The sequence below is a fragment of the Dromiciops gliroides genome, chromosome 5, assembly GCF_019393635.1.
Source record: "Dromiciops gliroides isolate mDroGli1 chromosome 5, mDroGli1.pri, whole genome shotgun sequence".
NCBI classification, from domain to species: domain Eukaryota; kingdom Metazoa; phylum Chordata; class Mammalia; order Microbiotheria; family Microbiotheriidae; genus Dromiciops; species Dromiciops gliroides.
Window position 1 is genome coordinate 190,883,028 of NC_057865.1, and position 132,033 is coordinate 191,015,060.

Genomic DNA, 132,033 nt, shown 5'->3' on the forward strand with positions numbered 1-132,033 from the left:
TCATTTGATCCTCAAAACAACCTTGGGAGATAGGCCGCTATTATCCCCATTTTACTTAAGTAGAGTAAGTGTCGGAGGCTGGATTCAAATTCAAATTTTCCTCATTCCAGGTCCAGCACTCTATCCACGATGCCACCTAACTGCCTCATTTTTCAATAAAAATAATAATGGTTATAATGATGGGATAATAGTTAATAATCAATTATATGGGGCTTTAAAGTTTACAAAAACATTTCCCTCACAACAATGCCTTGAAGTAGGCAGTATGTATTATTTTGTCTATCAGACAGACTTATCCCTAATTCTAGAAGTGAAGAAAATGAATCTCAGAGAGGAAAAGTGCCTTACTAATGGTCACCACAGCTAGTAAGTATGTTGCTGGACTCCAACTCGGTCTTCTGACTCCAAGTCCAAAGCTGCTTCAGATTTCTTGTAAATAAAATACCTCTAGGTCATGTCTATTCAGAGTATGCTGGTAAATGTTTAACTACTGAGGGGTCATTGTAGATGTTGCTTTTTAATTTAATCTGCAATATTAATACTTTCTTCATCATTTTCCTTAAGTCTAAATAATCAACAAAACAATAAATAATTCCCTAATTTGTAGCATTTGCTGATTTCCAAGGTGTAAATGCTCACATTGAAATTTAACAATCATCTCTGTAGCCAATTTGAGCTGGCTCCAGCACAGCTCTTCTTCCACTAGCTCTGAGCATCTGGTCCCTCTAGTGAAGTGACCTTAGAGGAAATATAAAATCAGAGTTCTCTGCTTGGTGCACCTAGGGGTAGGAGGGGTGGGATATATCTCAGTTCTGTCTGGTAGTTCAGGTTCAGGAGGAATGAAATAAGCCATTTATAGTCCATCACATCATTATCAAAAAGGAAGTTTAATTAGCTATAGTATAGAAAAGATACTCAACAAAGTCATAATCCTTGGCTCAGATAGAAGTCATTCCCTCAACTCCTAGTCAGTCCACTCTTTGTGGCAACTCGGTCAGCCAAGGGATGGGTACAGATTCCTCATGGACTGGCCTCTTTGATACCTTAAAGTAACCAAGATACTGAATCAAAGTATCTGGCCCCCTGGACAAGTCAAGTCAGCCACAATTTCCTTGCCTTTTAGGGAGAAACTAACCTAGCTTTTTGGGATTCAAAACCCACTGGAGAATTTTGCTGCTACCTCTTACAGTATACAGTTGTTTGTGGGGCATGTTAGCACCAATTAAAGATATTCTATGCTCTCTCTGCTGAACTAAACAACCAGGTTGACACCTTAAGGACAAGAGATTAGAGACCCTGTGTCAGGGGACTCAGGCAGATACTGTTCCTGGTGGTAATGTCAAACTCAAATAGAAATGGGGGCTACTAAATTAAACATAAGGATCCTTATGGGCTGCCAATTGAATTAGAAAAAGCACATAATAGGTTTTCACTTTGTTTTATTGTTTTTATTCATTTTGTTAAATCTTTTCCAATTACTTTTTACTCTGATCTGGTCAAATTCAGGAATGTTGGGGGCTGCAGTTTGATGCCCATGCTTTAGGGAACTTTCTAACCACTTACAGAGTTTTCCGGGTCATTACTTGATAACCCTAATCTCAGGGAGGGAAGAAGCCTAGTATAACAGCAAAGGAGGATGAAAAGAAAAACTAAAGCAGAAAGCCAGCAAAAAGAAAACACCACCACCCTACTTTAACAGTTCCTAACTGAATATGGAAGAGAAGGAAGATCAAAAACCCTCAGCTTTCCCTCCCCCTTTTAGAAAGAGAAAGACCTAGATTGGGACAATCTGGTCTGAGTAGAGGTTAACAGCAGATCTTTGTAGTTCACGGTAGGGCTACCAATGATGAAAAGCAGGCATTGAAAAGCACGACACTTTCTGCAGTCATCAACAGATCAAGGTCATTTATTTGTACTAAAGTAAGAGGTCCTCCTCCTGGATCACTCGCTGCCTTGTTGTAGCAAGGGGACTTATACAGTTCAATGAAACTATGAGCTATGCCATGCAGGCTTACCCAAGACAGACAGGTCAAAGTGGAGAATGATCCACTGGAGAAGGAATGGCAAACTGCTCCAGTAACTTTGCCAAGAAAACCCCATGAACAGTATGAAAATGCTGAAAGATATGACATCGGAATGGTGTGTTATGGTCCATGGGGTCCTGAAGAGTCAGACCTGACTAACATCTTGCCAGGGTCTGTACCCAGCAGGGCTTTGTCCTCCCTGGAAAGCACATCGTGAGGATGATACCAAATCCTTGCCCCTTTATTAAGGGTCTGCCCTTTTCTACAGGATCTGAGTAAGGGTCTTCTTTTGTCTTCATTCAGGAACTCAGGATTACAATTAAATCAGCTAAAAGATCCTTTCTTCCAGCTAAATTTATAATTGTCATATTTATACAGAGACAGTTTCACCTTCCCCATGTCATTAAAAGCAAGGTGCTGGGGCAGCTAGGTGGCACAGTGGATGAAGAACTGGCCTTGGATTCAGGAGGACTTGAGTTCAAATCCAGCCTCAGACACTTGACACTTACTAGCTGTGTGACCCTGGGCAAGTCACTTAACCCCCACTGCCCTGCAAAAAAAAAAAAAAAGCAAGGTGCCTCCCAACAATTCTACCCATGATTTTCCAAGTCCTTTTTGGCAAGGAGCTATCTGAACAATCCCAGGGGGGAAAAACCTGTCAATTGAAGATAACCTGAACTGTTTCCCCAAGATATGTGGAGCCCCTTGAGGGGGCAGAGACCACAAGACCCAGGTGACTCCCCAAAGGGGAAGGAAAAAGGAAAGGCCTGAAAGAACCAAACAGGGCTATGTCTAAAAACAGCCCAGCTTATCAGGTAAGTCTTCCAGGAGACTAGCTAGATCAGATAGACCACTGGAATTTCAGAGGTATGATGAGCAAACTGTTATTTAATAGGGACAAACTTCTTGCTGGAGTATGGGGGAAATGGGTTAATCTGCCAGCTGGGAACAGGTCAAAGATTACAAAGGAAAGATGGGTGCTCTGATTGGCATATTTTAGAAGTGGCTGCCTCATCTTTAAAAGGGATCATGTGTTGCTGCCCCCAGCATCATAGCTCCAACTTCCAGTTTGGCAGTGAATTCCTTCCCTGATCTCTTGCTGTTGTTTTTGCTGTTCAGTAGTTTCAGTTCTCTTCAACTCTTCAAGACCCCACTTTTCTTTTCTTTTTTATATATATAATGTTTTATTTTTTCCCCGATTAAATGTTAAAACATTTTTTTTTAACATTTGGGTTAGTTTTGAGTTCCAAAGTCTATCCTTCCCTCCCCTCCTTGCCTTCCCCCTCTCTGAGTTGGTAAGCAATCTGATATAGATTATACACATGCAATCATGTAAAAAAAGGCCATATTAATCATTTTGTATAAGAAGACTCAAATGAAAAACAGAATGAAAGGAAGAAAGTAAAAGACATCATGTTTCAGTCTGTGTTCAGATAATATAAGTTCTTTTTCTGAGAATAGCTAAGTCATTGACATTTCTTCATTGTACAATATTACTGTGACTATTTACAATGTTCTGATTCTGTTCACTTCAGTTTGCATCATTTCATGTAAGTCTTTCCAGGTTTTTCTGAAATCATCCTGCTAGTCATTTCTTATAGCACAATAATATTCCATCACAATCATATACCACAGCTTGTTTAACCATTCCCCAATTGATAGGCATACCTTTAATTTCCAATTCTTAGCCACCACAAAGAGCTGATACAAATATTTTTGTACAAATAGGTCCTTTTCCTTTTTTTAACGTCTCTATGATATAGACCTAGCAATGGCATTGCTGGATTAAAGGATATGCAAAGTTTTATAGCCCTTTGGGCATAGTTCCAAATTGCTCTTCAGAATGGCTGGATCAGTTCATGACTCTACCAACAGTACATTAATATCCCAGTTTTCCCACACATACTCTCAACATCGATCATTTTCTCTTTTTGTCATATCAGCCAATCTTTTAGGTATGAGGTGGTACCTCAGAGCTGTTTTGATTTGCATTTCTCTAATCAATAATAATTTAGAGCATTTTTTTCATATGACTATAGATAGCTTTGATTTCTGCCTGAAAATTGTTTATGTTCTTTGACCATTTATCAACTGGGGAATGACTTGTATTTTTATAAATTTGACTCAGTTCTCTATTGCAAAATGAGGCCTTTATCAGAGATACTTTTTACAAAAAAAATTCCAGTTCTCTGCATTCCTTTTAATTTTGGTTGCATTGGTTTTGTTTGTGCAAAACCTTTTAAATTTTAAATAATCAAAATTATCTACTTTACACTTTGTAAAGTTCTCTATATTTTCTTTGGTCCTAAATTCTTCCCTTATCCATGGATCTGACAAATAAACCATTCCATGCTCTCTTAATTTGCTTAGGGTATCAACCTTTATGTGTAAATCATACACCCATTTTGACATTATCTTGGTAAATGGTGTGAAATGGGGGCAGCTGGGTGGCACAGTGGATAAAGCACCAGCCCTGGATTCAGGAGGACCTGAGTTCAAATCTGGCCCCAGACACTTGACACTTACTAGCTGTGTGACCCTGGGCAAGTCACTTAACCCTCATTGCCCCTCCTCAAAAGTAGAGGAAGAGGTAAATGGTGTGAAATGTTGGTCTATACCTAGTTTCTGCCATACTGTGTTCCAGTTTTCCCAGTAGTTTTTGTCAAATAATGAGTTTTTGTTCCAAAAGTTTGGATCTTTGGGGGCAGCTAGGTGGTGCAGTGGATAAAGCACCAGCCATGGATTCAGAAGGACCTGAGTTCAAATCTGGCCTCAGACACCTGACACTTACTAGCTGTGTGACCCTGGGCAAGTCACTTAACCTTCATTGCCCTGAAAAAAAAAAAAAAAAAGTTTGGATCTTTGCATTTACATGGTCATTTACTATAGTCTAGTGTGTCCCTAATAGATTCCACTGATCCAAAACTCTATTTCTTAACCAGTACCAGATTGTTTTGATGATTACTGTTTTATAATACAGTTTGAGATCTGCTATTGCTAGACCACCTTCCTTCACATTTTTCATTGATTCCATGATATCTGTGACCTTTTGTTCTTCCATATGAATTTTGTTATTATTTTTTCTAGCTCTATAAAATAATTTTTGGTAGTTTAATTGGTATATCACTGAATAAATAGATTAACTTAGGTAGGATTGTCATGTTTATTATATTGGCTCAGCCAATATAATTGCTCATAGCAATTAATGTTTTAGCAATTGTTTGGATTTGAATTTATTTCTGTAAAAAGCGTTTTGTAATTGTGTTCATATAGTTCCACTTCAGGTTTTCTTGGCATGGATACTGGAGTAGATTGCCATTTCCTTCTTCAGGTCATTTTACAGATGAGGAAACTGAGGCAAACAGGGTTAAGTGACTTGCCCAGGGTCACACAGCTAGTAAGTGTCTGAGGCTGGATTTGAACTCAGCTGTTCCTGACTCTAGGCCAGACACTCTATCCACTGTACCGCCTAGCTGCTCCATAAACTGTGGGAGGCATCAGCAAAATTATTCCAATGGTTCTGAACCCAAAGAGGAGAATCCTTGATTATCTAGTCTTCTTTTTTCCTGGTCCCAGACCACATATCCAGGTCCATGGCTACCACCTAGGAATGACTGTAGATGGAGATCTTTTCTGATTTGTCTCTCTTACGCACCAGTCTTGCAGTCTGGAGCTAGGACCCCCATCCCTCAAGATATTCCCCATTACCATATGAATGACCACCAACGTCCATTTGCACATTCCTCTCTTGTATTGGTCAGAACCATTGGTGAACCAGGTAAAATAACATTCCTCAGGAGCTAGGTTCTGATTGAGGGGGTGGGGGCCAGAAGTTGGGGAGAGGAAACAGGTGATATGCCCCTGTCTAACAGAGGAATTGGAGTGCCAAGGCTGGCACTAGAGGTTTGAACCTCTGGAAGAGTGGCAACCTGTTTGTGAAGGGCACTAACACCAAGGAGATGCAGGTAAGAGCTATTTTGAATGTACCATTTCCATTTAATAGTAGAGGTTTCCTGTGCCCTACCCATTTTGTTAGAGGAACTCTCTTGCATCATCCAGATCATAGTAGGCAACTCTGAATGGAGGAAGAGTACATGATTTTGCATCATCAGTTCAGTAGCAACTAGAGTCCAGTAACAGGCAAGCGATTGCTCTTCAAAAGTGGTGTAATGAGTTGCCACTTTGAGGAGATTGCAGCTTCAGAAGCCTAATAGTCATTTGGTCTGACCAACCCTAGGTGTCTGACAAAGACTTCACTCATCCTGGTCTTTATGGACACAGATCTCCCCAAACAGCCTCATGGAGTCATAAGGGCTCTGAGTTGGGGTAGAAGCAAAACTACTGGGCAGCCTCCTTTAGGTCTGCCAGGGCTTTACCTGTTCTGGGCCCCACTCAAAAGAGGCAGACGTACAAGTGGCATTGTTAATGGAAGCCATGGGAATGCCCAGTTGGAGAATATGAATTCTCGAAAACCCCAAAAGGTCTCCCTTTTTTTTTTTTTTGCTTTTCTTTGGGGGAGTTTTGGCAGGGCAATGAGGGTTATGTGACTTGCCCAGGGTCACACAGCTAGTAAGTGTCAAGTGTCTGAGGCTGGATTTGAACTCAGGTCCTCCTGAATCCAGGGCTGGTGCTTTATCCACTGCGCCATCTAGCTGTGCCCCTAAAGTCTTCCTTTTTAAACTTTGGGGAAGTGAGTTCTGAACTACATCCAGAATTATCTTGGTTCTCCAGATCTAAGAACAGATGACAACTTTTTTTAGTTTCCTGCAGTCCACTGTAAGCCATCAGGTGTCATCTCCCTTCCTCACCAATTACAAAGGGTAGTTAATTGTAAGGGGAGTTGGTATAGCAAAGTGTTCTGACTTCCCTCATCTCCATCACTAGGAAAGAAATCTTTTACTTCTCCAGGGATTGATGTTGTTTGGTATTAACTATACAAGATAGTTCAAGCAACTCCAAGGTTTCTAATTGGCCCTCTCTACCATAACACAAATATTAGTGAAAGACCTAAGGGGACAGCTAGGTGGCGCAGTGGATAGAGCACCGGCCCTGGAGTCAGGAGTACCTGAGTTCAAATCCAGCCTCAGACACTTAACACTTACTAGCTGTGTGACCTTGGGCAAGTCACTTAACCCCAATTGCCTCACTGAAAAAAGAAAAGAAAAAAAAAAAGACCTAAGAACTTATGACTCCCCTACCCTGAATTGTCTGCCTTCCAAAATCTCTCATGGAAACTGGGGTGCCTCATGAACCCATAGTCCCCTGGTACAATAGTAGGTTTCCAGTATACCCTTATACCCAAGCGGTATGGAAGCTTCATTAGGCTACTACCGTTTAAACTCCTGCCACCTTGACAATCCCTTAATGGTGAAAGTCCACTCACCCTCCTCCCTGTGAATGTAATAATAGAGTACACCTGAACCTTTCTTATTACTGGAATATACTCCCTGTTTTCATCTTACCTTCCACTCCTATTTTCTTGCTTTAGAGTCACAATCTCGGTGGGACTTATATTTTCTTTCTTTCTTTCTTTCTTTCTTTCTTTCTTTCTTTCTTTCTTTCTTTCTTTCTTCCTTCCTTCCTTCCTTCCTTCCTTTCTTTCTTCCTTCCTTCCTTCCTTCCTTCCTTCCTTCCTTCCTTCCTTCCTTCCTTCCTTCCTTCCTTCCTTTCTTTCTTTCTTCCTTTCTTAGTATTTTATTATTTTCCAGTTACATGTAAGGATAGTTTTCCACATTTGTTTTCACAGGATTTTTAGTTCCAAACTTTTTTCTCCAACCCTCCCTTCCCTCCCTCCTCCCCAAGACAGAAAGCAGTCTGATATAGGTTGTATATGTACAATCACATTAAACATATTTCTACATTAGTCATCTTGTGAAAGAAGAATCAGCGCACATGGGAAAAATCTCAAAAAAGAAGGAAAAAGAAACAGTCCAAAAGTAGAAACAGTATGATTCAATCTGCATTCATAATTCACAGTTCTTTTTTCTGGATCTTGAGAACATTTTCTATCATGAGTTCTTTGAAACTGTTTTGGATCATTGCAATGCTGAGAAGAGCCAAGTCTATCACCATTGCTCATTACACAATGTTGCTGTTACTGTGTACAATGTTCTCCTGGTTCTGCTCCTCTCAGTCAGCATCAGTTCGTGTAGAGACTTAGTAGAAGAGCTTATTTTCCTGCCATAACTGGTTGATTCCTGTCTCCATTATAGCACAGCTTCTTTCATTGCTTTTGCCAAACTCATCAGCTATCCTTCACTGTGCAAAGGCAACACCTCCCTAATCAATTCACTATCCCACTCACCAGAGCAGCTGTTCCAAACCTCTTCATCACTCATTGTTGTTTGTCCCTTATTCTTTTTTCTTTCTTTCCTTCTTTCCTTCTTTCTTTCTTTCTTTCTTCCTTTCTTTTTTTTGGGGGGGGGGGCATGGCAATGAGGGTTAAGTGACTTGCCCAGGGTAACACAGCTAGTGTGTCAAGTGTTTGAGGCCATATTTGAACTCAGATCCACCAAAATCCAGAGTGTCAGTGCTTTATCCACTGTGCCACCTAGTTGCCCCAGTTTGTTTTCATTCTTGAAGAAGACCATGGCATTGGGGTGATGTCATGACTTGCAGTGAATTGGATTGAAGTGGGAAAGGGTTGTGCAAAGGTCACCAACCTCACTCTCTCCTCCAGAACCATCTGGGTCCAGTGACAAGATATATATCAGGACAACTGGAGATGGCCCTGCATGTCTTAAGGCAAATGGGGTTAAGTGACTTGCCCAGGGTCACACAACTAGTGTCTGAGGTGAGATTTGAACTCCTGTCTTCTTGACTCCAGAACATTCTCTATCTACTGCACCACTTAGCTCCCCCATTCATTGCTCATTAAGCCTCCCACAACACCTCCTCCTTCCACCCCCTTAGGTCCTATTTCACTCCCAAAAAACTGAGATCATTCAATGAGAGGTCCTTCTCTCCTCAAATTTCAAATCACAGACATCACCCCACCCCCCACTAGCTCTTCCTTTACCCTTGTCTTACATGAAGAGATAGTCCTTCTCCTTGACAAAGCAAACCCTTCTACAAGCACCCTTGATCCCTCCATTCTTCTCCAGCAGATTGTCCCCACTATCATCCCCATTCTCCCTCTTATCTTCAACCTAATACTATCAATGGATTCCTTTCTTCTAGTCTACCAACACACTCACATCTCTCCCATTCTTAAAAACAAAAGAAAACAAGCAAAAACCCTTTACTTGATCTAATCATCCCTGATAGCTATCTATCATCCTCTATCTTTCCTCTCTTCTGTGGCTAAATTCCTAGAAAAAGTAATTTGCACTTAGGTGCCCCCACTTCCTCTCATCTTACTCACTTCTAAACCCTCTGCAGTCTTATTTCTGACTTCATCATCCAACCAAAACTGCCCTCTTCAAAGTTACCAGTGATTCTTTAATTGACAAATGTAATGCCCATTTTGCTCTTTTTCTCTTAAAAAAATTAAATTAATTATTTACAATAAACAAAAATCCACCTTTCTTCCTTCCACTACCCCTCCCCCATTGAAAAATAAAATAAAATAAAATAAAATTCTTGTAACAAATATGCATAATCAAGTAGAACAAATTTCTGCATTGGCTATGTCCAAAAATATATTCCTGAATCTGCACTCTGAGTCCATCACCTCTCAGTCATGTTCCATCATAAGTCCCCTGGAATACTTAAGTCTTTCAAAATAGTTCCTCTTTACAATGTTGTTACTATATAAATTGTTCTCTTGGTCATACTCACTTCACTTTGAATTAATTTATACAAGTTCTTTCAGGTGTCTCTGAAACCATTTCCTATATATTTTCTTCTTCTTCTTCTTCTTCTTCTTCTTCTTTTTTTGGTAAGGCAATTGGGGTTAAGTGACTTGCCCAGGGTCACACAGCTAGTAAGTGTGTAAAGTGTCTGAGGCCGGATTTGAACTCAGGTCCTCCTGAATCCAGGGCCAGTGCTCTATCCACTGCGCCACATAGCTGCCCCCTTATATCTTTTCTTACAGTACAATTCCATCCCCAATTAATGGGCACCCTCTTAGTTTCCATTTCATTGCTACCATAAAAAGACCTGCTACAATTTTATTTTTTTATATATGGGTCCCTTTCCTTGTTCTCTGATTTCTTTGGGGTAATGGCCTATTAAGGATATTGTTGTTTACTAATTTGGGGGGTATAATTCCAAATTGCTTTTCAGAATGGCTGGACCAGTTCACAATTCAACTAGTAGTACCTAATGGCCCCTTCTTAATCCTCATCCTCCTTGACCTCCTTGAAACATTTAACAAAATTGATCACCCTCTCCTCCTGAATTCTCTAATCTCTCTCTAGGTTTTAAAGACATTTCTCTCTCCTGGTTTTCTTCCTATCTGTCTGACCACTCTTTCTCACTCTCCTTTTCTGTATCTTCATCCAAGTCGTACTCACTAAATGCATCACCAAAAACTTGTGGGACACGTCAAATTGAAACCACTATAGTCATCTCAAACTCACCAGGACTCATTATCTTTCTCTTAGCTAGGTGGCAGAGTGGATAGAGGACTAGACCTAGAGTCAGGAAGACCTAGGTTTGAATCTAGTCACTTACTAGCTATGTGACCCATGGTGCTGTCTACCTCAGTTTCCTCATCTGTAAAATGGGGATAATAATACCTAGCTCACAGGGTTGTTGTGAGGATAAAATGAGGTAACATTTGTAAAACTCTCTGCAAACATTAAACCTATATATAGGTTTGTGATTATTATTATTATTAAAACCTCCCCCTTTGCCCATTAAGTGGGGAGTGGTTGAACAAGTTGTGGTATATGATTATGACAAAATACTGTTTTGCTATAAGAAATAATGAGCAGGATGATTTCGGAAAAACCTAAAAATCATAAACTGATGCAAAGTGAAATAAGCAGTACCAGGAGAACATTGTGTACAGTAACAGTAGTATTGTACAATGATAACTGTGAATGACTTAGTTATTCCAAGCAATACAAAGATGTAATACAATTATGAAGGACTTATGATGAAAAATACTAACCACCTCCAGAGAAAGAATTGATGGAATCTGAACACAGATTGATACATACTGGGTTTTTTTTTTACTTTCTTTATTTTTCTTGGGTTTTTTTTTTGGTCTGTATTTTCTTTTACAACAAGACTAATATAGAAACATGTTTTGCATAATTTTTCATGTATAATAATCTTGACAAAATAGTATTCCTTCTGATGGGGGAGGTGAGGGAAAGTAGGAGGGAATTTGGAACTCAAATTGGTAAAAAAAAAAAAAAGAAAGATTAAAATTGTTTTTACAAGTAATTGGGAAAAAATTAAAAATTAAATTTTTGTTAAAAACCTTCCTGTCTTTATAATTTCACTATTACTGTCAATGACCCTGACATCTTTCTAGTCACACAAGCCTGCCACCTCTGTCTTCTGTGTCATTCTTTTTTTGTGTGTGTGAGGCAATTGGGGTTAAGTAACTTGCCCAGGGTCACACAGCTAGTAAGTGTTCAGTGTCTGAGGCCGGATTTGAACTCAGATCCTCCTGAATCCGCTGCCCCATCTCTATGTCATTCTTGACTTCTTACTTGCATTTAACCCACATATCTAATCCAGTGTGAGATCTTGTCATTTCTACTTTCAATTTCATTGTATATATCCCCATCTCCTCATTCACATAGCTGCTTAGTACTGACCTTCAGTGCCTCTCACATGAAATAGTATAATAACTCAATTGGTCTCCCTACCTCATGTCTCTCCTTGGTTCCAATACATCCTCCACTCAACTGTCTAAGTGATCTTTCTAAAGAGCAGGTCTGATCCATGTCACTCCAGTACTCAATAAAATGCAGAGGCTCCTAGTCTTCTTATCCCTTACTCCCCTCCACATACTCCATGATCCATGAACACTGGCCTCTTTTTTGTTCCTGGAGCACAACACTCCATCTAGTCATCAGGGCAGGACACAGTGAAGGATATGGTACCTTCTGTGGTCTTCAGGAATCCACAAAGTCCAAGGGGCACAACCTCCACATCGCCCTTAGGGGGCCAGGGAAGCCAGGATCAATCAGGTCCCAGGGACAGCTTTGTCTCTTTTTTTTTTTTTTTAGTGAGGCAATTGGGGTTAAGTGACTTGCCCAGGGTCACGCAGCTAGTAAGTGTTAAGTGTCTGAGGCTGGATTTGAACTCAGGTACTCTTGACTCCAGGGCCGATGCTCTATCCACTGCGCCATCTAGCTGCCCCAGTTTTGTCTCCTTTTAGGGAAAGTTAATCCCATTTCAGAAGGGAGAGAGCAAGGGCCTGAGCCTATCTCCTGTTGGGAGTGAGAGAAAAGAAGCTGTTCCACCTTGGTATGGGACTTCATTGCCTCATTCCTGGACTATTTCAACAGTCCTGTGGTTGGTCTCCCTGCCTCAGTTCTCTCCCCACTCCAAGCCATCCTCCACTCATCTGCCCAAGTGATTTTCCTTAACTATGTCATTCCACTATTCAATAAACTTCCATTGATTCCCTATCACCTCCAGGATCAAATATAATCTATTTGGCTTTAAAGCCATTCACAAACTGGCCCCTTCTAACTTTCTAATCTTCTTAAACCTTACTACCCTATCAACTTGGGATCTCCCTGTTTATCTCTTCCTGGATGGAGCCAAGATGGCAGAGGACAGGCAGTGACTCCTTGAAGCTCTTCCCCAAATCCCTCCAAATCCCTTCAAATAATTCCATAAGTTTGGGAAAGTGTGCCCTGGAAGTAGTTCTCCACTTTAAGGAGTTAAAAGCCAAGAAATAGGCTAGGAAAATGAGCAGATAGAAAAAAATGCAGACACTAGAAAGTTTCTTTGGTGACAAGGAAGATCAAAATATGCCCACCGAAGAAGATAACAAAGTCAAACTTCCTACATCCAAAGCTTCCAAGAAAAATATGAATTGGTCTCAGGCCATAGAAGCGCTCAAAACCTTACTACCCTTCACAAACTCCTCTCCATAAATCCAGCTTACCTAACCTTTTTGCTGTGCCTCACACAAAATACTCTATCCATCTCCTAACTCTACCTTTTCACTGGTTGTCCCCCAATTTTAGAATGCTCTGCCCACTCACCTCTACTATTTAGCTTCCCTGGCTTCTTTCAAGATTCAGCCCAAATCCTTCCTTCTACAAAAGGCCTTCCTTCTACCCTCTCATCTGCCCTCATGCCCCTAGTGCTTTCCCTTTAAGATTACTTCCCTTTTACATATATTGTATGTACATAATGGTCTATGTGTTGTCTTTCCCACTGACTGATTTTGTCTTTATTTTTTTGTATCCCTGGTGCTTAGCACAATGCCTAGCACATAGTAAATATTTAAATGTTTGTTGACCTAACCTGTTAGTCTGACTAACTTGAAAACCAAGAACTGTTTTTAGTTAGGGAATTCATTGCACCAATTAACTATCATAAACAGAGGATGTTCCACCTGGCACTATCTTTATTCACATCTGAATTACCCTTCCACCGCTTTAACTGTAGCATGAGCCAGAATTCCATATCCTGTCTCCTATAACAAAATGCCATAGGACTGTACTAACTCAATCTGATCAGATAGTTCATGCTCAAGATTTAAATGAAATTAGATACCCATAGTATGGAACAGGGGAATAAGCATTTCATTAATGCCAGATATGTATATATGGATAGATGCATGCATGCATGTATATATGTGTGTGTGTATATGTATATGTATGTATATGTAATTATAAGTGTATATGTATATACACATGCACATATATTTGTACTATGTATGCCTGGCATATCCTAAGTGCTTTATAAATATTATCTTTATGTAACCAAGTAAAAGCAGGAAAGAAAAAGGAAGTAATAAACAAGATCCAAAAGGGAAAAGGGTAACAAATGAGAGAAGGAAACCATGGGTATGGGGAAGAGAACCATTGAGAATAGGACCACCTTAAAAAAGATTAAGGTAAAGTAATTAAGGGAACATAGTACCACATTTATAGCAGAAGATGGGAAAAACCAAATATTAGAGACATATGGTGGAAATAGAAACCAAACTCATAACTTTAAATGTGAATGGATTAAACAATTCAATAAAATCAAAAAGGGTGACAGATTGGATAAGAAAGAAAAGCCCTACAATGAGTTGCAGCTAGGTGGCACAGTTGATAGAGTACCAGGCCCGAAGTAAGGAAAAATCATTTCTCTTAGTTCAAATCTGGCCTCAGACACTTACTAAGTATGTGACCCTGGGAAAGTCACTTAACTGTATTTGCCTCACTTTCCTCATCTGTAAAATGAGCTGGAGAAGGGAATGGCAAACAAGAAAACCCCAAATGGTCTCACCAAGAGTTGGACAATACTCAAACAACTGAACAACAAACCATCTGCTACTTACAAGAAACGTATATGAAAAACAAAGGCATATACAAAATAAAATGGAGGAATGGAGTTACTATGTGTCAAGTGAATCCAAAAAAGCAGAAGTTTCTGCTATCTAACAAAGCAAAAACAAATATGCAGAAAGTAAAAAAGAGACAAACAAGGAAACTACAAAAAGGGAACTTTTTCTGAGCTACAAGAAGACATAGTAACATAATCCCTCTCAGTTTTGGATGTCTAACAGAAAGATAAATAAAAGGGAAAATATGAAATTGAATAAATTACTGGAGAAACTAGAGTTAAAACACATGGCATAGGGGGCAGGTAGGTGGCACAGTGGATAAAGCACCAGCCCTGGATTCAGGAAGACCTGAATTCAAATTCGGCCTCAGATACTTGACACTTACTAGCTGTGTGACCTTGGGCAAGTCACTTAACCCTCATTGCCCTGCAAAAACAAAAACAAAAACATGGCACCTTCTAAATGGAACTATGAAAGAATATGCATATTTTTCTTAAATATGTATATATTTATATTTATCAACTCCACATGGAACTTTTACAAAAACTGACCATGTATTAGGGCACAGTTATGTTGCAAACAACTGTAAAAAGGCAAAATTAGTTAATACATTCTTCGCATACCATATAGCAATAAAAATAGCAGTTGATTAAAGGAACACACACACACAAAGATACAGATATAAATGAAGACTTAATAATGAAATCCTAAATAATGAGTGGGTCAAAGAACAAATTAAAAAATAAACTATGTGAAAGAAAATGATAGAGATAAAAATAATGATGAAACAACATACCAGAATTTCTGGGATGTAGCCAACCCTGTCCTCAAGAGAAACATCATATCCCTACAAACATACAAAATATAAAAAGAGAGGACTAATGACTGAATGTGCATTAAGAAATTAGAAAGCCAACAAATGGACAAATCTAAAATAGCACAAAAGAGAAAACATTAAAAATTAGAGGGGGAAATAGACAAATTAGAAACAATACCCCCGAAAATTGGAACACTAATGCATTGTTGGTGGAGCTGTGAGCTGATCCAACCATTCTGGAGAGCAATTTGGAATTATGCCCAAAGGGCAATAAAGTTGTGCATACCCTTTGACCCAGCAATCCCACTTTTAGGTCTTTTGCCCAAAGAAATCATGGAAGGGGGAAAGGGACCCACATGTACAAAAATATTTATAGCTGCTCTTTACGTGGTAGCAAGGAATTGGAAGTTGAGGGGGTGCCCATCAATTGGGGAATGGCTGGACAAGTTGTGGTATATGAATACAATGGAATACTATTGTGCTGTAAGAAATGATGAGCAGGAAGAGTTCAGAGAAACCTGGAGGGTCTTATGTGAGCTGATGATGAGTGAGATGAGCAGAACCAGAAGAACATTGTACACAGTATCATCAACATTGAGTGTTGACCTACTGTGATGGACTATATTCTTCTCACCAATGCAATGGTACAGAAGAGTTCCAGGGAACTCATGATAGAAGAGGATCTCCAAATCCAAGAAAAAAAAAAGAAAGAAAGAACTGTGGAGTATAGATGCTGATTGAACCATATTATTTCTTTTGTTTTAGGTGCTGTTGGTTTTTTTTTTCTTTCTATTTTGAGGTTTTGCGTCACTGCTCTGATTCTTTCTCTTGTAACAGGATTAATGCAGAAATAGGATTAATGTTAGTATGTGTATATATATATGTGTGTGTGTGTATATATATATATATATATGTATATGTATAGAGATATATAGATATAACCTATATCAGATTACCTGCTGTCTAGGGGAGGGGGGAGGGAGGGGTGGGAGGGAGAAAAATATGAAATTGTAAAGCATGTATAAACAAAAGTTGAGAACTATCTTTACATGTAATGGAAAAAAATAAAATACCTCATACATTAAAAAAAAAAAAAGAAACAATACCCCCCATAGACATAAGAAAAACTAACCATTTGTTATTTGAAAAGTCTAATAAAATTGATAAACCCTTAGCTAATCTGATTAAAAAGAAGGGAACAGAAAATCAAATCAATAAAATATCAAATAAACAAAGTAAAATTACAACAGAATCAGAAGAAACAAAAGAATAGTCAAAACATATTGTGCACAAACAAAACTGAGAATACAAAAGAAATAGAGAAATGTTTTCCAAAATATGAAATATTCAACTTATCAGAAGACTAGCTAGAGAGCCTAAATAAACCAATCTCAAAAAAAGGAAATAGATATAGCTGTAAAGGAACTGGGGTGGGTGGTTGTTGGGGTGGAACTCCTGGTTCTTATGGATTCACAAGAGAATTCCATCAAACTTCTAAAGAACAATTAGTACTCATTCTTCATAAACTATTCTCAAAAATAGAGAAAGAAAGCATTGTACCAGAATCTTTTCATGTGATAAATATAAACGTAATACCTAAACCAGGGAAAGATAAAACACAGAAGGAAAACTACTGGACAAAATCATTAACTCAAAAATTTTAACAAAACTTGTCAGAATACCCAAGAATTTACCCAAGAAATAATTTATTATGACCAAATAAGACTTATACCAGGAATGTAGGGATGGCTTAACATTAGGGAAACAATCAACAAATCATATGAAAAACTAAAAGCTCCAAAAAATATATAAGATCATCTCAATAGATGCATAAAAACCTTTGATAAAATACTACACTCCTTTATGCTAAAAATAAATATATAAATAAATGAAGACCTTACAAAATATAGGCATAAGGGAATTTTTTTAAATATCATAAAAAACCAACTTCTAAAACCAAAAATAAGTATCATATGCAATGGAGATAAATGATGCCCACTATCCCTACTATTATTTGATGTAATATTGGAAATTCTATCAACAACAATAGGACAAGAGAAAGAAATCAAAGGCATAAGGGTAAAAAAGGAGATAAAATTATCCCTGCTAGCTGACATGGCATGATGTATTGGTGTTATACTTGGAAAATCCTAGGGAACTTGCAAAGATACTAATTGAATCAATTACTTCAGAAAAACTACAGGCTACAAAATAAACTAAAAAATAAACAGCATTTCCATATATGATTATAAAACATGAGAAGCAATAATCGAAAGGAAAATATCATTCCAACTGACTACAAAATGCATAAAATATCTGGGGTCTGGCCTACCAAAGCCCAGAAAAGACTTAAATAGATTAAATTACAAAGTGTTCCTTAAAGAAATAAAGAACAACTTAAATAGCTGGAGGAATATTCAGTGCTAATGTCTAGGTCATGCCAATATAATAAAAATGACAATACTGACAAAATTTGTTTACATGTTTAATTCCATACCAATCAAATTGCGTAAGGGAATTCTTTATAGAACTTGATAAAATAAGAACAAAATTCATGTGGGAATACCAAAAATATCAAATACAAAAAGAAATGTTGAAAAGAAGTAAAGACCAAGACGGAATAGCAGCTCCAGATCTCAACCTATATTATAAAGCAATAGTCATCAAAACCATCTGGTATTGGTTAAAGAATAGAGAGATAGATCAGTGGAACAGACTAGACAAAGAAGAATCAGAAACAATAAAACTCAATAACCCATTGTTTGATAACATGGAAAACAAATTACCTAGGGGGAAAAATTCTTATTTGATAAAAACTCTTGGGAAAACTGGAAAGTAGACTGGAAGAAGTTAGTCTTAGACAAACACCTTATACTATATTCTATCATGCATTCTAAATGGATACACAGCCTTAATATTAAAGATCATACTATAAAAATATTAGAAGAGAAATAGATTTCAGAGAAACCTGGAAGGACTTACATGAACTGATGATGAGTGAGATGAGCAGAACCATTGTACACAGTATCATCAATACTATGTATTAATCAACTGTGATAGACTTGATTCTTCTCACCAATACAATGGTACAAGATAGTTCCAAAGCACTCATGATGGAAAATGCTCTCCAAATCCAGAAAAAAAAAAAGAACTGAAGAATATGGATGCAGATTGAACCATATTATTTCTTTTGTTTTTGGTGCTGTTGTTTTTCTTTTTTGAGGTTTTTCCTTTTTGCTCTGATTCTTCTTTCACAGCTAGACTAATGCAGAAATAAGTTTAATGTGATTGTACATATATAACCTATATCAGATTACTTGCTGTCTTAGGGAGGGGGGAGGGAGGTGAGGGAGGGAGAAAAATTTGAAACTGGAAATCTTATAAAAACAAATGTTGGGACCTCGTCTCCCGGCTCTGGTTCTTGCTTCAACAGTGTTTGGATGGAGCAGACCCAGGGTTCCCGGAGCTCCCCTCGCGCTAGACCTTCGTCCTTCTGCAGCCCTACAGCCCCTGGGACCACCCGACCCCCGCTTTCGAGACCATCCGCCTCCGGGACCATCGGCCCCTGGCCTCCGAGACCAAACAGCCCCGTGACCAGCCGCCTCCTCCTGTTGCCGTCGGTGCCATGAGCTCCACCTCTCAGATCCGCCAAAACTTCTCCTCCGAGGCCCAGGCCGCGGTCAACCGCCTGGCCAACCTCTACCTGCAGGCCTCCTACGCCTACCTGTCCCTGGGTTTCTATTTCGACCCGGACGATGTCACTCTGCCGAGGGTGTCGCATTTTTTCCGTGACCTGGCGAAGGACAAACGCGAGGGCGCCGAGTGCCTTATGCAGCTCCAGAACCAACTTGGAGGCCGGGTCCTCCTCCAGGCTGTGCAGAAACCTGGTCAAGATGAGTGGGGCTACAGCTTAGATGCCATGGAGGCTGCCCCGAGCCTGGAGAAGGGCCTGAACCAGGCCCCCCTAAAGCTGCACACCCTGGGTTCCAGCCAAGGGGATCCACACCTCTGCGACTTCCTGGAGAGCCACTACCTGGGTGAAGAGGTGAGGCTGCTGAAGTGCCTGAGCGACCACCTGACCACCCTGCGCCACGTGCAGGCCGACCCCCACCCCGGGCTGGGAGAATACCTGTTCGAGCGGCTGAGCCTGAAGCAGGACTAGGAGGAGCAGCCCCACGAGAAGGCCGACTGGGCCCACAATAAAGAATAAAGCCTGCTCGCTGCTCAAAAAAACAAAAAAAAACAAATGTTGAAAACTATCTCTAGGGGCGGGTAGGTGGTGCAGTGGATAAAGCACCGGCCCTAGATTCAGGAGTACCTGAGTTCAAATCCAGCCTCAGACACTTAACTAGCTGTGTGACCCTGGGCAAGTCACTTAACCCCAATTACCTCACTAACAAAAAAAAAATTGAAAACTCTCTCTACATGTAACTGAAAAATAATAAAATACTTTTATAATTTAAAAAAAAAAGAAGAGAAATAGATTATATACCTCTCACATCTATGGGTAGGAGATGTATTCTTAACCAAACAAGAGGTAGAAGCAATTATATAAGATAAAATAGGTAACTTTGATTATTTGAAACTGAAAAGCTTCTACACAGAGGAAAATTAATACACCTAGGATAAGAAGGGAAGTGGTTAAATGGAGGGGGCAGGGAATCTTTGTATCTAGTTTCTCTAATAAGTATTTGTTATCCAAGATATATAAATTACATAGCTATTCCCCAATAGATAAGTGGTCAAAAGATATGAACAAATAGTTCTCAAAAAAAGAATTGCAAAATATTCACAACCACATGAAAAACTGCTCCAAATCATTAATGATAAGAGAAAAGCAAATCAAAACAATTCTAAGGTTTTACCTCACTCCCTGAAAATTGACAAAAATGACAAAAAATGGTCAATGTTGGAGAGGCTATGGAATAATTGGCATACTAATACATTGTTAGTGGAACACTGAAATGATACAACCATTTTGAAAACAATTTGGAATTATGCAAATAAAGTGACTAAAATGTCTAAAACCTTTGAACCAAAGATTCCGTTACTGGACTTATCAACCCCAAGGAAGCCACCAATAAATGAATACCAAAATTTTATAGCAGCACCTTTTGTGATAGCTAGGAATTGGAAACAAAGTAGATGCCCAACAATTGGGAAATGGCTAAACAAATGGCAGTACATGAATGTAATGGGATATTATTGTGCTGCATGAAATATGTGTGATGAATACAGAGAAGCATGGAAAGATCTATGCTAATTGATGCAGAATGAAGTAAGCATTAAGCAAGAAAAGAAAACACATAATAACTATAACAATGTAAATGGAAAGAACTACACACCAAAAAAAAAAAAATCAAATGTAACAAAATTACAAAGATCAAGTGAGAATTCAATGAAGAGATATGAGAGGAGACGCCCCAGCACACCTCTTCATGGAGGTGGCAAGTCCACAGATGTTATACATTGCACCTATTTTCAGACTTTTTAAATGTATAGATCAGTTATGTTGATTTATTTTTCCTCTCTAAAAATACTATTTGTTTTATGAGATAGCTTTCTGGGAGCAGCAAGGGGAAAAATAGCAGAGATAACTATGACAATGTTATCAATAGAAACAGAATCAATAAAAACTTACTAAAGAAATATAATTTCATTTGATCCTTACAACAACCTTAGGATGTAGATGCTATTTTTATTCCCATTTTATAGATAAAGAAACTGAGGCAAACAAAGGTTAAATGTCTTGCCCAGAGTCACACAGCTAGTGTCTGAGGCCAAAGGTCAAAGTTATCTAGAGCCATAGCTTGGAAATGATACTCAACAAAGATATGGAACATAGCTTCTGTAGATACAACCCCCTCTCATCTCTATACAGAAATATCCCTGGGCAGTAGGGCAGGGCGTAGTGACTTGATCAGCTATTCTGAATGCCTCCGATTTTTCATGGACTTGCCTCTTTTATTTCCTCAGGTGAACAAAAAGATGAGTCAAAGGCTCAAGCCTTAGCTCCCTTTTCTCCCTGGAGAAAATTAGTCTAGCCTGCATGGCAGGGAACCCTACCAAGAATAGGAAGAGTTTCTCATTCAGTAGCCTTTAAAAGGAGAAACAACTTCTCTAATCATTCTCTTGCTCGCTACCTGTTAAGCATGTCTGGGCTCCTGGAACCTTTTCTTTGGACTTCCATTAAAGCAGGCATAGAACACCTCTTCTCTCCCCCAATCTCAATGGCAATGGTAGTGGCGCACGTGTGGCATCAAACCCATATGTGTGTTGTATTCTTAGAAAAGGCCCGAAACTGTATCAACTCTGGCTAGTAATTCAGCTTTGCATTCCTTTGCCTGAGGATAGCAGAGCAATTCCTGAGAGAATTGTTTTTAGTCTTGGTAATGGTGACCTTGTGAATTTAAGAGGTCAAGAACTCCTGAGGCTTGATTCTGGCTACCCAGCAGGAGATAATCTCTGAAACAATTTCTCAGAGAAGGTAATCCTCACTGCCAGTAGAATAAATTTGTATCACACACGCCCTAGTTTGCTAGAAGATATGGACCCTGAGTGAGTTGCTTAGACAATGGAAATCAGAGGTGAAGGTGAAATGTTTGTTCAGCAGTCCTACAAAGGTGTTTTGTTTTAAACCTCAATTTCCCCGATTATAATAGAAACTAGAGACTATCATTTCGTGTTTTTAGCATCTTTTTTCAATGCATACTTATGAATCACTTGTGTTTTAAGGATTTCTCTTGTGGGGAAGGAAATAACTGCCCTACATCTGATTGAGTGTCTTTCTAAAATTGAGTGTCTTTCTAAAAGTGACCTTGCTAATTCTTTGGACCATTCCTTAAACTTTAACCAAGCCTTAGTTCTAAGAGATTTCCCCCCCAGGGCTCAAGGTTGGGGATACAATGAGCCAGACAGAGGGAGAAAAATCAGAATCTCCTCTTTGGCACCAGGACTTAATCCTGTTGTATAGTGGCAGCTGGGGCCCCTTGATGAGAGAAAGTGCTCCTATTCCCTGGGCTGTTTGGGTATTTACATAGGGATCTAATGAGAGACAGGGAAAGTCCTTCAAAAAGTTCAAAGGAGCATATGAGAAAAATTATCAGCCGCTGGGCACTGGAGTCCTTGGTACATCTAATATCTTTCATTTGTATAACTGGCTGTCCCTGGTGCCAGCAAACTACTCCCTATCTCTGCTTCTTAGAATCTCTAGTTTCCCTCAAAGTCCTTTCTTCCTGAGTTCTTTTCTAATTTTCCAGCTGCTAGTTCCTCATTTCCAATTCTTTTGTTGAATGAATATTCTGTATATGTTTGTATGGACTTATGTATCCATCCACTTGTTATTTCCCTGATAGTACATAAGATCCTTCCCCCCCCCCTCCCCAGGGCAATGAGGGTTAAGTGACTTGCCCAGGGTCAAACAGCTAGTAAGTGTCAAGTGTCTGAGGTCACATTTGAACTCAGGTCCTCCTGAATCCAGGGCCGTTACTTTATCCACTGTGCCACCTAGCTGCCCCCACATAAGATCCTTAAGATATAGAAGCATTTCGGTTTTTTGGTTTTCATACCCCCTGGCACATAGTCGGCACTTAATAAGTGCTTGTTTAATAAATTATTAATTAAATTGTTTTTTTGTTAATAAACTATTAATTGATGGATAACAGTAAACGTTTTGAAGTACTTTCACAGCCATTGTTCCCTTTGACTCAAACCCACACATCACAATCCTTGTGCTTACCACCCCTCCGCCTCCTTTGGGAGCAGGACACCTCCTAGCTGATGCCAAGAGAAAAATATATATCCAACCAGATGCACCACCTCATCCCCAGCCCTAGCACCTCAAAGACCCAGGAGACAGCAAATTTATCTGGCGCCAGAGCAGAATACTGGTTACCTCAGTCCCTGAGGCTGTCTGAAGAAGGCTATTCATTGCCCCCTGAAATCTCTGGCCTTCCACAATCTGTCAACAAGCTACCTTACCAAATATATCCCCCTCTCTCTCCTGCCCTCATTTATTCTATTGCTTCAGCCCCCTCCCGCCATCTCTGTTTATCAAAATCTCTTCAAGTCCAGCTCAAGTGCACCAGCTTTAACTGGTCAGCTAGCATTTATATAGCATTTTCACTTTACAAATATCCTTTCATTTTATCCTCACAACAATCCTGGGAGATAGGTGTTTATATTATCCCCATTTTACACATGAGGAAACTGAGGCAGGTAGCAGTTAAGCAACTTGTCGAGAATCACACAGCTAATAAGTAGCTGAGGCCAGATCCTGGTCTGACATTATGCTGGGCTTCTTAAACTTTTCCTACTCGAGACCTCTTTTCAACAGAGAAATTTTTATGCGATCTCGAGTATATAGGTATATAGAATAGGTATACACAACCTCTTACTGACCCACAGTTTAAGAAGCTTTGCCTAGGGCAGCTACGTGGCACAGTGGATAGAGCACCAGACCTGGAGTCAGGAGGACCTAAATTCAAATCTGGCCTCAGACACTTGATACTTACTAGCTGTGTGACCCTGGGCAAGTCACTTAACCCCAATTGCCTCACCAAAAAATAAATAAATCACCTAAAGAAACTTTGCCCTCTACCACCCAGCTGCTCCATTATTTTCTTCTCCCACAACCCAAAGTGATATTTCTCTCCAATTAATTATCTTAGGGTTTCATTTGTTCTTTCCTTCTGTACAATGTGTCCTGTGGTTATAATTATCTACATAGCACTTTAAGGTTTACAACACACTCTCCCAGAAATGTGCTGATAAATGTTTAATAGTTGACTCTCCCCCAAAAAGTAAATATCATACCATTTTAAACTTAATCTTTATTATTAATATTTTCTCCATCACTTTCTTAAGTCTTGACAACCAACAAAACAATAAGCCAAGCCCTGGGTAGTGTTTGAGGGTTTCCACAATATAAATGCTCACACTAAATGTTTAACAACCAATTCAAGGGGGCAGCTAGGTGGTGGCTAGGTGGAGCAGTGGATAAAGCACCAGCCCTGGATTCAGGAATACCTGGGTTCAAATCCGCCCTCAGACACTTGACACTTACTAAAACAATTCAGCAGCCTACTTAAGCTGACTCCAGCACACCCCTAAGTCTCTCCTAACAACAATCCTTTTGAGATCTGAAAGCCTGATGTTGTTATTCTTATTTTGCAGATGAGACATTAAAGCTCAGACAGATTAAATGGTTTGTCTATGATAATACAGCTAGTAAAATGTCAGGATTTTAACCCAGTTCTCCTAATTCAACCCACTGTCAAATAGAAAGGCTGAAGGAGAAATTAGAACTGACCAAGTATCAGAGATTTGGCTGGGGTAGAGATGGTAGGGTGTAGAGTGGGGAGGTAAAGTTAAGGTATAAAAGATGACCTCAAAGTTGAGGACATAAAAATATACCAAGACATATTAGAATCACATAACTGGGGCAGTTGAGTGGTGAAGTGGATAGAGCACCAGCCCTGGAATCCTGAGTTCAAATCAGATCTCAGACACTTACTAGCTGTGTGATCCTGGGCAAGTCACTTAACCCTAATTGCCTTAAAAAAAAATTACATCATCTTAGAATTGGAGGGAATCTCAAAAAGCCATCTATTCCAGTCCAGAGTCCTTGGGCAATCCCAGAAATTCCATTTAATTATATATTAGTTGCCTATAGTGAACATGAATAGGAGTAGTGGCACCTCCCTTTACTTTTCTGTTTGGGGAATGCCCTCAATGGTTCGTGGAAATGAAGCCCAGAGCAGGCTCTTCCAGACTTTTGGGCCATGTGGAATAAAGATCTGTCGGCAGTGGGGCGGGGCAATAATAAGAAAGACTGGCTTACTAGGGGCAGATAGAAAACAAAAGATCAGAAATATTTTTTTAGCAAAGCTTCCTATGTTCTCCGGCTGCCACCACTGCAGAGATGGGGATAGTGGAGCGGGAGAGATGTGTAGACCCCACAAGGAAAAAGTTTAATAGAGAAATGGAGGTGCTAAAGCTGAGCTTCTATAGACTGGCCTCCAATTCCTCTTACAAGTGACTTAACCACATATTGTGCTGTGAGGTTACAGAGACCTAGGGCAGCTAGGTGGCACAGTGGATAAATCACTGACCCTGGAGTCAGGAGGCTGAGTTCAAATCTCACCTCAGACATTTACTAGCTGTGTGACCCTGGTCAAGTAAGTCATTTATCCCTAATTTCCTTAAACATCCAGGGCTATCTCCAGTCGTCCTGATGTACATCTTGCCACTGGATCCAGATGGCTCTGGAGGAGAACAACAGAGAACTATGCCAAACCTGGGAAAACTTGCTTTGCCATAAGTAAAATCTGTTCTAAGTTTAATGGAAGCAGCACGCAGTAAAGCAAAAATAGTCAAAATTCTGATGTTCCTATGATGAAGGAGGTTTGAGGGCACCAAGTAAATTGTGTCTGAGGTATGATGCAGGGGTTACATGCCTAATAGATGCATGCCTGTGTGATAATTGGGACACAACTATGAAATGTCCTCAAGGGGCCTATGATTTAGTGGGGAGATGAGTCATATAAACAGATAAGCACGTAAAACACCTTGCAAGGCATAGGAATCCCAGGATGCACAGCAACAAATGTTTGAGCAGCACCCCAGAGGTTGTGTGAGCATATGTGACTGTGTACGTGACTTGGATTAGTTCAGAGATTCCTGAGAAGATGAGAGGGAGAGGCACAAGAAATTCAGAGGGTAGAGAAGACACATGGGTTGCATCAGAACCCCCTTTCCGATATCTCCCCAGTGCCTGTATCCAGCAGGACTGAGAGCCAATGACAACAAAGATGCCGCTGGCAGTATGGAGACAGTAAACTGAATCACATCCAGGTGGGTGAGACTGCCTCTTGCAGCCACTGTCTCTTCACTCCTTTCCCTCCAACCACAAGGAAGATGCCAATGAACTACCCCTTTCCAGTGCTGATCCCTGGAGTCAGAAAATAAATCAGTGTCGGGGCAGCTAGATGGCGCAGTGGATGGAGCACCAGCCCTGGAGTCAGGAGTACCTGAGTTCAGATCCGGCCTCAGACACTTAACACTTAACTAGCTGTATGGCCCTGGGCAAGTCACTTGACCCCAATTGCCTCACTAAAAAAAAAAGAAAAAGAAAAACGAAAGAAAATAAATCAGTGTCTCAAAGGACACTCTGAAGGACTCATAATGAAAAATGCTACCTCCAGACAAAGAACTGATGGAGTCTGAATGCAGAGTAAAGCATACTCTGCCCCCCCACCTCCGGAAAATGAGGGTTAAGTGATTTGCCCAAGGTCACACAGCTAGTAAGTGTCAAGTGTCTGAGGCCAGATTTGAACTCAGGTCCTCCTGAATCCAGGGCTTGTGCTTTATCCATTGTACCACCTAACTGCCCTGAAGCATACCTTTTTTTACTTTATTTTTCTTGAGTATTTCTTTGGTGTATGTTTTCTTTCATAACATGATTAATATGGAAATGTGTTTTGCATGACCACACATATCAAATTGCTTGCTTTATCAGTGGGCGGAGAGGGGAGGGAAAGAGGGAGGGAGAGAATTTGGAACTCAAAAATTTTTTAAATGTTAAAAATTGTTTTTACATGTAATTAGAAAAAAGTAAACTATTTTAAAAAGTGGGAAAAAAAGGAGAAAAATATTAATCCACTAAAAAAAAAGAAAAGAAATCAGTGGTTACAGACTTTCTTTTCTTTCTTTCTTTCTTTTTTTTGGGGGGAGGGGGGCAGGGCAATGAGGGTTAAGAGACTTGCCCAGGGTTGCACAGCTAGTGTCAAGTGTCTGAGGTCAAATTTGAACTCAGGTCCTCCTGAACCCAGGGTCAGTGCTTTATCCACAATGCCACTTAGCTGGCCCTGTATCACCTAGCTGCCCCACAGACTTTCACCTTACATTGAATATTCTGTTTCTCTGTCTCTTGCTGTCTCTCTGTCTCTGTCTCTATATGTCTGTCTCTCTGTTTCTCCCTGTGTCTCTCTCTGTGTCTCTCTGTGTCTGTGTCTGTGTCTCTCTGTCTCTAATATCTTCCACCCAGTAATCTTTGAACCACGTCATGTCCATGCACGCACAGCCTCCAGAGATTTTCCCCAAACACCTGCTGCTGTTCATCCTGTGCCTTACAAAACAAGTTACAAATGCACTACAAATGAGAATTTAAAAAATAACATAGTTAAGGTTAGCGGTATAAGAAATTGGAGAGGGAAGGATCTACTCTAGGTGGGAGGATCAGGGAAGACCTCATGCAGGAAGTGGCAGTTGAACTAGACCTTAATGAAAGGAATGGATTGTCATAGGTGAATGAATGAAAAGTATTTATTATGTGATTATCATTGTGATTAGTGCTGGAGATACAAATACAAAATGATCCCTACCCTCAAGGAGTTTATAGGAGGAAACAATGCATATAGGAGAATGGTGGCCAGAGAAGGAGACAGCTAGATGATATAGTGGATAGAGTGTTGGACTTCAAATCAGGAAGACCTGAGTTCAAATCCAGTCTCAGAAACTCCTTAGCTGTGTGACCTTGGGCAAGTTACTTATCCCGTTTGCCACTGGAGAAGGAAATAGCAAAGCATTCCAGCATCTTTGCCAAGAAAATCTCATGGACCTCTGTCCATGGGGTCATACAGAGTTGGACATGACTGAAATGACTGAACAACATCCTCCAGGTAAGGATATTTTTTGGTCTACAAAGTCACAGGGATAGTGAGTGGAACCATGGGAAAGTACACTGACATGTTCTTTTCTAGAAGCAATGGGAGTATTGATTTGATTATTGTTCCCAGACCAAGAGATGAGGGTGAGGAATCAGAGGAATTAGATCAGAAGATAGGCAAGAAGATCGCCAGGATAGAATGCTGGAGACATGTTTTGGTAGTCTGGAGCCAGCCAGATATAGTGGACTCTACGAGTTTACTACATTCCCTGGCACACCAATCAGGACGGTTCAATCCCAGGGCAGAAGTTCCAAAGCTAAATGTATTAAGTCCCAAAGGGTATGGTACAGAAGGGTCAGGGCAAATATCAAGAAGATGGCTTAGTTGAACAACTGAAGTATTGTGGAGGTGTGGAAGAAGATGGGGGATGATGTGCAAATGTGAGGTCAAAGAGAGCAGGATGATTATTCCACTTTAGAGTTAAAGCTTGAGGAGACCTTAAAGGTCAATTTGTACAACCCCTTCATTTTACATATGAGAAAACTGAGATCTTGAGAGGTTAGTTGTCTTACACAAAATGATATATATTGTAAGATTAGAGAATAGATTAGAGATTAGAGGAAGTCTAATAGTTCACTTTGTTAGGGAGATCATTTGTGGCTTGTTCAGTTTCTTTTTCAAAGACAGGATTATTTAATTACCATATTTCCTGTCCTGAGCAATTTTATGTCTTTGTTAATGTCATCTATTCCACTTAGATTGTCAATTTTATTTGCTATGTATTTGGGCAAAATAGTTCCTTATAATTGCTTTGAATTATCATTTTGATTTGAAGAAATCATCTTCATTGGTTGTGAATTCACTCTTTTCATTTTTTGATATGGATAATTTTATTTTCTTCTTTTTAAAAAAAAATCAAATTAGCCAATGGTTCATCTATTTTTTTTAACAAAACAGATCCTAATTTAACTTATTAGTTTAATGGTTTCTTTTACTTTCAATTTTATTCATCTCTCCTTTGATTTCTAGGATTTATATTTTCATGTTTAATTGGAAGTCTTAATTTGTTGATTTTCTAGGGTGTTTTGGGTTTCATTAGGTGCATGTCACTTATTGATCTGCTCTGTCTCTCTTTTATTGATTTGTTAAGAGATATAAATTATCCCCTAAGTACTGCTTTGGCTGCATCCCATAAATTTTAGTATGTTGTCATTATCTTTAATGAAATCATGATTATTTCTATGATTTGTTTTTTGACCCATTCATTCTTTAGCATTAGATTAGTTTCCAATTAATTTGGGGGGGGGGAACATTGAAGGTTAAGTGACTTGCCCAGGGTCACACAGCTAGTAAGTGTCAAGTGTCTGAGGCCGAATTTGAACTCAGGTCCTCCTGAATCCAGGGCCGGTGCTTTATCCACTGTGCCATCTAGCTGCCCCCTCCAATTAATTTTTTACCTATGTTTCAAAGACCCTTTATTCAATGTAATTTTTATTGCATTGTGGTCAGAAAAAGATGCATTTAATATTTATGACTTCCAGCATTTGTTTGTGAGGTTTTTATACCCTAATATATGGTCAAGTTTTGTGAAGGTGCCATACACAGCTAAGAAATAACTATACTCTTTTCTATTTCCATTCAATATTCTCCAAAAGTCTGTCATATCTGACTTTTTAAAAATTCTATTCATCTCCTTAACTTCATTCTTGTTTGTTTGTTTGCTTTTCTTAGTTAGATTTACCTGGTTCTGACAGGTAAATTCCCCACTCACATTTATGTCTATTCCAGTTTATTGTTTTATTTAGTCCATTATTAATTAATTCATTTATTTATTCATTCCATTTAATTTTCCCTTCAATAATTTGGATGCTATGCTACTTGATGCATATATCTTAGCATTAATATTAATTTTTAGCAAATCTTAGCAAAATGTAGTTTTCCTGATTATCTCTTTTAATTAGATCTATTTTTTCTTTTGCTTTGTCTGAGATCATGTTTGCTACCCCTGCCTTTCTTTGCTTCAGCTAAAGCATAATAAATTCTTCTCTAGCCCCTTTATTTGTTTGTTTCTTTGTAGACCTTTTGGCCTTTCTTCCTAAGCTACCCTGAGCTACAAAAATGACTCACTGTGATTTTTTTCTTGGCTTTCCCAATCAGAGTTTGGTCTAGTGTGTTTTCTATGTTGCTGAGGAAAAAAAACACTATACCTCATTCCTCCATCTTGACTCTATGGTCGTAGTTCACTTTAATTATAAAGAATGTATGGGGGGGGCAGCTAGATGGCGCAGTGGATAGAGCACCGGTCCTGGAGTCAGGAGGACCTGAGTTCAAATCCGGCCTCAGACACTTAATACTTAACTAGCTGTGTGACCCTGGGCAAGTCACTTAACCCCAATTGCCTCACTAAAAAAAAAAAAAAAGAATGTAATAAAACTGAATGTAAAAAAAAAAAAAGAATGTATGGGGGTAAATAAAGCACCAGCCTTTGGATTCAGGAGGTCCTGAGTTCCAATCTGACCTCAGACACTTGATACTTACTAGCTGTTTGATCCTGGGCAAGTCACTTAACATTCATTGCCCCGCAAAAAAAAAAAAAAAAAGAATGTATGAAGAAGAGCAGTATGGACTGGTAACAACTGGGGCTGTACCCTTCCCCTTCCCCCTGCACCCCACCAAAGAAAAATGAATGCACCCACTGTTTTAAGTTCAGTGCATTATATACACTTTCTTAAGTCTAGTCAATAATCAAAGCAATCAGGGCAGCTAGGTGGTACAGTGGATAGAGCACCGGCCCTGGAGTCAGGAGGACCTAAGTTCAAATCTGACCTCAGACACTTAATACTTACTAGCTGTGTGACCCTGGGCAAGTCACTTAACCTCAACTGCCTCACCAAAAAAAAAAAAAAAAAGCAATCAATCAAACCCTCATTTGTCATAATTTACTGATTTCTGAAGTGCAAAAGCTCACACTGGAAATTTAACAATGGGCTCTTACAAGCCAGTTAGAGCTGGCTCTAATATACTTTTGGATAGGAGGCTCAAATAAAGCTGCAAAGGTGAGGAGGAAGCAGATCATAGAAGGCCTTGAATACCAGAATAAATGTTATCTTGTAGGTAATGGGGTGCATCTAAAAGATCCAACCCTCAGTCTTTAGCCTCACTGACCTCAATTAACTTCCTGAAGATTATAGTTTTTTCTCTTTGCATTTATTCTGAAGGCTTTTACCTTTATTAATTCCTTTTCAAACTGTTGACTTTTTTCTCATCACTCTCCTGCATCGCTCTCATTTCTCTTTCCATTCTTTCCTCCCTCTCTCTACATCTTCCTTCTATCTCTTCTACTTTCTCTTCAAAGTCCCTTTTGAGAGCTTCCATGGTCTGAGACCAGTTCATATTTTTCTTAGAAGCTTTGGATGTAGGGACTCTGTGGTTGATTTCCTCTTCTGAGGGTGCACCTTGATCTTCCTTGTCACCGAAGAAACTTTCTATAATTCTGAACTTTCTTGACTTTAAACTCCCCACTGGGGGGCCCTGCTTCTCGGCTACACTACTGTCCCCAGCTTCAGAGGGTCCCAGGTGTTTTGGTTTGAAGGAGAGCAGGTTTTTCTCTCACCTGGCCTGTTCTCTGGTCCAAAGATAACCTCAAGCCAACTTGCTAGTTAACCAGCCAGCAGAGCGCAATGGTGGTTTTTAGCTTCAATGAACCTGCGCCCCTCCCCCACCTGGGCCTCCTGCTGCTCAGGATTTCTTCCTGGTTCCCCACTGGGGTGGGACAGTCAAATTCCTCCCTAGGTCCTGCTACCCCCCCCCCCCCCCCCCCCCCCCCCCCCGCCGCCAGCTCTTCAGCCCTCTCACCCGACCACACGCTCAGTTCCAGAAGATGCTGGTGCTGGTGCTGTAGCTGATTCAGAGGCTCTGGGGTAAATTCCTCCAGTGCAGCGTGCCTGGGGTCTCTTTTGGCACAATCACGGGGTTGGACTTTATTTGTAGCCCAGCATGGCCCCCTTTAATCCATCTATAGCTGGAAAATAATCTCAGCCTGTATTTTTGTGGGTTTTTCTGCTCCAGGGGTTCTTTTATTGCTGTTTTGGGGATAATTGTATCAGGAGCTCTGTGGGTTTAATGTCTTTCCCCCGCCATCTTGGCTCCGCTCCCACCTTTATTAATTCCTAAACCTTATTGTTCACTGGACTCCTCAATAGGTCCCTGATATCTAGTGTGCTTCCCTAGAGACTTGGGAAAGTCAGGGCCTCTCTCTCTTAGTTGAACAAGATCTCATCTCATTCTCTCTTAAAAGAGCTCATTTTCTCTCCTGCATTTTCTATGCTTAAATCTATAGAACTTTTATGATTTCTCTTTCCTACCTACTTGGGAAAATGGATTTATTCATTATTCATTATTTGTGATGGTCTTTGTGTAATTAGCATTGATGGGAAGGAGTCTGTAGGTATAAGTTTGGGATTACCCCTTCCCCTTTAAGGGACAGCAACCAGGAAAGCAGCTTGAATCTAAAAAACAAATAAAAAATATACCCCCTAGACAAGCAATGTTTATGGGGAAAGTAATTATAATTCCGACGCGGTACCCCTCTCTCTGAGGAAAATAAAGTGGCCAACCTCATAGCCCCTTCTCCTACTCCCTTCCAGGCAGGAATTGGAGTCTCTCTTCAAGAGATATGAGCAAGATTAAAAAGATATTTATCAATGCCTCCCTGAAAGTTGGATTTAGACAATCCATATGGATATACACAACTTATATGGGCATCACTTGCCTACATACATACATATATGTGTATATATAGTCACATAAGTAAATATATACAGGCATACCTCAAAAATATTGCAGGTTCAGTTCCAGACCACAGCAATAAAACAAGTACCACAAGAAAGTAAGTCACATGATTGTTTTTGTTTCCCAGTACATATAAAAGTCATGTTTATACTATACTGTAGTCTATGAAGTGTATAATAGTATTATATCTAAAAAAATAATGTACATGTCATAATTTTTAAATGCCTTATTTCTAAAAAAATGCTAACCATCACTGGAGCCTTCAGTGAATCACCTTTTTGCTGGTGTAGGGTCTTACCTTGATGTTGGCCTGATTTCAATATTGTATCTAGGGAGGCCAGTCTGTGGAGCACATACAACATTTATCAATTAAGTTCACTGTCTTACATGGGCACAGTTCATGGTGCCCCAAAACAATTATAATAGTAACAAAGATCACTGACCACAGGTCACCACAGCAGATATCAATCATAATAATCCAAAGGTTTGAAATATTGCAAGAATTACCAAAATGTGACAAAAGACAAGATGTCTTTGGAGAAATGGTGTCTTTCACTTGTTTGATGCAGGGTGACCATAAACCTTCAATTTATAAAAACCACAATATCTGTTAAGTGTAATAAAGCTGCTGTTACTGCTGTTTGTCATTCTCTCTCTCTTTTTTTTTTTTTTTTGGCGGGGCAACGGGGGTTAAGCGACCTGCCCAGGGTCACACAGCCAGTAATTGTCAAGTGTCTGAGGCCGGATCTGAACCCAGGCACTCCTAAATCCAGGGCCGGAGCCCATCCACTGTGCCACCTAGCTGCCCCCCTCTCTCTCTTTTTTAAAAAATATTATTTATTTATTTATTTATTTATTTATTTGCGGGGCAATGAGGGTTATGTGACTTGCACAGGGTGACACAGCTAGTAAGTGTCAAGTGTCTGAGGCCAGATTTGAACTCAGATCCTCCTGAATCCAGGGCCGGTGCTTTATCCACTGTACGACCCAGCTGCCCATCTGTCATTTTCAAAGAGGACCATGACTTGCAATGAATTAGATTTAAGTTAGGGAGGGTTGTACAAGGTCACCAACCTTACTCTCTCCTCCAGAGCCATCTGGGTCCAGTGGCAAGATATACATCAGGATATAGCCCCAGATGGAGATGGCTCCAGATGTTTTAAGGCAGTTGGGGTTAAGTGACTTGCCCAGAGTTACACAACTAGGAAGTGTCTGAGGACAGATTTGAACTCAGGTCCTCCTGACTCCAAGGTCAGTGCTCTATCTACTCCACCACCTAGCTGCCCCAGTGTAATAAAGCAAAGTTCAACAAAACAAGGTATGCTTGTACACAGATATATGATAAATACATATAGAGAAAGAGAGTTTGGACATTAGTTTTATGTATATAGGGTGCTCTTTAGGAAGTTTTCTTTGCCAATATAGATTGCCACCTGATGTCCATCTTAAAGCCTGGCAGAGTTAGGTCCCTGAGAGGTTAAGTAACTTTCCCAGAGTTACACAGCCAGTATGTGTCATGAGCAGGACTTGAGCCCAAATTGTCCTGGCTCTGAGGCTGGTACCACTATGACATATAGTATGTCACATATGTATATACGTGTGTATAGATATATGTAGATATATATGTGTGTGTACATATATATATGCTTACCTATGTCATGTGTGTGTATACAAAGCATGATATATTCACATTTTATACTTATGAAAATGTATCCATGAAAGGATCTACAAAACAGAAATGTCTATGACCTATAAGAACTGAGACAATTAAAAATATAAGACATAGTTTCTGAGTAATTTAATCATTTTATTAATATGTCATCTGATTATTAATAAAAGGATGATCATTGGTCATCTCTCTCAGACCAAAGACCTCTAATGATGGTGGGGTTACAATTTATATACCCTTCTAACTATAGGAGGTCCATCACATAGCAATCAAATCTAACTAGTTGACATGATTTGGAGGTGTGTTATATTAAAATGAAGTCTGGGTGAAGTCTAAGACTTAGATCATTCAAATCTTGGCAAGAATGACTTTAGAGAAAGAATCTAGACCACACCCAAGCTGAAGGGGGCACAATGGTTCCCACATAGAACTGGTTCATCAGTAAAGTACTTCAGCCATCTAGATAAAGGGATATGTCTCCACCCAAGATTCTTTGTAAACTTGGGTTGGGCTTGCCTCAGACAAATTTTGGAGTGGGGGTGGGGGGTGAAAGACTAAGAAAGAAGGGAAAAATCACAGGTCGTCCCCCCCAAATATTGGTTATTAATTATTATTTCTCACAGAACCTTAATTCATCCCTTGTCCAGAAGTCTCAGATCCCTCCTAAAAAAAGAGATGCTAGAGGAAAGAATAAGACAATAAGAGAGTTGAACAGGAGAAAAGATCAGGAAATTGCAAAAGAGGAAGAAATAACAGGATGGGGGGTATGAAGGGAGTGCGATAGGACTGTCATACAGATCATTACAGACTAGGAAACAGAACACAAGAAAAGAACCTCTGCAGAAACTAAACTGGGAAAGACTTGCTCTCCCCTATTCCATATCACACATTTATATCACCAGCAGCAGCACCTTCCCACACACAGGTCAGGCAAGATGGTGGAGCTTGATAGAAAAGGAGTTGGACTGGTAGACTAGGAGAGTGAAGAGGCTTAACTCTACTGGGTCACTGACTCCCTTGAGCAGGGCTTAAACTTTTTCCACTAACGAATCCTTTTTGCCCAAGAAATGTTTATGAGACCCTGGGTATATGGGTATATAAAATAGGTATACATAACCTTTTACCGTAGCCAAATTTTTCACAACCCCCACATTCAGTTACATGACCCCATAGAGGGTCATGACCCCACAGTTTAAGAAGCTTTGAGCTTCCTGATTTTTCTCTTATAACATGACTAATGCAGAAATATGTTTAATGTTATTATGTGTATATATATATATATATATATATATAACCTATATCAGATTACCTGCTGTCTAGGGGAGGGGGAAGGGAGGGGAGGGAAGGAGAAAAATCTGAAATTGGAAAACTTGTATAAACAAACGTTGAGAACTATCTTTACATGTAATGGGAAAAAAATAAAATACTTTATTACAAATTAATTTTAAAAATATTAAGAAAACGAGGGGAAAAAAACCAGAAGCTTTGAGCTTCAATAACTTACTTCTCAAGTCCTTTTTCCTAGAGCTATCTGGACCCCTAGGCCAGATTGAAATCATAAAAGAAGAGATAGTGATGAGAATCCTGGGGATGCGTTCTAAAGCGGGGGAGGGATAGGAATAGGTAGGAAGAAACAGCATAGAGGAGTAGAGGAAATGCAATGTTTCCTGTCTTCCAAGGCAGACCCAACTTCCTCCCATACTCCAAACACCTTAGACAGAGAATAGAAGAGAGTTAAGGAGTCACACAGTTTCTACAGGTGTGATGTTGAGGGGGTGTGGGGCACGACTGGGTAGGGGACGAATATATGCAATCAAAGCCGGAAAGTCCAGCCTGGACAAAGCAGGGTAATGTGAGGCTGTGACAGTTCCTCCCATACACAACATGACCCCTCAGTCAGGCTCTGAGGGGAAAGGGGAAGTTGAGAGGCATCACATCAGTTCCTAGACCTGACCCCTACTTTTCTCTTTTCCCCTCCCCCTCTCTTCCAATAATCGGCTTCCTCTTATTTGTACCTCTATTTCTGTTTGCTTAATTGTTTTGGTTTAGTCTTTTTGTGGGGCAATGGGGGTTAAATGACTTGCCCAGGGTCACTCAGCTAGTAAGTGTCAAGTGTCTGAGGCTGGATTTGAACTCAGTTCCTCCTGAATCCAGGACTGGTGCTTTATCCACTGTGACATCTAGCTGCCCCCTGTACCTCTATTTCTACCAAGTAAAATGAGGTTGAGTTAGGATTCCCTATGAACAATGTAGAGAGATAACTAGTAGTCAGAGACTCGAGTGAGAACTGAGGTTTGGTTTAGGGTAGGGGTAGGGGAGAGGATATACAGTACTGGAATTCGATAGAAATATTAGGGCTGCATATACATACAGGCTTGAAAACCATCTTCATAGATATGATCTCTGGGGGCAGCTACGTGGCAGAGCACCGGCCCTGGATTCAGGAGGACCTGAGTTCAAATCTGGCCTCAGACACTTTACACACTTACTAACTGTGTGACCCTGGGCAAGTCACTTAACCCCAATTGCCTCACAAAAAAAAAAAGAAAAGAAAAGAAAAGAAAAAAAAAAGATATGATCTCTGAATCCATGTAAGCTGATGAGATCACCAAGAGAGAAAGTATACAGAGATTAGGGAAGAGGGCCTAGGATGGTGCCTAAGTTACCCATGCTTAGAAGGTGAGAGATGAATGATGAACCGGGAGAATAAAAATCAATGGGTAGAATTATAAAAGCAGGGAGAGGAGTTTTGGAGAGCTTAACAGTAACAAGAACTTTAGAGTAATTAATAAAGATGAGAACTGAAAAAGGTCACAGGATTTAGATTGTTGGTTGATAACCTTAAAGAGGGCAGCTAGGTGGTACAGTGGATAGAGTGTTGTGCCTAGAGTCAGGAAGGCTCATCTTCGTGAGTTCAAATTAAGCCTCAGACACTTACTAGCTGTGTGACTCTGAGCAAGTCATTTACCCCTCTTTGCCTCAGTTTCCACAACTACAAAATGAGCTGGAGAAGGAAATGGTGAACTACACCAGTGTCTATGCCAAGAAAACCTCAAATGGGGTCACAAAGAGTTGGAAATGACTGAACAACCAAAAAAACTTTAAAAGAGTAGCTTCTGTGGCATGGTGGGATTGGAAGCTAGATCCTAAGGGATAAAGAAATGAGTGGCTGGTCAAGAAATATAGTAGTAAAAGTAAACCATTCCTTAGCAGGTTGTCAGTGAGAGAGGAGAAATATCATGTGACATTTTGAACGGATGACAGGATAAAGTGAAAGTTAATATTTAAGAATAGGGAGATTAGGGCTTATTTGGAGGCACCAGGGGAAAAAACAATAGATAGGAAGAGACTTGAAGATGAGAGGGAGAGAATGTTCAGTAATAGAGCAAATGCCTAAAAGGGTTAAGGGCACAGGTATAGGGGTTGGCAAGGATAAGGGATACCTCATTCTCAGAGACTGGAGCAAAAGACATGTCATAAAAGGGTTTTGAGATGTAAGTAGAGGAAGTGAGGGAGTACATGGTCTCAATTTTCTCAGTGTAAGGGAAGCATTCCACACGCCTTCTCCACCTCAATTAATGCAATGTAATCAGTGGAAGGGCAAGATGAAGTGTTTAATGCATTAACACCATCATTCAAGACTCTTTAAGAGATGTGAACTTCTTCTGGGTCAAGAAGGGATTGGCTTACTTTTTGGCTAATCAAACAATCTAACCATACCTCTGGGTGCTTTAAAAGTTGTTTGTCATTTTTCAGTTGTGTCTGACTCTTCATGAGTTCATCTGGGGTTTTCTTGGCAAGGATACTGGAGTGGTTTGCCATTTCCTTCTCCATCTCATTTTACAGATGAAGAAACCAAGGTGAACAGGACTAAGTGACTTGTCCAGGGTCACACGGCTAGTAAGTGTCTGAGGCCAGATTTGAACTCATGAAAATGAGTCTTCCTGATTCCAAGGTCATTGCTTTATCCACTGCACCACCTAGCTGCCAGTTGCATTGTTGGTGAAGTTATTAATTGGTATAATAAGCCATTCTGGAAAATAACTTGATATGATATGCCTCAAATAATTAAACTGCGTATAACCATCGAGCTAGTAATACTGGTAGTACATATATGTGTCAGATTTGAAAGAAAGGATGCACATATAGAAAAATGTTCATAGCAACACTTTTTGTAATAGAAGAGGACTGGAGGGGGCAGCTAGGTGGCGTCAAGTAAGCGTCAAGTGTCTGAGGTCAGATTTGAACTCAGATCCGCCTGAGTCCAGGGCCGGTGCTTTATCCACTGCACCACCTAACTAGTTCTCTCCACCCCACCCCCAATTTTATAATAAGATAATGAGATCTATGGGGAAATCAGTCAGTTTCCAGAGATTCAAAGTGGAGGGAGAGAACAGAAGAAAGGGACCACTGAGGGCCAAGGCCGAGCTGGATAAAGATGAGTGTGCAGAGGGCATTAGCATCTATTCTGAATTAGATGACTATTAAAAACGATTTATACTTTTTCAATATTCACCCCCGACCCTTAGCTCCTAATATCTTTTTTTTTTTTTAGTGAGGCAATTGGGGTTAAGTGACTTGCCTAGGGTCACACAGCTAGTAAGCGTCTGAGGTCGGATTTGAATTCAGGTCCTTCTGACTCCAGGGCCGGTGCTCTATCCACTGCGACACCTAGCTTGCCCCAGCTCCTAATATCTTGCTGGATATAATGCAATGCAATTAATAAGGATTGATAGAAGATTATGGCTTCAGGGCACCAAGCCACAATCTCTGTATAGCCATCTCCTGGGCCAACTCTGACCCTTTGGGTCTCTGTAGCAACAGAGTTGGTGTGGATTAAGTTGAAGCCCCTGAATATTTACTCCCCTTTGGGCAGAAGGGAGGTATCTCCCTCCTCAAGCCTTAGACAAAATCAGTCAACTTACTGAGAGAAGTTCTAAAATTTCTTTAATCCTGCAAACCAGAACCCATCCCAGGCCCACACATGTACAAAGGAAAAATTACACTGGAGAATGGAATGTCATGAGAACAATTGCTACAATTTGCTCAAATTTCTCAAAGAACAGAGGTGACAAGGATGGACGGGAGAGAACATTGTAGGCAGTTGGTGGAGCTGGGGGAAGCACACCAACTGAGGTCTGAGGATGCTTAGGGCCAACGAGGAAGACTGGGCCTCAAGGCTATTGTCGTGGCTACCGTGTCTGCCTTAGCTCACTGTTGGGAGTCTCAGGGTAGCATAGGCAGGTGGTGGGACCGGGGCAGAAGGGTCGGGGCCAAACTGGTTGGAGGAGGCACTTGAATGGCAGCAGGGCAGTGAGGAGTCCATGGCCACCTCATGGCATCCCTGGGGTGTCTGGCTGGGAGCCCAGTAGCGGCTCCGGAACTTTCGGAGGAGCAAGAGGGCAGTGATAACCAGTAAGTCAAGGATCAGCTCACCCATCTCCACCACAGAAAGCACGGAAGAGCCAAACCACAGGCTCCACTGACTGCCTAGGTTGGACAGGAGGGTGACCATCTGCAAAGGGGAGGGACATAAAGGAGGTTATGACAAGAAGGAAAGTACTTCCTTGAGCTCAGGACAAAGATCGTGGAGGATGACCAAGGTGACAATTTTCATCAAATTATTCAAGACACTGTAAAGGAAATTAAAAGTCATCTGGTCTAAACCCCTCATTTTACAGATGAGGAAACTGGGGGCTAGAAAGAAGTGACATGCCTTAGGTCACACTAGCTCTAAGAGGCAAAGTCAGGATTCAAACCCAGATCCTCGTACTCCAAATCCAAGGTTCTTTCTACTCAGCTTTCATATTGCCAAGCTGCTCTTCTCACATTTTTGTTCATCTAGCATAAGTGTTGTCCAACCCCGGTTTGGAAACACAGCACTGCTGTATCCCAAACCCATGACTACTGTCCCATTGTCTCCTATCCTCCCCCCTCCACCGTCCTTGGACCTTGACTCCTCCTCCCAGTGTCCCCAGCCCATTCTCAGACTGTTTGAGCTAGAAGGGATTTTAGAGATCAACTAATTTACAGATGATGAAATTGAGATACTTGGCTCCTCTCTCTCCCAGGATCCCAACCTCTGGCCTTCCATTCCTGTGCTCCCAAGGTCAGTCCGCCACTCCTCAGTGCCTCCAGTCTCTGACCCTTTCCTTACAGGATCTCCAACCTCTCGTTGCCCTGCCACTTTCCAAATTCTATTCTCCCTTTCCTAACCTCCCCTAGATGGATCCCCATTGTCCCCTCACCTTCAAGGACCCTCTCATCTATACAGGCTCCCCACCCCAAGCTATCATCATCCCCTTTTGCCCTAGGCCCCAACCTGGAAGCCCATCCCCTTCCAGCCCCCCACAATCCTTTCAATGAGCTGCCAAGCTGCTTCTCCCCCAATCCCACTCTCCAGTACCCCAAAGGGAACCCACCGTGACAGAGGGAGACTCTGAGTTGGTTTTATAATTCAGCTCTTTGAAGAAGATGTTGAGTTTGGCAACACCACTACATGAGAAGGAAGAGGAAGAAAACAAAGTTAGGTGACTGGCTCTCTTCAGATCCCCACAGAACCCTCCCTGCTCAAATACCAAAGCCCGCATCCCCTTACAGAGTATTAGAGCAAGGGACGCTGCAGTCATCAAATCCATGCCTCCTTGGCCCCTCCCCCTCCCATTATACAGATGAGGAATAGAAAAAATAGTTGATATTCATAAAATCTTTAAAGATTTGTATTTTATTCCCTGCCCCCTTTCTTTCCCCTCCTCTTCCCTCTTCCCAAGACAGGGTTCCTATCCTGAGGCCTGAGACCTGGGGCTAAGTGACAGAATACCTTTTGGAGCTGATGGTATAATTATTCTGTATTGACAACATCTGGAACACCCAGTCCTAGGGAAATGGAATCAATCAGGGTTACTTTCATTCCTTCTCTCTCTCTCATATATATGTGTGTGTGTGTGTGTGTGTGTGTGTGTGTGTGTGTATCTATATATAAATACACACACACATACACAAACACCCATATATGTGTATATGTATTTTTTTACACACACTTTCACACATTCAGACACAATCCCACTCAGACAGAGATACCAATATCCACATGCACAGAGGTACCCACGCTAACACACATACATATGCAGGGACATGCAGCTCTAACCCACTTCCTCCTCTTTCTATGCACTCCCATTTTACCCGAGATGTTGCAGAGGGCCATCGGCTATAGCCAGCAGACAACTCATAACTGGTCACTCTAGGGAAAGAAGAGAAGAGTGAGTGAAAAAGGATGGGAAACCACCCCAGCCTCTTTGCATTGCACCCCACAGCTAAAGACCCACAGAACCCCAGTCCTCCCTCACAGCCTTCCTATCTGGGATCTGCTCAGCTGGAGGCCTCATCCTATCCAGCCAAAAGACTACGCTGAAAAAAGAGGCAACACTCACAAACAAGGCTTGCGGCACTTTGTGAAACACCCCAGGTTATCCGAGGCAAAGGCATCTTGGAGTTTGTAATAGCAGTAACCTGAGGAACCAAGCAAAGAGAAAGTTGTGAATTTCCTGGGGCCATTCCCCTGCCTCTAGACAGAATGACCTATTCCCTGTCCTAGGCAACGGAAACTTCTCCTTTTGGAGAAAAACACAGGGACATTCTTTTTTTTTTTTTTTTTTTTTTGCAGGGCAATGGGGGTTAAGTGACTTGCCCAGGGTCACACAGCTAGTAAGTGTCAAGTGTCTGAGGCCTGATTTGAAGTCAGGTACTCCTGAATCCAGGGCCGGTGCTTTATCCACTGTGCCACCTAGCCTCCCCAGGGACATTCTTTTGGTACAAACCCGCCTCTTAAGGCAACTCCTAGCTCAATCCTTTGTCTGGTTCCAAAAAAAACCCACCAGGTTAGAGTGGAGTGTTCTGTTCAGCAATGTGACCTAAGGCAAATAACTTCTCCAGGCCTATTTCTTCATCTGTAAAATGAAGAGATTGGACTGGATGATCTTAATATGTTTTCTGACTTCAAATCCTGTAATCCCATGGCTAGCCTACCTGCCTTCCTGCTTCCCTCCTTGGATGCCACTACTCATCCTTCCAATTATAGTTTCTTTTTCAAATTTAATTTCTTTTTAAAAAATAACAATGGAACAGCTAGGTGGCACAGTAGATAGAGCACCTGCCCCGAAGTCAGGAGGACCTGAGTTCAAATCTGGCCTCAGACACTTGACACTAGCTGTGTGATCCTGGGCAAGTCACTTAACCCCAATTGCCTCACACACACACACAAAAAAAAACCCAAGCATTTATTTTCTCTCCCTCCCACTTTACCCCACCACTGAACCAAAGAAGGAAGGAAGGGAGGGAGGGAGGCAGAGGGAGGGAGGGAGGAAAGGAAGAAAGGAAGGAGGGGGGAAGGAGGGAGGGAGGGAGGGAAGGAAGGAAGGAAGGAAGGAAAGAAGGAAGATAAACACACACACGTATAATCAAAGCAAAGCAAATTCCCACATTGGCCTTGACCAAAAATTATGTCGCATTTTGCATCTTGAGTCCATCCCCACTCGGTCAGGAAGGGGGGAGTGTTTCCTCAGCCAGCCTCTGGAATCATGCCTGATCATCACATTGATCAGAGTTCTTAAGTCTTCTGATGTTCCAACTATAGTTTGTCTTCTCTGCCCACTATGAAATGGGACAACAATTTCCTAGTGTCTGCCCTACTACCTTCCTATCCTTGAAGCAAATACTCAAACACCTCTTAGATTTTCTACAAATAAACAATTAGGGGTGAAAAATAGCAAGTAGAAGGTTGCAAAAAAATACACAAAAACCTTAAAAGTCTGCCAATCAAAAATCATCCCTCGTATTTATTGGCTGGGAGTTAAACTGGGTTCTTTCCAGTTTCTAGCTTCTATTTCTATCAATACAGCATAGTCTTCATTCTTATTTTTTTTTTTGGTTTTTTAGTGAGGCAATTGGGGTTAAGTGACTTGCCCAGGGTCACACAGCTAGTTAAGTATTAAGTGTCTGAGGCCAGATTTGAACTCAGGTACTCCTGACTCCAGGGCCAGTGCTCTATCCACTGTGCCACCTAGCTGCCCCTCATTCTTATTTTTTATTCACAGAATTGCATGATGTCAGAGCTGCAAGGGACCTCCTAAGCCATCTTGTGCAACCTCATACCTAAGAAAAGACCGATTCTGTCATCCAGACTCTGCTGAAAGACCTCTGGTGAGCTGCAACCCACTTGGACACCTCTTGCTGTTAATTTTTTCTCCATATCACACTGAAATCTGCCCTTTGCTCTTGGGCCCATTTTCAAGAGCTAACAGAACAAGTCTAATCCTTTCACATGAACTTCCTTCAAATACTTGAAGCCATTTTTCATGTGCTTAATTAACTCCTCTCCTCTTGAAGCTAAACATCTCCAGTTCCTTCGACTGATCTTGTAGCACAGGCCTATTCCAGACACACTCAAATTTTCTTATACCCTTCCTTAAAAAGGTGGTATAAAATACCCCAAAGGCAGCCAGACTAGGACAGAATAGATATAGGAGAACTATCACCTCCTTCATTGTGAGAACGGTTTTCTCTTAATGTAGCCTAAGATAGCATTAGCTTGTTTGATTCCTGTGTTATACTGAGTTTGTAGTTTCATGAAAAACCCCCAGGGCTTTTTCAAAGGAACAACTGTTCAGCCATGATCCCTACATCCTGTACTTGTGAAGTTGATTTATTTTTTAATCCAAAGATTAAGACTTTACATTTGGCTCTCTTAAATTTCAGGCAAGTCCATAATTCTAGCTTTTGGAAATCTTTTAGATACTGATTATTTATTAGCCAATGTGTTAGATATTGCTCCCAGCTTCATGTCATCAAATCTAACAAATCTGCTTCATCTGAATTGATAAGAAAATATTGAAAAACAAAGCAGATCCCTGGGGCACATCCCTGGGGACTTTCTTCCATGTTGACCACCTATTTATGATTACTCTACAGGTCCAGTTATTCAACCAGTCCCAGATTTACCTAACTGTAAACCATCCCAGATTATTTCTTTAGACTGCCCATAAGAATTCTCCAAGGAAGGGAATTTTCATACTCTTTCAAACTTCTAGTCTCATATAGTCTTCAATAAAAAATCAATATCTAGACACAGCTAGGTGGTAAAGTGAATAAAGTGCTAGACCTGGACTCAGGAAGACCAGAGTTCAAATCTATCTTCAGGTACTAAGTAGCTATGTGACCTTGGGCAAATCACTTAATCTCTGCTTGCCTCAGTTTCCTCAACTGTAAAAAGAGGATGATAATAGCACCTACTTCCCAGGGTTGTTGTGAGAATCAAATAACATGATATTTGTAATGTACGTAGCACAGTGCCTGGCACACAGTAAGTACTATATAAACGCTAACTATCATTATTGTCATCTAACCTAAATCCTTTCTGCTACCAGTTGTCAGTGAACCAACCATAGGTGATCTGAAAAAGTCATTGTTCCCTATCCTCCAGGTAATGTCCAACCCTTTAAATACTCAATAGGCTGGGGCAGCTAGGTGGTGCAGTGAATAGAGCACCAGACCTGGAGTCAGGAGGACCTGAGTTCAAATCCGACCTCAGACACTTTAACACTTACTAGCTGTGTGACCCTGTCATTTAACCCCAATTGCCTCACAAAAACAAAAAACAACCCAAAAAAAAAAATACTCAATAGGCCTCCCTCACTCAACCTGCCTCTGGGTTCATTTGCCATGGTTACTCTAGGGAATAGTTTCCCATCCTTCCTTTTTTAAAAATTTATTCTCCCCAGGATCTATCCCCTCCATCCTCTGTTTCATCCCTCACTCATTCTCTCTACTTACATGGCCACCACCTGGGTCAGGCCTGCATCACTGCTCCCCTCTCCTATCCTAATTATCTCCTAATTTGACTCCCAGACCACAATTCTCCCCCATCTCGATAATCCTCTATATAGCGACCAAAGGTATATTCCTCAAGTATGAATCTGACTGTCAGTCCTCTGTTTGAGAAGTTTCAGCAGTTCCCTATTTCCATAAGGGTAGAAGAAAAATTCCTTTTTCAGGGGCATTGAAAGCCCTTTACTATTTAACTCAAGTCTTTCCCCAAACTTATTAAAATCATATTGTATTATTATATTACTGTATTATATCAATATATTGTATTATTATACAATGCACTACATTATTACTATATCGTGTGATTGTATTAATATAAGGTATTATTGTTGTTATTCTATTAATATATTCTATCATATTATATCCTCTTCATGAGGTCTATATGCTACCAACACTCCTCTATTCTTTCTGCATCATGGTGCTCTTCCTGTCTCTATGTCTTTTCACAGGCTGCCCCCCACTCCCAAGCCTACAGTACACTTGCTCCTCACCTCTACCCTTTAGAATCACTAGCTTGCTTCAAGTTCAATTTAAGTGCCACTTCCTATGCTAGGCCTTCCCTGATTCCTCACCTACTAGTGATCCTCTCCCAAAATTACCTTGCATTTTGTTTAAATGTTTTGTGTTTTATGACAGGAGAACACACTGTTTCATTTGACCAAGTATAACCTCCTTTTTGAGTAAGCATTGTTTTGTTTTAGTCTTTGGTTCTCCACTGCACTCAGCATAAAGTATACACTCAATATATGCTTGGTGACTGATGGACTGGTGAGGTTCAATAGTGGGGGGAGGGAAAGAGAAGAGGACAGAATAGATATAGGAGAACTATCACCTTACTTGGGTTTAAAAAATCAACTACATAAAGTATAGGATGGGAAAAACATAGCCAGACAACACTGCCTATTAAAAAGGTCTAGGAGTTTTCATTGACTTCCTGCTTAATATAAGTCAATGCTATAATAGTATCATACAGCATATCTTGAATCATTTAAATAGCTAAGGCTACTTAAGCTATATTAAGAGAGGAATGGTTTTCAAGAACAGAGGAGGTAATAATAGTTCTGCTGTACTCTGCCTTGTCCAGAGAACATCTGAAACCCAGTGTCCAGTCCTGATTTCCTCCTAAGGAAGACAATAAGGATGGTGAAGGGGAGACTATGGTGTAAAAGGATTAGTTGAAGGAGTTGGCAATATTTAGCCCGGAGAAGGCATAGCAAGAACATGACAGCTCTCCTTAAGTATTTTTTTTTAATCAACTTGATTAATTTTTTTTTTTTGCAGGGCAATGAGGGTTAAGTGACTTGCCCAGGGTCACACAGCTAGTTAAGTGTCAAGGTTGGATTTGAACTCAGGTACTCCTGAATCCAGGGCCGGTGCTTCATCCACTACACCACCTAGCTGCCCCCTCCTTAAGTATTTGAAAGACCACCATTGGGGAGAAGGGCAGACCTATTCTGCTTAGCCTCAGGGGGCAGAACTAGGAGCAACAGGAAAAGCTGCAGAGGTGGAGTTGAGCTCGAGAGCTGCCCAAAAGTGGAATGAGTTCCTTCCCCTTCACTGGAGGCTTTCAAGTGGAAACCGGATGACTGGGCTGTCATTTACAAATTCTCTGTATGACCTTGATTGGTGACAAGTTAACACTTGTCACCTTACTGACTAAATTGAGGGGACTGAACCAAATGACCACTAAAGCCGCCTTCAGCTGCAATATTCTATGAGATCTGTGCCACACAGGAGATTCTTGTTGAATTGCAAGTTAGATTTGAAGATCTCTGAGTTCCTCACAACTCTTAGATTCTGTGAGACTCAAACAGAAACCAAGAGAGAAACCTAGATTAGAGCATCAGAGATCTGGAGGAAAACAGTCAAAAACAGAGATCCAGAGAGAGAAACAATAAACCAGAGATGCGTAATCAAGAAAAGAGAAAGATAATAAACACAGAGAGACCACAACAGAGATTCAAAGAAAGAAGAACAAGAACAGAGCTAACAAACCACAAAGAGACAGAGAAGAATGCCAGGACAAGAGCTATGAACACGAGAGATAGGAGACCAAAGGGTAGGGACAGGCTGTCAAGGAACAGGGAGAGACAAAAAAGGAAGCAAGAGGGCCCCAAGGGAAGGGATCCCTATGGGAACCCTGTGCTAAAGCCAAAAAGTGGACAAGTGGCTCACCCCAGTCTGTGTGCTTCTTATAGTCACAAAACTCCACATCATCGGGCTTTGGGTAGGAGATATAGGCACACCCACAATTCTCAATCATATTTTCTTGGAAGCAGGAGTGGATACACACCTGGGGGACAAAGGGAGTTCAGGGGGAGAGGAGCTTAAACTGGGGACCATTCCCCTTCCTTTAGTGACATTCCCATTAGGATACCCCAAGGAGAAGAGGAGAGGAAGGAAAGGGCAAACAGTCCTCTGCATCATGTACCCCCACACTTCTTAACAATCCAGGGAAGGGGAGGAATCTGGCTACTGAGTCTTGAACTGACCTGGAAGATGTGGGGAGGGTAGGAGAGAGGAGTCATAGACCTGGGACCTCACCTGCTGTGTATACTTGGAAGAATAGAAGTTCTTGACTTTGACATCGCTGCTGCCATTCTTGGTACAATCCCCATAGTCACCCCCAAGTCGGTCCAGGGTTTCCTGTCCACCCCACCCAAACCCAGAAACGTCTAAGTCAAAAACGGTTAACCTTACCTCTATCCCAGTGCTCTATTCTCTCTGGCTGGATCCTACCAGCTCCCACAATCCCATGACAACTAATAAATTCACATATCTCTCAGAGGTCACCCCAATATCCAGCTCCCTATGCTTCTCAGTTCCTCCAGAGCCCTTCTTCCATCCCAGTCTCCAATAGTTACACCACTTGCATCTGATCCTCAGGAGGTGCCCATAATCCCAGTTCCTAAACCCCAAGATAACCATATGTCCCCGATGCCTGCTCCTCAGGATCCCCCACTCTGAGCACCCGCCCCAAGACCCCACATTCCTTATACTCATTCTAAAGGAACCCTGCACCCCAATCCCTACTCCTAATTTGTCTCTGGGGAGACACAATTCTCCCCCATCCCCTCCATGCTATGGAACCAAGAATTATTGCTGAGGCCCTTCCCAGACCTCTTGCTGCCATCTGTGCCCTCGATTCTCCTGAGACCCTTCTTCTCTATTCTTCCTATACTCCTCCCACTCCACACCCAGGCCTCTAGGCATAGTGTACATGCCTTTGTCATGCTGATAGATGTCTCCACTCCTGGCCTAAGGTTGAAGCCACCATCGTCCATGAATGCTGGTTCATCTTGCCCATGCACCATCACCCTGGCCCCTGTCACCGTGGACAGCAGTGGAATGAAGTCATTTCTCTCTGTTCGTAGTGTCAGGGACAGACCTAGAAGGGTTGGCAAGGCAAGATAGAATTGAAGAAGAATGTTAAGGGGAAGGAAGTCATCCCTGCCTCACTCCAATCTTTTCTAGCTCCCCAAAATTTGAGGGAATAAAGTCAGGAAGAACTAGGGTCAGGAAAGTGATGGGATTTGTGAACCATTGTCATGGACACTGAGCAATAATATCAATCAGTAAGAACAATTGGAATCAGATTATTATCAGTTTTGTGATGAATTTTGGGGTGTAACTCAAGGAAAAGAAGGAAAAATCCAAGATGGCGCCTTCTGGAATAAACTGGGTTTGCTTGGGAGGAACTCTGGAACTGCAACTAAGGGAAAAGGAAATCCAGCTGAGTAAATCTGGCATGTGGACTGGGGAAAACAGGGCAAGATGTGAGGAATACAAGCAGCTGAATAGAAGAATGGAGAAGGCCTAAGGGAGAGTCTCCTACCATTATTGATCCCAGGTGTAGAGGACATCCAGAGGTTGGAGTGATTCTTGCCATTGAAGGTGTAGCAATTTCCATAGATGGGGTGATGAAACTGGGAGTAATTCCTTAGCGGTGGGGAGAGAACAGACTTAGAACAAGAAGAAAGGGGCCAGGGAAAAGAAGTGAATTGGGCTAGAGACAAAAGGTGCTTCTCGCTTATCTCCTCTCTCCTCTGGACTCTGGGAGTGCTTACTTGTTTGATTGTTATTTGACAATTTACAGTCAATCCAAATGAACAATTGGGTCAATTCACTGTGCTAAGCACCAGGAAGAAAAAGACAAACAAGACACACAGTCCTCATACCGAAGTTCACATCCAGCTAGAGTAAAGATATGTAATAAGTATATTTTAGAGTATAAGTGGTATTTGGCCAAAAAAAAAAAAGATCTTATCCAGTAACTACAACTTTTGCCTTATTTAGTTGTTCTCTTTTCTTTTTTTTTTTGAGTTAAGTTTTCAAGCAGGCAATATTATACACTCGATCAGATTATAAATTCCCTGAGAGATGGCACCAGACACAGCCCCTGCACCCAAACTAATTTTTGAATGAGAGAGGTTAAGGAAAGAAAAAGAAGAGAGAAAAAAAAAAAGGAAGAGAAGCACATCAAGGAAAAGCAAAGGGTTGATAAAAGAGAGAAAGCATGATTGGGGAGAGGACCAGAGTCAAGGGCATTGACTGAATGAGCCCTGACCATCCCCTCTCAATAAGGCCCCTCTGAGCTCTGAGAGGAGGTTCCATAACAAATGTATCATTATCATCAATAGCATTTCTTCAGCTGGAAGAACCATCTCTGAGTCAGGTTGTAGAGAGTTGATATTGAAGAGGGAGACCCTACATAGGCCCAGGCTACCTATTTGTCAATGATTCCTAGACTTTGGGAAGAGGAAGGCAGGACTGTATGTTGGAAACGAGTGGGCTGGGAAGCAGCATACCTGAGTTCTAAGTCCTGATTCTACCACTAGCTAGCTATGTGGCCTTGGGCAAATCCTTTACCTTCTCTGGAGCCAAATTTCCTCATCTATAATATGAGAAAACTGGGCTACTTCATCTCTGAATTCTCTCTGAGTTCCAACTTTAGCATTATCCTGGGGTGAACTCATCTCTTCCATATCCCTCCTCCCAGGCTCTCCCAAAGATCAGATCCTAGATGAACTATGAACTATTGGGCAAGATGGCATCCATGATGGGAGGAACAAGGGTAAGAAGAAAAAGCTTCAGAGCCACTCAAGGTCAGGAGAGGAGAGAAGGGTTAGAGGCTGGGGAGAGCCAAAGAAAGGCTGAGGTGTCTGGGAGGTACCGGCTCATCAAGCCCCAGGTGCTCTGACTGCCACACCCTCCAGGTAGGGAGATCTGTCCTTAAACAAACACCAGCTTAAAGTTAGACAAGAAAACCTGTGACCCAGAACAGTGGGGGAAATGGGGAGAGAAGGGTATTACAGGACAGCTGGAGGGGGCAGGGGAAGCAGAGCAGCTGGGACACTTGCGGCTTTCTTGCAAGGCCTAGCAACCCAGTGTGACAGGTGTCAGGTGCTCCCCTGGAAGAGTTCCTCCTGAGGGATTTGGAAAGGGTGAAACTGATCATGTAAAGACCCCTCTATTGGAGAAGATTTGGAAGAAGGTTAAACTCGTATGAGCAGATCGCAGAAGAGCTTAAGAGCTGAAAAGGACCCCAGAGGTCATCTAGTCTATCCCCTGCCAACGACCTTCCTGGCAAGCATGATTTCTGTTTGTAGGCCAGGATACTGGTGGAGCTGGGGAAACCCGACCTAACAACAACAATACCGCCCCCCAATCTCTCTCTCTCTCTCACACACACACACACACACATACACTCACACATACACCTCTATACACACTCACACAGACCACACCCCTAGTCTACATTTGTGATGCCAATCTGCCCTTTGGTCTGCTTCTTTCCGAGCTCCTCCAGTGAGAGGGAATTCACCATGTGCCAAGGAGATCACACCATTTGGGGGACACCTGTAACCGTTAGGAAGGTCTTCCTTACACTGAACCAAAATCTACCTCTCTAAAATGTCCACCCACTCATCCTAGCTCTCACCCACTGAGTCTATGCAGAATGATTAATCCCTCTTCCACACTGGCCCTTTAATAGCCCTTCCAATGTAGGCAGAAACCAATCGACCCACCCTCCCCTAAAATGTCTTCTCATTGCCATCCCATTTCCCTCAACTTATGCTCTTTTAGTTTAGTCATCTTAGGCAGCTAGGTGGCGCAGTGGATAGAGCACCGGCCCTGGATTCAGGAGGACCTGAGTTCAAATGTGACCTCAGACACTTGACACTTACTAGCTGTGTGACCTTGAACAAGTCACTTAACCCCAATTGCCTCACCAAAAAAAAAAAAACTACAAAAGAGAATGAAGTTTAGTCATCTTCCTCAGGACATATTCGGGCTTATCTCTGTCACCCCCACCTCCCACCCCCAAAACTATCATAATGCTAGGGATATGGTCTAGTCTGACCAAGACCAGTTTACAATAATGCCAACCCCTTCCCCATTCTGAACCTTACACTATTCTTTTTTGTTTTTGTTTGTTTTTGCGGGGCAATGAGGGTTAAGTGACTTGCCCAGGATCACATAGCTAGTATCAAGTGTCTGAGGCTGGATTTGAACTCAGGTCCTCCTGAATCCAGGGCCAGTGCTTTATCCACTGCACCACCTAGCTGCCCCTATCTTACATTGTTCTTAATACAACTTGAGGGGATCCGGAGAGGAGGAGAATGTGGGGAACAAACAAAATACAGAACAGGTCTCCCACCCACCCAAACCTTCTTGCCCACAAACTCTCCCTTTTTAAACCCCCTTAGAAACAGGGAAGCTGCTGGAAGCTCTCTGGGATCCATGTGGAATCAGGAAATAAGAATAATCTAGGAGCTAAACAGATGGACAGGCAAAGAGAAACAAGTCCACATTTCTGGCAGAGAAAGCCTTAAGGTTCATCAAATATAAAACTCAAGCTCCATCCCCAGTTCTCCACAGATTATCCTCTACCATCACACAAGCCAGCTCTCAGACTCAATCATAGGATTCAGAATTGAGAGAGACTTTTATACAGGTGGAACCTGAGGCCCAGAGAAGTAATGAGATTGCTTAAGGTCATTCACTTAGTAAGAAGAAAAGCAAGGATGCAAGCTTCAGCCCTATTAGTCTAAATTTACAAAGGTTAGGGAAGCAGCAAGTTATCAAGATATTCCATGGTGTCAAGGTCAGCCCCAGTAAAAGAGAAAGAGGGCCAAACTAGGAGTGGGGCAGGGGTGGATGGAGTAGAAAGAAGTGGGAAGGAACTCACCCTTGGTTACAGGATACCTGGTTGAAGCGACAGGCAAAGATGAAATTACCCAATGAGGCCTCATCCAGATCTTGGGGGTCCAGACGAGCCAAAATGTTGATAAAATGAAAACGATACCATTCTCGGACAGCATCCACCCCTGAGGAATAGGTCTGGTAGAAGCAGTCTGATTTGTTCTTGTTACACTGAGACACAGGTACCAGAGAAGGGGAGCAGGGAGACAGAAAAAAAAATGAGTGGACTCAGGGACAAGTTAGGAAGTCCTAGGGTCTGAGATACTAAGGTGCTAATTGAAGAGATCAGGAAAGGAAGAGAGAATAGAAAGAGAAAACAGAAACCCACGGGAGAAGCTAGAGGTCAGAAAATGGAGAAGAGAATTAGTAATTCAATCTTGGCGACAGGGAAAAAGAGCATTTCATAGGGACAACAGGGCTAAGAAAAGAGTAGGGTATAGATAAAAGGAAATAATAATTACTGTATAATATAGTTTATTGGTATGGTACTTTTTATTACTCAGAGTTCTTTCTCATTTATTAAATCAGCAATTTCGTGATAATCCATTTCAGTGGGACAAAGAAGAAATGGGTTCTTTTTCCTAATTATAAATCGGGAAGGTGCAAAGAGGTTGTTGTTGCTATTGTTATTAATCAATAACAATATAATTAATAATATATCATTAATAACACATTAATTAATTAATATAGCACTTTAAGGTTTGCCAAGTGCTTTATAAATATTATCTTAACAACCACTCCAGGAGGCAGGTATAGGAGACAAAGATTATCTGACTTATCAACGGTCACATAGCTAGTTAAGTATCTGAAGATTTGAACTCAGATCTTCCTAACTCTGCATCCAATCCTCTAGCCACTGTTCTACCTAGCTAAGGTGATTTGTTCAAGGTCACACAGTGAAACAGTGTCAAAGTCAAGGACAGACTCTAATCCAGAGCTCTTTCCATTAGACCAGGGCTCCTCAATTTTTTCCACTGGAGACCCCTTTTCACCAGAGAAATTTTTACATGACCCCCAGATTATATACCCCCCAGGTATATAGGTATATAAAATAGGTATACATAACCTTGTACTGTTGCCAAATTCTTTGAGACCCCCACATTCAGTTAAGTGACTCTATATGGAGTTGGAACCCACAGCTTAAGAAACTTCGCATTAAACCAAATGCCTGAAATTTGTGGCCACTGGGTAGTCCCTGAAGTCACTGATGGTGGTGACTATCACTTTCTCCTTTGTGTACTTTTCTCTTTCTTTTCCTCTTATTCTTCTCTTTCTAACCTTTCTTATTACCTTGCCCCCAACCTGAACTTTACTGCTCTTCCCAGATGGAGCCTCAAGATGCCCAGGGCAGAGAAAGTGGCTTCCCTTGATCTATAGGACTCTAGAAGGGTCCTCCACCTTGAACTTGGGCTCGTCTCAGAGCCAGGGCAAAATCACACTAGTGATTTCAGGAGGTCCATGAGGTTTGATAGAAAATGACTTACATCTTTCTTTCAACATAATTGGTTTCCTTTTAATCTTATGTGTTTTAGTTAATGCAATTAAAAACATAATTCTGAGAAAGACAGTCCAGAGGCTTCACCAGACTGATTGCCAAAGAGATCCATGATACCCTAAAACTGAAGAACGCCTACAATTTGAGTACATTGTTTCTTTATAAGGGGATTTTCCAAAGCAGATTTCAATCCACAATTCAAAGAGCCAAGTGAATATTTTACAAACTGTAACTACAACAACAGTTATTCACACAGGAAAAAGCAACACAGATTTGATTTTTTGATCAGCAGTTGGTGGGGTAGAAGGGCCAGGGAGGAGGCCCAACCATCTGGGAGACTAGGATTGAAGAAGTCAGGTAGTCAGGAAAGCAGAGAGAAGAGAGACAAGAAAGAGAGAAAGGTCCTGGCACCAGACTAAAAACATTTGGAACTAAACTCAGAGTAAATGAAACCAAAGGAATAGATAACAGATGCAAGTCTGAGCAATTTAGGAGAAGGCAGAGTCATAAGTAGTAATTTTTGCAAGTGGAGCACACAACATGAACATGTAAGGAGCAGGAGACTAATGAATAACCCAGGGCTGCTTCTGGGAAAGCAGATGAGGATGGAGACTTGGGGGAGCTTACCTTGGTTTTAGCCATTGTGGGGAGAAAGGCCCTGGCATACTAACAAGGTCATCCATAGGTAGGAACACTTGGGATAGAGCCAGATTCAAGCTTACCTGAGGTGCAGGAAGATCTTATGGCTTTTATTAACTAAAAATTCTTGCTAACAAAGTGCTAAGCTGTCCATTCCTACACTGAGGAAGGATGGCAAATACTGTTGGCACTCTCTAAATTCTAACACCCTGAAACAAAGTCCTGATCACCCTGCCTTGTTACAACTCTGCCAATAAGAGTGGGCTGGGAAAACCTATTTATTCATTCTTCAGGGAACATCTCAAATGTCTTTATCTCTCTCGTGGCACAAATGATGCTCTCTAAGTTATTTTTGCATGTGTCTTGCATTGCAAATTATATTCTGCCTTGTATAAGTTATTTGCTCATGTGTCTTATACTCTGTGACCTAAGAAGCACTTCTATCCCCGAATAGTTCAATGAGTCTCAAATGCTCTGATATGGATGTGGTCATGAGTGTTATACTCATTTTTGTGTGTCCTGCAGCATTCAGTACAACGTCTTTGTGCTCAATCGAGATTTATTGGATAAATGAATAAGTGAGTGGGTAGGACCAGGAGATTGGACCTTCCCAAGGAAAAAGATTGGAAAAGGGAGTTAGGGGGGACAGTGGAGGGAAGAGACCTGGAAATGGGTGTAACCAGGAGAGTAGATGAGGACAGGAGTCTGACTAAGGTCTTACCAAGATAAAGCCAATCCTCCAGTCATTCTTATCCACCTGAGGGTTGTTCTCTTGGACACCAGAGGCTCTGTTTCGGTGATAGAAGAACTGGAGGTCCTGTAACTTCACTAAAGGGTTGGGTAGGGTGCCTGGGAGCTCCCTTCGGACTCGAAGCTTGTTGGAGAGGCTCTGTGATGAGTTGTACTTGTAAAGGTCAAAGAGTGTCTTCTCTGTGATGCGATCCAGCTCTTCCAGTTCCTCTTGGATCTTAGAGTACCTGGAGAAGATATAAATTTCTTATAGGAGACCTGTTGAGAGACTACCAGTGTTCCAAGGAAAGACAGGAAGTAAGTGGAGTCTCCCTGCTCACATTTACATCACTACAGAGGTGACTCCCTTGTTCTCAGAATCATAGACTGTTACAGCTGAAAGGGAATGTAAGAATCGTTTGGTCCCAGGGCTTCTTAGCCTTATCTGAGAGGTCTGTGGAAAGATTTCAGAGGATCCGTGAACTTGAATGGAAAAAAAATTACATCCTTATTTTCACCAACCTCCAACTGAAATTTAACATTTCCTTTGATTATAAATTCAGCTAACAATATAGAAGCAGTCTTACACACACACACACACACACACACACACACACACACACACACACACACACACACACAGTGATAGACTTAGCTCTTCTCAGCAATACAATGATCCAAGACAATGCCAAGACTCATGATGGAAAATCCAGAAAAAAGAACTATGGAGTCTGAATGCAGATTTAAGCATATTAGTTTCACTTTTGCTGTTGAAGTTTTTTTTGTTTGTTTCTTATTGTTTCTTCTTTATTGTGTTTTTTTTCCTTTTGTTCTGTTTCTTCTCTCACAACATGACTAATGTGGAAATATGTTTAACGTGACTGTATTGTATAACCTATATCAAATTGCTTGCTGGCTTCAGGAGGGGAGAGGGAAGGGAGGGGAGAAAAAGAACACAAAATCTCACAAAAATGAATGTTGAGAACTATCTTTACATGTAATTAGAAAAAAATAAAATAAAATACTATTTTAAAAAAGAAAATCACATATTAACAACAAAAAGAACCTCTGATCTATTCCAAATCTCTTATTTTACAGATGAAGAAACTGAGCCTAAGACAGGTCCAGTGACAGCCAAAATCAGTGAGCTAGTAAGTGTTCAGAATCTGAATTTTGAATTCAACTATTGTTTCCAATTCCATACCCCGTACCTTCATGTACCTTGGTCCTCACATTACACCAGAGTTTTACCACAGTGGGAAGAGAGAAGTTGGGAGAGGAGGGCAGAGAGAAAGCAGAAAAGGTCTATGTGTCTGCCAGGGGTTGGAATGTGGAAACTGGTAGATTTTATAATTAGGCAACCAACCTAATTAGGTAAACAGCTGTTTACCAAGACAGTCTATCGGACTTCCTTACATTGAAAGCTGCTTTTCTCTAAGGAATAGGGAACACCTGAGGAAGGCAAATAGGCCCTTTGCTCAGTGGTATGTAAAAAACATTTTCCTTTTCCTTCACTTTTTCCGGGGCCAGAGACAGAGATTCACAGGGCCTGAGTCCCTGAACCCTTTAGCATCATGAGATCACTCTCTCTACACTAAGGTTGTCTAAGCCTGAATAACTCATTTGAGCAGAGTTTGCCAGGGGATTTATGGTAAAGGCTCTATTACTCCTATAACCCTAAGTAGAGAGCTAAAGTGTTATATGTGTCATTAATTTACGAACAAGGGACTTGCTGTGACTCCATCTCATCAGACGGTCCGACCATTCCATTGCAGCTTAATCATCTCTAGGTGCCAGGGATCTAGAACATGATCTAGATGACTTAATCCTTTCAGCTCTGAAACTCCTGTACTGCCCTACTTGGTGAGTGCATCTCAGTACAACTAAGCCGGTTCCAGCTCACAACTGAAGCATTCCTGCTTCACTCTACATTTTCTTGACATCCATGCTACAGTCTGCTTGTCTTCCCTCCCTCTTTCGCCCTGGGTTGTTTTGGTTTTTGTTTTCGTTTTAGCTCTAGGACCCTAATTAAATCAACATTTCCATTGCTACTGGAAATGGGGAGTCCATCTATTCTCTTTTTCAAACCAAAACATCCCTCCCAGGACACTACTTCCGTGTGTGTGTGTGTGTGTGTGTGTGCGCGCGCGCGTGTGTATTATATGTGTTTTACTTATTAGAATGTAATACACCGGGAAAGATTGAAGGCAAAGGAAAAGGAGACAGATAGTGTCATGGAGTTGGACAGACTTCAAGAGGTAGTAGAGCATAGAGCACTAATGGTCCAATAGTCAGATACGACTGAACAACTGAATGACAGCAACACACTCCCTTGAGGACAAGATCAATCTCATTTGTGTAACTGTACCTTTAATGCTTAGCATAGTGTCTTCAAAAGGTAAATATGAAGGATTCACGCCCAGGCACACCATAATATCTCCAAAAAAGTGTTGTTTTGCGTCTCATTTTAAAAGTTTATATGGCAGGGGGAGGGCAGCTAGGTGGTGCAGTGGATAGAGCATTGGCCCTGAATTTAGGAGTACCTGAGTTCAAATCCAACCTCAGACGCTTGACACTTACTAGCTGTGTGACCCTGGGCAAGTCACTTAACCCCATTGCCCCGTTAAAAAAAAAAAGAAAAGAAAAGAAAAACTTGGACTTACGTGAGCTGATGCAAAGTGCAAAGTGAAATGTACTGTATACAAAGTAACAGAAATATTGTAAGATGATCAACTGTGAATGACTTAGCTGTTTTCATCAATACAATAATCCAAGACAACTCTGAAGGACTTATGACAAATGCAGCAGTCCATCTCCTGAGAAAGAACTAATGGTGTCTGAATACAGATTGAAGCATAATTTTTTTTAGTTCCCTTTTTTTAAGGCTTTCTTTTTGTCTGTTATCTTTCAGACACATGACACTTACTAGCTGTGTGACCCTAACCCTCATTTGCCCCACCAAAAAAAAAAGTGGAATATGGAGCTTGAGGAAGACAGGGAAACGTTTAAAATAGTCCCTGTAGGGAATATGATAGGAAGTCAATAAGAAATTACTTTCCGACTTGCCCCAGTGGGACACTGAGGTCTAATAAAATAATATGCCTTTCCTCACTTTCTCTAGCGCTGAGGGGAAATCTGGTATTGGGACCGATGAGGTGCTCCAAGACAGGAGGCTGGTGTAACAGCCAAAGTTGGTTGAGGCCAAAGTATTGGAAGGGTGGTCTACATGGACGTCGAAGTCACTGATAAGGTCCTGGAGGAAGGTAGGAGAGTATTCTGAAAGCCATAAACAATAGCAACAAGGATAAAAAGGGGTGATGACGCAGACGTCAAAGGAAAAGAGATTGGTGAGTTGGTCTTGAAGTAGCACTTTAAAACATGGAATTCCACATGACAGGTAGGGTAAGAATCAAGTCTTATTTATCAGTCTCTTCCTGACCCCATTTGTATAGTTTGCTTGGCAAAGATACTGGAGTAGTTTGTTATTTCCTTCTCCAGCTCATTTTACAGATGAGGAAACTGAGGCAAAGCTAAGTGACTCATCCACAGTCACACAGCTAGTAAATATATTGAACTAGAGAAGATAGTCTTCCTAAATCCAGGCCCAGCATTCCATCTACTGCACCACCTAGCTGCACTCACTAAGTATTGAATGAAATAAATAGAATGAGGCATCCCATTCCATTATTGGGCAGTTCTGGATGTTAATTCTTTTTTATAAAACTGAATGCTGGGGGCAGCTAGGTGGCGCAGTGGATAGAGCACCAGCCCTGGAGTCAGAAGTACCTGAGTTCAAATCCAGCCTCAGACACTTAACACTTACTAGCTGTGTGACCCTGGGCAAGTCACTTAACCCCAATTACCTCACTAAAAAAAAACAAACAACTGAATGCTGCCATCTTATATGAAAAAAAATTTAAGGGGTTGGGGGAAGTTCAGCAAAACTGACATATTGAAAAAATCTGACTTTATATACAATATTTCACACTTTTAGTTCCCTTTCCCCAACCTCTCCAGAGAAGTAGAGGATCAATCCTTTTTGGCCCCTGTACGGTCTTGCAATTTTGCAGCATGAATGCTGTGTAAATATAATGAGCAAACTTGGGCTCAAAAAGAAGAGATGAAAAAATTTACCTCCCTCCTTTCTTCCAAAAAAGTGGAGGGAATATGGATGTCGACTATTAAATATGTTGTTAGACTCTGTTCGTGTGTTAGTTAGTTGTGCTGAGATGATTTTTTTTCCTTTTTAAAAATTCTTTGGTATAAGGGATGGCTTGATGGGGAGAAGGGATATAGAAATAGGATTTTGTAAAGTTGTTTTGTAAAAACAAAAAGTATGGATTAAACAATTTTAATTTTTAAAAAAAGAAAGTTCTTCTTTTGTTGTCGCACTAAAAATTTGCCTCCCTATAACTTCTACCTAATTAATCTCAGAGCATAGCTCAATTTCATCTACAGGGAGGAGAAAGAAAGAATGCTAGGAAGGGGATGAGAGGAAATTAGAGAACAGAGGTGGCATATCACACAATTGAAAAGATTAGCAGAATTATAAATGGAATGCAGAAGGCCTGAAGAGGCAGAGGGGCTGAAGTGAAGAGAGAATACTGGCAGGGATGGACTTCGAAGGGGATCATTGACATGGCAGCAACCATGGGAGGTGGGTGATGCAAATATTATTATCCCCATCTTGCAGATTAGGAAACTGAGATTCCGAGGGAAATTACTTGTCCCTGCTCACATAGTGAGTGTCAGAATCAAGATTCACCTGTAAAAAAAAAAAAACATTCACCTGTAGGTCTTCTGACTCCAAGTCCAGCTCTCTGGTATGTTGTTTATCAAGGGAAGCTGTGGAATGGTGGACTGCACAGTAGGGTTTCAAACTAGGTCAGTTCTAAGGTCTCTTCCTACTTTGGGATCCTTCTCCCTCTCCTGCCTCATCCCCTAGCAAAGTTGCAGTAACCATAATTCCTGAATCAATAACCAACACCCATTGTCTGACAAAGGATAAACTGATCCTGGCTTATGATATCTGGGATATAGAGTGATTATAAGTACAAGGCCCTGCATAGGTTGGTGGGTGTCCAAATCATGGTACTCAATGACTAGAGAGTCTCTTCATCTCTTTAAGATTTTTTTCTCTTTGGGGGACTTCCTGTGCTCACCCCTATGCTAAATCCTAACCTCAACCTCCTACCCCCCACTGCTTGTAGCCTCTCTGCCCTTCTCTCCCCAGGGAAAAAGGCACTAGGAATTCTCTTGGCATCCTATCTCATTGCCTTAAGGACCCTCCAATTTCATCTTTAAATTTATCCTAAGGCTCTCCGGCCCCTAAGGAATAATTTTCCTTTTCAGTGGAAATACAGCTCACCTGGCCCCCTCCTATAAATTATAAAGTATGGCAGGGGCAGCTAGGTGGCACAGTGGATAAAGCACTGGCCTTGGATTCAGGAGGACCTGAGTTCAAATCCAGCCTCAGACATTTGACACTTACTAGCTGTGTGACCCTGGGCAAGTCACTTAACCCTCACTGCCCTTCAAAAAAAAAAAAAAAGTATGGCAATGACCAAAAAAGAAGTGTGCTGAAATAACTCCTTCCACAAGCTAAAGGATTTTCAACGCTTTGTTTTTTGGGGGGGCGGCAATGTGGGTTAAGTGACTTGCCCAGGGTCACACAGCTAGTAAGTGTCAAGCGTCTGAGGCTGGATTTGAACTCAGATCCTCCTGAATCCAGGGCTGGTGCTCTATCCATTAAGCCACCTAGCTTCTCAGGATTTTCACCTCTTGCCTCTTTTCTCAGCTAACAAGTTTCCCCTACTTCCGTCAACTTGGTAAACTAGCTTCATCTCCTCTCCCAGTTAGTTCTCCAAACCCAAGACCAAGGTAAAGGGGCTGATTTGTTTGGAATTCATTGAGGAGACAGACTCTGCATGTCCATACATACAGTTTTTTGCTCCAGCTTCTCACCCTCTTTATCTTCATATTCCATCCATTACCACCTTCTACTCCTTCTTCCCCAGTGGTATCATCCATCTCTCCCTCCCTCTCCTGCTCCTTCCACAGAGCTCTGATTCAGGAACAGGTCATCACCCATATAACCTGTATAAACTTGCCCCTCCCTACTCTGACTCTCTTTCTCTCTCACTTTGCAAGTCAGGTGGAGATGCCATCATGTTCTCCTCTGACATAGGTCCCTTCTCCTTCCCTCCCTCCCTCATTCCCTTCCCAGATTCTCCTCCAATTTACCTCCCTAGTCTAAGCCTCTACTCATCTCCATGAGCCTCCACTGCAATCTGACTGATTTCATTGTTCTCCAAGCACATTTGCTGTGTTCTGGTTTAGGGGACACCACTCCCCTAGTCTGGAATGTCTTCCCTCCCTCTCTCCCCTTTCCACCTTTCCCAGGCTTGCTAGTTTTTCAACTGCCAGTCCAAATTTCACTTCCTTTGTGAAGTTGTTCTAGACTATCCCAGCCCACAAATATCTCTCCCTCCCCTTTACCAAACTTAGGTAGCGCTTAAGTACTTCTATTTTGAAACCTACAAAGTCACACATGGTTATTAAACTTTTTATGTGTATGTTTTGATTCCTCCTCCGCGCCCCCCCCCCCCCACCAGTGGTAACTTCCTTGAGGGCACAAGCCCAAAACTTCTTTGTATTCTCACCCACCTCCACCTAGCAGAGTACACAATAAATCAAGTATATGACAATTGATTGGTCTGGGCCTCTTTCACTTACTGCTTTAGTGACAGCATATTTAACAACTCCTCCCAGTTTCTCCCCCTCTCTTGCCTCAAGCCAAGTGACCCTCAAAGCTAGGTGTGCCTTCAAGGCTAAGTGGCCTAAGTGAAGTCCATTTGGCCCAATTTGCTACTTGAGCCAGCTATACCGCTCCATCTCCCTACCCACACTCCCAAGTGTTAAGGACCCTAGGTTTAGGGAGGTGGTGAACTGGAAAATCTAGGAATAAAAAAAGCCAGTGGTTGGGATGGCAAATAGAGACCAGCCTAGAAGTATCAAAGGGAGAAGAAATCGGGACTAGGGGACCTAGAGACAGCTAGATGCCGTAGTGGATAGAGCACCAGGCCTGGCCTCATCTTCCTCATTTCAAATCTGGCCTGAGACACTTCCTAGCTGTGTGACCCCGGGCAAGTCACTTCAACCTGCTTGCCTCAGTTTCCTCATCTGTAAAATGATCTGGAGAAGGAAATGACAAACCACTTGAGTATCTTTGCCAAGAAAACCCCAAATGGAGTCACAAGGAGTCAGACATGGCTGAAACAACTGAACAACAACAAAGGGACCTAGAAGTTGGGCAGGGAGCTAAGAGGAGAAAAAAGGACATGGTCCTAGAGGGAATTTTGTCACACATGAGCAAATGTAATGCTGTGTAAATTATGTGAGCATGATTCTAAATAGCTCTTGTTAAGTACACCTTCCTCTACATACCTCTCCATCCATCCTTTCATCTCCAGAGGCCCATGCCTCCTACTCTGAGTAGCAAATGAAGGTTAGTCAAGGACACACCTGACCTAGACTCTATTCTACAATCTGTTGTTGAGTTGTTTCAGTTGTGTCTGGCTCTTTGTGACCCCATTTGGGGTTTTCATGGCAAAGACAATGCAGTAGCTTGCCATTTCCTTCTCCAGATCATTTTACAGATGAGGAAATTGAGGCAAACAGGGTGAAGTGACTTGCCCAGGGTCATGCAGCTAGCTAGTGAGTGTCGGAGGTCAGATTTGAACTCAGCCTGGTGACTCTATCCACCCATCCTCCACATCCATCTATCTGGGTAGCCACCTACCTACCCATGAAAATTCCCCACCCTCAGACATATGCATCTGCCCCCAGTATAGAAATAGCTATAGATGTAGATGCATATACAAACCCCAAAACAAAAGAACATATACACAAAAGATTGTATTCTTCTGAAGGGCAGGGACCCTGTCTTTTCACAGATAAATAGCAGGCATTCAACATATATTTGCTGACTGAGTTAATAGAAATGTATATGTATACACATACATAACACATTCTTCTCCTACCTACTTTCTGTTGTTCCCTCCAGCTTCAAGTCAAAAAGAGGCCATGGGGAATAATGGAACTCAAAAACTCCCAAACAAAATGGGTTCCAAGGGTGAACATATCAGAGGGAATAAAGGGGTCATGGGGGAAGGGGATCCGAGGAGATATAAGGGTCAGTGAGGAAGTAGAATCTAAAGTGGATGGGGGCAGCTAGATGGCGCAGTGGATAGAGCACCGGCCCTGAAGTCAGGAGTACCTGAGTTCAAATCCGGCCTCAGACACTTAACACTAGCTGTGTGACCCTAGGCAAGTCACTTAACCCCCATTGCCTCACCAAAAAAAAAAAAAAAGACTTTGAGATGCTTTCTTGCTCTTCCATTCCCTCTCTGCTATTCTCCCACACTCTCCACAACCCTTTTTACTCTTCCCTTCTCTTCCCTTCCCTTTCTCTCTTCCACCAATGGGCTCACTAATTGCTTTGCAATCCCAACTCCACCAGCTTACTCTCTTCTAAAGAAATCCACTCCCCAAAGGAGGAAGGCAGGCCAGCTCCTGCCAGCCACCACCACCTACCTCCAGTTCCTACGACCCTGTCCCATCAGGTGTTCTCTTTTGAGGTTAAAGAAGCTCCCTTCCTATTCTCTTCTTGGTTTGGGAAAATGGAAAAAGAACAGGTTTGTAACAGTTTCTATACCCTGTTCAGTCTTGAGTTCACATTTACATAATGCTTTTAAGGCTCAGGGAATACATGTTGTAGGGAGTTCAAATATTATTGTCCCCTTTTAACATTCTTTTTTTTTTTTTTGGTGAGGCAATTGGGGTTAAGTGACTTGCCCAGGGTCACACAGCTAGTAAGTGTTAAGTGTCTGAGGCCAGATTTGAACTCAGGTCCTCCTGAATCCAGGGCCAGTGCTCTATCCACTGTGCCACCTAGCTGCCTTTTATTGTCCCCTTTTTACAGATGAGGACACTGAGGCTCAGAGAAGTTAAATGACTTGTCCAAGGTCATGCAGGTAACGAACACGAGAGCCAGTATTTGAACCCAGATCCACTGTCTGCTAATCAGAACAGGTTGCAAAGGGAGTTGGAGTGACAGGTAAATGGTCGGCAGGGTTTAGCTCTAGTTGAGGTTGAGGTTGGTCTGAATGTTGAATTCTGAGTGACACCTGTCGCTCCACTTGGGAATCAGGATTTATCGATGACAGAGGGGGTGACGGAGTGTCCCTCTGTCTGATGAGATCAAAGCACCGTGGTTTAACAAGTGAGGGTAAGAGAGACTGACCTGTATGGGTTGAGGGTGCAGACAGTGACCGCAGGGAAGACGAGTTTGTCAGAATTGAGGTTGATGTTGAGATTAACCGGGTAGCTGAAGTACTCCCCAAAGAGCAGGCCAAACTGCCAGTACATCATACCGAAGGTGCAGAGCCACAGCACAGCCCAGAAGGCTGTCTTCATTCGGTTGTGCTTGGAGCACACTAGTCGGATGGCTCCATGGATGGTGGTGTTGTTACAGAAAAACTGGAAGAGCTCTCGGTAATTACGGTGGAACTCAATCAGGCCTTCCTCTTCCTCCTCCTCCTCGGGTCCTCCCGGCTCGGGCTGCTCCCCCTCATGCTCAAGTTTTTTCCTCCTTCATGGGCCTTGGATTAGGAGTAGATAATGTGAGTCAGGGCTAGGCTATTGACTGCCTACCTCCATTATCATCCACCTAGCCTCCTCTTTTCCTTTCCCCAGGCTAGGAGTGGAACCAAACCTCCTTGAAGTGGCGGGGAGAAGGCAGGAGAGAGGAGAATCCCACTCCTCTTCACCTACCCACCCTTCCCTCCTTTTCCTCTGGAACAGCTAATTTGCTGGTTTAGGCGGGTTAGGGCCAGTCTTGAAGTAGCTACGCCTTCCTTCTCTTGTCAGCTGTTTTCCACTCTTAAGAGCGAGTGCTTTTCTAAAGTTCTCTGGTTAATTTTTAGTTTCTTGTTCTTCTATCTCTATCTTGCTCATTCCAGAAGTTCTTTCTTTATTTTTTTTCCTGTCTCTTTCACTCCAGGTTAAACTGCCTCTGTCTCTCTGTTTCTGTCCCTTTGCCTAGCTACCTCTTCTTCCTCATTGTCTTTTTCTTTGCATCTCTTCCTTTCTCTTTCTCTCTCTCCCTCTCTCTCTCTCTTTGTACCTTCTTCCTTCTCTCCCCCCTCCCCACTTCAGTCTGTCATATCTCCACCTCTTTCTCTGTCTCTGTGTTACCCACTCGGGCTTCCTCTCGGCTTTCTTGAGCCTCAGGGACTGTGGGTTCCTGGAGGTTTGAGCTGTCTCCTGCTCTCTACTCCCAAGCCGTAGTTAGAGGCAGGGACTGGTTTCTTTCCAGTTGAATCTGGCAGCTGGGTCTCTCCTCCCCCTCACCTGACAGGTGCAGCGGCCTGGCCAGCCCTCCCGGCCGGGATGGAAGTGACAGAAGCCTCATTAGCATCTCAATTAAAGGTGAGCTGGGCCGGGGGGAGGAGCAGAGGAGGAGCCGAGCCGATGGGGAGGAAGGTGGGCATGGAATAGAGAGCCCAAAGAATTGAGCACTGTGAAAGCTTGGGGGATGCTGAGAGTCTGGGGGTAGGGACAGTGAGATGAGTGGACCACCAGGAAGAAAAGAGAAGCAGAGGTAAAAAGAGACAGAAAAAGAAGGCGAACAGAACAGAAACTGTGAACTGAGGGGGGTCAGGGACAGAGAAAGTAAATAGGGATAAGAGATAATATCATTGTTAGGTTTAGAGTGAAAGAGACCATCAATTAACTCATACAGGCCTTTCATTACATCTAATACAACCCCTTCATTTTTCAAATAAGGGAACTGAGACCCCAAGAGGTAAATCAACTTGCCAAGGTCTCACAGATGGTAAAGGACCAGGTAATTCTGGGAAGCTAGATGCTGGAGGGGAGAGAATAGAGAGAAAGGGGAAGTAGTTAAAGAGAATGGGGGAACAACAAAAGAATTCAGAAAGGAAAATAGAACAAAAGGTGAACCAAGGATGATGGAGTGAGGAAGATGGACGTAACTAGGTGGCAGCTGTAGGGATTAGTGCACAGGGGCATGGGATTAGAGGGGAAAGGAGACCAAAGCAGGTAATAGCTCCCCAGCTTCTGGAAACTAGACAAGTAAAGAGACATCATTTGCCTTCAGCAATAAGAGGAAAGATTCCCTGAGTAGGGGTAGAGTTGAAAGAGCATCCTTCTGGGTGGGCTGCCAGTTCAACCTGGCCTGAGGCAAGGGAGGAAGTATTGCGAGAATGTGCGCTGTCCCTCCCTGTTTGTTGATGTGGGTAACTCTTCCTTGCTCCACCCCATCCCCTCCCCTTTGTCCAGACCATCTCTTTTCCTCCTCCCCGACACTGGCTCTGCTGGGAAGAAGCCAAGGTGAGGCTTGGGGGATGGGTGAGGGCTCAGGACATTCTGTTCTTTTTTGCACCATTGACTGCCAGGCTAGGAATGTATAATATCCACTGCTGTGATCAGAAAGGGACAAGAATGTGGACACGGGGAAACAGGCCAGGCTCAGGGCATAACCAGGGATAAGCAAAGGACAGGACCATGGGAGAGTGCTAAGAGAAGGCTTAAGGATGGTCAAGGAAAGATGAGAGGCAGAGGATGGCAAAAACATGGTGCAGACAGAACTCGGGACACAGATGGTGGGCAGAGACAGGGAAGGGATTCACAAGGCTCAGCATATCACTTGGAGGCTGTGGTTCAGGGAGCGGACAGAGCTGTCCTGGAGAGGAAGGAGAGAGAAGGCTCTGCAAGAAAAGCAAAGCTCTTGGGGCTAGGACTATATCTTCTCTTATCTATGCAAGGAATTTGATCCAGCCTGAAGGTAAATAGTGAACTGTCCAGTGGGAGGGGGCAGGGGAGGCAGAGGCTGGGTAAGGCTGGGCTAAGGAGGGAAGAAATGTTTGAGCAGGCAGAAAGGAGGGGCAAAGGAGAGAAAAGGAAGGTTGAGGAGGAAACTGACTTTATCAATTACACAAAGTTAATGGAGTTTACCGTAGGATTTGGGGCTGGGAAGAAGAGCAGAGATCATCTAATCCAAATCTTCTTAAAATGGGAAGCTTGAATTTGTTTTCGGTTTTGTTGTTGGTTTTTTTAAATTCCAATATAATTGATTTCCTTTGCAATACTTTGTATTTTCGTGTAAAAATATTCTGAGGGGCAGCTAGGTGGTGCAGTGGATAAGCATCGGCCCTGGATTCAGGAGTACCTGAGTTCAAATCCGGCCTCAGACACTTGACACTTACTAGCTGTGTGACCCTGGGCAAGTCACTTAACCCCCATTGCCCCACAAAAAAAATTAAATAAATAAAAATAAAAAATAAAAAATATTCTGAGAAGGGGTCCATAAGTTTGATCAGAGGGCCAAAGAGATCCATGAACCAAAAAAAGCTGAGAATCTTGATTTGAACAACCCTCCCTCATTTTAAAGATAAAGGGACTATGGGGCAGCTAGGTGTCGAAGAGGTAGAGCACCAGCCCTGGATTCAGGAGGACCTGAGTTCAAATTTGACCTCAGACACTTGACTTGCGTGACCTTGGGCAAGTCACTTAACCCGCATTGCCCCACCCCCCATAAAAGAGTGAAAAGAGTTAAAGATAAAGGAACTGAGACAACAAAATATAAACAGGTAAACTCAGAAAATGATTACCATATCCTTGCACACAAACATATATGGACTTGCACGTGACATGTTAAATTATGTAATATAATACCAATAATCTAATCTATTTACATAGGAAAGACATTGGATAGAGAGTCAACCTTATTGCCAGCAAATCCTGAGTTCATGTCCTGTCCTGCACCCAGTGCTCTGACAACTCTCTAAGAATCTTAAGTTGCTGAGAAGATGCCAATATGCATTGGTGAAGGTGACAGTCTGCATTGATAAAAGGGAGTTTCCTTACTGGGAGATCCTTGCACCAATGAAATCACATATATGGTTCTTAGCTCTATTTACACATTGAATTTTCTTCCAGAGATATGGTGCTATCAAAGAGATTTCCAAGGATTTTAAACTTGGCACTTCTTTCTTATTAGAATACCTGCTCACAATGGGGCAGATAGGTGGTGCAGTGGATAGAACACTGGCCCTGAAGTTGGAAGAAACTAAGTTCAAATCTCACCTCAGACACTTAAAGCTGTGTGACCCTGGGTAAGTCATTTAACCCCAATTGCCTAAAACATCCTAGGTCATCACCAGTTGTCCTAATATATATCTTGTCACTGGACCCAGATGACTCTGGAGGAGAAAGTGAGGCTGGTAATTTTGCACAGTCCTCCGTCACTTAAATCCAATTCACTGCAAGACCATGATGTCATGGTCTTCTTTGAGAACGAAGGACAAACAACAACAACAAATTATAACTAGTACCAGGAAGGAGACTCAATCAACAGGGCATTCACTAAGGGCCTGCTATATACTGAGAGGGCAGTTAGGTGGCACAGTGAAGAAAGCACTGACCCTGAAGTCAGGAAGATCTGAGTTCAAATTTCACTTCAGACACTTACTAGTTTTGTGACCCTGGGCAAGTCACTTAACCCTAATTGCCTTAAAACACACACACACACACACACACACACACAACACACACATCCAGGGCCATTTCCAGTTGTCCTGATGTATATCTTGCCACTAGATGCAAATGGCTCTGAAGGAGAGAGTGAGGCTGGTGATCTTGCACAGCCCTCCCTCACTTCAATTCACTGCAAGTCATGACATCATCCTGATGTCATGATCATGGTCCTCTTTGAGAAAAAAGGACAAATATTAACATCAACGGCTGCTCACAGTACCTCTATGAAGCTGGTTTTCCCCCTATTTTAATGATAGGAAACCCAGGCCCCAAATCACATAGTGAATTAGCCACAGAGTTAGAATTGAAAGGCAGATCTGGTCTATGTCCCAGATATCTGTTATCTTGCTACTCACTTCCTGCCCTAAACCAGTCACTAATCTGTGGTAAAATGATTGCTCTGGGTCTGACTCCACAAATGAGCAAAGAGGGAATAGGAAGAGCTGGTATCCCCAAATAAACGTGTGTTATTACATCAACACTTCCTCAATCCAGTTCTGGATCATCAGGCAAGGTATCTTTCTAAATCTTTGAACACAATCCCCATCTGATTTCTAGCTTAACCAGATATTCCCGAGTAACCTCAGCCCTAACCCCAACTAGGTTTGCCTTATCTGCAGAGTAGACAGCAACCTAGCTGATGCCATTTTTCTTAGAAAGGACTATCAGCTCCCCATTCCCCTTCCAAAAAAATACACACTCGAACCCACCTACCACCAAAAACCACATACACCCATCCCCACCCCCAACTGCTGACTGATACCTGGAATTCTAAAATTACAAGCTTACTCCTTTAACTAAAGTTGTGATGCTTGTTAAAATGTGAAAACTCCCAGGAGCCAAACTTAAGTATCACCAGCCATTTATACTTTGGAGTAAATAGGTTTATCAGATCCTTCCCTAAAAATAGATTTTAAAGGAGGAAGGCTCTGGAGCATGAAAAGAAAACTAAGTATTTCATAATCCTACCTAGGGGCCTTGCCAGCTCTCAAGGAAGCTCTGCATAAAATAATGTCTTATTTACCAAAGGGCCAGCAAGTGTCAAAAAAATCAATGGGTTACAACTGCTCTGTCCACTGGAAAATGTGGCTTGTCCTTTCTGCATCAAGAGGTGGTTAAGGACCTTAGAGGTCATTTTACAGATGAGAAATCTGAGGCACAGAGAGATTAAGTGATTTGTTCAGGATCACACAGACAATCAGTACTGGGGACAGAAGCAGAACCCAGGCCTCTTGATCCCACCGTTTGTTAGATAAGCCTAATTTCACCTCTTCAATGGTTCTGCCTTTGCTCAGGCTGTATGTCCCACAGAAAGATCTATTCCCTGCTCAATCTCCATTTCTGCTCATAGAAGTTCACCTGTCCAAACTTAATTCAACAGACATGTCATTAAATGCCTACTATTTTCAGGGCACACCGCTAAAGAGAAAAATAAAAGAGGCTTGATTTCCTGGGGCTTGTTGTTTGTCCTTCATTCTGGAAGAGGACCGTGACAGATGTCATGACTTGCAGTGAATTGGATTGAAGTGAGGCAGGACTGTACCACGTCACCAGCCTCACTCTCTCCTCCGGAGCCATCTAGGTTCAGGGGCAAGATATGTTATCAGGGTGACTGGAGATGGCCCTGGATGTTTGAAGCAATTGGGGTTAAGTGACTTGCCCAAGGTCACACAGCTAGTTAATGTCTGAGGTGAGATTTGAACTCAGGTCTTCCCAACTACAGGGCCAGTGCTCTATCCAGTGCGCCACCTAGCTGCCCCCTTCATGGAACTTACATTTTACTTAGGAGAGGAGGGGAATAAGATAATCAGAAAAGGACTGTTATCAAAGGCTACATGTCTTATCTCGGCATGGGCTATATTTTATTCATCTTTGCATCTTCTTCAGCACCTACTACAGAGACTTGTACATAACATTCATTGAATTAATTGATTTGAAGAAAAAAATGCCCTAGGATTATTTCTGGGACTCAGAACTCAGGTGTTTCTTGTAATAATGCCCAAATATATGTAGCACAGTATATGAAGTAGTACTAGTAGTAGTTGTTGTTATTGTTCAGTCATTTACAGTGGTGTCTACTCTTCATGGCCCCATTTTGGTTATTTGAGTAAATTTATCTGAACTTTTTTGGAAACTCTATATATTTTTAATTTTAATAAAAAGTTTTTATTTAAATTTTGAGTTCCAAAGTCTATCCCTCCTTCCCTCCTCCCCTCATCCCTCCTGAGGGGGTATATTGGTTTATACATGTTCAGTTATGTAAAACATTACCATATTAGTCATTTTGTATGAGAAAAATTGAATAAAAAAATGAAAGAAAGTGAAGAGTAGCATGCTTCAGTCTGTGTTCAGTCAATATCAGTTCTTTCTTTGGAGGTGGATAGTATGCTTCATCATTAGTCCTTCGGGATTGTCTTCAATTATTGTATTGCTCCAATTTTAGTATATGTGCTGCCAAAGTGAGCACAATCATTGTATTACTGAGAATAATTGTCATTCACAGTTCTTCATCAAACAACATTGCTGTCCACTATGCACAACATTCTCCTTGTTCTGCTCACTTCACTATACATCAGTTCACACAAGTCTTTCCAGGCCTTTCTGAAATCTCCTGCTTGTCATTTCTTATAGCACAATAACATTCCATCACCATCATATACCCACAGCTTGTTTAGCCATTTCCCAATTAATGGGCATTCCTTTGGTTTCCAATTCTTAGCCACTACCAAAAGAGCAGCTATAAATATTTTTGTACAAATAGTCTTTTTCTCTTTTGGGGGATGTCTTTGGGATACAACCTAGAGAGGTATTGCTGGATCAAAGGGTATGAACAATTTGATAACCCTTTGTGCATAGTTCAAATTGCCCTCCAGAATGGTTGGATAAGTTCACAACTCTACCAACAGTGGATTGGCATCCCAGTTTACTCACATCCCCTCCAACATCCAACATTTTCCCTTTTTGTTATATTCACACTCTGGTAGGTGAGAGGTGGTACCTCAGTTGTTTTAATTTGCATTTCTCTGATCAATGGTGATTGATAACATCTTTTCATATGACTGACTATAGTTTTGATTTCTTTGTCTGAAAACTGCCTGTTCATACCCTTGACCGTTTATCAATTGGGGAATGACTTGTATTTTTATAGATTGGATTTAGTTCTCTATATATTTGAGAAATGAGGTCTTTATCAATGATACTTTTTGCAAAAATTCTTTCCCAGTTTGAACCTTTTATATTTTCATCCTGCATCCCTCTTTTAAAACTTTGAAACCAATTCAGTTGAATTAGTTTGAATTCAATTCAACATTTCATGTCTATAAAGTACTTTGTTTTGAGGGGGAGCAATTAGGGTTAAGTGACTTGCCTATATAAAGTACTTTCTTTAATTTGTCCTAAATTTGATTCCAGAGCTGGTCCTTGACAGGGGTAAAATAAATGGCCACCTACACGATATGATTTCTTCTGGTGCTGAGAAGAAGAAGAAGAAGAAGAAGAAGAAGAAGAAGAAGAAGAAGAAGAAGAAGAAGAAGAAGAAGAAGAAGAAGAAGAAGAAGAAGAATGTATTTGAAAGTGCAGCTCAATCATCCATCTTCTTACAGGAAGCTTTTCTGGATTCACCCAGATACATCCAAAAGTGCCTTATGCTTACTTTGTACATATCTCTATGTATACATGTTGTCTCCCCCTAGAGAATGCAAGCTATGGAGGATGTGGACCTGTTAATTTTTGTCTTTGTACCCTCAGCTCCTAATAGGTGCCTTGTTGTGGTTGTTCAGCCATTTTTTCAGTCATATCTAACTCTCGTGATGCCATTTGGGGTTTTCTTTTTTTTTGTCTTTTTTTAGGCAACGGGGGTTAAGTGACTTGCCCACGGTCACACAGCTAGTAAATGTCAAGTGTCTGAGGCCGGATTTGAACTCAGGTACTCCTGAGTCCAGGGCCGGTGCTTTAACCACTGCGCCATCTAGCTGCCCCCATTTGGGGTTTTCTTGGCAAAGATACTGAAGTGGTTTTTCCATTTCCTTCTTCAGCTCATTTTACAGATGAGGAAACTAAAGCAAATAGGATGAAGTGACTTGCCCAGGGTCACACAGCTAACAAGTGTCTGAGGCAGATTTGAACTCAGGAAGATGAGTCTTCCTGACTGAAGGCCTGGCGCTCTATCCACTATAGCTGACCAAGGTTAATAAATGCTTATGGATTAATTGAATTATCAAGACTCATTTGAATAATGCTTGATAGTTACATGTGTATTTTCCATAAAACATCTCTTGGTTAGTTCCCCTAATCTCCCACTCACCCCCAAAGATCTTCCCCTCCCTTACCTACTACTTTGCCTAAAATTCTATCTTTGAACCCCATTTCTTTGAGTTAAGGCATTGTCCTTGATAAATTAGTAATAAACCTAGGAAGGACTGATGCACTAAGAACTTTTTTTTACAAGGCATTGGGATTAAATGACTTGCTTGGGTTCACACAGCTAGTAAAGGTCTGAAACTGGATTGAACTCAGGTCCTCCTGCCTCCAGGGCTGGAGTTCTATAGACTGTGCCATCCAGCCACTCCATTATCAAATACTTTTTGGGGGGGCAGGGTAATAAGCGTTAAGTGACTTGCCCAGGGTCACACAGCTAGTAAGTGTCAAGTGTCTGAGGTCAAATTTGAACTCAGGCCCTCCTGAGTCCAGGGCTTTATCCATTGTGCACCTAGCTGCCCCCATATCAGATACTTTTCAACAGTGAGAGCTAGTGAACTCTTAGAGACTGTTTTTTGCCTTTCTTTTCATCCCCAGCAGTGCTTGCCCTATTGATGGAACTTATTAAATGGTTATTGACTGACCGACTAACTGCCGGATGGAATTTTGATGGGAGGGGGAGGGGAGCAGTAAGGAGTAATTTTAACAAAATGGGAAGTCTCCTGGGGAGGGATTGGGCAAAAGAAGAACATTGCGAGAAGGGAGTCTGAGCAGCTAACAAACTCTATAAAGCAGAGCATTTGGAGGGAGAGTTCCATGATGAGAGACAGGTACATCCGGAGGGAAGGATAGTGAGTCTGGAGAAAAATGTCTATCAGATATTACCCACAGTCACTTGTTCTTAGTTCTTCAAGCTCTGAGATATTGCCCCTTAACTCAGCAGGCTGACACTTGCCAGACACTGCCACCTCCCCCTTCCCCATGTATGCTTTCACTTTCTCTCTCCCTCTCCTCTTCCCCCTCCCTTTTCTTCCGGTATGTCTTCATACCGGGGAAGTCGGCATGGGATGGAGATGAGAGGCGAGCATGGAAAGGTTTCTCTAAGAACTTCCTATAGGCAGGAGCTACAGGAAAGGTCTCTCCCCATACCCTCCCTCAAGCCCCACAGCTATTCCCAACACAGGATTGATTCGTTTGGGGGCGGGGAATGAGGGTTAAGTGACTTGCCCAGGATCACACAGCTAGTGTCAAGTGTCTGAGGTCACATTTGAACTCAGGTCCTCCTGAATCCAGGGCCGGTGCTTTATCCACTGCGCCACCTAGCTGCCCCCTGCAGGACTGATTCTTTCCACACCACATAGTACTGTCCAGTACTGTTCAATCAGGGTTCACTAAGTGATGAAGAGGAGAAAGCCTTCTCCTGCTCACCTCTGGATTCCCTGACCTCTCACTGACATGTATCTCCTATCCTGGGACAGAGGTATGGAAGGTATTGTGATTTTCTTTTCACTCAGATACTGAAATGAATCCATGATCTCATCAATTTGGATCTTTGCTCCAACTTTGTAGTTCACAAACCATTCACGGTGGTCCAGATTATGCTGTTCTTGTCCGTATCCTCCAAAAAGGCCTTAGTCATAGTCATGCACATTGCATTAGGGTGTACACCCAGGGAATAAAAAATGTTTAAGGCAAATATTTATTGAATATGCAGTCATAAAGGACATTTTTAGTGATCAATCAATGAGCGTGCATTTATGAAGTACCTACTATTTGCCACGTATTATGCTAGGCACTAGGGATTCATATAATAATTTAAAACTAAAATTTAACTCAAATTGATTTGGTTCTTTTGATTTTTGGTAAATTAACTCCTAAACTTCAACTTAAAAACACAAACTTTGCAAAGGATTCCTTTTTAATTAATCCCTTTCCTTCGCCTCAAAATATAGAGCAGTTTTTTTAGCCTTTCCTCCTTGGCTAAAAAAGTGTCTTACCAATCACATCATGCTCCCCTAGCCCCAAATTTTGTTATGAAGAGAAACTGGTGGAATTTGAAGATAGGAACCAAAGGCATAACATTTTTTTTTTTTTTAATTTTAGTGGGGCAATGAGGGTTAAGTGACTTGCCCAGGGTCACACAGCTAGTAAGTGTTAACTGTCTGAGGCCAGATTTGAACTCAGGTTCTCCTGAATCCAGGGCCGGTGCTTTATCCACTGCACCACCTAGCTGCCCCCCAAAGGCATAACATTTTAAACAGTTTGCCTTCCTTGCCTCTACCAACCAAAGTCCCAGATTTAGCCTGAACCACAGAAAAAGTGACCAGAGAAGTCAAAGGTGGGAAAACTGATTTTTCCCTAACCCAGCTATAACCAGCTGGAGTTCTTAGCAGGGGAAGAGGGAAGGTAGAATTCCCAGAGGCAAAAAGGGGGGGGGGGGCAGAGAGCCAACAAATGAATCAGGCTCTGCCGAGAAAAAAGCACCATGGGAACAGGCAGAGTGTCACCCCAGAGAAAACTGGAAGAGTCGTAGGTGGGAGCTCCCAGACAGTGCTGTGACCAGATCATTAAGTGCATCTCCTTCTTCCTGTGTCAGATCCTCAAAGAAGTGGCAGGGGGAAGTGAGTGAGAAGCAGAGGAAGGAAGCAGGAGGCTGGCAGTGGCTGCGGGAATGGGAGTTCCCAAACTCTAGAAAAGCCTCCCCCACCCCTAGCAGACTCTGGATCCAGGACAGCATCACAGGGCTGCTTGACACATGCCTAAGAAAATAACACGGATGCAATCCACTATGGACTATTGTTTGCAAAAGTCTAGCTGTTCTCAAGGGACAGCTAGTGGATAGAGTGGATAGAGCACTGGGCTTAGAACCAGGAAAACTCATCTTTGTAAAATTCTAGTCTGGTCTCAGACATTTACCAGCTGTGCAACCCTGGGCAAGTTACTTAACCCCATTTGCCTCAGTTTCCTCATCTGTAAAATGAGCTAGAGAAGGAAATGGCAAACCACTCCAGTATCTTTTGCCAAGAAAATCCAAATGGGGTCATGAAAAATCAGACATGACTGAATGACAGCTGTTCCCTGCTATTGCCTCTTACATAAAGAACAAAGACATCCTCAGTGCATATGAAGATCACCCTCGTGGAGGAAGCATCTTAGAGTACTATTCCCCGTCATGCTTGGAGCATGACTAGTTGTCACTCTTGGTGACCACATCAAAATTTGGGGAGTGGGGCAGGCTTCCAGTCATAAATGACTGATCTATAGGTTGAGTCCACTAATTAGATGCTAAACTGGAACTCAGGGGACATGCTACAGGACAGGCATCCCACTCTGGGCTCTCCTTTCCTCCAGCTTCAAAACCTAAGGATTGCTCTTCAAGGAGTCTGGAAGATTGGGTGGAGGTGCCCTTCACCCCACCTGGCTACAAGCCATGAGCAACCGATTCTGTTTTTGGTGATGCTCTTAAATTCTGCTCTAATAATTTTGTAACGTATGCTAATGCTTCTTTTGTGCTTAGCATTCCTTTTTCCATGAGAATAAAGTCACAATTCATATTTGTACAGTTAATATCTTTTTCTGTGCTCTCCCCTCCTTTTTTAGAGGGAAATATTAGACTAGAGCCAAAAAGAAGATATGTCTCCATATGGTCAGGGTCAAGGTAACCAGCCAGTGAGTGTGAGACTTTGGGAGTTGATTGTGGTAGCCCATGACTGTATCCCTACTAGGGGGAGGGCTGAGGTTGGTGAACCACTATAAACTGCAGTAGGGCTAAAGCTGATGGGTGTCCACACTAAGTCTGACACCAATATGACAAGTTGTTAGAAGATAAAGAGGGTGCCAATAAAGCGGAGTCAGGCCTGGGTAAAATGGAAGACTCACTCTATAAAGGAGAAGAGTAGGGTGGGAAGGAGTGAGTACCCTGAACCCCTGTGAATCCCAGCAACAGTTACCTCTAGGCTTCATGTGAGACTCACTAAAAATTTTACATAAATGGGAAAGTGGTTGTAGATGGTATCTTGTTTATGTTTTTGGTTTGGGGTTTGGGTTTTTTTGTTTGTTTGTTTTTTGTTTTTTAGTGAGGCAATTGGGGTTAAATGACTTGCCCAGGATCACACAGCTAGTAAGTGTTAAGTGTCTGAGGCCGGATTTGAACTCAAGTACTCCTGACTCCAGGGATGGTGCTCTATCCACTGCGCCATCTAGCTGCCCCTGTTTTTGTTTTTAATAACAATTAAATGATGCGGTGAGTGGATAGAACACTGAATCTGAAGTCAGGAAGACCTGAGTTCAAATGTGGCCTTAGACACTTACTAGCTACATGACCCTGGGCAAGTCACTTAACCCTGTGTGCCTCAGTTTTCTTCCTCTACAAAAATGGGGATAATAATAGCACTTACCTCCCAGAGTAGTAAGGATAAAATAAAGTGCTTTACAATCAATCAACCAACTAGTTTTTATTAAGTACCTACTATGTGCTGGGTACTTTGCTCAGTGCTGGGACACAAAAAAAGGCAAAAGACAGTTCTTGTTCACATTCTAAAGGGGAAGAGACAAAAAAACTATGTACAAATTATATAGATGGGATAAAATGGAAATAATCAAGAGAGGGAAGGTGCTAGCACATCAAGGGAGAGCAGGAAAGTCTTCTTGCAGAAGGTGGCACTTTAATTGAGACTTGAGGGAAGATAGGAGGGAGAGAGCAGCTAAAAATAACTCAGAGTTGAGGGGGCAGCTAGGTGGCACAGTGGATAAAACACTGGCCTTGGATTCAGGAGGACCTGAGTTCAATCCAACCTCAGACACTTGACACTTACTAGCTGTGTGACCCTGGGCAAGTCACTTAACCCCAATTGCCCCACAAAAACAAACCCAAACAAACAAAATACTCAGAGTTGAACAATGCAGTGTTGTGTGTGAGGAACAGCAAGGAATGCAGTTTATATTTGATCCTGGACACAACAGGGAGCCACTGGGGTTTACTGAATACAGGGTGGCAAGGGCAGACCTGTGCTTTAGGAAAATGAATTTAACAGCTGAATAGAGAGGATGGATTGGAGTGTTGAGAGGCTTAAGGCAGTAGAAGAACCAGAAGTTACTACAATTGTCCAGGTGTGAAGTGATGAGGGCTTGCACCAGGGCGATAGCAGTGTCAGAGGAGAGGAACATTTATGGTTTAGAGGATGCAGAGCTACTTGAGCCTGGGGTGGCCTTCTCTAGGGGACATTCCCTGTTCCTTCCTTTTTTTTTTTTTTTTTTGGCTTTGTATTTCCTGTACCTAGCACTGTGCCTGCACTATATTAGGTGCTTAATAAATGCTTAGTTGGTGAATTGAATTGAACCATGTGAGTTAGGGAGGACTGGTATTATTATTCCTATTTTGTAAATGAAAAAAAACTGAGACACAGAAAGTCAAAGTAGCTTAGCCAAGGGCATTTTAGAGGGATTAGAAGAACACAGGTGTCCTAACTTTTCACCAAGCCAAACCATGATACCTTGCTTCAATATCCCTCTTCCATGTGACTTCATGAGTTTCGTGAGCTCTTGTGACTTCTTTTGCTTTTCAAGGCTGCCCTCTAATGTTCATTTTAACCTGATTTTACCTGTACCAAGTAGGAAAGAGGAGTGGGTTAATGGTACCCACCACCTGATATAAAATTATTTGTTTCAAAACTTCAGTCTCATATATTCTAGTTGTGGCCTCAGGCTGAAGTACCCAGAACTTCAGGAGACTTCTTCCTTCTCACCTACAACAAAGGCCCCTGATAATCACACCCCAACACATTCCACTTTTCTTTCCTACAGTATGACCCTGTGCACCCAGGAAAATAAATAAATAGGCAGTAGACATCGAGGGGATATATGCTCAAGTGACTAGATTTGTCAATGCTGCACCACAGAGAAATACCCTGTGAGTCACAGGAGCTACTTGGAAGGACTTGGAGATAAACCTGAAACCCCAGGAGTCATACATCCCACTTTCAATCTTTGTTCTCTCCATCATTTGCCTAGCTACCACTTCTATATATCCCTCCTTTCTCTCATTTCCTCCTTTGGAAATATGGAATAGGTTCCAGTTGAGAACACAGTGAAAAACCTCCAGACTTCTGATTAAGAGGACCTGACTAACAGGATGACCCTGGCCAAGTCACTTTATCTGTCCATTGACAGAGCTTTTCCAGCATATGGTGTGAGATGTTGGTTTATATCTAGTTTTTGCCATACTGTTTTCCAGTTTTCCCAGCAGTTTTTGTCAAATAATGAGTTTTTGTTCCAAAAGCTTGGATCCTTGGATTTATCACATACTAGATTACTATAGTCATTTACTATAGTGTAATTTCTATCTATTCAGTTCCACTGATCTATCTCTCTATTTCTTAGCCAATATCAATACCAGATTGTTTTCATAATTACCACTTTATAATAATTTAAGATCTGGTACTGCTAGAACCACCTTCTTTTTTTTTTTTTTTTAGTGAGGCAATTGGGGTTAAGTGACTTGCTAGGGTCACACAGCTAGTAAGTGTTAAGTGTCTGAGGCTGGATTTGAACTCAGGTACTCCTGACTCCAGGGCCGGTGCTCTATCCCTGCGCCATTTAGCTGCCTGACCACCTTCTTTTGTAGTTTTTTTCATTGATTCACATGATACTCCTTGAACTTTATTTCTCCAGATGAATTTTGTATTATTTTTTCTAGCTCTATAAAATATTTTTGATAGTTGATTGGTTAGCACTAAATAAATTAACTTACATAAGATTGACGTTTTATTATATTGGCTCTGCCTACCCATGAGAAATTAATATTTTTTTTAATTGTTTAGATCTGACCTGTTATTTCTAGAAAAGTGTTTTGGTAGTTTCTGGTCATATAGTTGCTGTGTTTGGTCTTTGGAGGTAGACTCCCAAGTATTTTATACTGGCCACAGTTCTTTTGTTTTCTTTTTCTTGGCAGGGTAATGAGGGTTAAGTGACTAGCCCAGGGTCACACAGTTAGTAAGTGTCAGGTATCTGAGGCCAGATTTGAACTCAGGTCCTCCTGAATCCAAGGCTGGTGCTTTATCCACTGTGTCACCTAGTTGCCCCCACAATTCTTTTAAATGGAATTTCTTTTTCTATCTGTTGTTGCTGGATTTAATTGGTAATATATAGAAATGCTGATGATTTATGTGGATTTATTTTGTATCCTACAACTTATTGCTAAAGTTGTTAATAATTTCAAGTAGCTTTTTAGTTGATTCTCTAGGATTTTCTAAGTATAACATCATTCATCTGCAAAGAGTGATAGTTTTTGTTTCCTTACTACCTATTCTAATTCCTTAATTTTTTTCTTCTCTGATTGCTATAGCTAGACAGAGCTCTTCAGTCTGAATACTCTCATCACCAGTGCAGATTGCAACCATTTGTGCCTTTTCATCCAGTGTGACTCTTTTTTTTTTTTTTTTTTAGTGAGGCAATTGGGGTTAAGTGACTTTCCCAGGGTCACACAGCTAGTAAGTGCTAAGTGTCTGAGGCCGGATTTGAACTCAGGTACTCCTGACTCCAGGGCCGGTGCTCTATCCACTGTGCCACCTAGCGCCCCCATCCAGTGTGACTCTTGCTCATGAAGACTTTTCTCAACACATTGGAGGCCTTTCTCTCGGTTCTTTATTATTCTGAGATACAAAACTCTCACTCCTGTGAGCAGTCTGTCTTTTTTTCTGATCCTATATGTCTTTTCACTGATCATCAATCTTGTTATGGCGTTCTAGTTTCATTTTAGTGAAAAATGGCACAATGTGGATGCGGTTCATTTCCTCTAGTAAACTATCAACTCATTGGTGGTTGGACATTTCGAGTAATAACTAGGGGTTTGCAGAGAAGTGATTTTTCATTTCAGTGTAAGCATTTACTGGAAAGGGCAGCTGGGTGGTGTAGTCTGGGTGACCCTGGGCAATTCATTAACCCTGCTTGCCTCAGTTTCCTCATTTACAAAATGAAGCTGGAGACGGAAATGGCCAACAACTATTCCAGTGTCTTTGCCAAGAAAACCCCTGATGGAGTCAAGAGGAGTGGGAAACACTGAAAATGACTAAACAACACAAAAACAAAAATTATTTTTGTACATGACACTGCAAATCTATTACATACAATTTGCCATTCCTTTTAAATATATAATAAAGTATCATGTAAATTTCTTTTTTTTTCCCTTTTGTTCTTCCCTCCTCCCTCAGAGATGGAACCATTAGACACAAATAGGTATACATAAACAACAAACTTTACCTGGAAATCAGCAAATTCTACAACTCCAGGGCAGATTTATTGTTTGTTTGATTGTCTAGACATTAGGAAGGTGGTTAATATGTCAAACAGAAAGAACTTGAAAAAAAGAAAAGAATAATGTAAATTAAACTAAAGGTGTTTTGCTTACATTTTCCCCCCCAGCGGAGAGGTTGTCAAACATTTGGGGGAGGCGGCGTCAACGAACAACAACATAAATTCATGTTTTGGCCTAAAATGGAATCACAGAATTTTGGAGTTTATGGGACCTCTGAGTCCTTCTAGTCTAGGATCCTACCAAGACAAAACATCCCCACTACAACATTGCCGAGAAGGGTTCATCCCACCTTTGCTTAAAAGAATTCCAGTTAGAGGATTCCACTATCTCTAAGTGTAAATACATTCTACTGTATGGATACCGTCTGATTTTTAAGAAGTTATTCCTTGGGGGGCAGCTAGTGTGGTGCAGTGGATAAAGCACATGACCCTGGATTCAAGGAATACCTGAGTTCAAAATCTGGCCTCAAACACTAGATACTTACTAGCTGTGTGACCCTGAGGCAAGTCACTCTTAACCCCCATTGCCGCCCGCAAAAAAAAATAAAAAAAAAGACGTTATTCCTGGTATTAAACCTAATCTGCCATTTTTCAACTTTCTTAACATCCTCTGTCTTCTTTTCTGCCACTCTATCATTCTTATTAAAGATGTAGGAGTATGCCTAATTCTAAAGAAAATGTTGTATTTTATCTGTTTGGCGTATTGCCATGAACCCAAAATTTGTCTCCTAATGGCCAAGCAGTCCTTGGAAAGCAAATGTAGACTGTTAGTAGGACTGTGTGGGAGTGACTCCTGCTTGTACCCCACGGACACAACCCTTGGAGAGTTGGGGGTCACCAGGCTTCAACACAGGAGTTTTGTATCCATGTCTCACTTGGAAAGTGTGGATAATACTTACATTATCTACCTCATGGGTCGTTGTCTTCCCCCCAGTAGAATGTAAGCTCCTGAGTCAGAGAGTCTCATTTTTTGTCTTTGTACACAAGACCTAGCACACAGTAGATGCTTAGTAAATGATGATTATGAGGAAAGCATAATGTACTGGACAGATGTGAGCTCCTTTTTGTGGGCTTCTCCTTCCTCTCAGTCCTGCCCTCAGGCTACAAGTAAAGTGGGTATGCCTGAAGAGGAGGGGTGTAGGCAGGAGGGAGACACATCTTAGTCTGGCTTTTCAGGGGGCCTGGAAGGGAGCCATTCCCCTTCCCCTGGACTTCCCAGGCTCCTGGTCTTTATTCCAGTTGGCTGTGGCCCTGGGCCCTTCCATTTTAGCATTTGTGTTCTCCCCTCTTCCTCTCAGTCTTTTTCTCTCCAGCATCTGTCCTTTTGACTTCCTGTCTGTCTGAGGATTTGGCTGTCCCTCTATCCCAGGTCTGTCTGAGGACTCTTCCCTTTGCTCTCTTCTCAGCTGTTCCTCCCCCCCCACCCCCCCAACACCAGGCAGCCTCTGCTTCTCCCCCAGCCTGGCCTGCTCAGTTCACCCCTCCTTCCTCCCTCCTCCAGCTCAGCCCTGCCCTCACGTGCTTTCCCAGACATACAGCCACTGAGTGGGGGCTCTGGCCAAGCCTGTTCCTCTTCCCGATTGCAACAGGCTCCATGGGCAGCTCCCAGCTCTCCTTGTCCCCGCCCGAGGGCCCAGCTTCCACTCCCACTTCCTGAGCTAAGCAACAGGAGCCTGGGAGGCCAGGCCCGCCCGCTCCCTGCGGCCCCCTGGGGCCACCTCAAGGCCCCCCTGCCTATTCCCCTCCTTGGGGCTCTGGAACTTGCCTGCTCAGGGTTCCTCTTCCAGGCCTTTTGCAAGTCCTGACTTCCCCTGCCCTCCCCCTCCCCTCTCGTATGGACGCCATGCGCCTGTCCCCTGCCTGTTCCCTTCAGGGCCTGGTCTGGGGCCCTCTCATCCTAGGCCTCTTTGGGCTTCTGGCTGGCCATCAAATCAGACAGGTGGAGGCAAGTAGGGCAAAAGGGTGGACCAGGGCAAAGGGAGAGGGGGGTAGGTGGCTCTCTCGTCTGTTTCCTTGTTTCCATCCCATCACCTCTCTACCCTAACTCACCCACCCTCAGGGCCTCCAGATGACAAGTGTGGAGACAAGGGCTATTATGACACCAACACCAGGTCTGCTGTTCCGCTGCCCTCCAGGTGAGAGGACTGAGAGGTGGGAGGAAGCTGGGGTGGACATGAGAGAAGATGGTTGGGAGAGGAGGAGTAGGGGGGCCTGGAGCGATGCAGGACCCAAGGATTCCCCAAACCTCCACTCCTCTTCACCCTCGGTATTCTTGCCTAACTCAGGAAAGGATCTGGAGTTCAGTCCTGGGCAGAGTGAGAAGACCATGGGAAAAAGCTAGAGGGGGCATTAAAGAGACAGAGATAGGAAAGCCCATAGAGAAAAAGAGATGAAAAAAAGTAATGATATCCTTACTTTGTATTATGGTTTGCTTCTTTCCAAGAATTTTCATACCTATTGACTTATATTTTCTTCAGAACACCCCAGGAAGTAGATGCCTCAGTTTACATATAGGGAAACTGAGGCTTACAAATGTAAAAGGTTAGAAATCAAACCTCCTTAAGAGTCTTGATGCCAGTATTCATTAACAATATCATGAAGTTCTGATGGGCAGACTAACCAAGGCTAAGTCATTCTCTACTCATGTGCTCTTATAGGTATGTTTGTCAGTGAGTTTTGTGATGGACACCGAAATACCACGTGTACTGAGTGCGAATCGGGCTCCTATAATGAATTCTGGAACCACATCGGTAAATGCCAACTTTGCCGCAGCTGTGATGAAGGTAAGCTACCACAAGACAGTGCCTGGAAGACATCCCTGGGTAGAGGAGTGGATGATACAGGGTGGGCAACTTCTCCTGGAGAGCCATACTACGATTTCTGAGTTTCTCTCCCATCTATCACAGTGCTAGGCTTTGAGGAGATAGCTCCCTGTAATGCCAGCAAGAAAACACAATGTCGATGCCGCCAGGGAACGTACTGCCCCAACCGGGGTAATGGCTGTGAACACTGTGAGGCGCTCAGCTCCTGCCCACCAGGCACAGAGCCTGAACTTACAGGTCAGAGGCTGCTGAGAGAAGAGGGAAAATGGGAAGTGATTGGACCCTTGGAGAAGGATGGAGGGTGATGGGGGAAGGGGGTGGAGTGATAAGCCTCCGGGATTCCAGTAAACCTTCACTCCCCGGAGGCAAGAATACACCTTCTCTGTCCTGTGCCTAGTGGATACTCCCAGATGGTACCTCTCCTTGATAGAAAACTCCTCCTCCTATATGCTAGTGGGAGAAGGCTGAGATAGGGAAATTGGTATAAGAAAGTGATGGGAGGGCAGCTAGATGGTGCAGTGGATAGAGCACCGGCCCTGGAGTCAGGAGTACCTGAGTTCAAATCCGGCCTCAGACACTTAACACTTACTAGCTGTGTGACCCTGGGCAAGTCACTTAACCCCAAATGCCTCACTTTAAAAAAAAAAAGTGATGGGAAATAGCAAGTAAGTGAGGACATTTATGCCCTGGTTGCTGGGAGAGTGAACCAAGAAATGAATTTAGAAGCTAATCTTGAGAAGAGTTTTCAGGTTGTGACAAATACAACAATATCTAAGGAGCAGGAGAGAGATTAGAAAGTAAAAGGACAGTGATTCAGGAGGGCACAAAGATGGGTATATGTCAGGTAAGGAAGATACCCATAAACTAGGTGAGAACTACCCAGCTAAACATCTACCTCTCTTGCCAGGCAGGATTGGAGAGTCTGACAACAAATGTGTTCCCTGTAGCAGTGGATACTTCAAGAACATATCCTCTCCTGACGTTCGGTGCCAACCTCATACCAAGTGAGTGCCTCTTATCCGGGAGTGGGAATCATCAACCTTCCCCTTCCTTCCCACTGAGTATGAGTTGTCTCTAGCCCACCCCATACACTTTGTGGAATCCCTTTATTCTCTCTCCACTACTCCTAGGAGTTACCGTGGACTATGATACAGATCCAATACACTAGGCAATCATGGTGGGCAAAAGTGTTAATGAGTACATGGGCTGTTTCCTCTTTCTCCTCAGTTGTGAGGCACAGGGCCTGGTGACTGCTGTTCCTGGTACTGCCGAATCTGATGCCAGATGCCATATCTCACCTTGGAAGATACCAGGTGAGAGTCCATGGATTGGGCATGAATCTAAGCCAATACCCTTTCCCCTGTCTAGAGTTAATTCTCTCCTTTAAAATGAGAAGTTAGTGTCCTATTTCTTCCAAAGTTAGGGCTAGGAAGGGGTGGCAAGGGATCTTTAATGAAAAAGTGAGGTGTGTTCTTACTATTTTATATCTACATATCCACACATATTACAAAAATGCTACATACAAATTGTAATGTGCCAAATAATTGCCTACTTCGTATACAGATTTAAATATTATTATTTTGTCACCATATTATCAGATAAGATCCTATACAATTATATACTACTAGTTGTTACTAGAAATTATATATATTATATATTATACATATATTATATATACGTACAAAACACTTTTCTCTGATTATCCTTTCTAGATTTCTGAACTGATAGTATCATATCCAAGGCAGCATAGATCTGAAACTAGAAAGAACCTCAGAAGCCATCTAGTCTAATCCCCTCATTTTACAGATGTGGAAACAGACACAGGGAGGTTTAGGATTTATCTAATGTTTTTATTGAGTCATTTCAGTCATGTCCAACTCTTCGTGACCCCATTTGGGGTTTTCTTGGCAAGGATACTAGAGTGATTTGCCAATTCTTTCTCCAGCTCATTTTACATATGAAGAAACTGAGGCAAACAGGTTAAGTGACTTGCCCAGGGTCACACCCGCTATTAAGTGTCAGAGCCTCATTTGAACTCCGGAAGATGAATCTTCCTGGTTCCAAGCCCAGTGTTCTATCCCCTGTGCCATCTAGGTAGTAATCATCAAGAGGGAGATTTGAACCCTAAGTCCTCTAACTCTAGACACAGTGCTCATTGTTAATAATTATGAGTAACATAACCTGAAAGCTAGAAAGAAACTTAATAATCATTTAGTCCAACCCCCTCTTTCTAGAGACGAAGAAAATGAGGCTATTAGAGGTACATGGCTTGTCACATCAGAATTCAGACTAGACCTCTTAACTTCAGTCTTCTTTCTCCTAGTAAGCCATGTTTCATGTTTGAGAATCAGGTCTTTCTGACTCCAAGTCTAACACTATCCATTAAGTCAAGCTGCCCCCAGAGTAATGCTCCCTGGGTTTTCAATGCTCGAGGTCATAGAGTGTGTGTGTGTGTGTGTGGTGTGTGTGTGTGTGTGTGTGTGGTGTGATATAGATAGAAAAAGATAGATATATCTATATATATTGAACACTGAAAACCCAGTATATCTATCTATCTATACTTATACATAAATCTATATCTATCTACCTAGATCTATATCTACATATTTATTTTCATCATTCTGGTCTAATGATGGAATATCTATGTAATACATACATACACACACTATAGATAGAGATCTCTCTATATCTCTTACGTATCTATACATCCACACACATAGAGATACACATCTATAATGATATAGATATATTGATGAAACATATATATTATCCCTATCTTATCTATATCTTGAACATTGGAAACCCAGGATACTTATCTATCTGTCCATTCATACACATACACAGCAAGATAAAGAGAGATATATGTCTTATATTGATATAGATAGATCGATAAACATTGAAAACCCAGGATATCTATCTATAGATATATCTCTATCTATAGATATCTATATAAATATATATCTTGAACACTGTAACACTCTAGATATCTTTATAGAGAAACCTATACATATATATACACACAATACACATGTACATGCACATATGTGTACACATGTGGTCTCATATGTTTATATACATATATACATGCACACACATTATCCTGGACTTTCTCTGGAGGGAATAAGAGAGGAATTGTTCTCCTAGAATTAATATATGGGAGAACTGGACCCCCAAAGAAATAGGAAATTGGCCTCCCCAGCATAATATCTTAGGGTCTGGAATCAGAATTTGAATCTATGGACCTCTACAAGTGTCTGTGGAATGGGAAAGACCCATACCCATTTCCTTGTCTGGAGAAAAGGATTGAAGATATTCACAAATGAAGCTCAAATAAATATCCACTATCTTAAGAAAGGATCTTGGGGGCTGCTAGGTGGTAAAGTGAGTGGATAGAGCACCGGCCCTGAGTCAGGAGATCTGAGTTCAAATCTAGGCCTCAGACACTTAACCACTTACTAGCTGTGTGACCCTGGGCAAGTCACTTAACCCCAATTGCCCTCATCCAAAAAAAAAAAAAAAAAAGAAAAAGAAAAGAAAGGATCTTAAACCACTGATGCCCCCTTCTTTTAAACCTGAAAAGTACACAAAGGATGCATTCCCCCAAAGCCAGTAGCATAATCCCACTGCCTTTTGGGGTGATTCCTCCTCTAGAGAAGATGGCTGAGGAACAGTCACCTCTCTTATCTGGAGTTTGATCTATGACCCAAGAGTCCTGACCTTCCATATACTTTAAAATAGGATCTGTAGCAGCAAAGAGAGCCAGTGTTCTAATTCAGGGACGCTGGGAATGTCTGAGAGAGCCCCATTCCATTTCTCTGGAGCTTGAAGGACCAGAGCATCCTGGCTTATCCCTTGGCCTGTCCCCATCATAGATACATGGGCACGGAGGTAGAGAGGGATGTCTCTTCTATCTTGAAACATCACCGTTAAGAAGATTCTTTTTGTAACCTCCTTTGGAGGTCTCATTCTGGCACATCACAACCTTGAATCCAGGTGGTACAGTGGGAAAATGACTGAATTTAATGGCAAATGACCTCAGTTCGAATCCTGGTTTTGTCACTGCCCACAGAACCTTGGAGAAATCACTTAACCTTTCTATACCTCAGTCTTCCTATCCACACAATAAAGGGGTTGGACTAGATCACCTCAAATGTATCTTCCCGCTCTAAATCAATGATGCAGACTTAGTTGCCTTTTATTCCAATTCAAGGCTATTTTCTCTTTTTCTGTCTTTGGAAGGCAGAAGAGGGAAGGGAGGGGAAACAGAACCTCACCCTCTTGAGTGCGGTTTCTGTCAGAGATTCTTCTTGGGATCTCCTGTGTGCCTCTTCTTTCTCAAGCTCAGGAATCTCAATTCTATGCTTTTCTATTACAGGGACAATTTTGCTGCTATCTATCCTGGTCCCCATGGCTTCCATTCTACTCCTTATCATTGTCTTCTCCTGTGCCTGGAAGAGACACCCCTCTCTCTGCCGGAAACTAGGTAAAAGGGAGTCGGGTTATGAGAGGGAAGGGAGTTGGGCTCCCTGATCTGGATGGAAGCATCCGTAAATGCCCCATTTCCCCAGTGCTCCTCTCCATTCTCCTGTACCCTAGTTGGTCCAACTCATCGTCCCCATTTTACTTTTTGTAAGATTGGAGGGGGGAGGCTGAGGACTTCTTGTGGCCCCTAGGGAGATAGGACTAGGGATCAAGATGGGGAGAAAGGTATGGCATGTGGGAACTTTGGAAGAGGATGGAGCCTGGGGAGAGGAACAGGGAACCTTAGATCCTTTTTATTTTCATTGCAGGGTTGCTACTCAAGAGGAGACCCGAGGTAAAGGGACCAAGAGAATGTAGGAGGGAGGGAGAGACTGAGGGTACATGCAGCGTGGAAAACAGAACAGAATGGGCAAGGGTGGGAGGAGAAGAGAAATACGCGGCCTGAGGTGCAGAGTTGGGGGAGGGAGGCTGCTTTGCACGGGATGGGGAGGCAAGGGGACACAGAAACTATTGATCTTAGGCAAAGTCCTTGATTGGGTTCTCTTTCCTACAGAGAGGAGGATCTGAATTCTCCCCCAAACCGGAATGTCCCTATCACCAATCAAAGTTCCCTGACTTGGTAGAAGCATTCCTGAATTCTTCAGGAAATGCACCTCTGGTTCCTGATGGACTTCTTCCTCCACCAGCATTGGAAACAGAAATCCTACATCAACAAAATTTCATGGGCCCTGGCAGAGAGCAGGGCCCAGAGCCTGGGGAACAGAGCCAGGAGCTGCCCCCAGGTAAATATGGAGGGAGGGAGGGGTAAGGGATGAAAGATAGGCTACGGGGGCAGCTAGGTGGCACAGTGGATAAAGTACTGGCCTTGGATTCAGGAGGACCTGAGTTCAAATCTGGCCTCAGACGCTTGACACTTACTAGCTGTGTGACACTGGGCAAGTCACTTAACCCCAATTGCCTCACCAAAAAAAAAAGAAAAGAAAAAAAGAAAGATAGGCTACAGAAGGCGGGGTGTAGGAGAAGAGGGAGATAGCACATGGAGGGGGATGCTGAGCTAGACAGAGTATCCTTAAACAGATAAATTCAAAGAAAAAGAGACTGAGAGATGCAGAGAGATAGCTAGAGATAGTCATATGCAGACATTGCTTTAATCAAAGAGAGAGGCTAGCCAAAGAAACAACAACCACAAAAAGGTTAAAAGCCTTAAAAGTAGAAGAAAGAGGGGCAGCTAGGTGGCACAGTGGGTAGAGCACCGTCCCTGGATTCAGGAGGACCTGAGTTCAAATCTGGCCTCAGATAATTGACACTTACTAGCTGTGTGACCCTGGGCAAGTCACTTAACCCTGATTGCCCCACAAAAACAAACAAAACAAATAAAATGGAAGAAAGAAAGAAAGATATTGGAAAATAAGAGATTTTTGAGTGGGATGAAGCAAAAACAGGAGAGAGACTCTCTTTTAGAGGCTGTAGCCTCTTTTTCCCTACCTTATTGTTTGTTCCTTTTTCACCAGGTACCAATGGTATCCATGTCACAGGTGGTTCAGTCACTGTCACAGGCAACATCTATATCTATAATGGACCAGTCTTAGGAGGAGCACGGGGACCAGGAGACCCTCTACTTCCCCCTGAGCCCCCTTACCCTATCCCAGAGGAGGGTACCCCAAATTCTCTGGGCTTCACTGGACCACACCAAGAGGATGGCAAGGCCTGGCATCTAGCTGAGACTGAGACCATGGGATGTCATGACCACTAGCTGAGGATGAAGGAATTCCAATTTGCTGAGTATTCCTGAAAGTGCCTGAGGGAAGCAGAGAAGAGCCAGAGCACGATCTCACCTGAGGCAGTCTCACTTGCACAGGATTTATAGGGGGTCTTACTTAAAGCCCCCTGGGAAAGCAGAGTCACCATTGGGTCGAATCAGAGATACTGCTAAGGGTGAAGTGTCTACTATGGGTATTGGACAGCTGTGAATGCCCTACCAAGGGACTCTAGCACCTACCAGGGCATCAAAGGACATTCTAGTCCTTATCAGGGACTTGTCCATACCAGCTGTGGACACTGTGAGGACACCTGATGCCAACTCCTGCCTGCCTAGTGGTTCTGCCACACACACCACCACCACTACCACCAAGCACAGAATGGATACTGGCCTTGAGGCATTCCCATCCCATGACTGCTGGGAAACTGAACATTCATCCCAACCCCTGAGCCTCAGGGACCCAAGGGGTGGGATAAGTGTCTCTCCAGGGACTTTGGCAGAGCTAGCCTGGAAATGAGGTCAAGTGGAAGAACTCTCCTAGAAGAAAAGGTGTCCCAGTAAAGTGGGGGTGAGGGGTTTAGATTCGGGGGAAGGGTTTTGTAGGGGGGAGGGAAATGGTAGACATATTTATAAATTGTTATGTAACCATTTGGAAATAAAGAGATGTCTAACAACCTGAAAGATTTTATTTCTTTGTTTGTGATCTAGACAAATGCCAATTGAACAGGTAATTATTTTTTTTTATGAGATATTTTATTTTTTCCATTACATGTAAAGATAGTTCTCAACTTTTGTTTATACATGCTTTACAATTTCAGATTTTTCTCCCTCCCTCCCCTCCCTCCCCCCTCCCCTAGACAGCAGGTAATCTGATATAGGTTATATCTATATATCTCTATACATATACATATAGATATATATATACACACACATATATATACACATAATAACATTAATCCTATTTCTGCATTAATCCTGTTACAAGAGAAAGAATCAGAGCAGTGATGCAAAACCTCAAAATAGAAAAAAAAAACAACAGCACCCAAAACAAAAGAAATAATATGGTTCAATCAGCATCTATACTCCACCGTTCTTTCTTTCTTTCTTTTTTTTTTCTTGGATTTGGAGATCCTCTTCTATCATGAGTTCCCTGGAACTCTTCTGTACCATTGCATTGGTGAGAAGAATATAGTCCATCACAGTAGGTCAACACTCAATGTTGATGATACTGTGTACAATGTTCTTCTGGTTCTGCTCATCTCACTCATCATCAGCTCACATAAGACCCTCCAGGTTTCTCTGAACTCCTCCTGCTCAGCACAATAGTATTCCATTGTATTCATATACCACAACTTGTCCAGCCATTCCCCAGTTGATGGGCACCCCCTCAACTTCCAATTCCTTGCTACCACGTAAAGAGCAGCTATAAATATTTTTGTACATGTGGGTCCCTTTCCCCCTTCCATGATTTCTTTGGGCAAAAGACCTAAAAGTGGGATTGCTGGGTCAAAGGGTATGCACAGCTTTATCGCCCTTTGGGCATAATTTCCAAATTGCTCTCCAGAATGGTTGGATCAGCTCACAGCTCCACCAACAATGCATTAGGAACAGGTAATTATTTTGCAAGGACCTCTTATAAAGGATAGAACATTAAACACCAGAAAAATATTTCTTCTGCTGAGTTAATGTGGTTCGGGGACTTACCTTTCAGATAATCTCAATAAGAACAAAACTTGGAAAAGTTAGATGAATGGTTTTTAACCTCTCCATTGGGCTGCGTTTCTCAAGTATCAGATGTTCTAAGTGAGCTTTGACAGGTGCTAGATGTCAGTTAATCTCATATCCTCTTAAACAAGTACGTATCTTTACAAATAATCCTATGTTATGGGTTGCAGTGGGATCCATGTGCTTTAAATGCCGGTTTTCAAGAGGACAAGATCTTTTGACACTCAAGAGTTAAACTTATATTCTCACCCACAAAGAAAGCCAATCCACTCCAGCAAAGGCATATGCAACAAGAGTTGCCTATTGGTAGAACCAATATTTTCTTTTCCCCAGGAAAAGCAGCTTGAATCTTTTCAAGTTCTCATACTAATGATTAGTTGAGACTACTTTCACCTGAAAAGAGAAATACTCAAGCAGATGGTACCATCTGACCTCTTCCATAAAAAAATGAGTGCTTTGAACTCAATAAATGCTTTGTTTGAATGGAAATGAATAGAATTAAACTGAAGTACTGTATCTAAATGAAATTGCCATGATGAGGCACCCACAAAATATCTACCTCTGTAGACAAATATGATTGAACCTGTTGGATGGACTTGTTTACAAATGACAACTATTAATGTAGTTCAGAGACTAAAAACTATTTAGTCATTACAGCTTACCATTAGTTAGATACTTATGTGAGGTTTGTAGAAGCAAGATTCGCCTCTTGCCTGCTAGACACTTAACTCTTTCTTTTTTTTTCATTTGATAGCACATATTGAACATTTTTGTGATCTACTCCATAGTGTATATTACTTAGTATATTATTCTTACCCTGAAATCAGTCTTAAAAAAATATTTCTTGGGGCAACTAGGTGGCGCAGTGGATAGAGCACCGGCCCTGGAGTCAGGAGTACCTGAGTTCAAATCCGGCCTCAGACACTTAACATTTACTAGCTGTGTAACCCTGGGCAAGTCACTTAACCCCAATTGCCTCACTAAAAAAAACCAACAATAAAAACAACAACAAAAAATATTTCTTCTCATTCTTCTAAAACTATTTGATTACATATGACTTTCCACATAAATTTAAAGAACAAATATTTAGTTATATGTTGTTATTTTTGCAGTCTTTAACAATAAAAATTTATTCTAACTTGAATGCATAGGCCATGAAAGCACTGAGGTATTCTTTTTTTAATCATAAAAGTATTTTATTATTTTCTAGTTACATGTAGAGATAGTTTTCAACATTTGTTTTTTGTTTTGTTTTGTGTTTTTTTTATAGATTGAATTTTAATATGTCTCCTTTAATAGTCACCATCATCTCTGGTTATAAGCAATTACTCCCAAGGTTGACTGGCACTGTGGCCAAGGGAAGGATTAGACTCAATCCTTTCATGGCTTGGGCATGGAGTGAAAAGGCACATCATTTGGCATCAGAGAAGTCTCTGTGGGAGAGAGGGGGTTGGGATAGGGGGATGGGCGGTAGCTTGGCCAGGAAGGAAGGGAGGAACATAGCATTCTCATTGGCAGAGGTAGTTGCTCCTGGGTCTGTAGGCAGTGTGGGCAGGAGGTGGGCTGAGACCCTCCCTCACACATGGTACAGGTTGCTGTGACTGCCGCAGTCCCAATCCACCAGTTCACTGCTATGAAACCACAGGCTGATCTCTCTCTGGGCTACTTCCACCGAATCACTGGCATGAACAACATTCCTGCTGATGTGAACACTGAAGTCTCCCCGGATTGTTCCGGGGCAGCTTCTGCTGAGTCAGTTACTCCTACCATGGCCGGAGAGGTACGGACCACATTGTGCCCTTCCCAGACCATAGCGACCACAGGACCAGAGCTCATATAGTTGATCAAGTTTGGATAGAAGGGCTTCTTCTTTAAGTCATGGTAATGTTCAGCAAGGACTTTCTCTGGGGCCTGCAGTAGCTTCATGCCCACCAGTTTGAAGCCTCGCTTCTCAAAGCGCCTGATGACATCTCCAACCAGCCTTCCGCTGAACACCATCTGGCTTTACTGCAACCAGTGTCCGTTCCTGGGTTCTAATAGTCCCGCAGAGTTGTAGACGGAGCAGAATAGAGCTAGGCACTCCTCCCGGGGACAGGGGACTCCTGGAGCAGCTGCCTCGTGCCCAGGGTGCGGTTTAGGTCCCTGGACGTGGCAGCGGCCCAGGAGGCTCCGCAGCGCGCAGCTTGGGAAGAAGCCCATGTCCGCCCCCTTGCCCAGAGCCCCGGGCGGCCGGGCTGCTAGCCCTCAGCCCGCCCGGTCCCCAAGTAATGGGCGTGTAGGAGGAAGGGCAACATTTGTTTTTATAAGATTTCCAGTTTCAAATTTTCTTCCTCCCTCCCCTCCCTCCCCTCCCTCCTTTTCCCTCTCCTCCTCCCCCAAGACAGCAAGCAATCTGATATAGATTATATATGTACAATCACATTAAACATATTTCTGTATTAGTCATGCTGTGAAAGAAGAATCAGAATGAAAGGGAAAAAACTCAAAAAAGAAAAACTACAACAACATAAAACAATAGAAATAGTATGGTTCAATCCGCATCTAGATTCCACAGTTCTTTTTTTCTGGATTTGGAGAGCATTTTCTTTTTCTTTTCTTTTTTTTCAATAAGTATTTATTTATTTATTTGGTGAGGCAATTGGGGTTAAGTGACTTGCCCAGGGTCACACAGCTACTAAGTGTTAAGTGTCTGAGGTCCGATTTGAACTCAAGTCCTCCTGAATCCAGGGTCGGTGCCTCTATCCACTGCGCCACCTAGCTGCACCTCTTTTTTTTAATTAATTTTTTTTCTCTTCCCAGGGTTTTTAATTCTCTTTCTTTCTTTTCTTTTTTTTTTAATCTCAACAAATATTTATTTATTTTTTCCAGTTACATGTAAGGGTAGTTTTCAACATTTATTTTCATAAGATTTAGAGTTCCAAATTTTTCTCCTTCCCTCCCTCCCTTTCCTCCCCCCTCCACAAGACCGTAACTGGGTTACATATGTACAATCCACAAGTGCTCTTTTTATCAGTTCTTTCTATAGTAAGCTTTATCATTAGTCCCTTGGAATTGTCTTGGATCATTGAATTGCTGAGAGTAGTTAAGTAATTCACAATTGCTCATTGAACCATACTGCTATCACTATGCACAATGTCCTCCCAGCTCTGCTCACTTCACTATAAATCAGTTCATGACTCTTTCCAAGTTTTTCTGGGATCATCCTTTGTGTCATTTCCTATAGCACAATACCATTCCACTACAATCATATACCACAGCTTCTTCAGTCATTCCTCAATTGATGGACATTCCCTTGTTTCTCAATTCTTAGCCACTACAAAGAGTTGCTATAAATATTTTTGTACAATTTTCTCCCTTTTCTCTTTTTCATGATTACTATTGTTAACTGTTTCCCTTCTATCCTATTCCTTTCCCCATGATATTTATTCTATTATCCATCTTCTTTCATCCTAACCCTCTTCAAAAGGGATTTGCTTCTTTCTGTCCCCTCCCCCAATCTGCCCTCCCTTCTTTTGCCCCTCTCTCTTTAACCCCTTCCCTGGAGAGCATTTTCCATCATGAGTCCTTTGGAACTATCTTGAACCATTGTATTGCTGAGAAGAGTCAAGTCTATCACAGTTGATCAACATACAATATTGTTGATCTGTGTACAATGTTCTCCTGGTTCTGCTCATCTCACTCAGCATCAGTTCGTATATGTTTTTCCAGGTTTCTCTGAAATCCACCTGCTCATCATTTCTTACACACTGCTAGATGGCGTAGTGGATAGAGCACCGGCCCTGGAGTCAGGAGTACCTGAGTTCAAATCTGGCCTCAGACACTTGATACTTACTAGCTGTGTGACCCTGGGCAAGTCACTTAACCCCAATTGCCTCACTAAAAAAAAAAAAAAAAGGTATTTAAGAATTGATTGGTCCAACTCTGAAGGACTTATGAAAAATGCAATCCATCTACAGAGAAAGAACTAATGGTACCTGAATACAGATAGAAGTATATTTTTTGTTGTTGTTGCTGTTAGTTCCTTTTTCTAAAAAATTTTTTTGTCTACTATATTTTGCATGACTGCACATGTATAACTTGCATTGAATTGCTTGAGTTCTTAAGGAGGGAATAGGGAGAAAGGATGAGAATTTGGAACACAAACTTTTAAAAATCGATGTTACAATTTGTTTTTACATGTAAGGTGGGGGGGACATTCTAAATAATTTTTTTTTAAAAAGACTTGATTGGTCCAGAAGACTAAAGTTCAAACTATCAATCTAACTTCCTGATCACCCAAGTCCAAAGTCAGCATATGAGGCATCACAGGCTCCTTCCTTACATTTAACACATGCTTCTGCTTTGTGGGGGGCTCCATGGCAAATGTGGAGGTAGGAAATCTGCCCTACTGCTTTAGTGCTCTATCCTTGCTGAAAATCCTTTCCATGTCATTGATAAGTAAGATTCCTTGTAACTGCTGGATGATCTGTAAGTATTTCATTTCATTTTAGTTCCAAATTTGAACTGGCCTGAATTAGACATGGCCTGGAGGGAACATTTGGTGTTAATTAAAGGGATTGAATCAGAATGACCTCATGGTTGAAGTGGGGGAAGGCAACATGGAGAAAGAGAAATGGGTATACCCCCTGATGCTTCACAACCTCTGGCCATGATTCTGACTGGAAGTCCCACTGATCCAAGGGGATTAGGAATCAAATGGTCTATGGGATAGACTAACACATATGTGAATGTGTTTGGGGGTCCTGTGCCCTAATAATGATAAATGTTATAAAATGCCATTTGGTTAGTGATAGTGATCTCCAGACCTACCAGCTTTGGTAGGTTGGGGCCCTCCTTGAAAACTGTTAATTTAGGGCTTTTCTGAGAAATGTGCTTAATGGATTGCTTGGAACTTTTTAATATGATATCTGGGAGGTCACTGAAAGTAGTGCTACGTGAAATTTCTTGGGATTCTTCAGTGCAAAGCGCTGGGTGAGTCACTGAACGGAAATGTGCTCAGAGCCCTAGAGACCTTTCCAGAATTGGAGATAATGGACAAATGTGCCAAAAGAATCCCAATTGATTTCTGGAAGTGGGGAGGGGGACTGTGTCAGTAAAAAAAAGAAAGAAAGAAAGAAAAAAAAGTTCTTTTCTTGCTCCAGAACTGTGAACTATAACTCTTTGTCACAGAGACTGGACCACCTCTTCTGCTTTGTGTCTCTTTTCCTGAGCATAGGTAGACAAACAGCAATCCTGAGATGAACATTCCTGACTCTTGTGGCTTCAAGAATTCATAAGCTCCTGGGTCTCTTAGTCAGAAATGATAGCAGAAGTTTTCATGTAAAAAACTGACAGAATGACCCTAGCCTAGCAGGCCAGAACCCCTCTGTATAGCCTGAGCCATCCTATGTGTAAGTTTCTTATATCACCAATATGATGTATTGAGCCAGGGGCAGTGATCCCTGACTTACAAGCCCTAGTATTGGGTATCAGTGCATTGGGATGTAGAAAAATCACTCGGGCCCAAGCACAGGAGAGGCAGCCCTCTGATCTTCCAACAGGGGAAAAAGGGGGTCAGTGTTAATCCTGGCAAAAGAGAGCAGTGGAATAGGCAACACTGCAGGTCCCAGCATAGTAGGCTGTGACAGGCCCACGGGGGTCCTTTGCTTACTGTAATGTGGAACTGAAAAGAGCTGTTGACAATGTCACCCATATAGTACCAGTGGTCATCAGACAACTCCTCATCAGGAAGGACTTAGAGGGGGAAAAAAAGGATGTAGTTGTTGGAAAAGGCAGCTAACTGGTACAGTGGATAGAGTGCCAGGGCCTGGAGTCAGGAAGACCCTCAGGTCTTACCTGAGTTCAAATCTGGTCTCAGACAGTTACTAGCTGTGTGTGACCTTGAGCAAGTCATTTAACCTTGCTTGCCTCAGTTTCCTCATCTGTAAAATGAACTGGACGGGCAGCTAGGTGGCGCAGTGGATAAAGCACGAGCCCTGGATTCAGGAGGACCTGAGTTCAAATCCGACCTCAGACACTTGACACTTACTAGCTGTGTGACCCTGGGCAAGTCACTTAACCCCCACTGCCCAGAAAAAAAAAAAATGAACTGGAGAAGGAAATAACAAAGCACTCCAGCATCTCCAGTATCTTTGCACACTCAAAAAAACCCAGAAACAAACAAACAAACAAAAAAACACCAAAAAACAATGAAGTAATAAAGAGTCAGACAGGACTGAAAACATCAACAAAGAATTGTTGGAAGGTGCTTTGCTTCCTGGAAACAAGGGAAGGTGAAATTGTCTACCTTGCTCCTGAAGAAGAAAAGAGATAGTCCCTCTTCTGAGGGACTTTGCCCCAAAGGGGCAAACATTTGGATTCCACCCCCACCTCTTAGAGAGGATCTTGGGTATGGTCCTTTGCCTCAGGAAGGCCTTCTTGCAAGAGGGTCCTGACCACCAGCTTACACTGAAGATTGGTGACTGTGCCAGAGATGTTATCACCCTGTGACAAGCTGTGCTTCATTCAATCATTGCTGTGTCCTTGGGGCACATATTGTTAGATGGTGTATGAGGGAAAAGTACCCACATGTGCAAAAATATTTATAGCATCTCTCTTTGTGGTGGCAAAGAATTGGAAATCGAGGGGATGCCCATCAATTGGGGAATGGCTAAACAAGTTGTGGTATATGAATGTAATGGAATACTATTGTGCTGTAAGAAATTATGAGAAACCTGGAAGGAATTACATGAACTGATTGCTGATTGAGAGGAGCAGAACCAGGAGAACATTATACACAGTAACAGCAACATGGTGGGATGAACAATGATGATAGACTTGACTCTTCTCAGCAGTGCAATGATCCAAAATAATTTCAAAAAACTCATAAAAAATGTTCTCAACATCCAGAAAAAAAGAACTGTGGATTATGAATGCATATTGAACCATATTGTTTTTGAGGTTTTCCCCTTGTGCTCTGATTTTTCTTTCATAATATGACTAATGCAGAAATATGTTTAATGTGATTGTACATATGTAACCTATATCAGAATGCTTTCTGTCTTGGGGAGGAGAGAGAGAAGGGAGGGTGGGAGAAAAATTTGGAACTAAAAATCCTATGAAAAGAAATGTTGAAAACTATCCTTACATGTAACTGGAAAATAATAAAATACTTTTATTTTTGAAAAAAGAAAGAGGGGCAGCCAAGTGGCACAGTGGATAGAGCACTGGCCCTGGAGTCAGGAGGACCTGAGTTCAAATCCCGCCTCAGACACTTGACACTTACTGGTTGTGTGACCCTGGGCAAGTCACTGAACCCCAATTGCCTCACAAAAAAAGAAAAAAGAAAATAAAAAAAGAAAGAAAATTAGTTGAAAAAAATCCATGTCTGACAGGATATGCAATATTCCACATTAATAGTTTACCATCTCTGAAACCAAAAGAAGAAGGCATGTTTCTCCATCTTTTCTTAGAGGCCAAAATTGGGTTTGGGACATATCTGGGGTGTTTTGTATCTTTAGAAGACCAGGAAGGGGCAGCTAGGTGGCGTAGTGGATAGAACACTGGTCCTGGATTCTGAGTTCAAATCCAACCTCAGACACTTGACATACTTACTAGCTGTGTGACCCTGGGCAAGTCACTTAACCCAAATTGCCTCACCAAAAAAAGAAAGAAAGAAAGGGGGGGAAAAAAAAAGAAGACCAGGAAGCTGCATCAAGGGAAGCTAAGGCTAATTAGGTCCCCAGGATAGCTGTGTCTTCCTTTAGATAAAGCTTTTCCATGTCAGTAGTAAGAGGAAAGAAGCTGTGTCAGGGAAATGCTCATTCTATCAAAACCTCCGTGCACAAACCCAGGAGTGGATTCATTGGATCAAAGGGTAATAAACATTTTACTAACTTCTCTCATAATTCCAAATTATATTCCTTCTCCCAGGTAGACCAATTTACAATTCAATTGTCAGTGATTTAGTGTTATCTTTTTCATATTCCCTCCAACACTTTTCCTATCTTTTACCATCTTTGTCAGTTTGTTGATATAAGGTAATATCTCAGAGTTGTTTTAATTTTAAATTCTCTGAATATTAGTGATAGTTATAATTTTCTTGCTAATGATTTTTCATGCCTTCTTCAAAAAATTGTTCATCTCCTTTAACCACATATTTATTGGGGAATGGCTCTTATTCTAATACAATTACATCAATTTCCTATAGATTTTGGATGTCTGACTTTTATCAGAGATGTTTGGTTCAAATATATTTTCTCCCATTTCATAACTTTTTTATTTTAGATGCATTGATTTTGTTTATACAAAAGTTTTAAATTTTATATAATTGAAATTGTTTATTTTGTCTTTTATAATCTCTATCTCATGTCTGTGTAACCATGGATTCATGAATCCTGATCTGGGCAGGGTTAATATGGAGATAGGAGTTTCAAGTGGACACTATCCCATAGTTTACCAGTTTGTTGACAGCTTTGAAATTAGCTTTGGGGGCTTTCAGGAAGAGAAAGCCCAAAAAGTGCTTATATCCCATCTTGTGCCATGAAGGAAGAAGTACTTCTGGAGGTCTGATTTCTAAATGACAGCTCTCTTCCCCAGCCTGACCTCTTTTTCTGGGATGTAGAAAAACAGTGGCACTCAGAATTGATAAGACACTTTTGGGCCCCACTATGCTTACTTCTCAGTAGGAAGGAGGAAACAGGAGAGATAAGAGATTTGAACCCTGCACTTCTGTCACATGTTGTTATGTGTTAAGTTAAACCTATTTTTTCCCAAACTTCTTTCTAGTTTTTGAATATTTCTAGTCAAATAAAGAATCCAATAGTTTGTGTTTGAGGATTTATTGATAACTAGGTTGGTTACTTTCACTTCTAGGTCTTGTTTTTGTAATCTATTTGTTGATCTGCTTTTCCATTTTTTAACCTGTACCAGACAGTTTTGACAATTATTAGCTAATAATGGAATTAAATAACTGGTAATACTAAAACCCCCTTCACTTAGACTTCTCTTCATTATTTCTCTTAATATTGTTGACCTTTTGTACCTCCTTATGAATTTTGTAATTATTTTGTTTAATTCTCTTGATTAGGTAGTTATAATTTTTGTACTATTATCATAACCTATGCAGGAACATTGAATAATATTCCAATTATTTAAGTTTTGCTTTATTTCCGTAAGCATTGTTTTGCTGTTCTATCATGTCTATGTTAATGGGTTTACTCCAAAGTATTTTATTCATTTTGTAGCAAAAGAAATTGTTCTTTATTTATCTTCCTCCTACTTTTTGTTAATAACATACAGGCATGCTGATGAATTTTATGGATGTGTATCTTTCTACTTTGTTGAAGTTTGAAATTGTCTATTAGGTGTGGGGGGTTTTGTATTGATTCACTAGGATCTTCTAACTGAAGGATCATGCTTTCTATAAAAAGGAATAATTTTGCCCCCCCCTTTACAAATGCTTATTCCCTTCATTTGTGAAAGAATAATATATTTTATTCCAGTCCATCATTTTAAATATACCAGTGCTATTAATATACCAGTGTTTTAAGTGTTTCTTGTATACAGCAATTTAACTGTTTTTAAGTGTTTTCAGTGATCTTCTATTTTATATATAAATTTAGTCCATCAATATTCTTTTTAAAAGCTTCAATTATGCTTTATTTGTATCATTATCATTTCCTTTTTTAACCATATTAAAGAATTTTTCGGGCATTTTTATTAATCTGTCCCTTCCATTACCCCTCATAGAATTTTTTTTTCAAAATGCCTCATTATATATCTACATAGTCCAGAAAAAGAAATTCTTACTTTATCTACATCTGAAAATGTATAACTTTCTGCATTTTAAGTTTACCACCTTTCTATGGGAAGGTGAGTAGCATGTTTCATCTTCAATTTTTTGGACTCATTGCATTTAAAAGAATTCTGAGCTGTGTTTGGTTTTTTCTTAATGTTACCATTGTATAAATAGCTTTCCTTGTTCTGATCACTTGTTTCTGCATCCAATCATAAAGGTTTACTAGTTTCTTCTGAAATTGTCTGTTTCATTACTTCTTATGGCATCATCATCATCATCATCATCATCATGACAGCCAGCCCCTGAGTTTAAATCCTGCTTCAGATACTAACTATATGACACTGGACAAGTTATTGAACCTCTGTTTAACTCAATTTCTTCAAGTATAAAAATGGGTATAACAATAGCACCTACCTTTCCAAGTTGTTGTGAGTACTAAATAAGAAACATTTATAAATATTTCATATTTATATTCTATTAATAATTTCTCTATGTTATATCAAATGTTAAGGTGCTATATAAATGCAAGGAATTGATTTAATTTTGTTTTAGTTTTTGCAGGGCAATGAGGGTTAAGTGACTTGCCCAAGGTCACACAGCTACTAAGTGTCAAGTGTCTGAGGCTGGATTTGAACTCAGGTCCTCCTGAATCCAAGGCAAACTCATTATTACTCAATTACATTAATATACTAGAATAGCCATTCCTCAGGAGGACAACTCTTTAATTTCTAATTTTTGGCTAGCCCTAAAACAGCTGCTATAAATATGTTTCTACATATAGATCCTTTTTGTCTTCTTTTATTTCTTTGTGGTATAGACCTAGTAGTGTGTGGTTACTACAAAAGATATGCATAGTTTGGAGATTTTCCAAATGGTTTTCCATAATGGTTGGACTAATTCATAGCTCCACCAACAGCGTCCTAGTGTATCTGGTGTCCTTGCTCCTCTAGCAATTGTCATTTTCCTCTTTTGTCATCTTTGTCAATTTGAAAGGCATTAAGTGGAACCCTAGGATTACTTTACCTTTCACTTATCTAATTGTTAGAAAATTAGAGCATTTAATATGAATGTTGGTAGCTAGATTTCTTCCTTTAAAAACTTCATGTTCATATTCCTTGATATATTACAGAATGGTTTTTAGTCTTAAAAAGTTAAAACTGGAGGGGGTGGGGCAGCTAGGTGGCGCAGTGTATAAAGCACTGGCCCTGGATTCAGAAGGACCTGAGTTCAAATCTGGCCTCAGACACTTGACATACTTACTAGCTGTGTGACCCTGGGCAAGTCACTTAACCCTCATTGCCCTGAAAAAAAAATGAAAGAAAGAAGAAAGAAAGAAAGAAGGGGGGGGGAAGAAATGAGTTGTATGATTAAGAACAATGTTGCTCAAATTCTTTAAAAATTCTTTAAAAAGGTTAAATCGGGGCAGCTAGGTGGCACAGTGAATAAAGCACTGGCCTTGGATTCAGGAGGACCTGAGTTCAAATCCAGCCTCAGACACTTGACACTTACTAGCTGTGTGACCTTGGGCAAGTCACTTAACCCTCATTGCCCTGCAAAAACAAAAACAAAGTTAAATCAATTCCTTATTATATCTTAGAAATAATTTCTTGATCAATTTGTTGCAAAGACTTTTCCCCCAATTATTCATTTCCTTTCTAATTTTTACTACCTTAAATTTGTTTGTGTAAAATATATGTGATTAAAAATGTCCATTTTGTCTTGTGTGAGCCTCCCTATCACTTTAGTTATATCATTGTAATTTCCCAATGCCACTCCATTAATAGAACCCTTCCAACTAACAAAGAAGTACAAGTCAAAAACACATACAGACACATTAACCATGTCTAACATCATATACGTTATTCTATACCAGTAGTCTGCCTCTTTATTGAACACATTTTAATCATCAGTCCTCTGAAGTCAAGATCTATCATTAAATTGATGTGAATTTTGATTTTTCTAGTGCAATTTTCCTTTACATTATTGTTGCCATTATATATCATGCTCTTTTTGTTCTGCTTATTTTGCCTGAATTAGTTCATAATCTTCCCATATTTCTCTGACTTGATAATCCTTATATACTATGGTATAACAATATTCCAGTGCGTTCATATATCACAATTTGTTCAGCCATTCCCCCAGTTAAAAGACACCTTACTAAGTTTCTAGTTTTGTTTTTAGTGCCAGAAAAAGCACTACTATAAAAATGTTGTTGAATATGGGACCCATATTAGGTCTCCTTGGGCTAAATGCTGAGTAGTGATATCAATGGTCAAAGAGTACAGAAAGTTTAATCATTTTTCTAGCATGTTTCTGAAATGTTTTTCCAAACAGTTGGAGAACAAATGTGTTAGCATGTCTGTTTTCCCATAGCCCCACCAATTTTGATTATTTCCATATTTTATCTTCTTGGCTAATTTCCTGGATATGAGATGAGACTTCAAAATTGTTTTGATTAGTATTTCTCTTCTTATTAGTGTAATACTTTGTTGCCTGGTGTGAAACTCAGGCAATTACAGTAGGGACAATAGTCCAAAATGACTACATTGCCAATAGGATGTCCACATTATTTAGTGAGGGAGTACAATATCTGAGTTGTCCACTAGGTGTTGCTCTCTTGGAGCACTACTAACCCCAGCTTGCACATTTATGTTAAAGAAACTTCCTAAAGGCTGCAGTACCTCCTCTGGACGTCAGAAGGCACTCAGCCCTCAAAGGCCTAAACTGCTTCTTATAGGACCACAGGGCACAGTTTGAAGCCCTGATGCTAAGTAGTTTACTGGCCAAATTTGGAATTTATCAAGTTGATTAAATAGAATTAAAGAGGGGGAAGGGAAAGGTGTACCAGTAAAACTTCAGCAAAAGTTCAAGGTTTGCTGATGCTTTAAAAAGGAAAAAGGGGGGGGGCAGCTAGGTGGCACAGTGGATAAAGCAGCCTTGGATTCAGAATGACCTGAGTTCAAATGCGACCTCAGACACTTGACACTTACTAGCTGTGTGACCCTGATGTGGTAAAAAAACGGAAGTTTTAGCTGAATCATTTGAGAGTTGAGCACATGCTACTGAAGCGGCTTTTGAAGGACCGCCCTTTTGGGGAGGAGACCACGAGGAATAGCAGTGCGCCTGCTGCTGCCCGGAGAGCATGGCCAAGCACGCCGTACTTCTGGGATGCCAACTTAAAACTGAGAGTGGGAACGGAAGTTCACTCTCTGTCTCGCACACTCTGGCTTCTCAGCTTAGCAGTGACGATGCACACTCTGGTGATCGGTTCTGGTTCTCGGCCTGGCAGGCAGTTTTGGGATTCGGTGAGTTTTATAAAAGAATATAGACTAAGCTTAGATCTAAGATTATTCATTTGTATTTCTACTTTCCTATTTCCCTAATCGGTATCACCTGTTTGTTGTCTAATTAATTCCCAAACAATAAAAGCTAATCCCTCACTGATTAAAGCTCAGAGGCTTCTTTTTCTTAGTAGTTTGGGAGATATATAACGGAAAAGCTAAAGGGGGAGTTTAATGCTCTTATATCCAATTTTAAATCTCACACTGGGCAAGTCACTTAACCCTCATTGCCCCACCAAAAAGAAAAAAGAAAAAAGGGAAAACCTTCAGATGCAAACAGATGGTCACTGCTCTAAAAGACAGCTAGGTGGTACAGTGGATAGAGCCGCCTGACCTGAAGTCAGTAAGACCTGAGTTCAAATGTGACTTTGAACACTAGCTGTGTGAACATGAGCAAGTCACTTAACTCTGCTTGCTTCAGTTTCCTCATCTGTAAAATGAGCTGGAGAGGGAAATGGCAAGCCACTCGGGTATCTTTGCCAAGAAAACCCCAAATTGGGTCAAGAAGAGTTAGACACCATGGAACAACTATAGATTTGAATACCTTAACTGCATATGAAAAAGCCAGAAAGACAATGAACATGCCTGCAGGCCAGAGACTGTATTCATACTTTTGTCCCAAGCCACACATCTAGAGATTTTTTTTTTTTTAGTGAAGCAATTGGGGTTAAGTGACTTGCCTAGGGTCACACAGCTAGTAAGTGTTAAGTGTCTGAGCCCGGATTTGAACTCAGATACTCCTGACTCCAGGACTGGTGCTCTATCCACTGTGCCACCTAGCTGCCACCCCCCCTCTTTTTTTTTTTAGTAGAGAAGATTCTTAAAATTGTAAGAGAGGTGGAAAAGACTGAACTGAAACTGGCTTTTGAGCAAGGAAGAATTTGTTGATGGGATGGGCAAGGCTCCTCCCATGGATTGTCAAGAGGTGATAACAAACCACTTAGTTGAGGCTCTGGAAGAGACTAATTAAAGAAGCTTCCACCCAACCCAAGTAAAGGTTATTGGCTTAGCTGAAAGAGCTTTCTTCATCCAAGCTCCAATTGAATTAGTGCTGTATGACCTCAGTCCAGCCAGTGGTTGAAGGTGGGAAAAGACCACTGCTGCCAAGCAAAGAATAATGCTAGGAGATCAGTAGACTGACCAGTACATCAGAAGCACATTAGGCGGAGAAAGCCTAAATTCTACACCCTAGGAAGAGCAAGCCCAACTGAGCACCTAAGTCCTGGGGATACATTTACATGCACTGTGCATGAGTTGCCTATCATCATTTTTCATTTTTTATTTCCTTTTATTATGTTATTATTCCACAACTCCTGGAACATTTTGTCTAACTGAAGCTTGTTTTCTGTTAATATTAACATTTCCTAGCTAAACCCTTATTCACAGCATGATAATAAGGTAAGACTTTTTGACATTCCTCAGATAAGTGAAAGAGGAACTCTGAACTTCCTAAGGTGATTAAGCTATTTGTGAAGGTATTCCGATGTGGGGGATGGATTTAATTAATCAAATTGGTGGAGAGGCATCCCAAAGAATGACAAGACTCAGTGACTCAGTTTCCCAAGTTTTATTATCAGCCTGTGATGACCACAGGGAGTCACTGAGGAGAAAAAGTGTTATATTTATAGTGAGAAAAAGTAGGTTATCTCCTCCTTGTGGGAGGTTCATGGGAGGTCTTATCCTAATTTGGACTTCCTGGGGTCCTAAGACATCCCCCAAGGTGGCACCTTTTTTCCTGGAGGTGTGTTTTTGGGGTTTACACGTCATAAGGTGAACCTAAGGACACATTTGGTCCTTTCATAAAGACATGCTTAAACTTGTCAGACCCAGAGGGTCTCTATGTTTTTGGTATCTCTTTAGTTAAGATTTGGTTTCTAGGTGTCCTTTCATTTAGTAATATTAATGGCTATTAATGGCTAATGGTCCTTAGTTACAGTCTCTGTTGATAGTGAGGGTTGTTACTGTAAGAACACAAACCTTAGTTTCTCTGTTAACCCTTTTAGGTACTATTCATAAGGACTCAAGCCTCAGTTTATCTGTTAATGCCTTTTTGCCTCCTCCATCAATTCTACTGGCTCTGACTGCAGTTATGTAAATATCCTCTCTCAACCAGCCCATTTATTAAAATTAACCTGACTTAGTTTACCTGGAGAGTCTGTTTAACTAGGTTTGCTTCCTTAGGAATAGATCAGATCATGATTGTTTATGTTTGTTCAACTTTTATGGCATAAAAAGATGTACTAGGTTGCTATATGTCAAAAATTATCTTTGTCTCTCTGATGTAATTTTTTCTATAAAAAGAATATCAATCTTGGTTCAGGGGTATTTTTCTGAATCTTGAACCTGTGCTTAAGCATAATAAAACCTAAGTTTTTACCTCTACAATTTTTGCATTGTGGTAGATTTATACAACAGCCAAAACCTACTACATGAACTCAAAGGGGAAAACTCTCTTATAACAGTACTCTAGGGAGCAGCTAGGTGGCGCAGTGGATAAAGCACCAGCCCTGGATTCGGGAGGACCTGAGTTCAAATTTAACCTCAGACCCTGGGCAAGTCACTTAACCCTTATTGCCCCATTAAAAAAAAAAAACAACAACCCAGTACTTTAAGTTTATGCTCACTCCTCTCCACTTCTGGACTCTGGGTGTATTTGTGGAAGAGTATTCCTCTGGTATTGGAGGAAACACTTTATAACTACAGTTTTAACTATGCTATTTAGATAAATGCTAAAGAAGAAATGCTTTTTTAAAAATAAAGACTATATGATAAAGAATTCGATCTACTGGCTGATTGTTTAAGGGGAGCAACTGATTGGGAGCTCATGAGCTAACATTTAGGAGGATAGCCACCCATAGTTACCTCTAGATCACTAGGAGTGGTAAGAGCTACCCTCTAGGGACCCAATTAACCAGTAATGGTGTGAAGTAATTACAAAATATTGTTCAAAATATTTTTAAAATATGAAATATATAGCCTATCTCACATCTAGACTTTCTCTCTATGGTTCCTCTCCTTGCCCCTACCCCCACCCCACCCCTACCCCATCACATTCTCAGGATTCAGTCAACATTCAGTACTTCATAGATTACTGAACATAGCAACAATTTAAGGAAAAGACAGAGCTTTTTGGAGAAATTCACCTCCAGCTATCTCTAAGAACCTCCACAAGGTGTCCTCCCAGTTCTTCTGAGTTGACCAGTGAATACCTAAACCAAAGCTTCTTAAACTGTGGGTTGAGACCCCATATGGGGTTCACATAACTGAATGTGGGGGTTATGGAAAAATTTGGCAACAGTAAAATGTTATATATACCTATTTTATATATCCATATACCTGGAGTCACATAAAAATTTCTTGAGCAAAAAGGGGTCGTGAGTGGAAAAAGGTTTTGGGGGGTTTTTTTGGTGAGGCAATTGGGGTTAAGTGACTTGCCCAGGGTCACACAGCTAGTAAGTGTTAAGTGTCTGAGGCCGGATTTGAACTCGGTTCCTTCTGAATCCAGGGCCGGTGCTCTATCCACTGTGCCACCCAGCTGCCCCCCATGAGTGGAAAAAGTTTTAAGAAGCCCTGACCTAAACTATAAGCACCCACAGATTGTGGACAGGGAATAGGGAGAAGGGCTTTTTATTTCCTGGACTGAGGTCCAGGTTCCTGACCAAGACCTATACCAAGAGAAAGCAAGGGGAATATATTGAGAGAAAACAGTCCTCATGACCTCAATAACCAACTGACAGTGTTCTCAGTAACTGACATTTTCAGAATTCAGCATCCTCTCCTCCTTACACTGCAGCCTCCCTTTCTGCTCTCTTGAAGAATTTTCTTTTTTTTAATTTCTTTTTTTTAAATTTCCAATTACATGTAAAGATATTTTTTTGAGTTCCAAATTTTTCTCCCACCCTCCCTTCCCTTCCCCCTTCTGAAGCCAGCAAGCAATCTGATATAGGTTATACATTATGGTATAGGAACATACAGGGACCCCAAAAAACCTAACGATCCCAATCCCCAAGGAATCCTTAAAACTTTCCTAAAAGTGTCTCCCACTTCAGGAATGGGTGTTGGCAAGCACAACCATGGTACACTGGGAATCAATACCAAGGTCTGCAAGATGATATGCAACATATGGATGGGTGCTACTTATTTTCAGGATACCCCATTATTCCAAAATCTCCTCCCTGTTGTTGCATTTCCCTCCCAGTTCTTTGTAATGTCCTTCCCTTACCTTTGTTTTGTAAAGATACAAAAGACCATGTCTTCTCTTACTCAGTGGGACAGTCGCCAAGGTGATCTGTTCCCTTGGCCATATATCCCTCTCTCCTAATAAATCTCTTTTTATTTTACAAGATTTGTGATGAGCCTCCAATTTTTGAGTGAGCTTGCCCCCCAATCTAGGTCGCAAGTGTCCATAAACATATTGCAACCATGTTAAACATATTTCCACATTAGTCATGTTGTAAGAGAAGAACCAGAACAAAAGGAATAAAATACAAGAAAAAATAAACAACAACAACAAAAAAAGCAACAACAAAAGTGAAAATAGTATGCTTCACTCTGCATTTAGACTCTGTAGTTCTTTTTCTGAATGTGGAGAGCATTTTCCACCATGAGTCTGATGTGGGATGGAATTTGGGGTCAAATTGATCGTGTGTCATCCTAAAAGAATTGTCAGACTCAGTGACTCAGTTTCCCAAGTTTTATTGCAATACTGTGGGTGACCACAGGGAAAGAACCAGAAGAGTGGAAAGGTATCTCTCCAATAGTGAAAGAAAAGACATCTTCATTTATCATTTATTTCTAGTCTAAATTTCTATAGCCTGTCATTTAGTCTAAGGTCTTCATGGTCTCACTCCCTCTGTTCCTGTTATGGGTACTGATTACTGTGGGTAAGAGAATTTAGCATCCTGACTTCTAAGTTATCCATTAACTGGGGTCTGAATGCCTCTTAGAGCTCATATCTGAATTAGAGCTTGGGTCTTAGGTTTTTCTATTAACCCTCTTTTCACTTCCTACATCAAGTCTTTTGGGCATTGTCTTGGATCATTGTATTGCTGAAAAGAGTTAAGTCTAATCGCAATTGATCATCACACAATGCTATTGATACTGTGTACAATGTTCTCTTGGTTCTGCTTATTTCACTCAGCATCAATTCATGTAAGTCTTTCCAGGTTTATCTGAAATCTATCTGCTTATCATTTCTTACAGCACAATAGTATTCCATTACATTCACATACCACAATTTGTTTAGCCATTCCCCAATTGATGGACATCCCCTCAATTTCCAATTCTTTGCCACCACAAAAAGAGCAGCTATAAATATTTTTGTACATGTGGGTCCTTTTCCCTTTTTTATAATCTCTTTGGGATATAGACTTGATGGAGGAGGCAAAAAAAAGGTTAACAGAAAAACCTAACACCCAAGCTCTAATTTAGATCTATGCTCCAAGAGGGATTCAGACCTCAGTTAATGGATAACTTAAGACTTGAATCTTCATTAATACAAGTCAGGGCCCAAGTTCCTCATTACCCACATAAATCACCACCCATAACAAGAACATACAGAGGCAGGTCATAGAGACCTTAACTATAACAATGATACACAATGATACACTGACAAGGCATAGAAATTCAAACTGGAAATAAATGATAAATGAAGATATTTTGAAACTGGATATGGGAATCAAAAAGTGACATGCGCAGAAAAGGCCACATTTGTCCCCAGATTCACCTTATGACATGTAAACCCCCAGAACACACCTCCACTGAAAAAGGTACCCATCTCAGGGGTTGGCTTAGGACCCCAAGAACTCCAAATTAGAATAGGCCCTCCCCTGTACCTCCCTAAGGTGGAGATTATTATAATGAGACTGATAATCAATTTATCCATACTATAAATATAACTGTCTTTTCTTTCACTATTGGAGAGACACCTTTCCACTTTTCTGGTTCTCTCCCTGTGATCATTCACGGCATTGCAATAAAACTTGGGAAACTGAGTCACTGAGTCTTGCAATTCTTTTGGGACAACTCACAATCGATTTGACCCTAATTCCATCCCACATCAGTTTTAAGGTTAGTTTGCATTATTAATATTTTCTCCATCACTTTCTTTAGTCTAGACAATCAGTAAAACAACATGGCAAACCCTGATTCATAGTGTCAAGTTCTGAAATAAATCAAAGTCATGAGCTGAGGAATAAAGAGTCTTTAATTGAGATAACAGGGTAGTCAACCTGCCACCCTGAGGGATGTCCCAGAAGTGCAAAGCACAATGGATTTTCCAACTCCAAAACCCCAACAAAAGCTTCTTATACCTTTGACAGGGGAAGGAGGTAGTATGAGGTAGGGAGACCTGGTCATAAGATCCCATCTTCACAATATCTCTTGTTAGTAGGGCCAATACCCTAGTTTATGCCCTCAAAACCTCCTACCTCAATACTACAGTATTCAAGCTAGGAAAACCAATTCATTTTGTTTTGCCCTTCCTGCCAAGAATAACAAGTGAGCAAGGACATTAGAGGCTTGGATCCAGCTTGGGCTAGGTTCCTTTACAAGGCAAGTCTCAGGGTGGGGACTTAAGGTGTGGCTCAACTCAACCTAATGGACTTTATCTTAAGGGTAGAAATGTAAGGACACTACTGGAATTCATGGCCTTACTAGGGTGATTAAAGGATAGTGTCTGTTAATATTACATTTGGTATAGGGTTTGCCAGTTTCCAAAGTCACACTAAAAGTTTAATGAGCAGCTCTTGGGAGCCAGTTTCAGCTGGATTCAGCACACCCTTGCAAGGCCTTAGAAGAAGATAACCTAACGGATGTGCTGGACCCCTAGCTTCTGCCATAAAAATCATGCTAACAAAATGCATATGTGAATTTATACTAACCCATGGGCGTGCTAGTTCACGTGGGCTGGAATTTGCGGTCAAATTTATCATGAGTTGTCCCGAAAGAATTACAAGACTCAGTGACTCAGTTTCCCAAGTTTTATTGCAATACTGTGAGTGACCACAGGGAGAGAACCAGAAAAGTGGAAAGGTATCTCTCCAATAGTAAAAGAAAAGACAGTTGTATTTATAGTATGGATAAATTGATTATCAGTCTCATTACAATAATCTCTACTTTAGGGAGGCACATGGAGGGCTTATCCTAATTTGGAGTTCCTGGGGTCCTAAGTCAACCCCTGAGGCAGGTACCTTTTTCTGGGGAGGTGTGTTTTGGGGGTTTACACGTCATAAGGTGAATCTGGGGGCAAATCTGGCCTTTTCTGCACATGTCTCTTTCTGGTTCCCATGCTTAGTTTCAAAACATCTTCATTTATCATTTATTTCTAGTCTGTTTCTATAGCCTGTCACGTGTCTCATTGTTATATGACCTGCCCCTTTACGTTCCCATTATGGGTACTGATTACTGTGGGTATGAGAACTTAGCATCCTGATTTGTAAGTTATCCATTGACTGGGGTCTGAATCCCTTTTAGAGCTAATATCTGAATTAGAGCTTGGATTTTAGGTTTTTCTGTTAACCCCTTTTTTGTCTCCTACATCACCACTCATAGCTCTTCCTGCTATATGACAAATTGTGGTGACTGTCCCAAGCTCTATGTTTTGGGGACCCTCTGTATTGCTGCAGGTAACCACAGATGATCTCGGATATTAAATGATCTCGGATTCATATATTCCCTTGTTCTTTTCTTAATCCTCATCCTCCTGGATTTCCACAGTATCTGACACTGTTGACCATTCCCTCTTCCCAACAATATCTCCTCCCAGGTTTTTATTACCCTGCTTTCTCCTAGTTCTCTTCCTACTTGTCTGGCCACTCCTCACTCTCCTTGGCTTGGGTGCACCACCCTCTTTTTATGGGCACAGCTCAGAGATCTGTCCTGTGTTCTCTCTTCTTGTTCTATGACTCCCACCTCAGGAATGTGGTGTAGCCAGAGCAGGAAGATCCTGGTACATTCAGAGACATGGTATAAACACTGATAAGTATACCAAGGTCTTCAAGGAACAGAAATGATATGCAAGTTCCATACACTAGAGATGTAGACTCCTTGTACATCAGCAGGATGTGTGCAGGATATGTTACTGACAGCCCATTACTCAAACTCCAGGCACCCCATCCCCAGTTTTTTGGCAATCATCTTACTCAGTATGTAGTCTTCTTTGTAAACATATTTAAAATCAACTCTTTCCTAACTCAGGGAGGCAGTCTCCATCTTAACTCCAACTCCCAGACCATGTATTTCTCTTTCCTAATAACCCTCTATATTTTACAAGACTTGCTGTGAGCCTCCAATTCTTTGGGTGAGTTAGCCCTCCCGGCCTCCCACAACACTATCATTTCTATGCTGACAACTCTTAGTGATGTGGGATGGATCTAGGTTCAAATTGAGTGTGTCGTCCCAAAAGAATTACAAGACTCAGTGACTCAGTTTCCCAAGTTTTATTGCAATACTGTGAGTGACCCAGGGAGAGAACCAGAAAAATGGAAAGGTATTTCTCTAATAGGGAAAGGAAAGACAGTTATACTTATAGTATGGATAAATTGATTATCAGTCTCATTATAATAATCTCCACCTTAGGGAGGTACAGGGGAGGGCCTGTCCTAATTTGGAGTTCCTGAGGTCCTAAACCAACCCCTGAGGCAGGTACCTTTTTCTGGGGAGGTGTGTTTTGGGGGTTTACATGTCATAAGGTGAATCTGGGGACAAATTTGGCCTTTTCTGCACGTCTCTTTCTGGTTCCCAAGTTTAGTTTCAAAACATCTTCATTTTTTCTTTTATTTCTAGTCTAAATTTCTAGAGCCTGTTATTTTTTCATTGTTATAGTCTACGGTCATCATGGCCTCTCTCCCTGTTCCCCTTATGAGTACTGATTTATGTGGGTAAGAGAACTTAGCATCCTGACTTTTAAGTTATCCATTAACTGGGATCTGAATCCCTCTTAGAGCTCATATCTGAATTAGAGCTTGGACCTTAGGTTTTTCTATTAACCCCTTTTTGTCTCCTACATCATTAAGTCTATAGATTTCTATATTCAGCCCAAAGCTCCAGAACTTGACTACAATCCAGCTTTATCAACTGCCTAGAGGACATCTTCAATGGGCTATTCCACAAGAACCTCAAATTCAGCATGTCCAAAACAGTAATCATTCTCTTTCCCTCAAATTCTCCCTATTCCTAACTTTTCTATTTCTTTCTATTTTCTATTTTCTATTTCTTTGTGGCAGGAGCATGTTGTTCTGTGGAATCAGATTCAAGCAGAGTTGTTGATAGAGAACCAGGAAGGTTGTGAGCCCTCAATAAAGGAAACCAGTAGGAGAAAGTTAATGCTCAGAGGCAATTAAGGGTAAATTGAGAAGATGCAGAGTAACAAAACCTGAGTCATTCTTTGTGGTGATGAGATTCAGGTGATCAGCTTATCTTGGCAGGGGTAGAGTCAAAGCCAAGCTAAACTGCTCCTAGAGAATGAAGTTACCTTTCATTCTTACTCATCTCATATCCCACCATTTGCCAAGTCTTGTCAATTTCCATCTTCACAATAGCTCTTGCTAACAGGGCCAACACCTTAGTTCATGCCCTCATAACTTCCTGTCTCAATACTATAATAGCCTCCTTTTTTCTTTTTTTTTTTTTGGTGGGGCAATGGGGGTTAAGTGACTTGTCCAGGGTCATACAGCTGGTGAGTGTCAAGTGTCTGAGGCCAGATTTGAACTCAGATACTCCTGAATCCAGGGCCAGTGCTTTATCCACTGTGCCACCTAGCTGCCCCCCCCTTTTTTCTACATAGCATTTTATTTTTTTCCAATTACATGTAAAGACAATTTTTAACTTTTTTTTTTTTGCAGGGCAATGAGGGTTAAGTGACTTGCCCAAGGTCACACAGTTGGTAAGTAGCAAGTATCTGAGATTGGATTTGAACTCAGGTCCTCCTGAATCCAGGGCTGGTGCTTTATCCATTGTGCCATCTAGCTGCCCCTAACATTAATTTTTTAAGTAAAATTTTGAGTTCCAAATTTTCTCCCTCTCTCCCCCCTCCTTCCTCCCTAAGATGGTAAACAATTTGATATGTTTTATATCTATATATGCAATCATGTAAAACATTTCCATTTTAGTCATGTTGTGAAAGAAGAAATAGACCAAAAGAAAAAAAACACAAAAAAAAATAAAGTAAGAAATAATATTCTTTGATTTGCATTATGACCCCATCAGTTCTTTCTCTGGATATGGATAACATTTTTCATCATGAGCCCTTTGGAACTGGAATTGTTTTGAATCATTAAATTGCTGAGAATAGCTAAGTTATTTATAGTTGATCATCATACAATATTACTATTACTGTGTACAATGTTCTGGTTCTGATCACTTTGCATCAGTTTATGTAAGTCTTTCAAGTTTTTTCTGAAATCTTCCTGCTTATACTTTTTTAAAAATGTATTTAATATTTTCCCCAATTACATATACAAATAATTTTTAAATAGTATTTTATTTTTTCCAATTACATGTGAAGATAGTTTTCAACATTCATTTTTGTAAGATTTTGAGTTCCAAATTTTTCTCCCTCCCTCCTTTTTTTTTTTAAGTGAGGCAATTGGAGTTAAGTGACTTGCCCAGGGTCACACAGCTAGCAAGTGTTAAGTGTCTGAGGCCGGATTTGAACTCAGGTACTCCTGACTCCAGGGCCGGTGCTCTATCCACTGCGCCATCTAGCTGCCCCCCTCCCTCCTTCTTTCCTTTCCATCCCCACTTCTGAAGCCAGCAAGCAATGTGAAATAGGTTGTACATTACGATCACGTTAAATATATTTCCACATTAGTTATGTTGTGAGAGAAGAATCAGAACAAAAGGAAAAAAAACACAAGAAAGAAGAAACAAACAAAAAACAACAAAAGTGAAAATAGTATGTTTCAATCTGCACTCAGAATCCACAATTCTTTTTCTGGATGTGGAAAGCATTTTCCATCGTGAGTCTTTTGGCATTTGGGTTTGGATCATTGTATTGCTGAGAAAAGCTAAGTCTATTACAGTTGATCACACAATGTTGTTGATACTGTGTACAGTGTTCTTTTGGTTTTGCTCATTTCACTCAGCACCAATTCATGTAAGTCTTTTCAGGTTAAAAATAATTTTTAACATTCATTTAAAAATTTTTGAGTTCTAACTTCTCTTTCTCTTTCCCTACTCCCCTTCTTGAGAAGGTAAGCAATTTGGTACAGGATATACATGTGTAGTCATGCAAAACAGATTTCCATACTAGTCGTGTTATAAAAGAGAACATAGACCAAAAAAAAGCCATGAAAAATAAAGAAAGTTAAAAAAGTATGCTTCAATCTGTCTTCAGATTCTATTAATTCTTTCTCTGAGAATGGACAGCATTATTCATCATAAGTCCTTCAGAGTTGTCCTGGATCTTTATATTGCTGAGAATAGCTAAGTCATTCACAGTTGATCATCTGACAATAATACTGTTAGTGTGTACAATGTTCTCCTGTTTCTACTCACTTCACTTTGCATTAGTTCATGTAAGTCAAGGTTTTTCTGAAATCCATCTGCTTGTCATTTTTTTAAAAAATTATTTATTTAGTACTTTATTTTTCCCCAATTACATGTAAAAATCATTTTTAACATTCATTTTTAAAATTTTGAATTCCAAATTCTCTCCTCTTTTCCCACCAACATCATTGCGAAAGTAAGCAATTTGTTATAGATTATACATGTGTAGCCATGTAAAACATATTTCCATACTAGTCATGTTGTAAAAAAAGAAAAAAAGACCAAAAAAAGAAAAATAAAGAAAGTTTAAAAAGTATGTTTCAGTCTGTATTCAGACACCATCAGTTCTTTCTCTGAGGATGAATCCCATTTTTCATCATAAGTCCTTCAGAGTTGTTCTGGATCTTTGTATTGCTGTGAATAGTTAAGTCATTCAGAGTTGATTATCTGTTTGCTTATTTTCCCAGCCTATTTCTTGACTTTTAACTCTTTGTTAAAGTGGGGCACTGCTTCCAGGGTGGAAGGTGCACTGTCTCAAGCTTCAGGGGATTTGAGCAGCTGTTCACCAAGATACTTCTAGGAATTTCTAAGTCCTTAGTTCTTCCAAGGTTGTATGATTTAAGGAGAGGTATGTTCCCTACTCTCCTGGCCTGTGCTCTGGTCTGCAAGCAACCCCAGGCCTGCTTTTCTGCCCTGGAATTATGAACACTGGCTGCAAGCTCTTGCATGCTTATGCTCCTCCCCGACCTGGGACTGCCACCCAAGACTGTGGTCTGGATCTGGTTATGGGCAAAACAACAGAGTCCTGCCTCAGTGCTAGCAAAGAGACCCCTGTAATCTTCTTCTGACCAATTGTTCGACCCCCTTACCATCCATGGGCTGAGTTCCAGAAGCAGTTACTGCCGCTGCTGATTCAGAAGCTCCACAGGCCTACTCCTGGTTTGCTGGGGTTGGGCTGGCATGGCCTGTGCTGGGCTGTGTGCCACTCTCACCTTGGTACAACACACCTTTCCAGCTGAAAGTTGTCTTTAGCTGGAAAATTATTTCACCCTGTCCTTTTGTGGGTTCTGCTGCTCTAGGAATTGTCTTATGGCGTTATTTGAAGGTATTTGGAGGGGTCTTGGGGAGAGCTCAGGCAAGTCACTACCTTTCCTCTGCCATCTTGGCTCTGCCCCCTCCCCACTTGATTATCTTTCTTTTTTCTTTTTTCTTTCTTTCTTTTTTTTTGTGAGGCAATTGAGGTTAAGTGACTTGCCCAGGGTCACACAGCTAGTAAGTGTCAAATGTCTGAGACTGGATTTGAACTCAGGTTCTTCTGACTCCAGGGCCAGTGCTCTATCCACTGTGCCACTTAGCTTCCCCCCAGTTGATTATCTGACAATATTGCTGTTACTGTGTACAGTGTTTTCCTAATTCTACTCATTTTACTTTGTATCAGTTCTTATAAGTCTTTCTAGATTTTTCTGAAACTACCCTGTTCATCATTTATCTGCTCATCATTTTTAATAGTACAATAATATCCCATTACATACATATACCACAACTTGTTCAGCCATTCCTCAATTCATGGGTATCCTCTCAATTTCCAAATTCTTTACCACCACAAAAAGAGCTGCTATAAATATTTTTGTATAAATAGGTACTCCCCTCCCCTCCCTTTTAAAAAAATTGCTAGTAATGGTATTGCTGGGTATATACAGTTTGATTGCCCCTTAGACATAGTTCCAAATTGCTCTCCAGAATGGTTGGTTCAGTTCACAACTCCACCAACAGTGCATTAGTGTCCCGATTTCCTCACATCCCTTTCAACATTTATTATTTTTCTTTTCTATCATATTAGCCAATCTGATAGGTGTGAGGTGCTACTTCAACAATTGTTTCAAGTTGCATTTCTCTACTGAATAGTGATTTAGAGCATTTTATATGACTATTGATTTCTTTGATTTCTTCATCTGAAAACTGTTCATATCCTTTGACCATTTATCAATTGGGAAATTACTTGTATTCTTACAAATTTGACTCATTTCTCTATATATATTTGAGAGATGAAGACTTTAACAGAAACACTTATGGTAAAAAATTGTTTCCCAGCTTTCTGCTTTCCTTCTAATCTTGATTTTGTTTGTGCAAAAACGTTTTAATTTAATATAATCAAAATTATCCATTTTATATCTCATAATTCTATCCTTTTTGGGGGGGTCATAAATTCTTCCTTTTCCCACAGATCTGACAGGCAAACTATTCCTTGCTCTCCTAATTTACTTATGGTATCACCCTTGATGTCTAAATCATGTACCCATTTTGACCATATCTTGGTATAAAGTGTAAGATATTGAGCTGTACCTAGATTCTGCCATATTGTTTTCCTGTTTTCCCGTTTTCCCAGAAGTTTTTGTCAAATAAAGAGCTCTTGTTCCAGAAGCCAGGGTCTTTTGATTTATCAAACACTAGATTACTGTGGTCATTTACTAATATGCAGGAGCCTCATAATTGGTCTCCCTGATTCCTCCTCCAATTTATCTTTTACTCAGTAGCCAAATTGATATTCTGACCTTGTCACTTTTCCTCTCAGGAACTTCGGTGGCATTCTACTGACCCACAGGTAAAATACAAATCCTTTGTTTAGCTTTTAAGGACATGCACAACCTGGCTCCAGCCTATCTTTATTACACATTACAATATTTTATGCCTTCCACATTACAGTCAAACTGGACTACTTGCTATTCCTAAGACATGACATTCTATCTCCCATCTCCAATATGTTTACAAGGCTGCACTTCTTTCCTGGAATGAATTCTCTCTTTACTCCCACCTCTCAGAACCCCTTACTTCCTTAAAAACTCAGCTTAAGCGTCACTAGGAAACTCATCTTGGTTCCTCCAGTTGCTGGTTTCCTTCCCCTAGAAATTACCTAGAATCTGTTCTGTATATATTTTTGCATTTTCTTTTTCAGTGAGAATGTAAATTCCTTGAGGTCAGAGCTTCTTTTGTTTTTGTCTTTGAATCACCAGTGCCTAACACAATGCCCAAAATATGGTAGCCATTTTTAATAAATGCTTTCTGAAAACAGCTAGGTGGAACAGTGGAACTGGAATCATGAGTTCAAATCCAGCCTCAGTCATTTACTGTGTGAGGATGCTCTGTCTACCTCAGCTTCCTTAACTCTAAAATGGGGATGACCATAGCATCTACTTCCCAAGGTTTGCTTTGAGGGTAAAAAAGAAAAAAATATTTGTAAAGTGCTTTGCAAGTCTCAAATTACTAACTATAATTATCTACTGAATATAGTTACTATCAGTAGTCAACTGCATGGGACAAAGGGAAAGAAAACAGGATTTAAGAAAATCTTATCCAGTTCTAGGACTTAATACCTATCCTAGCTTCTCCTAGACTCAATTTCCTCCTCAATAAAATGGGAATAAAAATTATTGGCTTGCCCACCTAATAGCATTATTGTAAAAAATCAAATGAAATAATATGTAAATCATTATAACGATGGTTATTATCTCTCAAATACTCAAATAAATCTGTGATCTTGTTGATGTGGACATTCTTACCCAGGTTGACATGTTATAATAATAAGCCATCCATGCATTTCTGCCCGATTTGATTCTTATCTATGTTCCCCATTTTGGGGCAGCTAGGTGGCACAGTGAATATAGCACTGGCCCTAGAGCCAGGAGAACCTAAGTTCAAATCTCACTTCAGATATGTACTAGCTGTGTGACCGTGGGCAAGTCACTTAACCCCAGTTGCCTTAAGACAAACAGGGTTGGGGCAGGTAGGTGGCACAGTGGATGAAGCACAGGCCCTGGATTCAGGAAGATCTGAGTTCAAATCCAGCCTCAGATAATTGACACTTACTAGCTGTGTGACCCTAGGCAAGTCACTTAACCCCAATTGCCTCACCAAAAAACAAAAACAAAAGACATCCAGGGCCATCTGCAGTTGTCCTGGTATTTATCTTGTCACTGGACCCAGATGACTCTGGAGAAAAAAGTAAGGCTGGTGACTTTGCACAGCCCTCCCTCACTTAAGTCCAATTCACTGCAAGTTATGACATCACCCCAGTACCATGGTCCTCTTTGAAAATGAAGGACAAACGGAGGGGCGGGGGGAAGAAAGAAAATGAAGGACAAACAACAAATGATTATGTTCCCCATTAGCATGACACAGAGGACCCAATGCCAGAAGCTTTCTGTGCTTGTTCATGTCATCAAGAAGATACAAATGGATTACACAAGCTGCACAACAGTTATCCTGCACTCTGGCCATCTTTATTCCAGAGATTGTAACTTTTTGTTTGTTTAAGTGTTGTAGCCTATTCACACCCACCACACACCTCTCCAGTACCTTTTGAGTGGGATTAGTTTTCTATTTTTTGTAGACTCTAGTGTTCCATTTGTGACACAGGCCCTTCATGGGGCTCCGTGCTTGTATGGCGTGTATATAGTCTTTCCTAAGTGATGTCACTGTGTTAATTATCCAGCAAGGGTGTTTAACTAGTTGGGTACAATATCTGGATTGCCCAGCAGGTGGCACTGTACCCAAACCACTAACAGGCCTATCAGTTATCCTCTGGTGGAATGGTCTCAAACTCAGATAGAAACCAGAACCATCAAAACCATGCATAAGGATCTCTGCCGGCACATATTGACACAGAAAACCACAAATTAACATTACCTACATTTCATTGTATTTTTATTTATATTCTTAAATATTTCCCAATTATATTTTAATTTGGTTCTGGTGGCATTCAGGAGGGTCAAGTGCCATTTCACTGGTATTTGATACTTCCAGCCTGGTATATATATTCAAGGGCTAGTCCATCCCTAAAAGAGTGCCCAGCCTCCCACCCACTGCCAAGTCCACATGGCAGCAACTATCCTGAAATAGCTTTGACTGACCTCTCACTGGCCAGGTTCCAATTTAATCTGAAGAAGGAATGGAATATTACTCAAAATATTATGATATGAAATCTGCTGTCTATGGCTAGCCTTGTAGGGCACTCCATTCTCTCAGATCATTTCCCAATGTATTTATAGATTCAGGGACTATAGTACACGATGATTGTTCTTTGTCCTGCATTTTCAGAGAGGACCAGAGACATCAACAGGTGATAACTTGACTGGAACATGAATTGGATCTAAGGGAGGCAGAGCTGCACAAAGTCATCAGCCTCACACTTTCTTCCAGAGTCATTAAAAGTCACAATGACGGGGCAGCTAGGTGGCACAGTGGATAAAGCACCGGCCCTGGAGGACCTGAGTTCAAATTTGACCTCAGACATTTGACATTTACTCGCTGTGTGACCCTGGGCAAGTCACTTAACCCTCATTGCCCCACAAAAAACAAAAACAAAAACAAACAAAAAAGTCACAATGACTGGCAATGGCCAGGGATATAGTGAATGACTTTCACATCTTCAATTCTGACCAAGTTCTAAGCACTCCACAACATCTGCTTCAGCTGCCTTCATGGCCATTGGAGCAGGTTTGAGGCCTATTGGCCTTCACCTGGTTTTACCAGGGCATGGTTGCTCTGCATGTCACAAATGAGAGTTGGGTGATTGGTTGGACACCAAAGGTGGATGAGCAGCCCTGGAAAGGTGCTAGTCCTCCCTGAATACCCCATAGGCCCCACAGTAAGCTATGACTATAGAATTGATTGTATGTAGAATAAAGTAAAAAAGAAACCAGACCAAACACACTTTTGTATGGAGACAGTAGCATACAAGCATCTTTCTATCCAGCCCTTCTCCAGTTTCTTTCTTAGGTCTTCAGATGGGCAGAAATCCTACATGCTCATGGGAAGGAGTGTGTATTCCCCATTTCAGGATCAACCATGAAAAAAACAGCAGCTCTCCTAAGGTCACTGGTCAAATCGGATGCATTATAGCTGTCAGTCTCAGCAACTGTAGATCTCTTTCTTCTTCATGGCTTCTGACTACCATCTTTTTTATTTTTATTTATTTTTATTTTTTGCGGGGCAATGAGGGTTAAGTGACTTGCCCAGGGTCACACAGCTAGTAAGTGTCAAGTGTCTGAGGCCGAATTTGAAGTCAGGTCCTCCTGAATCCAGGGTCGGTGCTTTATCCACTGTGCCACCTAGCTGACCCCCTGACTACCATCTTTGATAGAGGACAAGCTTCTCTGGCTTCACCTCCATTTGCCTCACTTCTCATGCTGCCTACAGGCACACAAGAATTATGGTGGCTACTGGATTTCAGGTGTTTCTCTCAGCCTCCATCCAAGGTGTCTGCATTTCTCCATGTGATTCTCAGTCATCCTGGCTTTTCTGATCTCTCCATCGGACTTCTGAATAGAAGGTCAGGGGAAGGAAGAAGGGAAACAAGAGCATCTGGGTGGTGCAGTGGATAGAGCACCGGGCCTGGAGTCAGGAGGACCTGACTTCAAATTCAGCTTTAGACACTAGCTGTGTGACAGGAAGGGGAGTGTAAGTGCCCCTGCCACTTACTACCTCTGTGACCTTGGGCAAGTCACTTAACCCCAACCTATGATTCCATAAAAGCAAAAATAAGATTCTACAAAGAACAAATAGAGCTCCTCTTGAATAACTTTTGTCTCTATTGCAAATGAAAAACTATAATCTATATTATTGATTGATTTCCCCAATTTAATCATTCCCCTGCTTGGTACAGCTGGACATTCACAAAACCTTATTTGTACCTTCTCACCCTATATCTCTTCTATAGGATTCAGTATGACTCAGTATCTCCCTCAAAACCGAGGCTAGTGGGGGCAGCTAGGTGGCGAAGTGGATAAAGCACTGGCCCTGGATTCAGGAGGACCTGAGTTCAAATCTGGACCAGATACTTGACACTAGCTGTGTGAACCTAGGCAAGTCACTTAACCTCCATTGCCCTGCAAAACAAAACAAAAGAAACAAACAAACAAACAAACAAAAAAGAAAACCGAGGCTAGTGACAAAATTATGGTCTCTCCCCACTCCAAAATAAATCTTTTAGTGCAGAATTTGTGCAATGAGATCCTTAGTTGTCCTCCAACCTCCATCCCCACCAAAGTTCAGATATATTATAACATCACTAGATATTGCCTGAACTACAGGGAAAATCTGGACAAAATTGTGAAGCAGATGACGTTTGTATTCAACACCTCCCTACGTAGCACTCCAAATACCTACTTAGACTACCCTATACCTTTCAGTTAGGAAAGAAGGTATATGATCAAATTATTGTAATACTTAATATAATATACTATGATACTAATAGTATATAATGCATTAATATATTATATGTATACTAATATATACTATATAGAATATACTAATTTAATATGCTGATATAATAATATTAATATAATATACTAATAATATTATATTTTGTATAATACTGAGTTAGGGCCTGAAAGTGTTCCCTTCCTGGGTATTTTTATATTTTAAAAAGGAGACTGTAATGCTTAATGTAAGGGAATTAATATCTAATGATAGAGAGGCAATGAGGCCCAGTTAATAGAGGATAAGCCTCAGAGTCATGGAGACTCTGGGATCAAGTCCTGCTTTGACATCTACTATCTGGGTGACAAAAAAACAAGTCATTCAACCTCTCACTACCTCAGGTATCTCTTTCTAAGATTCTAAATAACAGGAAAATTGCTGATCTGCATTGGTGGGTCTGCATTTCTACACCAGGAGTTTACTGCACTACTTTAATGAAATCACAGATCCAGATCCTTACCAAAATAAAAGGTCAGTCACAAGGGGCTCCGAAAACGGCTGGTACAAGTGTTCCTCATATCCTACCACATGTTTAGTCCTTCCCAAGCAAAGGCAGCCCTAGTGAAGTCAGGAATCAGACTACAGGGGCAGCTAGATGGCGCAGTGGATAGAGCACCAGTCCTGGAGTCAGGAGTACCTGAGTTCAAATCCGGGCTCAGACACTTAACACTTACTAGCTGTGTGACCCTGGGCAAGTCACTTAACCCCAATTGCCTCACTAAAAAAAAAAAAAAAAGGAATCAGACTACAGGTCTCTCCCACAGGACAATCAAACACTGACTGGAGGACACAGGGGACTGGGAAGACTGGGACTTCAACAAGGGCTTTGCACGCATTTCATGATTGGGAGGGATGAAGGAAACAACGTCCTTAGACCTGGATGCTCTCTCTGCCCAGCAACCTGGCATCATGGAGATCTGCCTGGCTTTCAGTGGAATATTTACTCCATTCTGTTCTCCCTGGTATTCCTCCGCCATTTTATCCACTGAACTATCTTCTATTCTCTCATCCCTCCATAGCCTAGGTAAGGTCATGCCACTGACTCATACAAGAAATGAGACCACAGACATGGCACCCACAGCTCCCACTTTCCTCAGAACCTCTCTCTTCTTTTTTTTTTTTTTGGTGAGGCAATTGGGGTTAAGTGACTTGCCCCAGGTCACACAGCTAGTAAATGTTAACTGTCTGAGGCTGGATTTGAACTCAGGTACTCCTGACTCCAGGGCCAGTGCTCTATCCACTGGGCCACCTAGCTGCCTCCGAACCTCTCTCTTCTTGAGTGATAGCTGGTGCACTCACTTCTCCTATACCCATTTCAGCAACTGAGAATGGTTCTCAGATGGGCAGTCATTTGACCACAACTCAAACTCTCTCAAGGTACACACTCTGGTGTGTATATATACTATTCACCACTATTCTTGAGCCCCTCACCAGTGTGCTTCTCATTTACAAAATGAATCATAGTGAGAACATTAACTCTGAAATGTAAGATATTTACTAAATAGCCAATAAGTCGATATGCATTTATTAAGTGCCTACTATATTCCAGGCACTTTCCTATGCATTAGGGATACAAAAAGAGGGAAAAGACAGTCCCTGCCCTCAAGAAGCTCACAATCTAATGGGTGAGACAACAAGCAAACAAATATATGGGAATCATAAAGCAATAATAATCATAACCTTTACTCAATAGAAAGCAAAAGCAGAAATAATTATAGCCTTTATTGAGTAGAAGAGAAGAGCAGGTATAATCAAAATATAACAGTCCACATTTTCACCAATGTATCCACTGTCCATGGGGAATAATGAGTATATACTTACAGAAAACCAACAGAGACACACATGAGTACAGAAATTCATGTGTCCAGGGTATTTCACAACTCTGGATGGCAGGCTTCGATATTCCTAGTTCCTTTAGAGAACAGGTACCATGAGTCACCTACTAGAGAAAACTGCTCTGCTATCTGCTATCCTGATGAGAAAACTGAGGCAAACAGCTTTAAGTGACTTGTCCAGGGTCACACAGCTAGTAAATGTCTGAGGCTGGATTTGAACTCAGGTCTTCCTGACTCTCTGGTGTTCTATCCACTGAACCACTTCTCTGCTATTATCAGGCTGTTAAAGTAGTGATAAACTGTTTTAGTACATAGCCATTTTTGGCTGGGTACTGAGAAAGTGTTACTTTTTTTTTTTTTTTAGTGACTAGCAGTTCCCTTAAGCTAGAGAATTGCTAAATTCCTCAGATCTGCTCTGGGGCTCTAAGTAGTTTCTTCCTCTCAAGTTGCAGACAGTGATAGGGTCTTGAAGTCTTTCCTCAGCCAGTTCTTCAAATAGCAAAGGATTCTGTTTTATCCAGTCAGCTCTCAGATAAAGAGCCAAGCCTCTTTACTTAGCAAAACAGATGGAAAACCTGTCATTCCACCTCTGATTCTCCCTGTCAAGCCACAGAGGGAAGTAAAGGACAACATAGGTTTCCTCTCTATCAGGCTACAGATAACATTAGAGGATAAACCTGCCTCTCCAGCCAATCAGCTCTCCACAAAAACAATGCCTCTCTTCCAGTCATCACAGCTCCCAAAAAAACATCAGCAGATCTTGACCACCAGCCTTTGATTAGCTCCTGTCAGTTCCTGTAGTCTGTCTTCTGTGAGCAGATCCTTTTGTCACTCACTGTACCCTCTGTCCCCAACTTCTGTGCTCAGCTTCCTCTCCTAAGTCTACCTTCAAACCATGATCTTCTATTCCTTTGATATTCTGCTCTTCCTCTGACTTCTAATATCTAAAATTAGGGTGAGTGACACAAATTTTACACGATGTATAATTTTTTAAATTCCACCTTTCTTTCAAACAGCTAGATAGAAGCAGTACTAGGCTGGGAGTTAGGAAAGCCTGAGTTCAAATCAGTCCCAAGACACTAACTATGTGACTATCACTTAACTTCTTCCTGCCTCATTTTTCTCAACTATAATAATAGCATCTATCTCACAGGGTTGTTGTGAGGATCAAATAAGATAATATTTGTAATTAGTACTTAGTACAGTGTCTGGAAATAGTGGGCTTAATACATTTTTGTTCCCTTCTCTTACCCTTCTCAACATTCCTCATATACTATCTCTTTAAGTCTTCAAATGAGAAGCTGTTTGATTTATAATTTATCATTTACATCCTTCAACACTCTGAAAAGTCACACACAAATGAACTGATGGGCCACAATGTCCAGTAGCCATCATTAACATTTCAAACAAGTCATCTCAGTACATTTTCTTTAGCAGCCTCTCCCTTTTAGGTTCTCAGAACAGTCTGTGTCTCAATGTTTTATCTAAAAGACTGTGTTTCTTCATAAGATGATTTTATCAGTTTTTCTTAAACAAATGCTATTTTTCTGCCCCTTTCAGCATCTCAAATGTCTATATATGAAAGAGGTAGTACCATGTACCTCTAGTTTTTGTACCTTATTTCAAGCCTAGACTTGAGTCATGAAACTATCTACCCAGTGATGTCTATATCCTGAAACACTTAACCTGATTCCCAGAAGGCAACATGATCAAAACTCGGGGGAGAAAAAAGTCACTTACGTTGCCACCTATCTCACCTCCCCTTGTCAAAAATCTTCAGAATGAAGGACTAAGGATATAACAGCTAAAAACACAGGTTTGGAGAAAAATGGGAAATGGGACTAGGAATAAGATGTTTAGGGTTCAAATTCTGCCACTCTATATGCTATGTTGATCAAGAAAGTTCATGAGGAAAACGATCTCTAAATGTAACTGGAAAATAATTAAAATATTTATATAGAAGAAGAAGGAAAAAAAAAAGAAAGTTCATGAGACTCCCCTCCTCTGGCAGTAACTATCATGGATAAGCTCAGAGAGCAATGTAATGATCCCTAAAGACTCAGGCAGTGAATAGATGACTAAGGCAATTTTCCCTAGCTTCAGTGCATCTGGCTTTCTGTGAATCTGACAGGGAAATTCCATGAAAACCAGAGCCGGGCCTGCATTTGCAGGGTAAAGCATTGCCTGGTGTTCCATGGCAACAATTCTACATTCCAGGGTATTCCTTGCACCCTTTGTAGCAAAAATGCCTCCCTTTTATTTATTTATTTGTTTGTTTATTTGTTTGTTTATTTTACTCTCCCAGAGGTGGTTTTTATCTTTTTAATTTAATTTATTTTTATTCTGAACTTTACAAAAGGTATTTCCACATTGACTGTCTCAATGAATATGTCTTACTCTGCATCTCGAATCAATCACCTTTGTCAAAATTGTGTGCCAATGGAGTAACCTCAGATTGGAGGGGAGGGTTCTGTGGTTTATGTGCAAAAGTATAGATTTTTAAGTATTTTTAAAAAGGAGAATAAGAAAAGGAATTTCTAGTCACTAAGGGTGGGACACCACTGAAAAATGACTGAACATCGACAGCCTGCCTAAAAAGCTGCAGTCTAGCCACAGCCACCAGAGGTGGTTGATTCTACAAGTTTTAGACCACTTCCCTCCTAGAATATGCATGCATGTGACTTCTCACAGAAGAAAGAAAGGAAGAGAATTAGGGAAGGAGGCGGGGAGAAAGGAGACATGCCAGTTTAAGCACCTGCTACAGGCATTTTGACAAATTTCCTTTGATCCTCACAACAGTCCTGGGAGGTAGGTGCTATCATTTCCATTTTACAGTTGAGGAAACTGAATCAGACAGAAGTTAAATGATTTGCATAAGGTGACACAGCCTAGGTCAGATTTGAACTTGGGTCCTTCTGACTCCAGAGTCAGTGTTCATGTCACCTAGCTACCTCTAGTAGCACTAACTGGGTTCTGAATTTAGACAAGGGAATGATGAAATATTGATTCTAAAAATAGACAAAATGGGGAGCAGTTAGGTGGCACAGTGGATAAAGTACCAGCCCTGGATTCAGGAGGACATGAGTTCAATTCTGACCTCAGACACTTGACACTTACTAGCTGTGTGACCCTGAGCAAGTCACTTAACCCTCACTGCCCTGAAAAAAATAAAAATAAAAAATTTTAAATAGAGATTTCAGCCCCTTCCCTGTATCTGGATAGTCCCTTCTCAATCAATGAACACTCATAGGGTACAGCCACTGTGGCCATACACTTTATTAGACAAAGCAAACATGCTTACAAAGTCAGGCTAATGAGCCAGAAGTGCTCATGCCCATAGCTCATGAGGAGGAAATAGGAAGAGAGACCTGTGTGTCTAGGGTCTTAGCTCTGGACCTTGGAGTTTAAATGGGAAGGTAAAGATAAAGAGAGAGAAAGACAGAAAAATGGAGAGAAAGGAGAGGAGAGGAGAGGAGAGAGGGACAGGGAAAGGGTAAGAAGAGAAGGGAAAAGAAGAGACAATGAGAGACAGAGAAAGAGAGAACACCGTCACTTGCCCACATGATGGGGAGGTAGCTTCAGTCACTGCAGTGGTTCTGTTTCTCTCTACCATCTGTCCCAGCCCCCCACCCCCACCCCAACCTGGATCCTATCAGTGCTTGACAAGAAGCCTCTCTCACCGGCAAGAAAAATAAGAAGCTCTAGTGTACCAGGGATGGACAGGAACGTTTCCATGGAGCTAGGCATGCACTCTGGCCCCTCTAGGTGGGACAAGTTTTGGCCCCTTGATAAAGGACACATGTGACAACAATTTCTGATTGGTCCACTGGCCCCTGTGACTGGGGTTGCATCAAACATTCTTGGTGACTGAGCCAAGAACTGCTCACTCAGCGGGCTATAAGAAGACCTGAAGAGAAGCAGCTTGAGTGGAATGTTTTGGGACTCTGCCAGTTCTTCCTTGGACCTCTATGGGGGAGGGGGAGATTTCTCACCCTCCCACCCTCCCCCAAAGACTCACATCTTGAGGACATGGCAGCAGGAACACAGTTTTAGCTCCATGAGCTTGAGTCCCTGGATGCCTTTTTCTCCTTAGCTTTTCTCTGGGCACTGGTTGGAAACCAGCAACCAGCAGTCCTGAAAGAATGCCTGTTTCCAGCATTGATGGTTACATCAAAGTACAAGAATTCTTGAGTTCCTGAGACAGGGCCAGAGGCCTAGTAGGAGGTGCTTCCTGCAGCTGCACATCTTCTGGGGGATGACCTTCAGGCAGATCATTCTGCACCTGGAAGGCCTAAAGAGTCATATCTGGCTAGCCAAGAGATCTAGGCTTTGCGAGTTGCTTGAATAGCTCAGGTCTGAAGTGAAAGTGAAATATCTGTACATCATGCCTATACTTTTTAAGGACAGTCTAATTATGATGATGGGTTATTACTTTATGTTTTACATACTTGTTAATGTACACTTATGTTTTAAGCATTTGGGAGGGGGCAGGGCAATGAGGGTTAAGTGACTTGCCCAGGGTCTGAGGCTGGATTTGAACTCAGGTCCTTCTGAATTCAGGGCCGGTGCTTTATCCACTGTGCCACCTAGCTGTTCCCTAAGCATTTCTTTTGTGAGGGAATAAATAAATGGCTCATACCTGATACCTGTTTAGGACACTGAAGACTTTTTCTAGAAGGAACCCTATTAATTCCCTTTTAAGGGAGACTGTAGACATGAGTCATACCCGAGATTTGTTTTAAAGATTCTCTCCCACTATGGGAAACACAAGGAGCCAGAGTTCAAGTGAATCCCGACTCAGCTCTCTTTGGAGTCAGATTGTGTGGTAGGAAGAACATCCTAACCCCTCCCTCTGTGCAAGTTAGGCTAATTTTTCCTTAAAGGGCATTAAAACTAACCTCCAGTCTTGGTTGTCTCAGGAGATTAAAGGCTCAGGTTGTTGACATGATTTCCTGGTCACCTCAGTACAAAGCAGGAGCATCATCTAATGCTTGATAGGTCTCATGAGTAATTCAGGCAACTAAATCAACTCAAGATGTCCTCAGTGTCTATCTTTGCTAGATTTCTTCCTGCTATGGCTAAGTATTTTTTGTTTGTTTGTTCATTGTTGAATGATCTCCAAGTGTCTAATTTTGTTGCAATATTGAACCTAAGCCATTGAATTAACCTAAGTCAGGCTCAGCCCAAAACAGGTTGTCTCTGGAATGATTTCAGGCTCCATGTGCATCCACAGAACCTTTGTGGGAAAAAGGCTCACTGGACAATGGAAAACATCTTGGGGGCTCATCCTGGAGTTTGGGGGATGATTCTAAATCAAGTCTCAAGAGCCCCACACTTTGAGGCTCATCTGAGTTTGAATTCCTTTTTTTTTTTTTCTAACTAGCCTGCTTGTTTTATCATTAGAGGAGTTCAGACGTCCATTTGGAATGCCCACTGGTTTTGCAGGGATCCACTGGAGAAATGTATGGGTTGTCCCAGGGGAGGAACTTCCATGTTGGACAGTTTGGTTTATCATCTGAGGGTGAGGGGGCAACTTTTTTTAAATTTATTTTTTCCATAAAAGTATTTTATTATTTTCCAGTTACATGCAGAGACAGTTTGCAACATTTGTTTCCACAACATTTCTAGTTTCAATTTTTTCTCTTTCCTCCCTCCCCAAGACAGCAAGCACATCAAACATATTTCTGCATTGGTCATGCTGTGCTAGAAGAATCAGAGCAAAAAGGAAAAGCAAAAAAAAAAGAAAAAAATAGAGATAGTATGGTTCAATCTGCATCCAGAATCCAGTTCTTTTTTTTTCCTGGATTTGGAGAGCATTTTCCATTATGAGTCTTTTGGAACTATCTTGGACCATTGTATTGCTGAGAAGAGTCAAGTCTATCACAGTTGATCAGCACACAATGTTGTTGATACTGTGTACAATGGCAACTTCTCATTAATCTCAAACCCTGAGTTCCTATTGGTGCTTTAGGATTAGACTCTCTTTGGTAGGGAAAGCCGGTTTTCCTTTTTTTTCTATTTATTTTGGTTCTAGTTTTTTTTTTTCATTTAAATTTTGTTCTTTCTTTATTGTTTTGGGTTGA

The 132,033-nt window shown here is 41.4% G+C and overlaps 3 protein-coding genes and 1 pseudogene across 4 annotated transcripts; 2 read left to right on the forward strand and 2 right to left on the reverse strand.

Annotated features, from left to right (window-relative positions):
• Window positions 1-18,884: 18,884 nt before the first annotated feature.
• LOC122729527 (ferritin light chain-like) lies at window positions 18,885-19,421 on the forward strand. Its single transcript, XM_043968459.1, has one exon. It carries the CDS (start codon window positions 18,885-18,887, stop codon window positions 19,419-19,421), a length of 537 nt encoding a protein of 178 aa, XP_043824394.1.
• A 19,938-nt stretch (window positions 19,422-39,359) lies between these two features.
• Window positions 39,360-65,870, reverse strand: SCNN1A (sodium channel epithelial 1 subunit alpha). 2 transcript variants are annotated; one of them, XM_043967856.1, is made up of 13 exons: window positions 65,751-65,870; window positions 64,642-64,999; window positions 55,330-55,585; window positions 52,461-52,645; window positions 49,104-49,207; window positions 48,493-48,656; window positions 47,813-47,914; window positions 47,444-47,561; window positions 41,818-41,896; window positions 41,570-41,627; window positions 41,208-41,263; window positions 40,810-40,882; window positions 39,360-39,902 (listed from the first exon to the last, which is right to left on the reverse strand). In XM_043967856.1, exons 2-13 carry the CDS (start codon window positions 64,812-64,814, stop codon window positions 39,594-39,596), a joined length of 1,677 nt encoding a protein of 558 aa, XP_043823791.1. In that variant the 5' UTR covers window positions 64,815-64,999; window positions 65,751-65,870; the 3' UTR covers window positions 39,360-39,593. The 2 variants fall into 2 exon arrangements, with proteins under 2 accessions (XP_043823791.1, XP_043823792.1); XM_043967857.1 differs by having other exon boundaries at window positions 65,599-65,787.
• A 17,255-nt stretch (window positions 65,871-83,125) lies between these two features.
• LTBR (lymphotoxin beta receptor) lies at window positions 83,126-91,109 on the forward strand. The gene is given in 13 exon segments (XM_043965047.1): window positions 83,126-83,402; window positions 83,522-83,565; window positions 83,568-83,582; window positions 83,585-83,599; window positions 84,122-84,247; window positions 84,371-84,523; window positions 85,194-85,290; window positions 85,514-85,599; window positions 88,662-88,769; window positions 89,077-89,102; window positions 89,326-89,368; window positions 89,371-89,550; window positions 90,280-91,109. Coding segments are annotated over 13 exon segments (1,239 nt in total). The 5' UTR covers window positions 83,126-83,298; the 3' UTR covers window positions 90,522-91,109.
• Window positions 91,110-93,646: 2,537 nt separating this feature from the next.
• LOC122729350 lies at window positions 93,647-94,451 on the reverse strand (annotated as a pseudogene).
• Between the last annotated feature and the right edge of the window lie 37,582 nt (window positions 94,452-132,033).

Bases quoted from the DNA above. Each gene is read 5' to 3' on its own strand.
- LOC122729527 (XM_043968459.1), top strand. From the start codon at position 18,885: ATGAGCTCCACCTCTCAGATCCGCCAAAACTTCTCCTCCGAGGCCCAG.
- SCNN1A (XM_043967856.1), bottom strand. From the start codon at position 64,814: ATGAAGACAGCCTTCTGGGCTGTGCTGTGGCTCTGCACCTTCGGTATG. The intron at 41,628-41,817 runs GTGAGTGTTGCC...TTCTTTCCCTAG, and splicing joins AAGTGCCGCAAGCCTTGTTT to AGTGACCAGTTATGAGTTGT. The intron at 39,903-40,809 runs GTGGGTTCCCTT...TCCCCTTTGCAG, and splicing joins CAGAGTCTCCCTCTGTCACG to ATGGTCACCCTCCTGTCCAA.